At 39.7% G+C, this 101,175-nt stretch overlaps 1 protein-coding gene across 6 annotated transcripts; it reads right to left on the reverse strand.

Moving 5' to 3' along the window:
- Nucleotides 1-1,409: 1,409 nt before the first annotated feature.
- On the reverse strand, nucleotides 1,410-79,784 carry PPP2R5E (protein phosphatase 2 regulatory subunit B'epsilon). Of its 6 annotated transcripts, XM_053979777.1 has the most exons (16): nucleotides 79,714-79,784; nucleotides 77,866-77,963; nucleotides 71,500-71,663; nucleotides 33,829-34,025; nucleotides 21,417-21,518; nucleotides 18,687-18,779; nucleotides 14,609-14,739; nucleotides 14,465-14,524; nucleotides 13,728-13,836; nucleotides 12,699-12,752; nucleotides 12,537-12,587; nucleotides 11,611-11,730; nucleotides 10,372-10,499; nucleotides 8,460-8,561; nucleotides 6,518-6,583; nucleotides 5,827-5,911 (listed from the first exon to the last, which is right to left on the reverse strand). In XM_053979777.1, the coding sequence occupies exons 2-15, from the start codon at nucleotides 77,961-77,963 to the stop codon at nucleotides 6,559-6,561; spliced, it is 1,434 nt and encodes a 477-aa protein (XP_053835752.1). In that variant the 5' UTR covers nucleotides 79,714-79,784; the 3' UTR covers nucleotides 5,827-5,911; nucleotides 6,518-6,558. The 6 variants fall into 6 exon arrangements, with proteins under 6 accessions (XP_053835749.1, XP_053835751.1, XP_053835748.1 ...); XM_053979774.1 differs by lacking the exon at nucleotides 6,518-6,583 and having other exon boundaries at nucleotides 1,410-5,911; nucleotides 71,500-71,660; XM_053979776.1 differs by lacking the exon at nucleotides 6,518-6,583 and having other exon boundaries at nucleotides 1,410-5,911; nucleotides 8,475-8,561.
- Nucleotides 79,785-101,175: the final 21,391 nt, after the last annotated feature.

The following is a 101,175-nucleotide window of genomic DNA, read 5'->3' on the forward strand; positions in this document are numbered from 1 at the left end:
TTTTTGTATGACCTATTTTCATGTCATGGAAACTCCCAGAAGAGCCTGTGGTCACTGCTCACAGTGGATTGGTACACTTGCTTTCAAGGTATTTACTAACAAATTCAGGATATTTGATTTAGTTTCAGCTCCGTATTTAAAACCACAGATCATAATCTGAGACCTTGTATCAGTGTCCAGTTTTAACTCCCAAGCTATTCCTTCAGAGTACACTGAGGCACTAATTAATGCAGCCTTGGGAACAAGCTGCTTTTGTACCTGCACACAAAACTACTACTACCCATTTTTTTGTACCTGCACACAAACTACTTCTGGAGGCTACACACTTGTGATCTGAGGTCCAAACTTAATGTAAGATAAACCAGACATTCTGCTGCTGCATGAGAAACCAAAACATCCCTGAGAAGGAAAGACCAAGATGAAAAATTAGCAAAGCAATTATCATTACTGAAAGTAGGAAACTAATTTAAGTTTTTAATTCCAATCCTGTAAAGGTTGATTTCTAACTTGCAAGTAAGAAGACAAATCCTACCCTGGAGGCCAACTTACTGCATGTTCTTTTTCTTTTTTAACTTCTTTAGAAAATACTTGCCTTGCAATAAGAAAGTAGAGAGACATGGAGTTGTTAAGCTGAATTGCCCTGAATATTGTCTTACAAGTATTTAAAGAGATTTGTGATAATGAGCTCTTCTAACAAAGACAGGCAAGATCCAACTGAATAAAATTAAAGTTGGAAAAAAATTTGGAAAGAATTAAGGATTAGACTATTGGAACAAATAATGTTAAAACCGTGGTATTTAAAAATCAGATGTTTAATAAATATTTTCTCATTTTATTGAAGCAACCAGCTCTCCTCCACTGCTGCTAAAGTCATTCACCTGCAGTGCCCCTTTCCAGGCTCTATACATGGCTCTCTCCAGAGGCTTTCCCCTGCGACCTCCAGCCTTTCCCTTCACCTCCAAACTGCAAGGCAGAGCAGCACGAGCACTGAAACACTTGAATGCTGCCATAAAGGAACAAAATCCTTCACCAGCTGCACAGTGGAAGGCTCAGAGGGTTCCCAAAGATCCCTGTGTGGCTTTAATGCCTCTTTCCTGCATCCACTGCTCCTGACCTCCCTCACAGGGGGTTGTGTGAGGTACAAGGATACTCACCATCACCAGAGGACCTCTGAAAATAACTTAATGAAAACCTAGTGTTTGCTATGGTACCTCTGGCTGAAACTTAAAATTACCACCTCATTGCTTCTTTTTTTTTTTTTTTTTTTTTTTTTTTTTTTTTTTTTTTTTTCTCCAGACAAGATTCCTTACATTTGATACATGCAGATGGGCAGCTGATTGCTCCAAGTTCACTGTTGAAAAGGCTCATGAAGTTTAGATGGGAGGAGGTGGAAAAAAAAGCCAAGCACCTGGAAAACACTTCATTGCTTCTTTATTTAGATGCACCCACAGTACAGAGCCTCTTGAGCATGTGCAAAAGAGGAAGGTAACACATTTATAGCTGGGAGCACCATTGAGTTTGAGTTTCTTTGATACCATTTTTAAGAAAGTAAACTGTTTCCAAAGAATCACATTTGAATCCAAGAGTTTTAAGACCTGTTTGTACTTTATCCAGAGGTGGAAGATATTTTTATTATTACTTGGATGTAGAGTAGAAGACATTTTCACAGTCTGGTTGGACCACTCTACATATTTTCATATGCACCTTTTAATATATATAAAAAAGTTTCATTTTTCCCCCCTACCCACAGATAGTTAGATGCACCTAAGTTTAAAAACAGTAATGAGACCAGAGCATTCCTATGGGGAAAAATGAACTTTTGCTGCCCTCTCCTGCTTAAACAATGAAATGCTAAAATATTAATATTGATGAATCTAATGCTAACCTTGAAACAAAAAGCATGGCAGGTTATTTGCTATACTACAATCAAAAATAGGACAACAAGAAGAAATGAATTGGTACTATTTATATTTGAAAACTCCTCATGGCTCCATGAGGTTATGAATACAACATATTTACAGCAGGTGATCCAAGTAACAAAAATTCTTACTCAGAGACATCGTGATAAAAAGCGCACGTTTCTGTGGATGGGAAGCAACACTTGGATAAAAGTTTCCAACCAAAAGCAGTTCCATTCGCTTTCAAGATGCTGTTTCACAGAGTTCAAAATGGAAAACTGGGCTACATAAAATCTGCTGCACATACCAACATGAAGAACTAATTCATGGCTCACTCCAGAGCTGCTAAGGGAATCACATGAGCCAAATTAAAAAAGCTGTAAGTAAATAAAAACATTTTTCAACCACGAGCATCATCACCTTTGTCTTCTTTAAGGGCAACTGCTTTGGGATAGTGGTGTCACACAATTAAGAAAAAAGGGCATCTTTGTTTTCAAAGACAATACTAAAAGGAAGTTATGTCAGTTTTACTTGGAGGGGGAAGAATCTCATCTTTCCCACTCCTCACAAAACAATAAAGAGCTTTTTAGAGCTCCTCCTAATATATTTTCTTTTCCATCAAGTGAGAGAGCCTCAGGCTGTACTTACGCATGTATAATGCAAGTACAGCTGCTGCATTTCTTACTCAAGCAATTCTTGGCTCCAACACCCTCAATTTTTCCATATATGAGAACAGATAAAAAAATAAATTAAACCCTTTTACTTATACTAACAAAACCGAGATTAAATTTACTGTAACCCTGCTCACGAACGCTCCAATGGCATGAGAATACTTTTATTTAAAGCACTCCAACCTCTGGAAGAGAGACAAAAAACACTTGAAAGCAACGAAAGGAAAACAGTAAGGGAGACGTGCAAGATGAAGAAAGCAACATGTGGTCAATTCAGAGTGTATGAGAGGTTTTTGTTTTGTTTTTTTACTTGTACAGTTGTTACATCCCCGTGACCCAATGCCCTCGCAGCTCCTTCCTGTGAGACCAAGGTCTCTTCCCTTCCCCCTGAGACCAATGTGGCCCAGGACATGCAGGACCACCCAACGCCTGCCGGACGAGCAGTCAAGAACACCACTGACACCAACAAAGGTGGTTTGTGGAACTCAAGCAGCAAACAAAAGCGTGATTTATGATGCACTGATCACACTTGGGCCCAGGGGCTGCCTTCCTCTTCCTCCTCCTGCAGCTCCAGCAGGAGCAGTGGGAGCCCTGCGGGGCCGGACACGGCGCTGGGGCTGCGGCACACGCGGGGTCCTGGCAGCAGGTGCTTCTTCAGGTGCATCACCCAGCCTTTAGAGTCAAGTGACTTCATAAGAACAGCACATCATCTCCTTCTCCTTAAAGGAACATTCCTTCTCAGAAGTGATAAATCATCTATAAATGTCAGACACTTCCCGCTGTCCGAGCAGCAGAGGCCATGAAATATTGCAACCCACCAGGTTCTGGTCAGTTTTGTATGAACAATAGTAGAATGACATGGCAAACCAAAAATAGTTATGAACAAACAACACTCACCTAAACTCTAAGTACAGGACAAGGTGCTTTTTTCTAATTTCACATTGTTGTGTTTTACTCCACCAGGTGAAGAACATCAAGTTTTCTTCTTCCATTCTTTCTCAGTTTTTCACAATGGAACAGTCTTTGAGCATGAGTTTGAGTCCACCCTCTTGTACTGTGAAATGATCATTCCACACAGAAATCACACTAGCAAGTCTGGGTGTTTTTTTGTAACAGAAATAAAAGACTGTCAAAATCAATGGGCTAAGGGACATGATTTGTTATAAATTTATTTAATCTTCAGTATTTCAGCTTGCACCTTTGCTTCAGCACTTTAAAATAAAATGTTCAACTATGACAGTAACTGCCTAATTTACATTGAGTCCCAGTCAATGTTCTTAAAAGAAGCTCATAATAATCCCATTGTGTTTGGTGTTGCATATGACTAGTTCCACTTTTTTTTTTTTTCCCCAGAATTAACAGTGTCAAGTTCTTACAAAGCCTTGAGTTTACAACATTTGTGTGTGCAGACCCAGGAGTACAAACTGTGACCTGATAATCCTGAAACAGTCAGTAGTCTAGGAGGGAATTCTTTTTTACCTTTTTTCCGTGCCTGAAAACAAGAAAACTTCAAATTCTACTGTATATTTAAATGGTAGGAAGAAAAATATACAAGCTTGTATTTATACTGTATTTCTATCAATGGCAACAGGTCATAAATTCATGTTTGCAACTATCACAAAGACTCATGAACACCAATTCATTTTTATACTGTAAATACTGCTGGATTGATGGTTTAGGATTATCAATTCACTGTTGTCTTATGTCTATAACAGTTCAAAAGCATCCTGGAGAAAAATCCTGAAACACATACCTTCCGGTATAGAATAATGCAACTGCATTAGCTAAATATATACTGTACAGAAGTCTTATCAGCATTTTACCTACCAAAGATGTAAGATTCCACTTTCAAATACAAAGCAGATAGCCAATAATGTATACTTATAATACAGCCCTCTTCTTTGTTTTTGTAATTTTTTTTCCTCTTTTGTTTTAAACAATTTGGTCACAATGCACCTTTGATATAAAAGCATTTTAAACTTTATTATTAATACTCAGAACATTAGGATTTCCAGAATTTTTTTTTTTTTCAGTAGCATTTGTAGAACCACTTTTGGTAACAAATACAGTAGTTAGGAATGAGCATCCAGATGAGAATGCAGAAGTGTATTATCCAGAATCCTTTCCAGCTAAGACCACAGGGCTGGTACTGTGATGAGTAATAGTACTAGAACCACAAAACACTAGAGTATGTTTCTTAGAGGCTACATCCTCTTTTGCTGGAACACTTTATAAATACATATTAAAAAGTAAGGCAACAACTCCAAACTGTCCAAACTGCTATCTCAACTCAATTTCCAATTAGATCCATGACCACTGGAGATCAATCTCATGCTTGTGTTGTTTAGCATGTGTCTTTATTCTTTCAGAATGGTCCAATAAGAACATACTGTAATAATTTAGCAATTGGTGTTTCTAAACCAACTCTGGTACATGTGTCCAATGCTGCATCACTAATACTGGTTAGGTATTGAAGTCTAGGGTGTTACCACTGCCCATTTTTTTTCCATGGATTGTGGACACTAATTTGGATTTGCAATAAATAGGTGCACGAATCCAAAGCTCCCTTTCCTACTATGTTTATCACCTACTTGTTTTTTAATTCCTAATGTTCAAATTAAGGAAGCACCAGAGACAGCCTGGTACTAAAAAAATGCTCACACCAGTAAACAAAACTTTTATTCAGGACCAATGTTTTTCATGGCCCTGATCTGAATGGACATTCAACTTATGAAGATATGCAAAAGGAAAAGAAAGTCAAATTACAGTAAAGTTATCCAGAGAAGGAGGATGTTACACAAACTCATAAGGAAATGACAGTCTTTTTTCTCTTTTACTATAAATACACGTAACAGTTTAGCAGAAAGACAAGCTAAATTTTAAGATTGTTCACATTTGAAAGTTGTATTATACTCTCTGCTAACGATAAATAAGGAACAGGTCCTGACAATGGAATCTGACATTGCAATTTTCATCAACAGATCTTTGAAGACTGGTTTTAAAGAAGGGTTAAAACAATGATTATGTTTGCAAAGTTCTGAGAAGTCCATCTGTTGTCCAAACTTTGGATTAAAGTCCTTATTTTTTTCCTTTACTTAGAGACAGGTATATACAGTGCTGTTGTAATAATGAAACAAATGTGAAATCTACTGTAAAGTTGCACAATACAGAAAACTGTTGCTCCATCTTCTACTACATAAATGTGTGACTCCACAGGTTAATAATGCTGTTTTGTTTTTTTGTTAAGTTGGAATTATTCCATCACGTCTAAGACCTCTCTTTAATTCCAAATCCTCCAGTTTTTTCCACAGTTCTTCACGCTCTTTCTCTTTCTTCTTCTCACTGACAGATGAAATAAAACAAACAGTTAGCAGGAGAGAATATTTATGTTAAAAAATATATAGCTGACATTAAATAGCTGCATTAATTTTCTTGAACACAACTGCAATTTTCCTAACATATATTTAACCTTTATATTTTTTCTTTTTGTTACCTACATAAATTTAACTAAACAAAGCAGTATGAGAAGAGCGTAAAATGTAAGCTGAGCAAAGTGACAGTGCTCATAGACACGAATTTGCAATGAGTAATTAAAAAATGCAGTGGACTTTTACTACAGAACTGTCAAAATTATAAAAATTAACCATTTGGACTAAGCTAGGCAATTCTTTTTATGTTTATTTCTTTAAGATCTAATAAATCTTGTAAATCACAGCAACGTTCTAGAAAGCATTCCCTGATTCTTTTAGAATCACTACTTTTAATTACATTGACTGCTGGCTTAGGCACCAACCAAGGCAAAGTTCAACCTAGAAGATGTGCCTTTTGTTCAGTGAGTTACTCTTTTCCCACACCAAATTCCTAAAAGATCTATTTAGCATTTGCTTTAACAACAGACTTTAGTGGCTGATTTGAGAGAATTAAACAGAAACCTAACATTTACTTTACCTGCATTGTTTGCTTTCTAAATTTCCTGTCTCTGCCACAGCTTACTGTGAATAAATCTCCTTGAGACTGCAAGGCACAAAATACTTTCAAGTTCTATGACATCACCTTGTAGGTTTAGATGAAATGGAAGTCTAACAATGACAGATACACAGATTCTCTGCCAGTCACATTACAGAAGTCTTGAGAAATATTTCCAGGGATTAGAAACATTCCTACACACTTTGATTCAGTCAACATACCAACATCTGGCTCATTTGTTTGGAATTTTGATTTCCCAGGAAGATTTTAAACATATAAAAAACACAAACAATGTTCAGATAAATCCCTGAAGAACAGTAAAGGGAAATTAAGAGCCTATTGTTACTAGAAAGTATTTACAGTTAAATACAAGAATAAGTGAAATAGCCTTACATTTTCAGGCTACTTACCAATATTTATCTTCTAATCATTAAGCTGTATGTGCCTGCTTACCTAAAGGTCTGTTAGAGGATGATCACCTCATCCAACTTATCTATTTGACCTATCCTAGCCATTAATATTGAATGTGTTTCTCCTCAAGTTTTAAGTGATATCAAAGCTACCCTTCTGAAATGTGGTTTTATTGAGATGCTAAAGATTTTCTGAAAACATTAAGGAAAATATCCTGGCTTATACGTTCAGATTTTAAAATTGTAAGAAGTAAATAAAAATGGTGAAATGGTTAGCACCAGCCTTGGTAAGAAATACAATGTCAGCAGGTGCAAAAGCAATTCTGTGTGCAGTTCAGCCACTAAACCTCCCCCATTATCCAGACATGGGACACACCACTGCAGTGTCTGGTCCTGTTCAGAGCAGAGTTTCTCTTCTTAAGGGGCAAAGTGCAACCACAAATTGATTCAGGTCACCAAGCTGCCTCGGTGAATATCTGGACTAGATGATCAGTCCTAAAACTCTCTGCCTTTTTGCTAGGAAACCACACAGTTTGTCTCAACTGCACTACATGACTGGCACTTATTTAGCAATACATATCAAGAGTATCTGGCTCCTTAGTTTAAATATATCTCTAAACAAGTCTCTACAAGTAAAATATCAAATTAATGAACTAGCCTGTTATGTGCAGGTTTTTTTTATGTGCTATAAAACAAAGTGGAATGAAAGGCCAGTGACTCCAGTCACACAAGTCAAAAAACTACAACAGCCAAGAGACTTTCAAGGTTGGACTACCCTAAAAACTTCTGCTGACATGCAGTGTCCTTTGCACTGCTTGGGTATAACTTAAATGAAGTTGCAACTGTTCAACGCTCCTGAAATTTGCTCCTTTTTTTCACCTAATCTTTGCAAAAGGTGAAACTTTTGAGAAAAGATGCCACACTGTAATGGAGAAATAAAGATTAGGAAAAATGGGAGAAAAGACAAGAAGCCACTGGAGTTGAACTAAAGCCTCTATGAGTGGTGTATTTAATGGATCCTACATGCTGAAAGATTCAGATATAGCAGGACCTCTGAATAAGAAATAAAAAGGTTGAGAGATGTCTCTTTAAGATCACATCCAGCCAACAAACAGCAGCTTGGAAAATCGTATCTTAGGGGTTTCCCTCATGTCTCTTTCCAAACCTCAGTCTAACTTTTTTTTTTTTTTACAGTCTTTAAGCAGAGTGTTACCTTTAAACCCTTGTTTTCATTTTATCATTAAAGATCTTGATACACTTAAGTGTTGTGGAGTCAAAAAGGAATTGCATGAGGAACGTGGATTCCTCATGCAATGGATACTGTATTTAATAAAGCCTAAAGAACAACCTGCACACAACCTCACATCCTGCAATGAGAAGCCTAACGAGCAGGCAAGGGCAAAAACGGGGCAGTGTCTTTTATGTCTGAGAGTCTGCAACTGCACCTGAGTGTAAGGGGAGAACTAAACTGCAGGCCTTGTGCACAGCTGACAAAAAAAGCTTTAAAAAGTTACCGCTGACGATCTGACTTGTAAGTGGCTGTCAGCTCGTCAAACATGGTGCTGTTCATTTCCATAAATGCCTTCAACACATTGTAGACTAAAGCCACAATAGCCCTGTGAAACATGGAAGAAGAAGAAGAAAGAAAGGAATCCATTAGTTTCAGGTGAAATCAAACGTGAAATAAAAAGTGTCTTCTCTTCCCAGCCTTTCTGTGACCAATTCTGTTCCTGCAAGTATGGTTATGTAAATTCTTCGATTGCAGTGAAACTACTTTTGATTAACATGCTTAAAGGTGAGAATCAGCTTTCATGTCCCTACTGACTACTGAAATGGAGCAGGCCAAAACTCTAAGGTAAAAGGCAACAACAGAAAGCTATTGCATATAACTACAGTCTCTTCCCTCATGCTGTGGAGCAATTCTAAATGCAACTTCAGAGATTCAAATCATCAATGCTGGCAGAAGGAACAGAATTCAAACACAAAATGAAAGTGATTCATATTTCCTTATGATTCTTCTATGAAGCTGAATATTCAGTGCATCTATGCAAAATACAAAGCTGTATTTCAAGAGTGATTTCCTTGTGCTCATACAGTTCATATTCATTTTCTCTTTCACAGTTCCTGATCCACTACTCTGGCTGTCATATTCTGACCCATGGCTGCTTAAGAAGCAGCTCTTCAGCCAGGAGGCAGTGAATCAACAGTACAAGTGCCAGGAACCTTTGGAGCTAATCCTTACAGGACACACAAACTGTGTGCCATTTCCCACACACCCCTGTCTCTCTCATCTCTAAATAAACTTTCATTTTTGTTGCCTATGTGAAACATTTTCTTATAAATATAAAAATTCTTTAAATAGCTCCTTTCTTTTAGATGTGTCTTTACCTGGCTCGTGTAACAAAATTCCTATGGATATGAAAACTCTGAATTGGGATACTGGAATATTCTCATTACCAGAAGCATCCCAGTGTATAATATTAAAAGGTTGGAGACGAGTACTGGAATACTCTGCTATGAAAAGTGTCTTTTTGTGACCAGTGTTAAGTTACAGAGGCTTTCCAGCAGCATTAGATTTGTCATGGAAGCACACAAACTTCAGAATTTGACTAGGTACAGAACAAAAAGACCAATGTTTGAAAAGATGAAACATTTTACAGTAAGGTACCAAAGCAACTGGGACCTGAACATAGCACAGCTCATTAAAAATACGGGGTTTACTAAATGCTAATCATCTTGACTTAGAAAAACTTTGCAACTAAAATAAAGGATATATGTCATCTTACTGTAATAGAATTTTTCATAAAAACACTTTTTACTAGGTCATTCAGTTTACAATAAAATTGCCTAATTATCACAATATCAATATTAAGTAACTGCTCAATTATTGTCATAGAGAACAGCTGAATTGAAATAAATTTAGTAAAAACAACCCAACCTAAGAACATACTGTCTGTATGTTTCATGGATGTTTAAAAAAATGCCAACGCCAAAAGTCTCCCAGAGGTATCAGCTGATGATACAGCCACAAAGCTTTATTAATGCCAAGTGATATTCTTCTACACAATTTACAATCAGGCTTAAAAGCCAACCCGTTTATAAAAAAACTGCGTAGGAGAAATACTTGATGAGCAACATTTTTCCTTCAATAACAATGTAACATTTAATTCCTTCTTTTTTCCAACTTGTTAGAAGACCTATTTTTATCCTACAAAGTAGTGATTTTTGTACACATACCAGTTAATTAAAAACATTGAGACAAGCTCATGTGCAGACTAATATATATTGTCATTAACAGAGCTGCACTTGCTCAGAGCAGCTTTGAGTCTGCATCTCTCCCATTCAGATGTTCTTTAGCAGACATTCCCTGAGTTTATCAGTGAGATGTCAAATGGTAAGAGATAAAGTGTAAATGCACAAACTTACGGATTCCAGTGCTCTTTAGAAATCCTGTAAAGGCTGGAAAACATGATGGGAAGTATAACGTTTGAGTTCTCCTCTATCAAACTCATGATGTATTCATTATTCCAATAATACAGCGCTCTTTCAGCCACCTTTGAGACAAAGAAATAAAATATTAACAGGAATTCAGACACCTGTAATTTTGTGATTTTCTGATAGAAAACAAATCACAGATAAACTCTACAAAGGTGACCTACCAGGAGTCATTAGTTTTGGAATTAAGCTACTCTAATCAGTAGCATAACATGCATTAATGGAATTAATTTCTATCCTGACTGTTCTGACAGTTCTGACCAGTTCTCATCCCACAGCACCCACTCTATTTCCTGAGCAATGTGTTATTGCTCACTGAAGACTGGGTGCAGACACAGCATCAGCACTGCAGCTGAGGAGGGGAAAGAGCAGACAGACTTCCCATCACCCTTTCCCTCAAAATCAGGAAGAGTGCAGTTGGAAAAAGCCCAGCAGTGCTGGGATACCAGAGGAAGGAGACAGGGAAAGGCCCAATAGCTGGGCTGGATAGGAGAGGAGAAATCTTAAGTGTAGGGAAGGTACTAAGGACAGTAATTACCCTGGGGAAGAGCTGACGGGTTAGGAAGGAGGATGCTGCTCTGAATTGTAATTTTAAAAAATATGTAGTCCAAGGAAGAGCTGAAAAGTCACATCTGTCTTTGTGCCAGGACAGATCAACAGGCTTAATATGGAGACACTACAGGCCATGACACCACAGGCCTCTTCACATACCCATTTACACCTCATTCATTCCCCTTCCTCCCATTATACAATGTGATTAAAATAGGCTACAGTTTGTGTTACCTCTAACCAGACACGTGGTTACATGGTTAGAAGGAATCAAGTCAGAAAACAGAAACTGCACAAGACTGCCCCAAAAGCAGGAAGCAAATCCATCCTCCAGGGTCTATAGGGCCAGCACCTGCCACCCACAGTGAGAAGGGCTCAGAGTCTGCTTGGACACAGGTTAAGAATTTGTGAGGGGCTCAGGACAAGCTCTGTGCTGTAACCCCAAACACCTCTAACAAGTTATTCATGGAGCTCAGACCTAACCTCCCACCCCAACATATCCTCTTCCACTGAAGACAAGTATTTAAAAACATAACGTAAAATAATATTTACATTTGGGGGGAGTTATGTTTGAAACTGAGACTATACATTCCTATATAAACAATAACCTCTACCACTGACCTGAAAATGAGGGCTAGAGACACACTTGGCAATTTGTTTAAACAAGGGTTCCTGGATTTTGACAAATTGTGATGGTTCAATTACATCCAAGATTTCCTCCAGCTCTCCTAGGAACATGACCTAAAGACAAAAAGAAAGCATTGGATGTAAAACCTCCAAATCATCTTGTTCTGCAGAATGCTGGTAACCTCCAAATTCTACTGCTTCAGGAAGAAATGGAAACCTCACTAGCTCAGTGAGACCCTCTCTCAAAAAATGTCATCAGTTCTACCACTGGCAGCTTTTGGACTCAGTCCCTTAAAACAAGGACAAGTTTCTTCTTCAAGTGCTGCATTTAAAGTATTTTGAATGAAATTCAGAATTGCACCAGTACATACATCCATGCTGAAAACCTTGTCTCATACAAAGATCTGAACAACCAAGGCTTAAACTTTAATAAATGAGGAGATTCTCCTAATTTTACCTCATTTTTGAGAGCAATATTGAAAATAACAGTTTTGCTGTTTCACAAAACCTCACACTAGGGAAACTCTGATTTGCATCTGAAACAAAAATGCACATGTTTAACTGAATCTTTTACATGTTTAGCAGGTAAACACCACGTACAAGATCTTTCATCCTCACTGGAAAAATACTGCCTTCATATATAAACAATTCCAAATCTAACAGAGTTTTCAAACCTATCCTCAACTGTTTATTTTCTCCTTTCTAAAAAATTCTCTGCACCAGTACAAGGAATTATTTTGTGAATAGAAACCAGACTTATGAAACTTTTCACAGTCAAAACTGTTCAAAAAACTAGAATTAAAGTACTGAAAAATCATCTACAAGAATACCAAGATAATTATTTAAAGACTCTCTGCTTATTATGTTTTAGAGCAAAATAACACCTTTTTTTTTCTTTGTAATACTAGCATATCACTTACCTCTTTCTGACTGCAGGTTTTTGGCCAGAATTTCATTAAACCTCTAATGACCTAAATTAGAAGGAAAAAGAAGTTAGATTTTTTACTTTTCTCTCTACAGGGTAAACCATTTGTAGTGAAAAAAAAAAAAAAAGTATGAAAGAAATATAAAGAAATATTTACTGGTTCTGTGAGTGAGGGGTCTTTCTCCAGAAACTGTACTATGCAATACGCCAGCTGTGAAGAGGTAAGAATTTACAAAAACAAAATTAGAACATTTCTATTAAAAAAAAACCACAAAACCCCAACTTTTTTAAAAAGAGACACTTAAGGCAAAATGCTATTCAGCTCTCTCAAACTACACCCAATTTTAGACTGAGATGCACAGTTTGCCTGTGCAAATCCATTCAAAGTTCAGTTTATAGGAAACAAGAGGACACTTTACAAGAGCAATTAGAGTGACAAAGTAGAATGTAAAATAAGAATCAGAACAATTTGGAATTCTAAATACAGTCATACAAGCAATGTTTTAAAGCTTCTGCTACTCTCTTAAAGTGCAACATTTTACTAATTTTATACAGCAAAGTCATGAGAATTCTTGCAAGATGAGTCGACACAGCTAAAACCCGGAATAACATACTTAGAAAGCAGAGCTTTATCACCATAAGAAATACTGAAAATTTTCACTATCTGAAAATCAGAGAGAAAGGCAACAGAAAGCAGTTATCAGAGGAAAAATTACATCATGAATGCTGAAGGTATAAAAAGATGTATGAGAGCATAAATGCTGTATTAAGGAATCTGTGAGGGAGAATATTAAATGAAAAAATGTGGGTATTAGTATTCAGAAGGTTGTCAGGGTGAAGAAGAGCCTTGACAGAACAAGACTAAGGAAACCCAAACATCCCCTTGGGAGAGAGAACGGGGAAGGCAAACTTGTGAGAATGAGAAAAGAGCAGAGAGGAAAACCTAGAGAGAGAGAGCTTAACTACTAAATAAAATTTCCAAACTATTACAGATGTATGTTATGTTTTTAATTACCTAATCAGAACAGAAGCTAGATATTTATCATACAAAGGATACTGAATTAATTGTTTTAAAAATCTATTCTATTTTTTTTAGAATTTTCCCCCACTTTTTATGTGAATGTAATTAAATTTACAAAGCAACATATAATTCTTACTGAACAGAAAATATTCTCATAATTTCTACCTGTGCATGGAAGAGTGATAAACTCCTGACTGTGTGTAAAGGGATCAGCACCTTCACCAGAAACTGTTTATGCTCTGCCTTGAGAGGTAAAGCAAAACCATTGATAATACTGGAAATTAGAGAAGAAATATCTGTTAGTGTCATCATCACAAACAGCAATACTGAGGTCTGAACAAGCACTTTCTAGATTAAAATATATTTAGCAGTCAGGAGCTGTTTACAAACAGCACTTATAAACAGGTGCTGACTTTGGTCCTGCTTTATATTAGCAGGGCACTACATATCTAGGTAGAAATCCAGCTCCCATTAGGAATAACCACATAAACAGCTGCACAAACCTGTTGCCAAACAGAGAAGACCTCGTCTATGTGGTCTGTAAATTCATGTGAGCAAGGTGGTCTTGAGTAATTAACCTACCAAAATTAGACTCACTCGAAACATTCACTCTGCTAAGTGTGCTCAGAAGAAAATAATCCTCCAGCATGTAAGGATGAAGTGTGCAGTATTTAATGGCTCACACACATAAAATCAATCCAACACTTTGGCTGTAACTTGCATGTAGTTAGATATTCTTGGCAAAGATGTGACAGAGATTTGCACATGGGCTTAAAGATGAGCATGTGCACACATCTGTTTTCAGAATCAGGGATTATCATAATACTTTTTCCGAATCTGACACTATCCTGATGTGTCCACAAGGGAAGTCTGAGTTAGATAATAAATAAAGACTCCTTTACCTTCCTAAAATTTCCAACAGTTCAGCTACGCCATTGAAGTGTTCAGTTTCATAAACAAATCTAAAAAAAGAAAAGTTAAATATAAGTGATATATCAGTTTCCTAAAGGGTTCATAAGTCAAAAGCCCCTTCTTCCACAACTTACCGTAGAAAAATATTATTTATCTGTTTTCGGATAAATGCTCTAAGACCCAGGAACTTGCCATAAATTCTGTGCAAGACTGTTTTTAGGTAGTCTCGTTCCCGAGGGTCTTCACTGTCAAACAGCTCCAACAGCTGTGTTTAAAGGAAAAAGAGAATTGAAACAGGAGACATTTGACAAGTAGGACACACAGGCTTCTGTATGAAACTGAATGCATGAAAACACATGAATGAAAGAATGTAACATCCATAGTACCCAAGCAGTAGATATCCAGTATTAAAAAGATCTGCTGGAATCTCAGTATAACATCATAAAACTCAGAATGATTAATTTGTGATTAACTGGCTCCAAAATGCTGCCCTTCTTCTCCCCAAAAATAAATATAAGACAGTTTGCCTTTTACCATCCACCATTCCCTGACTCTGCAGAACCAGAAGATCCTCATTTGCTCTAATACTTTGTTCTCACAATGCTGTGTCAAGGTCACATTTTTCTAATTGCTTGTAATTCATATGATGAGCTCTTAAGCCTTCCTAGTGATTGCATGGCTCTCACGCTGTGGAAAGACTCAACAGGGAAGTCCATGTCAGCACTGGACCTGCTGTTACAGGATCTCCACCAGATGCCACAAATCAAAAGCATCAGAGGGAATTAATCCTTCACTTTGAACAAAATGGTGATTTCATTATCAATGCCAATTAAAAAAACAAACCAAAACAACAAATAAAGAAAAAAAAAAACCCAATAGAAAACCCACATTTACTAAGCAGCTCTTAAATACATAGCAAAATGGTTATGTGAGACTCAGTCAAGAGAGAAGGTGTTTTAGTGTCTGGTATTGTACAAAATATATCCCAAGCACTGACACCTGAAGCTGCATGAAATGAGCAGCAGGAATATCACCTGCAGACTTTTTTGTGTTCCCCTTGAATCCTCTGACACAACAGTATGAACTTTCCCTTAGCCACCCTCTTCATTTTCTTGTGACACCACAACATTGGCTATTCTGGTGGATGTTTGGCATAAATTCAGAGGTAAACTTCAAAGCAAAAAGCACAACCAATTGCCAGGAATGTGCAGAAACCAGGGAATTTTAGGTAATTTTTAGTAATCATAGGCACCCAGTATCTGTCTTGCATGAAAGAAGTAACTGTGAACCAGTACCTGTCTTGCAAGAGAAATAAAGACAGTTTGTCAAACAGGTCTTACAAATGGGTAAGATGCTGTCAGAAAATCCTTACAGGAGTGGCAGAAAACTAAATTATCTTATATTCACAAAGAGATAAATTATAAACACCTATTACAAGTAGATTTGTCAGTGTATGCATGCTACATCTGATCTCTGTTAAAACTTCTACACAACTTTGAGGAGGTGAAAAAAAGATAGGAAAAAATATGATTAAAAGTTGTTAGGCTGTCTGGGATTTTGCTTTCTAACATCCAGGTCTAACACTGATGCACACATTCTTCCTCATTGTTTGGAAGATTTCTGCAGCTTGCAATGAGACCTCACTGTATTTTCCTTGCAGTAAGAATCTGTGCTTGGGATTTCATGAGGGAAGTATGAGGTTTGTCAGCTGCCCTCCAGAGGTTACCAACACATTGCTCTGCTCAATTAGTTCTAGATTTAAATAAATAAATAGTCACCTCATCCTTCCCCAAATAGCACATTTCAGCCTAAGACAGCAAACAGCTGGAAGCACTTATGATTTTTGTTTTCTTACTGGATTGAAAAGTATTTATATTTCCAGTTCTCTTATGCAGATCCTCTCTGGAAACACTACTAAACTAAGTCTCTCATTAAAAAAAAAAAAAAAAAAAAAAAAAAAGACAATAATTTTGCTATGTCGAATTTGTTATCAGGTTTCAACAATAAAAGTCTTATTTTTATGAATAAGCTTCAAGACTTCCATAATTTATTTTGACTATTCTAAACACACATAGAAAGGGGAACTTAATTTTCCAAAATAGCAACCTACATAACACAGAGACTTGTGGATATATTTGAATAGTATGTCTCTTAGCAACCACTGCCAACCATTTCAAACTGTACATAAGCAGGCTTTAGAAATGAACAGCTACACTGGTAAATACAGTATTTTATTATAACATACAGCTGAAAGCCAGAAACACAGCTATACTTTAAAACAAAAAAAAGAAAAAAACAACTAAACAAGCAAAAAGTTTGAAAAAAGTCCATTAAAAAAACATTAACTTTTAAACTTTTTTTTTTTCATACAAGCATCCTTACTGCCAAGGAGCACTTCCTTAATTTTTTATTAAAAATTAATTTTGAGAAAAAGCTGATTCCAAATACTCCAAATGTTTGTGTTGTCAGTGTCACAAGACACCAAAATGCTTAATGCTCTTAAGTCTCAAATTGCTTTCCTGTGTAAGAGACCTCAGTTGCAGATACTCAGGAGTTACTCCTGAGATAAAACAAACACAATAGGAAGTGGAAGGACACCCCAATTCCTACAGTTCACCACAAAGTATTTACACACATGGAGATATAACTATTTGCTTATATATGTCTGAGCAGAACTTTTTAAAGAAAAATGTGAATTTTAAATTGACACACTGTGCACAGCAATATAAAAATGTGCATCACCAAACCCCATGGCAAGAACATAGGAATCCTTAGAACTCCTTTGACCTCTTAATTGTCATATCATGTTTTCTGATATGTAGGTTTTCAAATCTCATATTCCCCTCTTTCAGTAGATAATATTCTTCCATTTAGTAGGTTTAATGAAAACTAGCAAGATTTTTAAAAACCCCTTGGTTTAGACCCATTCTCCTGTGCCAAACTGACAGTTTTGAATGTCTTAAAAGGGTGTGAGTGGGATGTTGCCAGTCATGACCAAGTTCAGCAGCACAGAACAGGAGCATCTAAGAATTATTTTTACTAGATTTTTGAAGGAGAGCACATGCATTCATCCTAATGCAATCCTGCTCTATCTAATCAAACTAAAACCAGCCTGGAAAAACCTGTCAGGAGTGATTTGTCATGCATATTCTTTTATCTCCACCAGGTACTGGATGAACACATTGGTGCACCTCCTTGTCAAATCAGTACTGAGATGAACAAAAAGGAAACTACCAGAGGTTTGATCCAGATGAAAAATGCTCTTGTGTTTAGGAGATGGACAAAATAAAAATTTAAGGATGTCCTATTGCTTTTGTAGGATGAAAAAGGTCTTGTGATATTGAGAAGGAAACTGAATTCCCTTCTTTGAATGTAAGGACAGAAATTGCTCTGCTTGCTGCATTTTTCAGGTGTTCTTCATCCAAACAACATACATGAACAGTAAAAGCACAACTTTTATTGCCTGAGCAGTACAGGGAAAAATAAAAGCTCCATGAGTGATAAGGGGCAAGAGAAAGGTCTTCAGAAATGCTGAGTATCTCCTGCCGACTCTACTTGCTTTTTCATTCAAGTGTCAGCCTGCAAGGAAACTCCATTTTCAACTAACTAGTAATCATTCTAAATTCCCCTGATTTCAAAAGCAAGTTACAGACAGCATCAAGCATAAAGTTCTTTTTGACTCTGCGGTTACACAAGAACTCACAAAGGGAAAACAAAACCCAAGACAAGCCTGTTCTCAAATCTGAACACAAAAAATGTATCTGTGGAGTATCCTGGCTTATCCCAGAAACAACTTCCTTCAACCACCTCTGTATGTATAAGCAATACTAAAATACAATAAAACTGGTGTTTAAGTAATCTCTCTAGATAGAGGGAACAGCATTTTGAGACTACTGGGTAGCAAACTTTTCATTTTTCAACCGTTATTGTTTCAGCTCTATCTCAAAACCAGTAAGTCAAATATTTTGACTGAGGTATTGAAACTTGATCCGAACCATCAATTTTATGTGCCTATAGTAACAGAGACTGACATATAACAGACACACCTTTTTCCACTATCTCCAGAGTGAAAACTTTCATTGTAGATGCTGGTTTAGACTTTTTCTGTTGCAAATGAGGTTACACTTTCAAATTCTAAACAAAATCTTTTTGTTTAGGATTTTTTTTTTCCCAAAAGCAACACTAGGCCTTAAAGAAAGCACACCAGCTTACCTGCAATACAAATTTCTGATCTATGTACTTTTTGGCAATGCTGGGCTGAAATTCTTGGCTTTCCAAAAATCGTATGAAAAACTCATATACAAGCTGCAAAAGAAAAAATAAACAAAACATGGGTTTAGTTTATTACTTGATTATTCTTTATATTTTTTGAGTATTTCTTTTTTGAGTAAATTATTTTGTTAGAAGATTAAATGCTTTTTTTTCCTCAGTACAAAGGGTTAAAAGAATGGAAAAGATTTTTCTTCTTTATCAAATTGCCACCTTTTAGTTAAAATTAATTACATGAGCTTCTTAAGCTGCCTTTGCTTATTTAACTCCAGTCAAAGACATTTCATCACCAAGAACAGGCACTGCCATCTTGTAATGCTTGTTATCATCTTGTAAAGCTTCCCAGAGTAATTGGGAAGCACATTTAAACTGCCCTCTGAACTCCTGAAGTCACATCAAATACAGACATTACAATTCTGAAGGGGTTGGTGAAACAGTTGGAAATATTTAAATTAAATTAGAAACTGCTTAGAGTAGTGTTCTAATACAACTTGAAACACAGAAGAAGAATACAAACCAGAATTTATTCAGAAGTTCCTAACTTACTGTAAAGATTAGCCTCAGGGCTGGAGAAAATCTGCTTATTTTCATGCAATTCCATCTCTACCTAAACTCTTCAGTGGGACAGCAAGACTTTTCATTTAGTGGAGAAAAAGAAGAGTATAAAAACCAGGGAACAAGGAAGTGAAGTGAAACAGAGACTGCTGTGGCCTCCTAAGACAGCAACTCTGATCTGTCACTGATAATGAGCTACCAGCCAGCCATTCTCTTTGCAGAACCTTTTCATAAAGAGCAGCCATTGAAAACTTTTTCCTTTTTGTCTTTGGTTAGTATGAATATTGATACTGAAAGGAGAAAGGAAGCTGAAAAATTACATTTTAAAATAATTTTAAACTTCCGTGACAGCAGTATGCTGCAAAACTGCTGCTGGTACAGTGCTCTGACTTCTCAAAGGAAGCAATAGGAAATCAAAAATAAGGAGAGAGGTTTAGAAAGAAGTTGTGGCAAAAGTGACAGCTTACATAACACCAACATTAAATCATCAGGAAATCAATTCCATTGACTTTTCAAAAATACTTTGTGAATTTCTTCTTGACAATGGTAAGTCATCCACTGGATAAGAAATTCCATCATTTCCATGCAAGTAATGACTTTTTGAACTACAGCACCAGTGTCACTTAATGTGCTGTTTCCAGGCAGGCACAGCTCCTCAGAGCTGCCTTGAAGTTTTGAACAGTCTTATTTTTTGTGAAATTTAAATATAAATGAGGGATGAACCTACATTTCAACAGATTCTGAATTAGAGAGCACAGAAGAGTGGAAAAAAAAAACACTCACAGGATTGTGCATGCAACTGTAAATTAAAATCCTCATTTCAGGCTGAGATCAGTTCTGCTCCTTTTCTCACAAAAACTCCCAAACTCCACAAACTGTTACTCAAGCAAACTTCCTGTAAATTTACCAGTGGTGTGAGTCATTATCCTGACTAATACACACAGGATCTTCATCTAGATTTTCTATAAAGGAATTTACTGCATTAGCATCAAGGATGTTTTCTCCAGTTTAGTTTATGTTCTTCATTCAAAATCACAGAACAATGGAATGGGTTGGGTTGGGTTGGAAAGGACATTAAAGATCACCTCATTTCACACCCCCTGCCATGGGCAGGGACACCTTTCCCAAGACCAGGTTGCTCATCCAACCAGGGCCCCATCCAACCTGGCCTTCAACACTCCCAGGGATGGGGCAGCCACAGCTTCTCTGGGCAACCTGTGCCAGGGCCTCACACCCTCAACAAGTCAAGAACTTCTTAATAAATGTAATTGGAATCTCTCCTTGTCCCATCACTATCTGACTGTGTAAAAAGTCACTCTCCCTTGTTTTTTACAATCTACCTTTCAAGTACTGGAAGGCTGCAGTGAGGTTTCCCTGGAGCCTGCTCTTCTCCAGGATGAACAATCCCTGCTCTCTCATCCTGTGCTTACAGGACAGGTGCTCCAGCCCTCTGATCATCTTTGCACTCTCCTCTCTGGACCACTCCAACAGGTCTACAACTTTCTTGTGCTAATAATTCCAGACCTGGATGCAGTGTTATTCCACATGGGGGTGCAATCCCAAAATCCCTTGTTTTGACAACTGAAATTCAGAGGAAGGGATGCTACTTAGTGAGCTTGAATCCTGCTCCAAACACCTGGGAGCAAACCTTGACTTGAGGAGAGGAAGGAGGACTTAGATAGGGATGCAGCTTCTCATTCATTTTTCTGATCAGCTGCCAACACCTGTGCTCTTTCATATTAATATTAACCACCCTCAATAAAGCAAAACTGCCAGCAGTGTCATCCTCACAATGTTCTTGCTGAAGTTGTTGAAAAATACTTGTGCATCAAAGCAGTTGGTAAAGCAAAATAATTTTTAAATCAGTGAAGGAAAACAGGAATATGAGGGGCACCATCAATATAATTTTGAAAGAAAGCTTTAACATTTTATAAATATCACGAAGTTCTCTCCTATCTCTGTAGGTACTATATTGGAATTCATAAACAGTATTAATAAATGTTATAATAAGTGTCTCACAGACTAGTTCTGATTCACAGATTTTAAAAAAAAGCTGAGAAAATTATTAGATACACTAAGCAATGACAAGAATTTCTTCTGAGGTAAATAATCAAAAACCTGTAAGTGTGGCCACGATGCCTCCAAGGTGGGCTCATCTTCTTCTGGATCAAATTCATTGCTGTCACTAGGTGGGAGAGTTCTGAAGATATTGCAAGATACCTGAAAAGGCAAAGAAAGGATGAGATTCATTCTGCACACAGATAATAGATTTCAGGACTCTGTATGTCTGTACCTGCTCTATCCTCCATCACTTAAACACTGTTTCTTTTTCTTGCTGTCTGACAAGGATCTTTAGCAACAGCACAAGGGCTAAGGAACCTGTCACTTTATAAACCTGCCACCAGCCTTGGCTTTTCTCCTTTCCTCTGATATCCCAGCATTACACAGTCTGCCACCATGTTCCAGAGGAGCCCACCAACATGTAATTCCCAATCCTGATGGGCATCAGTGGGAGCTAGGACTGCTTAAGAGTTGTAGGAAATATCAACTTGTATTCCTAACTGTTGTCATACAGCAGTTGGTTATTTTTGTCTGTAGAGAGAAACATTAATGATTAAGGTCTCATCTGTCAGCACTTGTTAGGAGTTGCCAGTGCTACTCACACATTAAATGCTTGGACACCTCATGCCAAGTACAGAACTTGGTACTAAATGAAAGCAAATAACAGTGTTTGCTTGACACTTAGCCTACATTTTATTTCATGGCTGGCTCGCTTTGCTTAATCTTATTTAGAGGTACTTTGGTGAGACTGCCTGGCTTTGTGAGGTTCATGCTATCAGCAAAGACTGAGCCAGAGAGCTTTCCTGGGTTAATTAGAGTGCTGAATGGAGCGTACAGCTTATTATGCAGCAAATCTGATAAACTGCAAACATGCTGTAGGGCCCCTCTGCACTTGGAAGGTGATGATGTGCCTTCCTTGCTCTGCTCCTGCGCATTTGACCCATCTCTAAGCTGGTTAATCAAACAGCTGGGAAAAGCAGCGTGTTCATCCCTAATCCATACATGACCCCTTCATAGTAGTTCAGACAAACTAAGCTATTTAAGACACAACACTAATGTGTTCTTCAGCATCCTTGTTTATTTTTTCCAGATTCTTTACTCCTGTAAATGTTTTAGTCTGTAAGGAATATTTTCAGTACGCTGGCAATTTAGTGAGAAAGGGCACTTTAAAGCCCACAGTTTAAATACAATCCAAATACTGATAAAATCAGATTTAAATAGGGTGAAGTTTTAGAATTTGCAAGACAAACAGAACAGATTCAGGCACTGCAGAAACAGAAAGATGAAAGAGGCAAGTGCAGGAAAGCACACGTGGTGCACCCGAGTGAGGGATGCTCACTGAACACAAAAGAGTGAGCAAGGCAAACCAGTGAGCACAGAAAACAAGAGGCCACACTGGTTTGTGCTGGGACTTGTCCCTTCCTGCCACAAGAGGGTGTGTGCCACTGCAGTTCCAGTCCTGCAGGCTCTACAGGAGCCCCACTCTGTAAAGCTCAGCATTGCTTTCAGCCTGGACAGACTCAGCACTTACTGCAGCCTGAGCTGATGGGTACGGAGCTCCTCCTGCCCCGTACCCACAGCAGCAGAGTGACTGCCAGCACTCATTAGGAGAAGATCTTTTCCTCCTTTCTCCAGCCTCTTCCCCAGCTCATTCACTTCTCTCAAGAGCCCCTTCATGAAGAGACATTTCTAATCTCATGAGAGGTCAAATAACTATTCCAGGAATACACACATGTTACAGTTTGTCTTTCCTCAAGGATTCCTGAGCTCGTCCTTCTACTATCCCTGATATGAAAAGGCAGGGAGAGGAGGAGAGTGATCACAATTAGCAAGACAGAGTTTCTACGGTAGAACACAAAAGAGGATAGACAGCCCAAAGGATCCCCAAGTAAAAAGTGGGAAATGTACCTTGAATCCAAACATTTGGGATTCTAAAATACTTACTCAAACATTTTTTGTTAATGCTTCACAGGCAAAAATCCCAGCTCTCGCGGGATTTGGATCAAAATAAGAAACTAAGAAAACCAAAGGCAGCTTTATTTTTTCCCTTTTTTGCTTTAAATTTCATTAGAAACAGTAAAGAAAATTTTCTGCAAAATTAACTATACATGTATTATTAAAACTTGTACCTACAGATCACTCATCAGCTGTTTTGTTTAGAAACTGGAACAAATACTGAATTATGGCACAAGCAAAACCTGCAAGGGAAAGTACATACTTTCAGAATGAAAAGCTAAACAAAGACAAATTCCTGTAAGACTCAAATTAAGTCAAACCAAGCCTCAAGCAGTTAGTGCCAGGGCCTTACCAGCATGACAGAAGTATGAGAGGTTCAGCAACAATTAGCTAAGTTCCAGCACAGACACCTGGATCTTGAGCTTGGGACAAAATTAGTATGATCTCTGGAGAGGGCCTATTAAAAAATGCCAGTCTCAAGGCAACTCAAAAGCAAGTTTTTTTGCATAAGAAAATTAACATGCAGGAGGTAAATGCAATGCAAGCTAGAATATGGTCCTAGTATGCAGTTTGCTCTCTTTAATTTTCTGGTTTGCATTAGGAGTAAAGATAAGCTATGTGGAGCCAAAATGCAGATAGTCTCCTGAGGAGAACAGACAGAACAGGTTATCTTTAAGTGATTTCCCCAGGTTATCATAACTTTAGGAGATAATGTGTGCCATTACAGTTACATTAATCACCACAACACAGCACGATAGCTCATTTACATGCAGTGTCAATTTATAGCACACTTATCTAAATCAGTAGCCTCTGGGTGGTTAATGTTTATAAGCCTCTAAGGGAGAACTGAAGGCAACAAGTCCTTCCATGCATGAACTGCCCAGCTGTATGCTGGAGACCCTGACAGCCACCACATCACACAGGAACACACCACACTGGATCTGGAAAGACTTTTTCTCAGATAGGCATAAGGCAGCTATTTAGAATTTATCCCTGGGCCCAAGCAGCATGCCAAAATTCCTTCAGCTGGATAGCTGAACCATTTCTCTCCTGACCTTTCTTGGATCATCAAGCCAGAGGACATCCCTGCCAACCTGCATACACAATCCCCAGTGATTCCTCTCCCAAAGCCAACACAAATGACTGTGGATCAATACTGACTTCCGTCTGCCACTGATTAGGAACGCCTCCAAGCCTAGATGATCTTTTTGGAAGGCAAACCAGAACTCTAATATTCTAGAAAGTTGTATCAAGACAGATGTCCCTTCTCTGTCCTCAAAAACACCTGCACCCTCTTCCCCATGGCTGTACCTTGCAGAAGCACACACCAAACTGGGTGTACAGCTTCACCACACAGAATCCGAACATCCAAGTGCCAGAAACCAACTTAACAAGCAGTTAAATCTACCCCTTGGCATTGAATCAAAAACATCCCAGACCAAAGTGGAAATGCTGAAATGACAGATTTTTAGACTGAAGATGCACAGAAACCTCTGAGCTCTGTGTCAGTCAGGCACCAGTCACAGAATCACGGAGTGGTTTGGGTTGGAAGGGACCTTTAAGGTTAACTTGTTCCAACACCCTGCCATGGGCAGGGATGCCACCCACTAGACCAGGCTGCTGCAAGCCCCTTCCAGCCTGGCTTTGAACACTTCCAGGTAATCACAACTTCTCTGGGCAACCTGTGCCAGTGCTTTATTTGCCCTCTTAATAAATTTCTTCTTAAGATCTGACCTAACACCTAACTCCAACCAGATGCAAGACAAAAACTCTCCCAGGCAATTACAAGTCAATGTCAATTTGTTAAAAACAAACAAGACAGGGAATGCTGCTCTGTACCCTCCCAGAGAGTGAGCTGCAATTTCTGAACAGATAAGATGTCTGGTACCTGGCAGTGCAGAACCACAAAATCAGGAATATGCAGGTAAAAGCATCAAGCTTCAAGAAATCTTTATCACCACATTTCTAAAAGTTACTTCAAATATAAAAGAAGGTAGTAAGAAGCTCAAGTCTGAAGTCAAAATTCATGTTCTGAGAAGTCCTCTCTTAGCCCCTTGCTGGAGTGCTAAAAAAGTGACAACGCTGTAACAGAAACACTTCACAAATTGAATTGCAGCTGAGCACTTCTACTCTGTGCTGTTTGAAACAAAGATTTTTATCAGTAATAGTCTTCCTGAATGGAAGCTGAAATGAAAACAAACACACACACTGCAAAGTTTAATGTATTCTCTATATAAAACCAGGGTTAGTGGATACCCATTTAGCTTACAGGGAACACCTGTTCTTCAATTAAAAGTATGTGGAATCATCCAAATAAACCCCATGTACATATAAAATTGAAACCCAGTATCTCTGCTCACAATGTTTAAACTGCTGTGCATAATAATAACATAGAGAAGCAATAAAATGTAATTAAGTCATAACATGAAGCCATTCTAACCTGGAGACAACACTGGCCCCTGGAAAAGACACTGGACTTGTCCTTCTGAAACCTATCTGCATATGTGGAGTTAATATCATTTACGGATTTACATATTCTATAGCCTGAAGCAACTACTGCAGTCACTCAGCTATAATCTCTCTATAATACCTGCTGAATTGTTCCCAGAAGTTTGACTAAAGAACGTCTTACAAAATGTAGTATCTAATTTTATCTTAAAAGATTATAAACTGTTCCACCAGCTCTCTTTTCCTCAAGTTTCACTACTAATTTAGCTACAGCACTGTTTCTGATCTCAAGGTTGAATCTGCCTGATACCCTGTTGGTTCTTGTTAAACCACCAGATCTCTTTTACACCTGTATATATATTTGCATAGGCAGTATGTGTCTATCTATAGATAGGTATTTTTATATAGGCATGACAACTCTCAACCTCTGTGTCATTAAATGGAAAACCAAAGCTCCTAAACCCAGCCAGTTGTTGGTTTCTCTGTTTGTTTTTAATCCTGTGATTATTTTTGCTTCTTTCCTTTGACCTCCCACCTGTGCACAAGTGCACTGGGGAATACAGAAAAAGCCAAGACCATCTCCCTCTTTTTTCATGCATGCTGTCATATTAATTTATTGACATTCACTACTTTGAACAGTGCAGTGTACCAGAAATTCATATTAAGATACTCATGATAAGCAATCCACAATGCTCAGGTTCTTTTCTGCACCACTGCTTGCCTGAATACAGTCTTTCAGGGCTTAATATTATGTGCCTTCTTTTGCCCAGCAGCATTACTTTTGACTTGGCTGCATCAAAATGAACTACATTGGATTGTGAACATAGTCAACAATCCAGATCACAGGCTGGGGGGAAAACAGTTCTTCTCATTTTCCCTTGACCTTTAAGTCTTCTAAAAATTCAGTCAATAACCTGCAAGAATTTAGCTCTGGATGAGGGCTCCTAAACTTGTTAGCCTACCATCACCCACTTCAGGGGTGGTAGCAGCTTCCATCCATACAGATGAGGAAGCAGCAAACCTGAAATCCTTGGGCAATGCTTCTCTTGGCAGAACGACAACAGGAGCGAGTTTGTAACAAAACTGCTGGTGCTCAAGTGCAATGTCCACATCATGTGTGTTTAGAGGGAGAAGCTGCTTTCTAGTGATATCTTGCATTGAAAAAAAACAGTAGCTATACTCCTGCAGTGGATGCTTTACCCAAAAGAAACCCAATTTACAAACCCTGAAATTTCTCACAGAACTACAGAATGGTTTGGGTTGGAAGGGACCTTATAGGTCATCTAATTCCAATCTGCCCTGCCACAGGTATAGACATTTTCCACTAGACCAGGTTGCTCCAAGCCCCATCCAACCTGGCCTTAAACAATTCCAGAGATGAGGCAGCCACAGCTTCTCTGGGCAACATGTGCCAGTGGCTCATCAACCTAACAGTGAAGAATTCCATCCTAACACGTTATCTGGCCCTGTCCTCTTCCAAATTCAAGCCATTACCCTTTGCTCTCTCCTTCCAGTTTAAAGCCACTACCCCTTGTTCTAATCTTGTTCACTCTTAACAAGAACCAAGGTGGATTATGACACTTTGGATCTGAATTAGAAGTGTTAGCTCAGCCCCCAGCCCAGGCAGCAGCCCTGGGTACAACCTCCTCACTGCTGGGAACTGGAGCTCTGCAATTCCACTCTAGATCACCTAGACCCAGACTATATCCGGATACTCTACCAGTAACCCCATTCATCACTATTTCCCTGTAACCAAGTTTTCAGATGATTCAATGGAAGAATTATTTATTTAATGTGTGCCCAGGTAATTCTGCAATACAGTCTGAAAAAGCATAGCAGTAGCTAAGTATCTTGGACAAATTAAAGCACAATACCAGCAGAAAGAGTTCCTCACCTCTAGAGCAGGCAGGAGATAAGTGAAAGCCTGCCAATGAAATTAACTTGAACTCTAGACAGCATCACAAAACTCATGCTGTCCTGGACTCCAAACTAAAGAACAAAACACACAATTCAAAACTCGGGAAAACAATCCCTCAGAAGAAGATTAACACTGTGCTTGTCTGTAGACAAAATGCTTTAAAGGTACTTAAGATGATGACACAGCCAAAAGAGGGTGTGGGGATGTAAAGGTCCTTTAAGTAAATAAATAAATAAATACAGCTCAAGTGTTTCTTGAACAAGAAAGTGTTTTTCCAGTTTATTTCTTTGTTTTAGATCTAGTCACTGCACTGTTAACAGATAAAGCCTGACACATGCAAGGCCTAAGTAACCAACCACAGGAAACACAGATATGGGTAAATGTAATTGCAGACTGTCCAGAAAAATTACTAGGGACAACTGCTGCAAGAGGAGCTGCCTCCAACTGATTTTTTGAGAAGATCACAAAACATCAGAGCCTCTTCTTTTAATAAGCATTGTACATTTAATACAAGCTCGGTGTATAAAGAATGTGAATAACAAAAACATCTAACAGAAGTATTTAGAAATAATGCATAAAAGAAATCAAAGTTAGATTCTTTTCTTGCTTCTACAGAATTGATAATCCTCACATTAAAGAAAGAAGAACAGAATTTAAAATATTATGTGATTTTTATGTGTTTTTTTTTAACAATAGCATGCTTGGTCCATTATGGCTGCACCTACATGACAATTTTTAACCAAAAAACATTTGGGGGTGGGGGGGAGGGAAGGATCAAAGGACATTGCATTTTCCTTCCAACATTTCAGATGGCTTCAAAATCTGTTCTACTTCCACTGAGTCAAGTTAAGTTCAAGATTAATTCCTAATATTTTACAGAATTCCTGAATTTATATAAAATTCCCATTAGAAAGGGATATGATTTGTCAATTCTTGTGAGAGTATATGATTTCATTAATTTCCTTTACACTCAAAATGACATTCAGTATTATATTTTGAAATCTAATGCAAGAAGCAACAGGAACATACACACAGGTTTTTTGTTAAATCAAAAAGGTAATACTGAATATAGGTGGACCTGCAGAAAAATCTCTATCCAAGAACATTTTAATACAGAAACTCTGAAGATGTCATACTTAGTCACAAGACACAGATAAAGCTATAGAAAAATATAAATGCCTATGAAGTCTAACAGCTAGAACACTTCCTAAAAATAGGTTCCTCAACATACTAAAAAAGTCATGGCTTAGCAAGATATTCTTCATGTTTAACGGGTCTGTCACAAACAAACTCCTGAACAGACTCTGCCCTCACATCTGTTGAGACAAACCTCCAGTAAAAACGAATGCAATCTCTCTAGATTTATGTCAGTAGAAAGAAGAGAGAGAAAAAAAAAAAAAAACCCAAACCAGAATCTGACCTTTAAAATGAATTTTTTGTGTTTATTTGGGTATTGATTTAACCAAGTTTCTTTCCCTGTGTTGCTTAACACAGCTTCTACACCACATGACATCTCCTATGATGTCTCACTTGGGCTGTACAGAAATTACAGTCTTATTTTACTCAATTTGCCATTACAGAAAAGATAAAGATGACAATGGGAAGCCAGAGGCATTTCAGCACTTAGAAAAGAGAACAAAGTATCATCATTCCATTCTAAAAGATGTGTCTGAAGAGAGTTTCATTAGCCATCTCCTGTGGGCTGACAAACACACACTGATGCTGCATAAACGTCAGGGCTTGGGTCTACAATTTCTAAAGAAGCAAGTAGGAGAGCTGAAAGGTTGCTCCCCAACAAAGAGATTCACCCAGACTTCTCAGTTTAACAGCTTGCCAATTTTTTCATCCATTTTTTAAATGAAATACATCAGTTTCCTCAATCTATGTCTTAACATCCATAAAACACAAACAGCTCTACCACATACACCCTTCAGGATACCACAGATAAAAACAAACATTTATTTCATTCAACTACCACTGCTTAATCTACCAGCAAAATTCAGTATCATTAGTTTAAGCCTCCACATTTTGCTCAGACAGGAATAAATTTTAGATTAAGTGTCCAATTATTGGCTCATAAAGTCCTATTACTTGCATTTCCTTCTTAGCAGAGTGTGGCTTAATTGGCAAGGCCGTTTTTCCTAAGACTTGCCTAATTCTAAAGAATGTCATCTGCCCTTCTGAACAACACATCAAACTGCAGGGGAAGCTCACTGAGCAATACCCTCCTGAATAAATCTGTTCAGCTCATGGCCATTACCACAAATCTCAATTGCTCTCCCCATCAACTGATATTGATGACATGGATGAGGCCTTTGCAACTTGAAATGAAACTCTCTTTGGTGGTCATTAGGAGATTCTGGTTTACTTTATTTTTTTTGAATAACAAATAACATTCCAGACACTGTATCAAGCTATAGAGAGTGGTTTATGGAAGCAGATTTGCACACAGGTTGACAAACAGCCAAGTGGTTTCACATTTAGCTATATACAACATCAAATCACATGCTCAAGAGAAGATGATGAAAACATGTGATGTTACAAGCATGGATAAAGCTTTTAATGGCATAAATTTTAGATGGTCGGCATGAAAAACATCTATAAGTTATCTGGCTGCCACAAATGTCTTTTTCAACCCCTTCTATTTTAGAAGCAATTAAAAAACTCAGCTCTTCTGAAGAATTCTACTGGCAATTTTTTCCTAGCCTAGTATGTCTAGAGCCAAATACCTTTTGTGTCACTAACAGAGATCATTAACATATACATACATTATAAATCTTAAAACACAAAAAGTTTCTTCCACAGATATTACTTTTTTGAACATTTTAGGTGATTTAGATGAGAAAACATTTTAGTTATTAATCCTTCTCTATGAATATTAGTAACTTTAAAAATATCAGATTTAGACTGGTACACTTTTTTTTTTCCCTCCTGCTCCTGAATGATGTTAAAACTCACAGAAGAACTTTTTTTCCCTTCACCTCCAAATCACAGTAGCCCAAAGGGACAAGCAGGAAATATTAATTTTTAGATTCAGAAACACTAAACATAACAGGGTAGAGATCTTTCAAAGAGACACAGAACAACTGGACTCTGTTTTGATGAGTTTTAAGATGCTGGTCTTTCAATCAAAACACTCCCATGACAATTGTGGCAGGCAGGAAGTGGGGATGTTAATTTGGTCAGGACATTTTCTTCACTGTCATGACAGGTCTGAGACTGTCAACGTGACAGCTCCCTTGTGAACACAGCTGGAGACTTTGGTGAAAATCCCCAAAAGCACATGAATGTGGTAGCTGCACTGATGAAGTCAATTGTGCATATTTAAGCCTGTCACAGTGTATAATTATGGGCAAAAAAACTGCCTGAAACAAGAACATGTACTTACTGCAAAGAAGTTATACCAAAAAACAGTGCTTCAGTACAAAGTGACTAATGCCATCTCTTCACCAGGCAGTATGTGCTGAAAACTTAATCTGTATAATATTAGAAGAACTGCCCTTCCCTCTAGGGCCTGTATAACTGTTCTCAAAGTTGTGAAAAAGTCTGGCTTTTATAGGCAAAGACCAGCAGCAAAAAACAGCGTTTTTACCAGACAGTCTATCTGCAAAAAAAAAAAAAAAAAACAAAAAAAAAACAACACCTGCAAGCCTCAAAAGCCCTGGTGATGTGGTTTAGCAGAAACACTGCAGCAGCATTTGTTGGGACCATTGACAAGAATCATTCATGCACCTGCTATGGGTTCAGTCACACAAATTCAGTATCACAGCACTGCATGCTGCTCCCATGGAATACAACCACCAAAGTGGTTTTCCAGCAGCACATGCACCCAGAACACCACTGGTTGTGACAGGCACAATCAGGGGAGTGCAGCCTTCAACTGCTTACACCTTCACCAGAGCTCAAGTGGCTGTTGCAGGCTAGAGTCTCATCCAAAATCTAAATTACAATTTACAATTACATTTACTTAAAATTTTCTCAGGAAATTCTTTAGGAAAAAATCATGTTCACTTCCTTAAATACTTAGATAACTTTTTACTTGTAAAAAAATAAAAAAAAATCAGGTTTGGGCAGTCAGGGGCCACTGGGTAGGCAGACACAGGACATGAGAATATTCACAGTCCTCCCCTGCTTCAGTATCCCAGCACTGAAGAGGAAACAGCCTGCATTCAGCACCACAAATGCAAAGCAGAAGAAAGCAGAATGAAGAAGGGCATGATGCAATGAAAGGAAAAGATGAGAGAACAGATTTCTATCAAAAAGGATCTAAGGTGAAACTGGAATTTCCTAAGCGCCATTACTAAATATCTATGAAATCCACTGGAAATATTCAGGCTGTATCTTTATTTCAAATAACTCCTCTATATCATAGATACAAACTATATTTAAGGAAATTATTCAAAGCTATGCTTTTCAAACTCTTTAGGCAATACATCATTTCCTTAAGTTAAAAACTGTTGTGTGAATCAATACATGATTCAAATACAAAGTGACTGCAGGGACAGCAGGACATGAAACTAAAGGGGTTTTACTTTACTGTTCAAGATCACATTGTTTCATAGATTATTATTTATGATTCAAATTGAACCTCATAAACAATTACAAATTAAATTATTCTTGCTTCCTGGGGCCCAAGCTGAGGCAATACTAACTTGCAGAGCTTTTATTCAAGAGATGTTGCTGCAGTAAACTACCATAATGAAAATCAACCCAAGAATACAACCTCAATAACAGAAATGCTAAAAAAAATTACCAAATTCTCTGGGGGGATGAGTTTGGAGGCATCTGCTACACACAGAAAAAGTCCCTCATTTTATTGAAGTTACCTGTGCATCAACATCCTTTCTAGGCAAAGGCTGTGCTATACTTTGTTCATCACAGGGGTACGCATTAGATTAAACTAACATTTGCAAACCATTCAGATACTACAGTGCAGCACCAGCAGAAAAATTGAGCAAAAAAAAAAGTCATTCTGTATTCTGCCTGGTATTTGAATGGTGCAAGAGTTTACATTCTGAAGAAATAACACAGCAAGCAGTTCATTCACAAGACTGGTCCAGTGCAGAAGGGGGCAAGAAAGGGTGAGAGAGAAGGGAAAGAATCTGATCTCGTAATTATAGGCTTTCTGACAATGCAAACACACAAAGAAGCCATATTAAGATTTTTTCATACACCCTTAATTCTGTTTTTTTCCTTCATGATTAACTGCTTGATGGTTCTGTCACAATTTACAGCTATTTTTAAGAGTATTACAGACAAGCAACACAGCATGTATCTGTGTGTCAGAAAAGAAGCGAGGAGCATACACAATGCAATGCAAAAACTATTCATCTTTTTCTTCTTACAGCACATAGCCAGTGGATTCCACAATCACACAGTACTGTTAGGAAACTGTCAAGACCAAATCTATATTTAATTAATTGCTTTCTCATTTAGAGAGCAGGTTATAAGGGTTCTGTTCAGTAGCACAGAACAAACATTTTAAAGCAGTGATTGATTTTGTCAGTTGCAATGAAAATTCTTCACCATACAGCATCTGGTACTGTTTCCATTTTTACAATGAAAACACTATTATTTAACAATATATATATAAAAGGTATGGCTTTATAGTTGAGCAATCTTGCTCACTCTAAAAGCACCTGCAATGAATCCACATAACCCAACCAGGAAATTGTCACAACAATTATATACAACATTTTTGGCATTTATTATTTGAAAATTATTATCCATGCATACTTAAAGGTATCTCTACCTAAAGCAGACACCCAAGAGCTTGGAAAAAGTTCAAAGATAAGAAATTTGCAAAAATTATTCCATTATTTATACTGTGAGGAGAGGGAAGATAGACTGGAGGAAACAAGGAACTCTGATTTAATGGCTTCTGGCTTTCTCTATTAGGAAACAATCCAGGTTTCCTTTCATACATTTGTGACACTATAATAACCATAATCTACTTGACTTTCATTAAAAATATATAAAAAATTAATAATTTTGTCATTGGAGAATTATTCCCAAGCAATGCCTATTAGCAAATCCAAGCCAAAGGCATCATTTAATTCACCTACTCCAGGGTTCAATTTCGCCCACAGTGTGTAACTGGAAGTGCAAGTGGATTTAAAAAGAGACCATGAGAAAGAAAGAACTCACCATTCTAACTACTTCAGGGTAAGTCTGCTCTGTCAAACAGCCTCTGCTTATTGTAATGTAGTCCACCAGTTCATTAAGAGTGGAGCGCTTGTATTCTTTCATTTTAAGGTCTGAAAGCGTGTCCATGAAGTCAAAAATGACACAGCACTGTTGAAGTTTCTTTAGGAACAGTTCAGGCTGCTCTGAAGATGGAACGTCTATGAAACAAGAAAGGAAATCTTTGTGAGTCTGGCATCTTATTATACAAAACAGGATTTCTTTTTGAAGATCAATTTCAAAGGAAAGCAGCATTCATACAATTCTTGTAAAATAGAGCTGAGATTAACAAATGAACCACTTACAGGAACTGTATTGCTATTGTGGGTTTGAGATCTTGAACATATTGTAGAAGGAATTTAATCATCAACTGCTATGAGGAAAATAAAGTTCACCAAGAAAGTCCAGGCTGAAGTAGAGAATGGAAACACACCAGCACTGGAGACTTAATTTTACAATAAACAACTATTTTGACTGGAGGCTGGTATTTACCATCGCTAACTTCAACTCCAAAGAATGATGAAAGAACTGTCAAACACATCAAGCTTGATTAATTTGTATTTCTAAAAACACCACATCATTTATAATCCTGTATGAATATACATGAATACATATATATGAATACACAGCAAGACCGTTAATTCCACAAACAAGTTTTGGGTTTCAATAATTATCCCCACATTGATACTTCCCATAGCAAAATCAATTTCACTGAAATGCAGTGAGGATTCTTTTGCTCTACTGTGAACACATAACATGCATCCATAGAAACATTTTCACAAAAAAATAATATGTGCTTGACCAATAAAGTAAGCAGAACTCACTACTTTTGCTCTGTTTTCTTAATTCCCAGCAAATGAAAAGACTTAATACAATAATAAAAGGAATGTCCAACTTCTTAGTTGTTGGTTACTTTACAAAATTCATCAAAGTAATACGGAGGCAACTTCATTTATCCATTGTTCATGTACACAAGAGGACAGCAATAGCAGAAAGCTGCAGAGATGAAATCCACATTTTTACTCTGAAGGTCTGTCCTCAGACTAGGGAGCACTTTGCTTCCTTTGAACAACCTGGCTTTATTTAAGGCACCAATGCCTGCCTCAGCAGCAAAATCCATTGGTTGACCTTCCTGATCTCACTTTAAAAAAAGCTTTACTATTAAAGAATTTATGTTTATTTCTTAAAACCTGGACATCTAAAAGGCCAATCTGGAAGGATGGAAGATGGAACTTCTCATTGCTGACATAAGAATAAGTCATAGTAAGGAATACTTAATTGTATGGTACTTCTAAGCAGTTTTAAGGCTTAAGTACCACAAATCTGTTTTGCTTAAACACAGTGCTTCAATTTAATTAAAACCAGTGCTTAAACACTAAAAAGAATTGCAGTACATGGATTGTAGTACAAATAAAGATGCAACAGTTTTGTTCAACCTGTTTTTGTTTACAGCACTGAAGTAGTGACAGAATTCAATAGGGAATCTACATGGGACAAGAATCCTCCACAAACACCTCTGGAATACTGAAGGTCCCAAAACCAGGCACCTTAAAGCTATTCCACTGACTAGGTCTCTCTCACACATTCAAACATGTCAGAGGAGGCAGAGCTGAAACCTAAGATGAGCCAAGGAGACAGTGAAACTCATTAGCCTTCACCCACAACAAAAAAGATCATTTCTATACATGACCTTTCTAAGGTTACATCCCTACAGGACATAAAGGGCCTGGGGAAGCAGAGTTCTGCAACTGCTCTCTTGACTACCTGCCTTCAAATAACAGAGAGATGAATGGACTTCAGAATTCACTGTTATTAACAAGCAAGCAACAGTTAAATGATGAAAAAATTCTTCCAAAGACAGCCTTATACATAGGCTGAAAAAAAAAAGAAAGAAGAAAGTGCAATTGGTTAATTTTCAAAAGCTTTATTTTTAAAACTTACACTCTTTCTTCTTTATTACACCTGTAATCCACCATGGGCCTTGAAAATATTTAAAAGGTATCAATACAATCTATGTTGCTACATGACCATAATGGGGTTTTGGTTGCACTGTTCTACATGACTTTTACATGTTTGTTTTGAGCAACAAGGACATTATAGTTAAAGAAAAACAAGTTGAAATCAAGTGGAATCCATTAGGATACAATTCAGCACAAATTAAAACCAGACTCATATATGACTGAAGATTACATTCATTTTAAGCAGGGTTCATATTAAATACAATTTTTTAAATTACTAAAGCATTAAAATAAGTCATAAAAGTTTGTTTTTTCTTTCTCCAGTTAAGTATCTGGAGGTGTGGGAACAAAACAAAAAATATAATTACGTTCTTCTCAAGAAAAACCACTCTAAAACCCTTCACAAAATTCATGCCAGTCTGACTACATCAACAGGCCATATGAACCATAGGGGAAGCTAAGAAAAACCAAACCACAGCCAACCAAAAAGCCTCCAAACAAACAACAAAAAACCCTCAAAGCCCCACAGAATAAAACCCCACAAACCAATTGTTCTGGTCATATCTGCTTTTCTTTATTAAGCAAGTTGCCACTCACACTAGGGAATACAACCCTAAGGAGTTTCACTCAGTAATTTTTGTCAATGTTCCTGGGAATTTGGGGTACCTTGGGAACAGGGTCACACCTAATGCCAGAGGTTTTTTGTACTTGGAAACAGGGGAAGTATAGGAGAGTAAACACGCTTGGAAAATTAGGGGGTCCTAAGACAAGAAAAGGGTGGTACAAATAAATAAAATCAGTATTCCATGTTCCCAGCTTTCCCACACAGACCATGGCATTAGCTGGTTTGAGATTCTGGGGTGGGGGGGTTCTTTTTCTGGTATTTGGGGCACATACCTAAAGGCCCCACAGCAGAACTCCTGAACACCTTAATGCAGCAGCTTGGAACGAAACACAGCTTCTTACAGATGTTCACAGCTGGCTGAGGAAAGACAGCAAACCCTTTTCTTCTCAGCAGATACTCAGAGCTTTCAATGCATTTTTACTCCCATGCTAACACACAGCCACACATTTAGGTCCCAAAATTTAATAACCTGCAGTATTACCATTGTATCTACTTCCACATAAAAGAACAGAAAATTGAGCAACCGCTCTAATAAATCTGTGTAAATACACATAATACTTTAATAACCTATAAAATAAAATTAAAGTGACATTATTAAGTGGCATGTGTGATTTATGTCAAATACACATAGGAGTATACATTTATTAAAACCAAAATTTGAAGCAAGATAAATTTCTGTTTGGATGACTGTGAGAACTCTCCTAATTTTCAGGTCTTTGCTACAATTTAATTTTCAGGCTTGTCAGTTTTCTCTTCAGCCATTTAAAACTGTTCAGAGCTTTTGAAATACAGTGAGTATTCACAGCCTCAAAGGAAAATCGGCTTAGTGAAAGCATGTACTAGTACATCTGAATGCTGATTATCGAGACAGAATCAGAGCTTTAAAGTCAAGTTTTTATAAAGTTATCAGAAAACCTGACAGAAAGTGCTATAATATTTTTTTAGACATGGACCAGCACTTTTTACTGCAAGGGCTGAAATACTAAAATGGCTAAAGCAATTCTGTTTCTCTCTTGATAGCCTTTTCCCAAAATAATCCTAATCCAACCAGCCCATCCCTTCTCATCAGTCTCTGCCTTCTGCAACCTTTTGTCAACTAAAGACATAAAAACCTGATGGCACACTTTTATTGCAAGCCTTTAACATCCATAAAAACATATTAACGTTTATATTACATTCACGTTTAATTAAAGTCATTTACAAGTAACTCATTTTGGATTATAGGAAACAAACTATGCACCAGAGAAACTGCATGCAGGGAAGTGAGCTCTGGCTCTTCTCTCCCTGCTAAGTGAACAACCAGGAAGGGGGGAGGACCTGGATCAGCTCCCTGATCCACTGCTGCCTGTAATTTTGCAAAGAAGGATACAATGCTGGGAAGTGAAGAAGTGAAGGTGTAGGGAGGGATTGAGCTGCTCAAAGCAGCAATGCAACTGTGAGGAAAAGCCATGGGACTGCAGACACAGGGCAGTAAAAATCAGAATGAAACAAGACAAAATATGCAGATTACCTATGAGGTACTAAAGCAGAACTAGAGGATGCTCACACATGCTACCCTTCACCCACATATCAGACCATTTATGAATCATTAAAATCAAAATGCTCTCAGAATAAGTATTGCTTCCAGTATATACATTACTGGTATTCATTAGCATGAAGATGACATTTGCATAGAGAATTAGCGTCATCTTCTTGTATGATAGTAAAAGCAAACACCACATTAAACACAAAAAATAAAAACACATACTAAAACCAAAGTCTAAAATGGGGAAGAGAGACTAATAGTAACATTTTTATTCCCATTAATTTTAAGAACTTCCTTATAATGTCCCAACATCGCAGAACTCTGCATTCACTCCACTTCTGAGATTGTTTCCTCTTTCAATTAAGTTACAAAATTTCAACTTAATAGCAAAAAAGTTCCTCAACTCTTCTTCAACTCTTCTATCTTGGAGTTACTAAGTAAACCTAGCACAATTCTTTTTCTAGTTAAACAAAATCTCCTTGTGACAAAAAAAATCTCCCAAACCGCTCCTGCCTTCCTGCCAATCACCAAATCACATTAAATACAACCAAGTACTGCATCAAGACCTACCTGCACAGAGAGGGCAGTGGTGCATAAAACTGCTACAGCTAACTCTCACAAATCACTATGAGCATTTTATTATGGAAGAAGGTACCTTTCTAGTCTTCATTCCAATAAAACTGGCAAATTTGAATTTGAAAGCCTTTTGGTTTTCTTTGAGATGCTGACTTCAAGAGAAGGTCTAGTGACACCCAGCTCAGAGCTTTCCCTAAGTTACACTCCTGAAATACAGAACAACCACGTGGGTCTAGGTCACTTTTCACAGCAGAATACTGGTCTTAACATTCCAAGAAGTACAAATGTTTGCCCTCTTTTTCTTACAGAAACACTTATTGAGAAAAATAATCACTATCCTGATTGCATTGATTTAATTTTCCTAACTGGCTGTCAATATTATGAATGCTTTGCCAAGTCAGTAATCATTCATTTATAAGAGGTGCTTTTCTCAAAGCTGTTTTCCCAACCCATTCTCTAGACTTAATAATTATACAGGCAGGGCAGCAGTTAGGCACTGTGTTCCAAATATGTAAAATCTAACCAATACAATTATTCACACAGCAATAAATACAGTGGGACAAACTCAAGCTGACTTTCCTGAGCAAAAACACTCAGAAAGAAAAAGCACAACATTACCATACCATTTCCAGCACGTTCAAACTGCATGATTAGAAATGCAACACAGGACATAATCCACCAATTTCCTGATAATCACTGCCTCTTCAGCTAAGCTGTCACAAAATTGAGAATTATTTCCCTGGCCATAAATTTGCCCCCACTCAAATGGAGCAAATTCTCATCAAGAGGGAGTCTCCTGGGTAGTTCCACAGGGATCCTGGATGCACAAATGCCTCCACTGCTTATAACCCTCCCCAGTCATTTCAGAGATATTCAACCAACATCATTTACCGGGGTGGGTATTGTAAACTCAGTGTAGATCTAACAGATCATTTGAGTGCCTTGAGTGCAGATGGGGCAGCATTACAAACAACATGGGCTACTCCTTAATAGATGTATTCTTAGTCATGTAAACGGCCCAAATTTTGTAATGTAGATATATTAATCAAAATTCTGCCTTTACTCACATATGTGGTACCTCAATCGAATAATACATGGGTGAAGGGCTACAAATTGACAAGAATTCAATAAACCATATTTTTCAAAATTACACTTTTACACTTTATGAAGTTTCAGCTGAACCTTTTGCCTATTTCCACAGCAGGCATGGTGCAGGCAATAATTTAATTTAATTTAATTTCTCTTCATTTTCATACAGCTCAATCCAGAGCCCCAGCAGTCAAAGTTCCAAGGAAAAGACTCCTTTGGGCTACGGTTCATTAACCTGTGACCAGCCTTTGTTCATTCTCACCAATGATGTCTGTGCTATGAACATCTTTCAACCTGGAAGTGAACTAAGACCACAAGTCTGGTTGTCAAAGCTGTTTATGAGCCATAACAAAACATTAGTCCATGAACACTGATTGCAAAAGGTCTGTATTAGTGCAAATTGGCATTGATGATGTGCACCCTCGAGTGAGCAGAGAGACTCCAAGGGATCTGAGGTTTTACAAGTTTAGGTGCTCTCACTCATCACTGACCTACACAAGGAATCTGTTATGAAACAGTTTCATCAAACATCTTGGATAATGAAATGTAATCAAGGAAATACATCGTGGATAGTGAGAATTCCTGAGCAATTAATGGAAGACAAGACTGCCAGGGTATTTTGGTACACCAACTGGTGTCCCACAGAAATAGACTTACGAAATATTTGGTCTATACAGCATCCCTTATGCTTGGACTGATAATCACCACTCAGCAGAACTGCGTGTCTTCATAATCAAGCAGCAATACCTTCATTTTTAGGTAAACTGACAACATTTTCAACATTTCCCCATTAGTTCTTCAGGAACTGGGATGAGTTTAATGAAATAAACCCAAGATGGTCAACATTTAGCCGGTCTACAGGCAATTCCATTCAAGCCAAAAATGATCCAGGTCAAAGAAGGTAAAAGAGAAGGTAAGGAAAAGGATTCAAATGACAAGATTTCAGAGCAAAATTGATGGGAAAACAGCAAGTAGATGAACGTACCAAAAAACTTCAGCAGAGATGGAAGAATGGCAAAGAGGCTGTGAATATTATGAGACAGAGGGAAGTTAAAGGGTAGACAGAGGGAAGTTAAAGAAGGCAGGGAAACAACATAAATTATTAAAAGACCAGAGAGAGAGAGAATGAGGTAGAGCAGGAGACTTGGAAGATGGAGGAAAAAAATGTTTGGAGAATATGTACACAATGAAAGTAGAATATTTTAAAAGGAAAAAAAATAGTAGCTCAAAGTGGTTAAGCAAGACAAGAACAAAGGAGTTAGAGGTTAGGGGCTAGATTTGATTAGGTAGACACATATCTAGAGGTTCTTGACACTGACATCTTTAATATATCCAATTACATTACCTGGGGTGAGTTCGCCTAGACATCAAATTAACACTTACATTTTCGCCCCATGCTGATTAAAGGTTTTTTAGGTTGCTCTCACTCTCTCCCCCCAGTTTTTACTAATATTTCAAAAAACATTATTAGTCATTTCTTCTTTTTTTTTCCCCAGGAAAACAAGAAGGCTGGCAAAAATACACATAAATATTATTTCAATTCTCTAAATTGAACACACAGCATAAAGTTCCAAAAGAAGACAAAAATACTTCGCTGAAACACTGAGAGTTACTGTGGCCAGTTTCTTGGACTGACTCAAGTTTCTTTTACACTGGCTCAGAAAGCTCATGCCAGTTGTTTTAAATAGGTTTTTACTGAATTGCACTTTCAAAGTACAAGCTACCCTTCACTCAGTTGAAGTCACTGAGTTTGCTGAACAGTCACCAGAGAGAGCTGGTGCCAGTGTCTGTCCTGCCACTTGTGAACGCTGACTTGAGGTAGTGAAGAGATTATCAGGATACCTTTGCCACACACTGTCTGCCCAATACCATTCCAGCATTACACATGAAACACTTCATTGTTACTTTTTAATGTCTTCTCCAGGAAGGGAAAAAAAAGCTCAATGGATTGCAAATGTTCTTTATTAAAAGAAAGAAAAAACCACAAAAAAATCCCCACTGTTTCTTTTCTAAATTCTACATGTATATAAACATAAGCATCTTTCAGTTTGGTTTTTTGTTTGTTTCTTAGATGGTTTATTGCTTCTGGTTTTTTTCTGACATTAACCTTTTAATTTAGCCAGATGTATTAAAAAAAACCAAACCTAGAAGACAACAATAAAACACAGTACACTCGGCTCATGCTTTGCAACTCCAAGAGCTGTTAGAACATTCTTAGTGTAAGAATCAAAATATTCACAAACTCAGAAGAGCTCCCGAATTTTAGCACCATGCTCTGCTACAAACACAAGCCTGACTCTCCGTGGGAAATCCTTGCAGCTGGGTTTCGTGAGGCTCCAGGATTAGTCACTAAATGTTATTCCTTCCACCTTTGCTCAGCTCTAGCTGGTGATGCCTCCAGTGCAGAGCCCTCCACCAGCTCCTTTCAGCTCTCACCAAGAGGAGCTGCACACCAGAATTAAAATCAGGTTTTTCTGTAGACATTTGAATAGCAAAAGCTACAGGCAGAGCAAATGCAAAGCTGAACTCACCTATGTGCTCAGCTCCTCTACCCTAAATCACAACCCAGAGAGCACAGGCAGGAACACCATGTAAACAAAGCCATCCCATTTTCCAAGGGATTTCTCAAACATCCAATACAGAGCAAAGCTGCACAATGGTAGCTTAATGCTCCATGGAAATCACCCTTTCCTTTAAAATCTCTAACAGTTCTTCAAGGTGCTTTTTAGTGTATTTTGAATTGCCCAGCTGGTCTCTAGGACCCTGCCATCCTACATCCATCCCCAAGTTCTTAGTAGAGCACTGGAACCCAAAACATCAAGTCTCAGCTCATTATTTCAACTTGGTCATGCTATGATCAAATCTCTTATCTCGTACTTGTTTTCTGTTATTTTTAGAGAGAATGACTGATTCCATTGCAGCTTCAGCTTTATCTTGCTACAATGTGAACAATTTTTTTTTCAATGTAAATTAATGGCAATATTATGGCAAGACCAACCATTTATAATGAACAGGACATTGTCTCCAGGTTTCTTAGATGGCAAAAAATTTAAAATGTTTACAACTTCCAGGACACTAAGAAACAAACCTTGGCAAAAACCCCATGATGGCCTCCTGACCTAAGACAGAAGAATCCTTAAGAGGATTATTGTCTTTCTTTTGATAAGATCCTTACCAGACCACAATTTTTTTCTGCATGACATGAGAGGCCTGTGCTCTGTAATAATGATCATTAAATATAAGGATATTGGTATTATATTTATAAGAACAAACACATCACAGCAATCTTACAGTTAACTTCCACCCTAAATGCAGTCACAAGGCAGTCCAGGATTTGCATTGCAATTCATTTCTCCAGTGCATTAAGTACATAATGAAATAATGATAAAATTATACATCTGTACATGCTTCCTGTAAGAATGCAAAAATTGTATCTTGCTTAGTAAGTGCTCTGAAACTGCCATCTGTCCAAATAAAATATGCAATATTCATTTTGCTTCAACTACAGAGCTGCTCTATGAAATTTATACAGAAATGCCCAAACACTTGCAAAAAAGCTTGAACTAAGAGCACAGGAAACCCAACTCATAACTCTTATCCAAGCAGGCTCAGAGTAAGTGCCAGAATTGCTGCTTTGCTTGATACTGACCCACTAATTTATCCCAGAAGTTACAGGAATTCATTCTCGAGTGAAACAAATAATTATGTGAGAGCTGTTCTACATAAATAACCCACTGTCTAAGAGCTCAGGCTCATATTTTAAAATATTCACATTTATTAGCTTAAATAATATACATACATATAAAATATACATTCCTATAGCCCTGTTTATGCATTGAGAAGAGTTTAATTGAACCCCGAAAACATGATTTCCATTCTCTTCTCATTTGGCAATATAAATATAGTAAGCAATATATTCTACTTTATGCTAATTTACCACAATAGTCTCCCAACATTTTCTAGTAATGTGCTACACAACCCAACTGTTTGCTCTCTCACTCCCTCCACAGAGGGGACAAATGTGTGTAATGGAGTGAGAATTTTATGGAACTGCACATCATTAAGGTACTATGCTTGTGTAAGGAAAGAACCCAGTATTTAATAAACATACCCCAAAGTTATGACAGAAGATGCAAAAACAAGCTGGGAACTCACTCCAAAGTCCCCAAATGGACACAGTGAAAGCTCAGCTTCTTATACATTCTTATTCTTATCTCCTCTTTCCTGTGTAAGCTCCAGCATGACACAACAACAAAATTATAGGGATTGGCCTTCATTATTCATTTAGTTTTTTTAATTTTGAGAATCAACACCTCGAGCTGGACTCAACGTCATGCCAAAAGCAAGCTGTGGTTGCAAGGATGCTCCATCTGCAGCAGCCAGTCCCTCGGGGACAGCAGCCACCGTGTTTCCTGAGCACAAGAACAAAATCCCTGCTACATCCCAGCCACGGCAAACACAGGAAAACCTGAAGGTACAGCCAGATCTGCACGCTGGGATAACAGCTCCTGGCCAGCTGGGAAACTCCAAAGCATTACTCAGAAGATGCTACGTGAGGACTCTGCACCGTGACCAACCCATGCGGTTTCCTTGGCAGGAAGGCGGCTCCCACAGCCGCACACTCCCTGCAGGGCGTGCAGGGCTCAAGGCTCCACAGCCAGCTCCAGACACGGCCACCTGTGAGCCTCACACTCTGTTATTCAACACCTTGTGACAATAACTCAAAGGGAACACCCTTTTTCATACTGCCAAGCCCAGTGCGTACGTCTAAATGACAGAAAATAAATACATAAATTGACTTTGTTTTGCTTTTGTAATTGCTGTAGAGCTCTCTCACATTCCCGGGTGCACAGAAACATATTGCCATTCTATACCACTTCTACAGCAACTTTTTGATCTTCAGATTATTCAGGATCTGGAACAGCTCAGCAATAGAAGGGAAAAACATGACATTTATATAATACTCATCTATAACCTGTCAAGTTAATATGTGCTATGCTGGGTATTTTGTGTTATTATGTATTATCATTACATATGTCTATGTAAAAATAACAGCTATTCCTTTAGAAATAGGATCTTGTCCATCACAGAATGGCTCAGCTCAGTTTCAAAGCTATGTAAATGAGAAAGTCATTTACTAGTAATTATCCACCTTTAGAGTCTATTGCTCTGTTATACCTAAACCAGGTATTTTTGCTAAAACTTGCAAAATTGACTGACATAGACTACTAAGCCATTTTTCTCTCTTTTTAACAGAAACTTTTTATTCTGCTTCTTGAACCCTAAATGGGATAGGCATTTTTATCTCCCTAACATGGTTCTAGAGAGCAAAGACCTAATTTCAGAATATTTATAATTGTCTAAAGAACAACCTTTAATCATCATGCAACGTTGCACTAGCATGATGTACATGGGCCTCTTTTTCATGAGATCTTTACCTCTCACCTCTTCAAAAACACTGAAGAAAATAATGCAGGGGTTTTTAGGAAGAACATTATCTACCTGCTTGTGTGCAAACCCATAACAGGGGGTTTTGTTCCTCAGAAATGCTGTCTGGTCCTGGACAGACAAATATATCTGATGACCACTGGGCCTTGGCACCTGAATTTCTATAGAAGTTACTTAGACTCTGCAATATCACTATTAGTCTACAACAGCATATTGCTATTAAAAATAAATATTTGACCCATAACAAATTAAAAGTCCTATAGTAAATTCTCAAGACCAAGCCTGAGAAAATTAGAAACTTTACAGACAAGGTTATATCATGCAAGTAACACAACCAAAGGTATAGCTCTGCTGGGCTTTGAGTCACTTTTCAAAGCCTTCTTAGTTTAGACTGTTACAAATATTAACCAGACATAACAGTTTAGGCATTAAATATAATTAAAACATTTCCTCTGTGGTTACCAAACAATACCCTTCATCATCAACTGCTACTCTCTCTACCTCTTCCAAGCTACTCATTAGTTCAGCTGCTTCTCTGCTAAAGATGATAAACTGAAATTAGATTTCCAGCAATATTTATCCCCAGCTGTGCTGTGGTCACAAACTTCATCTTGAAGGTGGTACCCTGGCCAAACTGAAGTCAAGGAGTGCTACTCTGGTTCATTACAACTGTGATTACACCTTTGCTCTAATTGGCAGAAAGCTCATGGCTTACTAATGAATTAAAAAAAAAAAAAAAAAGCAATCACATCAGTTATGTATTCCACAAAAAATTAATGGATAAAAACTCAGCAGGAAAAGTGTGTGCTCTGCAGGTTCATATAAATAAAGGTAACTCTAAAATGAGGTGATCTAAATACACTACTGGTGAATTAGCATAACATTCTGCAAGCATTTTTATAGAGCCTTTGCAGGTACAGATCAGCAAACATGCTTTGTATCTGTCCAAAGGAACACCCAGATCACACCTTCCCTGGCTTGCCCATAGAAATCTTTAAGTTACACACACCCTTTGTATTTAAAGATAGGGCTTCAAGTGCATCCCTCATGCCTTCTCTTTCTTCCATGAAGTATCAAATTCACTAATACATTATTAAATGCCGAGTGAAGCAAGCCATTCACAATAAAATTGAGTATTTTAAGTAATTGCCTCCACTGGACTGAGGTTTATCAAAAGAAGGCAGACAGCATCCTAGGTTCTCTTTACACTCAGGCTGTACCAGGGGGCACATATACAGATGGACCTTTCCCAACCCAACAGCTAACATGCAGCCAAAGTGGGTCAGTGGGCAACAGAAGAGTTTTTAACTATACTAATCCAGCAGCTTCAGTATCCCATGAAAACAACAGGGCAGGACCATCAAAGCTGTTGTGGTCCCAGGACTAAGCTGTAGCTGTAAAGGCTAAGAAAGCAAAATCCCAGCCCATCCAGTTCTCCTCCCTGTACCCCACATGGCAGTTAATTATTTAGTCTCAGAGATGCCAGCAGTAGTCAACTAATTGCCTTCAAGCAAATCAACTGAAGCATCACTGGTGTGTGACTTACTCCTGCCTCTGACAGAGGCATTAATGTATCAATCCTGAACAGAAGAGCTAACAATCTAGCGAGCTGTACACCCACACCTCTGGTTGCTGTCATTTTCAGAGGATGCTACAGCCTGTTTCATTTTCATATCAATGCCAGCCTTATGCTCTAGTCAAATGGAAGCATGAGCCCAGCTCAGGAACTCCTTTGGCAGCAGAGGTCTGCTGGTTTGAGGGTCTCATTTGGTATTGCTTTTTGCCATTCCTCTGGGCTGCTCCTGCCTTTGCCTGTTCATGGGATTTCTCACAGTCCTGTACTACTCCTGTAACACTCCTTTCTGAAGGGTGCCCTTTCTCTGATTTCTCTCAGTCTACAGCTGAAGACCTCCTCCAAGCCAGCCCCCAGCTCCTCCAAATGCCATCTATTTTTACCGAGGCGCTGCCGTCTCATCCGGATGCTGCTAATTGGCCCCTTAGTCACAACTGGAAAAGTAACCTGGCTGAGTAACTCCTGAGCTGCTGCACTGGGGAGACTCCATGCCTCACATTCACTCGCACAAGGAAGCTTCCAGTAAATCTGTTCCAGGGTTTAACATAAATTAACCAGAATTTAGTTTCTAAGATTTTACAGCAGAGTCACTTACACACTTTTATTTTTTTTTTAATAATAATAGCCTTCCTGCACAATATGTTTAAAGTTCTAAATACTTAAGCAAGCACCATATAAAACAAGAGTGAACTGCAGCACTAGAGATCAACTTTACCCTGCCTATTCACCAGGTTTTTTTCCCCCATATATTACCTACACCAAAGTGCAAATTTGCAAGGATTATTCAAAAGAAATTAAAAAAAAATTTAGATTTTTGAAGACTGAAACAAGCAAAGACAATACACACATAAAAGCAACCCATTTTGAGGAGGTTGCTTTTCCACACGGACTTCTTTCTCATGTATGTGACACAGCCCAACTTGCTACACAGCTACAAAATGATGTTTCAAACATCTCAGTGAACCCTCATTTCCCAATCACTTTGCTAATGAAAAGTTGAAACATATTGGAATTTCCTCCCAACTATTCTGTATAGTTATCAAACAAATTGGTACAAACAGGAAAACAGACCATAAGAAAGACAGACTAGTTAGGCAGCTTTTACTAGAAAAACACTGGGAAAAACAAATAACTAAATGATTTGAATTCGTCCTAAATTATTTTACAGCCTTTGTAATACTTCATTATTCCACTAAAAAGCCAAATTTAAATGCTTGTTACTTAAAAGCCATTACTTTAGAAATACAGTACATAATTAGAAAATTGCCATTTTATTAAGAGAACCTGACTCATTTTTACTAATAGAGACTGGAATTATTTAATATTAATATAACAAATCCCTTCTAGAAATTCTGATGTTACCACAGACAAATGCATCATGTGTTTTTGACAACATGAATGCAACTCTCAGATATCCTGAATATCATCTGTAGTAACTAAAAGCAGAGTTTTGACAGGTTAGTAATTCTGGATTCAGTTCAATACTGGCAGGATTGATACTATTTCCTAGGACCAAAGAGAGATCCTGTTCCACCTTAGGAAGACAGCTCAGGCTGCCAAGAGTAAAGGGAAGGACCTTCAGCTGTGGATCATTAAGAAACAGCCATTTAAACAAACGGATGTTTTGGAGAACACAGCATCCAGTAAAACGATGGAGCACTTTTTCCATGCTGGACTCAAGAGAACTTAAAATCATTTATTCTGTAAATGAGAAACTGAATGCTTCTGTGATGGTTTGTTTTGCTGAGAAAGGAACTTCTTTTCACTTGAAATAAAGGCTAAAACAATCTGCTTTAAATGTGATTTTGCTGAAAAGAAAGAACACGTACAACAGACTGCAAAATCCTTGCCCAGCAAACCACCACCACCATTAGCTGGCACGTCCCTTCTTCCCACTCTCACATTAGTGAGGCTTGGCTGGGGTTATTTCTCTTTCTGAAGGAACAGTTCCATATGGCTGTGTACAGCCTTGCTCCTGCCTGAGGACTCGAGCCAGGACTGGAGTTAATTGCAGAATAGGTGTGTACATCTCTTTGGGTTCAAACACATGTAGGTACCTCAAAACCAATGAGGAATCCCCAGCTAGAGAGCATCCCTCTCACTCCTCCTCCAACTTCCAAACCTTACGGTTGTTCATCCAAAATGCTGGAAAAAATGTTTGGGAGTTTCTAGCTGTGAACACAACTGTGATGGGACAGACGTGGTCACTCCTGGTTACATTCTCCAAGAAATGGTTCAGGCATACCCAAGAAGTTTTTGCCCAGGAAAAGGCCTGATGATTTTCTCATCATTTTACAGGAGCCAGACCTCTCTCACTGCACACAGCCTTACCTGGGCACCCAGGCTGCCTTGGCCTAATGCAAGGTTTCAATCAGGATTCAGCAAGGTAGAGGAAATTAAAATGGCTGCTTGTGCAATGAAGAGGAAAACGACAGGTTCTTCTGCTTTGGGCACTACTCTTCCCACTCTGACATAATCCTTCCTTGAGGCACCTGCACCACTTTAGGCACTCAGGAGGCAAGTATTTACTCTTGGTCCTCCCTTCAATAGCTCAGATACCCAAGGAAAAAATCAAATTATTCCAAAATTCAACCAGTTGGTAGACAGATGTAAGCTCACGCAGAGGCATTTTGATTAAAGTCATAGTAAGGCAAACAAAATTGTATTATTATACAGTAGTGTATTATTGTACAGAACTTCACCTGTTCAGGAATAAAATCTTATTAGCATTTCTTCACATCCTCACTATCTCCAAGGAACAGCACATCAAGTAAGCCATGAACTTTCTTCTGTTTCCAGTGTTACAAAGTGCCCGGACTTTGAAAGGCTGAGGGGAAGTGGCTGAGCTCTCCCAGCAGCAGCAGCAGCACTCAGCACCTCTCAGCTGCAGAATAAAAGGGCTGGAGCAGAGCTCCCTGTGCTGCTCTGTGCTCTTCCCTGCCCTGCACCTGACACAGCTCCTCCCATACAACAGGTCTGTCCAGTTCCTCTCTTGTTCCCCATTCTGTGACTGAGCAACAAACTCCCCTGGCTTTTCCCCCTTCCTTGATCATCCCACCTTTTTATTGGCACCCCCTCATAAGCTGCCTTTAAATTCGGGGTAGGTCTAAGATAATAATCATTGGTCATTTTCTGGTTTTGGGCTTCCTGAGCCCTTAAAGCAAACAAAAAACAACAATCAACAAAAAACAGGAAGTTTATTTTCTCATTGTAAATAATGAACTCATTGAAATCTGTAAGAAGAAGAAGTTAAAAAACATTTTTAAATGTTTAGGGGGGACAAAAGAAAAACAAAACCACCCTGTGACCACAGTAAATGTCTGGCTTACAGTACTTGAGACTCTGAATATTTTCTTAAAGTCCATGGGGGAGAATACACAGGAGGTGTATGAAATTCCCACTGGATTGGTATTTTGAAACTAAACTACTTTTTTATTATACCTAATAAGCAATGCTGATGTCCTTTCTTAAACCAAAGTGAAACACAGTATTTCATTCCTATGAAAAATATTTAAGAACACATTACTGGTACAAAGAACTTCTGGATTTATAACTTTCACATAAAAAGTTTGAAAACTCTAGTTCTAGTTTATTTTTTAAGCAAATTTTACCTTTATTCTGAACGTAATTCTCTACCTCCATCTGGAGAAAAATCAACTCAGGCCCTGGCATGTTCAATGACAACTTCAAAACTTCAGCAAAAAGATGGGCAAAAAATAAACTGAAAATCTCTCTTTTGGATTAGACTACAAACACAGTCCCTCTTAACATCCTTCAACACAATGATCAGCCCTTGCTTTATTAAAATGTTACCACAAAACACATCAGCCAGAGTAACACAAACATTAACACTCATCTTCCTTCGCCTTTCAAATACTGAACCTGATTCAGAAATCCTTAATCAGTCAAAGTGCTAATACAATCAAATGAGAATTATTTCTGAGATTCACAAAAACTGGTCTAAATTCTGAAATGCAGGAAAAACTGTTACAACATGGGGACTGATCCTACACTTCTTCAGTTCTCAAGCCTAGGAGAACTCTGCAGCTAGGATCAGGTTATATGCTGATTTGATTTCCACCCACTGTCTCAAAGCTCTAAAAACCAGAAACAAAAGTTTCATGTCAAAAAAGTGAGGATCAGCTTTCCTCTGACTCCACTGCTTTGCTACAGCAAGCAAAGATAAAATATTCTTAAATTGTATCAGCTGCTAAAGTAGTCAGCTTAAGTTATAAACCAAACCAAAACACATCCTACTTGAAACTTAGAGCCTAAAACACAAACCACTAGAAAAAGGAAAAAAAAAAAAAAAAAAAAAAAAAAAAAAAAAAAAAAAAAAAAATCCCACCAAAAAGGAACCCTAGCACCATATCCTTTGTTTAAGCATGAAAATTTCACAATTAGTCACTCAAAACTATATTTCAGAAAATACACTTTTTACGTATATAAGAAACTATAATAAAAATTTCTTATTTTTACAGACCTCTCCAAATTGAAGAGCGTTACCTTCATTACATCCACAAGATGAATATTTCCACAAGATGAATATGAAATTATCTCAACAAAGCACTCCAAGTAACATCCCTCCTTTTAACCTAAGTGTTTACTGAAGGTATGTTTAGAAGTCCAGCACTAGCCTATAGTCTAATTCACTTGTCTAACGAGTGAATTATATTCATAACTGGATGGTGATTAACACTAAACAACCCAACGCTCACACAAACAGCACAGCAAATCATTCTTTTCAAAGCGCCAATCGCTGAGGTCAAAACATTCATGCTTTTAAGTCAAATTACAATCAACTTCCTCCCCACCCATTCTATTATTTCTTATTCATGCATTGACAAGAGCATGGAAGCCACTTCACAAAAAACCATGGGTCTCTTGGAAGAACCTACACTATTTAAAGATCAAACTATTTAAAAACCAGAAGAGGGAAAGGGCTTCTTGATTTTTAAAAATAAAACAAGAGAAAAAAAAAAAAAAACAACCAAACAAAACCCAACCAAACAAAACCCAATCAAATTTAGTTTCCCCTCTGATTTGTTTTAGATACTTCCTTTTATCCTCTCATCATTTTATCCTTTATAGTGCTCAACTAAACCACCTTTAGTACAAGGCAAACATTTGTTTTCTAGTACACATTTTTTTTCAGAAGTTATCCTGACTAATATAGCAACACTTTGAATTACAAGAAACACACAGGACTCAGTTTGGTCTCTGAAGAAATGTTAGGTTTAGAAAAAATTAAGAGGAATTTTTAAAAATACTGCTTTTCACTTCTATTGGAATTCATGCTAGAGCCCCTCTTTATCTTTCCAAACTACATTAACGTAATCAAGTATTTTCCAACAAAATATTATCAACCTCCTTGAAATACCACTTCTGACAGCAGCAGCAACAGCACAGGGAAGACAACATTGAGAAGGACTTGTAAGAGCTGGAGTTTTTGCTTGCAGCAAAGCTGCTGACACAGGATTCTGCTTACCCAGCCTGGATCCTCAGGGCAGCTGTGACGAGGGAGCCACGGCCATGGTCTGGCACAGGAGGAGGCTCCACAGCTCCTGGCTGCTACAACTTCACTCCAGTTTTCCTGGATAAACCCACGCCGGCCAGTCCTTTCATCATCTGCATAATCCCAGCCTCTCTGATTGCTGCACTGTAATACCAGTGCCCCAGTGAGTTTTCTTTCCTGAATTATGGCCACGTAGAACATGGCCAGGGCTGTGCCAAACAAGATGATTAAGCAGCAAAATACGACGAGGCATGAGTTATATTATTAATATTCCTATCTAGCACTAGCCACAGAGACGAGGGGTTTGTGCAGCCAATAGCAGCTGTGCACAAAGCAAGCTCCTCCACTCCAACTCGCTTTCAAAATAAAAGCAACTATTTCTTTTGAGCAATTTTATTCTTTGGTTGCTTCGACACTGAGCTGTATTTCAGAAGTTTACAAATTGCTTCCTTTTTCAAACTCTACCTTGAGACAGCGTTGGAGGAAACTCTTAAAAAGGCAGTCTTGAATTACAAGCCTTTATTTTCAAAGAACAAGAGCATAACAATTTTTCAGCAAGATATACTGAATAGCAATTCACTGATATAAACATTTCATGTATTTAAAAACAGATACATCTATATCAAATCTCCATAAATTTCAGATTCATCAGCACACTGCTTCATGTTTCCAAACTTACTAAAATATAAGCCAAAAAGCAACTTTTAAGGAGTTCACATAAAACAATAAAATATCCAGGAAACCTTATTTAACCTTATTTTGCTTTCCTGGTTTTTTGGCTATATGAATATGTAACGCATGACAATAAATTACTGCATGCTACATTACCAAATTAGTAGAATAAACACTGAAAGCCCACACAGATGGATTTTCTGAAGCCATAAAAGATTACTTCATAGTGTAGGGATGTGCTGTTCAATGTTCCCTAAGACAAAGCAGTTGCTACTGAACTCCTTCCAGCTGACAATGAGGATCTCCAATGCATGGGGTATCAGCCCTGTCCTCAGCAGTAAACACGAGGGGAGAAAGGGCAGGCAAAGATAGCTGTGCTCAGTCAGGAAGTGAGAAAATAGAAGAGCTTAAGCAGGATCCCAGTTTAAAATTATTTTAGCACTATGGCCTTTCTTTAACCTGGTGAGGCTTGCTAAAATCTGCTAAGGAGAGGAAAAAGATCTGGTGAAGCAACAAAATGAACTATGGATTTCAGTTAAAAAATTTTAAAAACCCTAAGAGTATACTACTCTTAGGAAAAAATTAACTTTGCATAATAAAATCAGGAATTACTGTATCATATGAGAACCAATAATAATTAATTTTAAAATTTTATTCCTAAAGAAAAATAGACTCTGATTGAAAAGCAAAAGACTTCATGCTCAAAATGAACCAATGAAGCAACACTGCTCTAGTCTGGATACCTGAATTTCACTAGGCACTTCATCATCTCTAATCAAGACTTTTTAAAATGTTTGTGATAGTCTCATTTTTGAAAAAACAGAAATAATTCAATCAGATTTGTTTTTATTAAAATAAAATTAGAGCAATCTTTCAGTTACTTAGCTGTAATAAAAGCAGTGAATCTTAAAGAGTTAGCATAATGTCATGTGTAATTTTTATCTTATTTTTCCTCAAAGCTGACAATAATAATTGTTTTTAAAGACTGTCATTTTTATGCCGTATTACTCACAAGATACCAATGTAAAAGAACACTGAGAAATAAAAAAGAGTCAGATTAAAAGCACCCATTAATTCTCAGTGCTCAACTAGAGACATCCTGATTTTTCTGGATGTTTACTCAGCACTGTGTGATACTCAGGACTAGCTCCCACCAAGTTCACTTGCACTTTGAGTCATCCTCCATTCTGTAAATCACCACCTCGTGTCTCAGGCTGAGCAGCAGAAACAGCAAGAGAGCAGCTCCCAACAACGAGCACAGATTCACCCAGCATACAAAGAGCAGAGGAAAGAACAGAGGCTACTTCCTCCAAGGGAACATCCCACTAGTCTAACTCATGAAAGCCTCTCTTTTCTTCCCAAATTCCTTCCTGCTTCTCCAACAACTCTGACAGCTTCACAAGGGGGAGAAGCTGGGGTCTTAGAGCTGCAGATTTAGGAAACTGCAGGCTGGAAGAGGCTACCAAAGCAGGTAGTTTAACCTAAATTAAAACAGTCCCTAAGATATCCTACAGAAGCAACCCTCCACAAATTAATCTGGTAACATGTGCTCTAATACAACTCCCCAAATCAAGAGTCATGACTTTTAGGAAACTCACAGAGAATTTATCATCCATTTAAAGAGCTCCTGCCAGCACAGAGTTTTCCTCACTATTAATACCACATGGTTCCTGCTTTAGCCCACAGCATCAGTTCTTCTATTTAACCAGTATTTCCTCCCCATAGACATGACCATATCTGCCCAAGAGCCTTTTAAAAAACTATTCAAAATTATTTTTAATTGTATTGAATTAGGCATTTTCTCTGGCTTTTCCATCATTTAATGGGTCTACATCTCTCTTATCCTCCAACAGCTCCTGCAAGTTTGGCCATGATGCATCCTCATATGGCTCTCACCAGAGCCCCAGCCAGATCAAACAACGATGCCTCCATCACACCTCAGAGGAAACAAATCACCCTCATCTGCACCGTGAGGATGACACACCTACACTCTGGTTAATAACAGATGCTAAAATGCCTGGTCATTCTTAATTATGAGAACCCTATCTAGCTGTTACACACAGAGTAATCTGCTGTCTCAGAACTCAGCCAGTTTTGGGCTGGTGTTCACAGACCTAGGGCACAAACACCACCCCTGACAAATAGCAAGGGACCACTAGGGGAGTTCTAAAGCACCATTTCATGTGGCCAAATACGCACTCTTTCAGAAATACATTTTTATAAACTCTGAAAAACACCTCTGAAATGTAAGAAACTGTATGCAGCAATTTTAGCCACATTACTGTATAGTAGTAGCAAAAATATAAAGTAATCAAACAACCAAGAACGTATTTATGAAAACTACTTTCTCTCAAAAGCAGAACTAGCAGGCGAGATCGATCAACACAGACGCTCTGAAAAATCTTGTCATTTTCTCTGCCTCACTTTAAAAGTGAATAATATCTTTTTTTCTTTCACGTAATTTTGACAAAGTCACCAAGGTTTTAGTTAAATCTGCCTACAATGAAATGATCATTTCTAGAATAAGTAGGCCATGGAAAACTCCATTTTCCATTTAGATTCAAACAAGAGATTGTCATTCATTTGGATATTATTTTGTGGCTCAACGTGAACTTTGAGTGCAACATGCTGAAAAGATAATGTTTTTCCCCAGTTTCTATAGCACCAGCTAGAAGCTTCAGGCACACAAAATCAAATCTATTCCAAAGGTACAAAACATTAATCACCTCTTTTGACATTTTGCAGGTTAAGTATCCAACGTGCTCTACTGGAAACGCTTTGTTACCCACACGTGTGCAAACCTGTGCTTCAGAAGCAAAACTATCTCCCTTGAAGTTAACTAGTTAATAGCCTGGCACAGAGATCCTCTCATCAACTTTCCCCATGGAACAGATCATAAAAGGAACCCCATTTAGAAATTAATTAGAAGTTTATCCTCCCTGTTAAATCAACTACCCTGGTCCTGAGCAGTGGTTTCCTTAGGCCTTTTCTTTATGTTTACTCAGGCTGCACAACACCTTCACACTACTTTTATCCCCCTTCTCCATCCCTAAAAGAGAAAATAACAAAAAATGCTGGGATTCTTCATTTCATGTGTCCGGCACAGCATCTCGCAGGTCAGAAATGAAATGGCTAAAGAGCCTTTAATCTCTGCCTCAGCAACAAGGTGAGAACCCATGGCAGCTCCCAGGACTATCCAACCTGCAGGGATGCAGGGAGGGATGATGCTCATGCAGGGATGAAGAAAACTTCCCCTCTTGGATCATCCATGAAGCTCTACACACACCCAGCAGAAAGCCAAGCCCAGTCCCACCACCTCAGTAATGATGCTTATGGTCTTCTCAGGGTGCTCCCAAAGGCTGCAGCACAAATTAAACCCTTCAGATAAACTTTCACTGTGTTATGGCTTAGAAAAATGTTAATAGTAACACTGAGCTTTCTGGAAACTTCAGAAAAAAACATTCCACAGCTTTCAGCTTAGCTTACATGATCAGAAACAGTATTGCTCCCTTTGAAAATGAAGTTCAAAATGTTGCATAAACTGACATAATTTAAGAAAAATAAAATGTAAGACAGGTAGGAGGAGAAAGGGCTTGGGGTTGGATTTCTTTTGCCCTCCCATCAAGAGGGAGCAAAATATTTGTAGCTGAACTCTTTTTTTTTTATTCAATATGAACAGCACATCATATCCAGACAGTAAGTACCTTTCTAAACTGCAAGGCCATTGTCATATTTGTCCCACTAATTCTTCCAGTCATTAAATGTCTCTTTTTTTAGGCAAACCTACTAAACAGCTTCGTAATATTTTCAAGTAGTTTTGGTCCAGGTAGCATCTGCCAACCTCTGAGCTACATTTAGCATCCTCCCACAGTTGAAGCCTAACAGACTTCTCTATTGAGACTTAAATCAGCAGCCTCTTTGTCTCCATGCAACTGCTCTTTTACTGAAAATGGTATGGCAGCACAGAGAGCACAACACGAATTTAAGCAGTGAAGCTGGGAGAAAACTTCTTGTTGTCTGAAGGAGAAGAAAAGAAGACTAAAATCCCACTTACTTCCTCACTGGAAAAAATAAAATGCAGGCCCACCCTCCCTGCAGCCATATGGATGCCATCACTGTGGCAAAAGAGACATTTCAGTGTTCAGAATAACTCACTGCCCTGTCAGCCAGTTCCCATCCCTTCCAGGGAATGGATCAGATGGAATAATTTTTAAGGGTCTGTACCAGTCAAGGCCATGTTTACATGGTAGCTTTTTTTTCTATAAAGGAAATCTCTACTCAAGTAAATAAGCTTCCCTGCAATTTACATGTCCTCGCAAGATTGTCCTAAATTTTACAAGTACAGTATACTGAAATTCCACACTAACTGTTTTCTTATGTTTAGTATTAGAAGCATGTGGTTTTTTCAGTATTGTGCATGTTGTTGTAAGAACAAATATTAGGACTGATGAGCCAGATTTACTTAACATTGCTGATCTCTTTGCTTCTTCTAAAATATGAAACCAGAAGTATTTGTGTTTAACACCAACTACTTAAAACAAAAGAAATACTCATGGACTTTGAACCCAGGCCTACTATGCAGTGAGCCTTCATTAACAAAAGACTGCTGTGCAAACCTGCCATTTGACACGATCATTATCCTCATTCCCCAAACACCTTATAAAATCAGATTATTTATCACTAGGTGAAATGACAAATCCATCATCCCCTAACAAACGGTACCTAATACCTTTATTAGACAAACACAGACACCTGACCTTTGACAACTGGTTTTATTTAAGGATAAAAAAAGGGTTTTTTCAGGAGTTTTTCTCCTTCCATTACTCTAAGGAAGCAATCCCACAGAAGTACTTTGTGCAATCCTTAGCAAAGCCAGCACCCCAAAGTGTTAAAGCCACCCTAAACAACCCCAGGACACGCTCATTTCTCCCAGGACAGACTTCAAGACACTTGTGTGGGTGCACACACCTCCTCCTTGAACCCAAGGTTAAGTTTGCTCCTGTTAATGCAGCCACTCACTCCCAACTGGTCACTGCTAAAAAATGCACTCTGGTTTCTGCCTTAGTCATGCACACAAAGGTAAACAGTTTGAAGTTCAATTCAACTTCACACAAGAAAAATAAAACAGAAAATAAATCAATTCCTTTTGCTTAACACTGTAGGAGATGTTTAAGATTAGCCAAGTGGGAAATTTCATCTTTAATTTTATCTTATTTCTAGAGATGAAATACTACAAAACCTTTTTTTTTACTTATTATTTGTTTATTCCATAAGTATGAAAATATGAGCAGTGTTTATTTTTTTACTAGTCATTTATTTTATCTGTTATTTGCCAAAATCTATCAACCTGACCTCAGAAGTAAATTTAATCTTCCCAAACTTTATAACCTTAGATACCATCACACTATATTCTCCCCAATTCCAAAGATTTAGTTCTGTAGGAGATAAAGTGGATTAAAGACATATTGAGGATTATAGATTATGCAGTTAGAACAAACACAGGCAAGTATTTCAAATAGCTGACCCTACAGAAAGGAATCACATTCTGTTCTCAAGATGATATACAAAAATAGAAAGCACATTCCACAAGGAAAATATTTACTTAATAATTTATCATTTAAGAACTACTACTGTACAAACGAAAGGACAAAAGACAGCATATTGAAATCCATGTGAAGATACATATGCAGTGATTACAACACATCTTCAGTTTCAATTGTGATTGGATGTACAAAGTTTACTCTATTCCAGCATGAATCACACTTCGGTTTTCCCTGAAAGTCCTACGTTTAAAACAGATTCCAATTTTTTTGGACAGAAGAGGCTGACACACACAATGCTGCCAAAAAGTCTAGAAATAAAAGGATAAAAATCTCCAAGTATCCAACTGGAAAGAAATGCCAGTGAGATATAAGAATCAATTTAGTCCAGACATTAATAACTTCCTTAATGATCTAATGATTAAAATAGCATATAGATAACATCTTCTGAGGATATTAAATAGAGAACTTTGAGTAGCAGTAAAGTCAGAAATAATACAAAGGAACCTAAGCACATCCCTTACACGGCCAGAAAATAATGTGAAATTCAGTTTGGAAAAATATCAGCTAATACATCTGGGAAAAATAATCCCAAATATAGATATTCAATATGGACAAGAAACCTGGGAAACAACAACGCAGAAAAACTGCATTAACCACAAATGCAGCATGAGCAAAAAAAAAAAAGAGGGAGGGAGTGTCTGTCTAGCTACTGAATTTAGGAATGGGGAGAAGGCTGAATTACTTCCCTTTCATCCATTTGACAACTCTCCCAAAATGAAGCACACATGAGCGGGCGCTGTATTCCACTCCTTGTTGCAGCTCTGGACATGAGATAGGTGCTGTTCCTTCAGACATTTAAAATTACATGGGCAAAAAATACTATCAAGTACTGAGTGCTTTAGCTTAAAAGATCAACTGTAATGAAAAACAGTCTGTGAAATTTTCATTGTATATGATGTGGTGTTTTAGAGCTTTTTTTATTATATTTGATATATCAGAACTCTTTAATCCAGAAGTATAATACTTCTCCAAAAGCAAATAAACATGATAATATGCTCATTTCCAAACAATTTGGTTTTTATTGACCATGAAGTTTTGGCACATCTCACCACAACTGAAATTACTTAGAAGATTTTGGCTCTCAAATGAATTTTTGCCATAGTGCAATGCCTGTTCATGTTGGGAACAACTGTACAAAACAAGGGAAGACAAACCAATGCTGCACTCATGTCAAATGAGGTTGCCTTAGAATCTATATGAAGGGCATGGCAATCCTCCTCTCTACAAAGTCCTTGATTAATAAAGTTTCTGAAAAGGAATGATTGTTCCTTACCAAGCAGAAGTGAAACTTGCTTAGAGATACTCAAAGGCTGCTTCTAGCCATTTACTTTTTTTTTTTTCTAGGTATTATGGCATTCTTTCATTGGGAGAATATCCCAAAAACTTAAGAAAAATACTTTTACATTGCAAATGGAAATTAGAATGCCCCCAGTTCCCAATCAGCTCAGAAGCATATAGAGAAATTCTAAGTATTTTGAGGGTTTTGTATATTGTTTTTTCTGCTGTGATGGTGGGGATGTTCACCTCAAGAGTGTTAATTGGAAGATTTTGTCCCATTTGAGATTATGTGATACCTTAACCAAAACTTAAACTTGGCCCATGAATCAAGAGCCCCAAATGCTGTTTATTGAACTTGACTGTGTACATACATTATGGATGTGGTAGTTTAGGGACAAACAGGACAGTAAAAGAACAGGAAGGGGAACAGACTTGTCCTGAGAAATTCAACACATTTCTCTTGCCACTGGAATTTCCTACAGTCAAAGGGAGACAAAATATTAAAAAAAAGAGATTCTGACAAGATCATCAACTCTGTGGCTGTCTTTTAAGGAAAAGATAGAATCTTTTTTTATTTATTATTTGGGACACTTGTTTGTTCTTCCTGAAATTAAAGAAGAGTGAGGAATTTCACTCTGTGACCTGGAATTTCACAGTTAATAGGAGGATGGAGTAAACATAACCTCAAGGACTTTGCTCCTCTCTCCTTCCTTGCCACAATTCCTGCTGACTCATGGCAATGAAGTGTTTAGAATTTTTCCAGGAGCCTTTTCACTGCCTGACTTATGCCTAACCCACAGTATAGAGCTCATTTGCTCATTTCTCTAATATTAGGAGACTCACAGCAACTCTTTTTACTTGTGACTACAGAGATTAAATCTGGAACCTCAGATCATATTCCAAAGCAATTTACAGCAAGGGACCCTTCTGAGATTATGGCATCCAAAATATAGGCTAACAACCACCCTGAAATGCTGACTTCTTCTTGAAGGTCATCTAAAAAACCCTGCATCCCAACCCTCTCCCACATATATAATGGATCTGCTCCCACATCTTTGTCATCCAGCCACACCACACCACTTTTCCAAGAGCCAAGCCCAGATGCCAGAACTCTGGTCATGGTCTCCATCGCTTAAGGCACGCAATTTTGGAGCTGCTCTTGGCAGAGGGACTAAGAACCACTTATTTCCATCAGCCCTCCTAGCCCTAAAAAGAAAAACTGAAGCAGCACCTAGTCCTGAGTAAAATACTTGTTCAAGTCTGGGTACAGTGAAAAACAGATAAAAATTTTTACTAAGATTCCCTATTAAAGACAAATTACAAGAGTGGCTATTTTCCTCTCTCTCTCTGCCTCACCTTTTCATTCTTTCTGCACTTTTTAAAGATGAATAGACATTTCAACCATTGCAGTTTCATAGGACCAGTGAAGGAGGAGGTTTTGTATCCTAGTAAACAGGAGAGGCAGGGAAAAAAGCAAGAAATACTCACAAGAGTGCATGGGGGAGAAAGGAAAAGGAAAATGATTGCATGAATAAGAGATATGAAAGATACTGTCTTGCAGCAAGGTGTGATTACTGCAACAGAGGCAGGATGGAGCTGGCATGCTCTTCCCAGGGTGGATCTCCATCCTGACAGGCCTAGTCTTGCCTCCAAAAGTGCACACAAACAACCACTGTAACACATGCATGGAGCTGAAGGTGAGCAGACTATTTTTTTTCTGTATAAGTACAGCTAATTTTATTCTATTGAGTTTGTCAATAACCTCTGCAATCCCCCTCCACCTGGAGTACTCGTTTTAACACATGTGAGTTTTATCACCCTCTTGTGGAAAAATATGTTATCGTATCCATCAGAGGGTGAAGGAAGAAAAAGAAGTGGGAGTAAGAGAGGCAGTGGTAAGGAACAAGTGAAGAAGAAACCAGGAGAAATATGGGCTTGGTGGAATAAAGGGAAAGTGAAGGAGAACCAAGATGACACAGTACCACCTCAACTTCTTCAAAAAGCTATCCCAAAAATGTTATTTGAAAACATCAAGAGAGCAAGCTGCCAAATTTACTCTCCCTTGGTAACACTGACAATATTCAACCAATAAGTTTTGTTCTCGACAACGATTCAAGTACTGTCTCAGCTGTAATCACCATCTTTTGCACTTCTGTTTACACATAGGTGGGAAAACATATTCTCTATAAACAGTTTTGAACAGTTAGCCTTATATGAAATCAGAAAACACTAACTAGACTTTCTAATTTATACAGAGACTGCATATAACATCTATGTCCTGCTGTTGGAATGTGAAAGTGGAGAGCACATGAGCGAAACTTGCCAAGAAAACTAATTAAAGTTTATGCCTTCACAGTACATCCTACTGGGTAACATAAAGGAAAAATAAGAATATTTAATTCCTCAAAAATCTGAAATCATCCTTCCCTCGGTTTCTGACTATCCACAGTATCAATTTGTAATACAAGAAATTTAATTTGCAGTAGATTTCCTTTGCAGCATAACCCATATGACAAAAGCATTGAAAGCAACAAACAAATTTGCTACCACCTACGCTGTAAAACTTGAAAATCCAAGTTCAGTACAAGCACATGCAAAAGAAAAAAAAAAGCCAAGGAAGTCATAATAACATTAAACTCGTGACACTGCAAAGAAGCATAGAAATCCCAAACAAGATGAGGTAGCTATATCATGAGCATTATGAAAAAATACCTCACACACAATGCATCCCTAAAACTTCCTGAAAACCTTCCAGGAATCCCACAGAAAACTACAGACCACATCCAACTACACTTACTCCAAACCACAGTTACTTCTTAATGACACTAAACTTTTTTTCTGATACTTCCCAAAGAGTTAGAAACTCATTGACAATTCTAATGACAGATCTCCTTAACCTTATGATAAAAGAATACCCAAAGAAATGCTTCCCCCAATACACAAACTACATTTTTGCCCAGCCAGCCTTCACAATGAAAAATATAAAACAGATAAACATGCAACTTAGATTTATTGCATTGTTTTAATCAAAATCTGACAGCAAAGAACTTCTCCAGACAACATACAATTTCAATTTAACCTTATTCTTCATGACGGTATCTGATTTTTCAGAATAAAAATTGTTGAGCTGAGTAGTTTATCATATCTCCTGCTGGGGGTCAAGTTCTAAAACTGATACTTTTAACCAGCAGGGGCACAAAGGTGTCAGCATTTATTCATCACCCCTGACATACCACTGATGGTTTACTTTAACTTCTGCAAAATACCATCAAGTAAAGACAGCTCAATCTGTGACTTGTGCTTTGCAGGAGATGCACCTTTTCCAATTTATAAAAATCTTCAGAAATAGCCTAATTATGCACAAACTTCTATAATCAGAACAGCAGACTGCTTGTCTCCATATCTCTTGTAACTCGGTGAGCTCTGAAGTCCAACACTGAGGTATTAGAACAAGCTCTTCAGCTCGGGGAACACGAGAAACTGCTGTTCCAGAAGAGCTGGCACCATGTCCAACCCTGTAAAACAGACTTTACAGCAATCTGATATTCTAATTTTTCTTTTGGGAAGCTACCCAGAAATTATCCATTTCACTTTTTTGTTTTCTGCCCATTTAACCAGGTACAGCAAATCTGCTATATTATTTTCCTTCTCTGCCCCAGACTCTTGCAGATGCTACAGGAAGGACCTTGCACTTCACACACAAGGAGAATACTGCTGTCTAAGAATCTGTTATACATACTGGAAAGGAAGCAGAGTGGTAAAAATTAACAAAGAGAATAAATACAAAATAATGATCCTTTTTTATAAAATGTACTAAAAATGTTCAAGTGTTTTAAAATAAAATCTTAAATACTTTGTTTTCAAGCAAAAAAAATGGTTAATATCAGATATACTGTGACTTGAAAAATAAAACTTCCTACAGGAAATTCAAAAGTAAAATTATACTGACATGTATAATTTTGAAAATTTATATATTCTTAGATTTGTTTAATATAACAATTAGGAAAAAACTACTGGTGAAAAACCTTCCATTACTGTGGATTATTATTACTCCTAATCAAACTGATTCCTCTTTGGTCTGACTACAAGACTTCATTGAAAACAGACACAATTTTCAACCACATGCAACAACTAATGGCAGAAAAGTATTCTACACTGATTGTTTGGACAGCTGCCTTATCTCTTGAAATGCTTCATAAAGATCCTCAGACTGTAGCTGCTCTATTTTTTACCTTAAGTAGAAAATCACAGACACAGAAACTATCCACCCTACATAAATATCCACCAGTATTTCAGATCAGCTGAATTAACTGTTTGAGAGGACACAGGATCAAGCACATCACTAAAATCAGGAGGAAGTGGAATGTTTCTAACAATCTGTTTTACACTGTGGCCCCCAGACACTTCTCTCAGCAGATGAGAGGCCACACTTGGCTCAAGAACTTCTCAAAGAAGTTTTGCCACCAGAAAAAAAACCCTCCTGTCGCTGCACCTGCAACCAGAATGACATTACCAGGGGGGTTTCAAAGGAAGATTTTAGTATTTTTCTAATAGATTTTTGCCTTAACCTCTTATGAAGCAAAGTGAGCCCATTTGCTGATACTTGTGAGTTACACAGTTATCACAAGTACAGTAATCCATGAATACCCACCCTACCAAAACTCCCTAACTCACTCCCCAAGTCCCCTCCTCTGTTACTAAGGATTTTTGCCTGATTGAGTCAAAGAAACAGCAATAACTTGAATGAAAAAACTGTAGGTGAAAGGAAGTTATCCTGAACCTAAAAATAGTTGTGTGTCCTCCTCCCACTCCCCAGAAAGCATTAATGAAAGTGCTCTTTTCTCAGGGAGGCAGTAGCTTACAATGCATGAATGTGAAAGGACTGCTGCCTTACTATTAAGCTCTACCACTGAACAGAAGCACTATCCCTTCTGAAAAACAGAAGAGAAAATTAAATAAACTCAAAACCTAAACTTTGTGCACGACATTAAATATGTCTATAGCTTATTTATATACACATATACATTATACACATGTAATATACACAAACACAGATTTTATAAATACACACATAATTCCAGAGATATGGAAAATGTGTTCTTTCACAAGAGTAAAGCTCCATAACATAATCAATTATAAAGGCAGCACTATACTTCAACAATCATGTGCACTATAAAAAAATAATAGCTTGGCTGAGCCAGAATTTGTATTTGTTGAAGGTACTTCAGGAAAGGAATATAAAGGAGGTGCTTATTACAGAAACAGGAGGTTTTATTACAGACCCCCAGAGTTACACTTGGGCACAGAAAAAAAAAAAAAGGCAATATTATTAGAGAGAGAAGTATTACTGGGTAACATTCTAAAGACATACTGTACAAGTACAGACTGAAACCAGAAGTTTTTCATTATGATGGCCAGGTTGAATGGAGCTTTGAGGAACCTGGTCTGTGGAAGGTGTCCCTGTCCATGGCAGGGGGTTGGAACGAGATGATCTTTAAGGTCCCTTCCAACCCAAACTGTTCTGTGACTCTGTGATTCTATGATGAAGTCTAAATATCCTGCAGAAAATTATCAAGATTTTAGACTCAATCTTGTGAAGAGTACAGAAACACATTTTACATAATTACAACTTACTTCACTTTAAAAATTATTAAAAGAAAAAAAGAAAAGGAAAAGGTGGGAATCATCATCACTAAACACTTCCAGAAGCCTCAGAAATTCTGGAAGTAGAACAATTACACTGGAGGCTTCAAAAGCAAAGGAAAACAAAACAAAACCAAACCACCTTCCCCCAAGAAACAAAAAATAACCCACCAGCACTCTGACCACAGGAAAATTGCCAGTCCTAGAGAGACTCAGAAATGGATACAGAGAACTGACTGGAAACATTGGAAGATTGGGGGCAAGCTGACAGAATTCCTCACTAGCTGCATTTTCACTCATACACTGTTAAGGTAAGAGGGTATTTCTTGTACTTAACCTGCCCATTCTCTACAAATGTTGTCCTAAAAAAATGCATTCCCAATGTGGGAGACAGTAACAAGCAAACAAACAAACAAAAACAAAACAAAACAAAACAAAACAAAAAAAAAAAAAAAAAAAAAAAAAAAAAAAAAAAAAAAAACACCAGAATGTAATTAGTGTATTGAAACAACCAGAAACCTTTAAGATTATTGGAAAAAATTCATTACAATCAACAGATGTAAACAGATTATAAAGAAGGTTAAGTGCACACTAAAAACCAACTGACAAGAGCACAAAAGAAGTGAAGAAATTTATTACTTATGACTAGAACATTATACATATTCATAGAGAACATACTAAATGGGCTAAGTCCTTCTTCTTTTGAGATTGTGGCCCTGCTCCCAAATCTTACACAGAGATGGCCTATTATGTCCAGATTTATGTCCAGAATGGGCATAAAATTCCTAGAAGTAGTTCCAGGATTCATCCCCGATTATGTACATGCAGCTCAAATCAAGTTCCAGTGTTTCTTCCATGCAATAAATTAGGAGTACTAAGATCTATTTCTAATTCTGTAAATAAAGCAGAATTTTATTTTGGGAAATCATAGCCACTATGACCCTAAATTCCTGTTTATATATGAGAAGAGAGCATTTCGCTCAGTGATTTTATTAACAGTTTACTGATATTTGTTTATCTGATATCTGTAAAACATTCCAAATTTCTCAAAGAGCAGGAAAGACAAGATAAGCAGGCAGCTCCCATGGAAGCCAACAGAAAACAAACTCTGTCTTTCTTCTTCTACAACTCAAATCATAACTATTTCCCATATGATGAGCTTTAGATGGCATCCATAGGTCTGCAAAGGCCTGGATATTTTTTTATGATAAAGGACTATTTTAAAAATTCAAAAGTAACTGCATTTGAACAAGACTGTGCACATCTTGCAGTTCTCAGTCAAAAGTCTTTGAATTGTTAGGATTTTTTACTCTTTAGGAACCTCAGCATTCGACCAATAGATAAGATTCATAAGAAAAGCTTATAATAAAATCTCAGCTATAGGGAAATAATTTAATGATCAAAAGCCAATAGCAAGTGGAAAGAGATTCTTCCCTTTTTGACTATGCAATGCTCTTTTGTTACCACTACACCAATTCTTTAATGCCATGGAAACTATCTGATAAATGTATTAGAAGCTCAATAAATTTCAAAATATTGAGGTAGCAAAGCAACTGGTATTGCTGACAGAGAACTTCTGCTCTGAGTGCTTATTTTAAGGAGGAAAAACCATCTAAAAATAAAAATCATACTTTGAAATGTTTTCAACAAAAATACACAATGGTTGCAGAGAACATAAAAGTACCCTTCACTAATTATATTAAATCATTGGAAAATATGGAAGCATGACAGGAAAAAAACACACCCAGAATTACAAAAATGGGATACAGATGATTTTACACTTAACAGTCTCACTTTTGGATGGTTTGCTTTGCCTAATTTCTGTACTGTAATGAGGGCAAGGTGGGGGGAACGATGCTGTGAGCTACATGCAAGTTTCCTGTGCAATTTCTCAGGAAATGTGCATTTGTAAGACACATGCATTTGTAAGACACATGATGTTTTCAATCATCTCTGTGTATGTTTTCATCCTCTGAACACTCCCCTACCTCTACAGACACCAGGCAGAAATACAAATGACCTCCCCCTCCCCCTTTTGCAGGTAATACTGAAATTGCTCTGTTTTCACATGTCCAGCAGTTACAATATACTCTTTTTCCAGCCAAATGCTGTCTAACATTGCACTCCTGCTGTTCCACCTCTAGAGACTTCTAAGTAAAAAGAGCAGCTATACAAAATGAAAGCAAAATAGTCCTCCAATAAATAATACACCTATCCAATGCATCTACAATCCTATTTTCCTCTACAGAACAAGCTCGATTTGAGGCACACCACAAACCTGGTTAGCAAACCTGGAAGGGAATCTCAGGCACATAGATGGAATTACTCCATCCCAAAAAAGGGCCCTTCACCAGGACTGCTCTGTCACATGCCAGTTACACCTAAGGCACCTGTCAGCCTGGGTAATACCAGCAGCCTCTTCAAAGTAAAGCCAAAATCCATCATGCACTGCAAAATACACCAGGGAAAAGCATGCAACCTTCAAAAAATGCATGTGAGAAACATACAGAAGAGCAAAAACAGGCAAAATGCAACTGTGCCACAATTCCTATGTGCACTTCCCATCCCATTCCTCTACACTTGAAACAAAGGAGGAAACACTGGGTTTAAAGTGTTATATTGGACAATAGTCAGATTTTAAAAGATAACTTCAAATAAGATTTAGTCACAATGCAATAAATAAAATTATAATGAAATCAACTAAAAATTTAAGTCTTTAGGCAAACAGCATTTTTTTGACTTGGGGGTTTTGAAAGCCTGAACTCAGCCCAGCAGAGCCTCAGAAGGAACACCTTGTTTTACTAATACATTAAATGTTTGTTTACAAGCTGATACCATACACACACGTGTTTTTAAAAATATGAAAGTAACAACTCCATTTCCCAATACTTTTTTTTTTCCCTGAAATGAGCAACATTGAAAATCCCAGTTGTTCTTATTCCATTTCCTAAATAGCAGTGTATCCTTCAGACTTGTACACAGCATCAAAACATAGCATTTCTCTTTATTTTTCTTTCCCAAAATATTTTTATTACCAAATGAACAACAACAAGGCTGGCTTATCTATCTGTTTTTTGCAATACAGGCGTGTATGCTCACAGAAGGCAACAGACTGCTTTAAAACACTACCAAAACAAGCAGTTTCACTATATGTGACTCTGCCCCTAGGGAAAGGAAGGAGAACAGATAAGATGTGACAGATGTGTAGCCACGTCACTTAATACACTACTGGAAGGTGCTCAGATCATTATGGTGATGTGCAGAGTATAAAAACTTGCAAGGACCAAGCAGTTACCCAATTTTCTGCACACATTATTCTTGTAATCACAGAAGATACTGAAGGCCATAAAGTGCTGTTTGAGATAAAGCAGCCTGCCAATGTCAATATGCACTATATCCACCAAAAAAAAAAAAAATTAAAGAAAAAAACTAGAAGGGAGCATAGCTTGTATGTTTGTGTAAGCAAAACCCCTCCATCATGCATATGAAATACATCTGATGAATATGAATTTGAGGTGTGTCCTCTAAAAATTTCCCATACTGAAATATTTCTGAAGATGTTTAATGAAACCTGAAATTTAGCCAAATCAAGAAGCTTATCAATTGCACATCTCCAAACTAAGTTCAGTTTTCTGAGACTTTAAAAAGCTATTTTGCTGGTATCTCTTCTCTGTTTGGGTTTAAAAGACAAATTTTTCCAGGATAAAGCTGGAAATTATACGGTTACTGGACAGAAGTAATAGTACTGGTCACTTGTTGGAAGGGAAGTGTAACCATAAGAGGTAAAAAATAATCAGGACTTTCATTAAATTGGTCAAGAAAAGGATGAAAAACACAGGAGAAAATAATTTTCACACTTCTTGCAGACTTAACCATCCTGAATGCTACAAATATTAATGTAGGTCAGGATTATTTCCAAAGAGCAGCATGATTTTTTAGCTGCCAGTGTCCCTTCTGCAGGGACCAATAGCTCTGCTGTTTAGGGAGATTGTAAGGCCCAAATCCCACAAATTAATCTGCACAGGTAGATCCCTGCGCCTCTGGGAATCCGCATTAAGGCAAAGAGGGAAAACTAACTCCCAGGACCACGTTCTTCATTTGAAGCTGAACCACTGTAACTCATTATGACACTAATCATAAATGTCTCACCAACACTCTCTGCTCCCCATCTGTTTGTTTTATCTTATTATAGTTCTATATCTCAATCCTCAGGACTGGCTGCAGTAGTCAAATTAAGCACCTGGACACGCCTGTGTTTCTGCAAGGCGAGGTTCTCACTGCTTTACTTATGCTTGTGCCCATGCCTGGTTTACTCCCTGAATGGGACTACAGAATAGAGTGAAATAATTACAACATCAATTTCTTCATTTGTACAAATACAAATCCAAACGTTTTCCACTAATCCCATTGTTAAAGCCAAAGGATAAACTCCAGTCACCTTCCGAAATGCAGCAACTGGTATGAAATAACCTGGGTATCAAAAATTACCTGAAAGAGTGTAAAAATGAGCTTTAAAATTATTTGAAAGAAGTATTTGCTTCTTTATCATATTGTCACAAAACAACAAAAGAGTTCAACAACAAAGAGAAAAACAATTTTAGAATCATCGAATAACCTGAGTTGAAAGGAACTCACAGGATTATTGAAGTTCAACTCCTGGCCCTGCATAGGATCACCCAAAGAATCACAAATAATATTCACTGCAGACTACAAAGTCAAATCCAGTGGCACCACCCAACCCTAAAGTGAGAAATACTGAATAAAATCACCCCCAGGTACAGTGCAGGGGGGCTGGGTGCACATTTTGTTTGACTCAGGATATTCCATTTGGGCATTCTTACAGGGAGCCACAGAAAGAAGCCCACAATATTGCAATGACAGGTGCACTGGAACTAATCCTAGAATCCTACTTTTAATTAAGGACACACATTAAGGTGAGAGATTTTTGGGGGATTTGGGGTTTGTTGGTTGTTTTGGTTTTTTTGTGGGTTTTTTTTTTTTTTTGCAACTACTGTATCCTTATGAAGTGGGGTTGAGAACTAACCAAAGTGCAGTTCCATATTTATTACATATTTCAATACTCTGATTAATACATTTGTCAAACAAGGAGATGAGAGAATGTGGGGAATATACTTGCCCAAAAAGGAAGAAAAGGGGCAGGTATAGTATTAAACCTATTAAACTTCCTATTTTCCAGAATTATCAGCACCAGCCATGCCTATTTTCACCACTTAGAGCAGAAATGAAGAATAGCAATGAAAAAAATACACAGAAGTAAATAAACCATTTGAGAAGTCAGTGTTGAAGATTTCTGAGAGGTGATTTCCCCTTCCTCACCAGACAGACATTCAGAGAGGTGCTTTTGACCCCTGGACTTGTACTGAAATTCAGTGACAACTGAATTCAGGGGAAGCTGTCAAGGTATCACAGAGACATTGGCACCCTTTTAAGAGTAGTATGCTGGATCTTATTTTTCCTTCTCAAATTAGAGGTTAAATCTGGCAGCAGAAACTCAACCAGCATTGGGATATGCAAGATCTTAAAACAGTAGGGCCTTGCCTAAGACCAGATTGGCAGCATCTTTCCCCTTGGGAGACTGCAGCTCATGGGACCTTTCCATTTCAAAATCCAGCAGAAGGGAGGACCTGGGAGCTATCCGTGCACAAATGGTATGAGAGGGAATCCCACCTCCTCTCTTGCTGTAGGGGCTGCAGTTGCCACCACTATCACAGGGTGCAGATCCACACACCAAGGAAAGATACTAAAAACCAGTCTCCTTCAGCTCACAAGTCCATTTACCCTCACCAAAATTACTGCTGATTTATGTCAGCTGCTGAGGATTCACAAACCACAACACTCTTGCACAAAGCCTGAGAGCCTTGAAAATTCAAGTCATGGTAGGGGTTAACATCAGCATTTAAAACTTTCAAAAGTATTGCAAACAATTACCACACCCTCAAGTCACAGATAAAATATTTTGTAGAGCTTAAATACATATATATCTGGCATGAAACATTTCTCAATCCCTGCAAAATTTCCCTGCAATTCCTGACAATAGAATACTTCGATTTTAGAAGTTGGTTGTAGAGCAAAAATTGTTTTATTTATTAAAAACTGTGTTTGATCTTACCTTTTAGCAGAGGCAGAGGTGTTAACTCGATCGGCTTGCCCTGAGACCTGAACTGGGAGGAGCTTTGTGACCTCTTCTGTCTGGCTTTTCTGACGGACTTCCGAGAAAATCCGTCTACTTTATCCACTGATGGAGGAGTAGTTGGTGCTGAGGACATATCCCTACTGAAGGAAAGCACATGTTAAAAATGTGTTCCAAATGAGTGAAACAGGTAAAGATTAGCCTAAAACTTCCCAAATATCTTCTTCCTGCACTGCTCTCCTGCTGACAACTCACACAGATACGTTGAGAGATCTAACCCATCTTTTGGATGGAATAAACTTAATGGAACTTAATTATTAGTGTAGTAATTCCTCTTGCTTACTTTTTTATCCGTGTCTCCCATTTGCCAAAAAATTTCAGACCTAATGCTGACATCACTGCATTCAGAATTTTGTCAGAACAGAACTTCATACACCTGCAGACCTGACTGTAGCTTTAAATTATGCATTCTTTGGGATTAAGTCATTTCAACTTACTCTGCTAAAGAATGGGTACACAAAAAGGCACAGATGGTTTTTTGGCATTAAGGTCACCCATATGCACAGGACAAAAAACACAGGACAGAACAAAACCTCCATTTATTTGCCACACCTACATACAAGCTTTTATAGAAATTTATTATAGTAAAAAGTACTGCTATGTTTTACAATTTCACTAACACTGGCAAATTGTACATATTACTTCTTTATTCTCCCCTTCAGAAACACTCAGTTATTTTCCTGTGAGTGCCTTTATATGTAGTTATTCCATGTCCTGGCATTTCTGGACGACTGGCAGTGTGGTAGCTGTAACTGCTCTAAGGGCATGAGACAGACAACGTTTGCAGGGAGAGGCAGAAAGCCAAAAAAGGCTTCTGCAAGCAAAAGTTTGTTTGTTTCCCAACTTCAGCTGGCCTAAGCAATAGGCATTTGCTTCTTCCTACAAAACCTGCCTTGGTGGTACTCCTGCAGCTGATTCGGTACTACTAGCAAACACTGAATTAATGCATCCAGCTATTTTATTTACCAGTCTGGTCCTGTCTGTTAAAAAGGCCCATCAGAGCTTGATGAATACATGAGTAATACTCAAGGGAGAGGAGAGAGGAGGAATTCAGGCCTACACGTTACAAGCAGCTCGGTGCACAGTTAACTCCAGCAGCCTCATCTGCATTAATGACAGGACCATTAACGAGGGCAGCTCTGTCGATTTCGGCCAGGACAGGCACCCGCGCAAAGTTAAGCATCGGCGTAAGCACTTGCAGGATCAGGGTCTTAGAGCATGTCCTTGGAAAGCATTACTCATCCTCAATGTCTGTTGACTTCAATTACCAAAGTGACTCGTGTGCTACAAGAAGTTGATTCCACAACATACAGAACACTTTCGAGTACTTATTATTTTTACTGAAATATCTGGTTACTCGCGTGCTTCGTAGATTACTAAATCCACCGAAACAGGCATTATTTGGGTTTGTCTTTTGTAAGAAAAGCTTTCGAAAGCATGATTTGTTGCAACAGTGTAAACAAGTTCCAAAAGATAAGAACTATTTAATGCAAAATTACATATAGGTACACTGAATCTATAAAAAATGGAGTATAAACTCCTTAGGTTTTTCAAGGAAGCATGTGCAGCACCCAGAAGCTGAACTGTGCAGCTGGCATTGCAATAATGAAAAAAACCTTATTCCATCTTTTTGATTTCTCCTGAGGTATTCTCTCACTACCAGCTTAGGCTTTCTAAATATAATATACTATCAGCAACATGAACCCGTACCTTAAACTGGTCTTGTTTATCACTCAGGCAAGAAAAAAAAAAAAAAAAAAAAAAGCCACCATGCCACCATCACCAGGGCATTCAGGCCCCAGCCAAGATTAATAAATAAAAAAGTCAGATAAACTGGAATAGAATGGCCTGCACTTTAGTAACCCACTTCTAAGATTTCAACAGTCCGCCAAAAAACACACAAAGTTACCTGTTACATAAACCAAATTCTGAATATATCAGCAAAAATATATTCCCTAAACCTGAATTGGTTTGGCCCCATCTCATCTCATCAAAAAGCTTCCCCTCCTCATCACGTGCATCATTAAAGTGTAACCATCCCTGCAGAAATGTTTGCACGCTCTCTCCAAATTAAATTTACAAAAAATAATAAAAATAATAATAATGGACAGCGACTAAACTAGATCACTTAAACTGCAGGATCATTGTGTCAGCAAGGAGCTTTACTGACACTTCTCTGCTGTAAATTTAGTAACAGTTTCCCTAACCTGCTTTATAAATTATTAAAATCTAATTCTAATTCAACAAGACTACATCCAGGCTAACAACCTTACAGTAAACACTGATCTTTTTTTCGTCTCTCCAAATGAACATTCGCTGCCCTGCATACACTATCACAGGGAAATACTCTGTTTCCACCAACAGTGGGGGGGAGGGGGGGCGGGGGGAATAAAGCCCGAGATTATTTATTGTGTGCGAGGGGGAAAGCTGCAAACCCGGCCACCGCTCCCTGCTTCCTCCGCTCTATTCCCCGAGTATTTTGGTAAATACGAAGCCACGCTCATCAGATCCGCCGGTCCCGGGGGTGGGGGGGGTGGGGAGGGAAGTGAAAATACCGACGGCTATCGGCGGGGAAGGGAGCAGAGGCGCAATTATCCGCTCTCGGCTGTCATTTCCAGACGGGATCTCCGCAGCTGGAACATGTCCTCCCGCAGCCCCCCGCGCCTCCTCCCGCACCGCCGGGCCGGCGATGGAGTTACCTTGACGCTCCTGGTAGAGAAGCCGGAGACGGAGGGAGGCGGCGGCGGCCTTGGCGGAGCGCGGCCGATGCCTGGCGGCGGCGGCGGCCCGAGTGCGGTTCTCGCCGGGCTCGGTCGCTGCCGCGGCGGCGCAGGAGCCCTGTAGGCCTCGGCCTCGGCGGCGGCGGCAGCGCGGCCTCCCCGGCGCAGGGCGGCGTCGGCGGCGGGTTCAGGCGCGGGCGGCTCCGCTCAGTCCCGTGCACTCCCCGCTGCCTGCGGTGCTGCTGCCTCTTCACATTCCCGGAGAAGGGCCCTGCGAGGCGGGAGGGAGCCGAGCCGAGCCGAGGGGGAGCGGCGGGCGCGGGGGGGAGGGGGGGGCAGTGCCGGGCAGGGCGGGGAGCGCTGCTGTTCCGCCGGCGGCTGGCGCGGGGGAGAGCGAGCGGGGGGTCCCGGTGGGCGTCGGGGTCTCGCTCCTATTGTGGCTCTCAGCGGGCTCCGGCCATGGCACTCGCTCGCACGCACTCGCTTCTCGCTCACAACCGAGCGCGCTGCTGCCACCGCCCCCCGCCCGCGGACCGCCCCCGACCGCCCACCGGAGCCGCCGCCGGGACGCGCCGCCTCAGTGGCGCCCGGAGCCGCCTTGGCCGCCGGGACCGCCGGGAAAGGGCCGCCCCCTCCCCCGGCAGCGCGGCCCGCGGCCCCGCAGCCCCTCGCATCCCCTCGCATCCCTCGCATCCCTCGCGTCCCTCGCATCCCTCGCCTCTCTCGCCCGCGCGTCGCTCGCATCCATCGCCCGGGCGAGCGGCGGGGCCCGTCGGCTGAGCAGTAAAACGCGGCGCTGCTGAGGGGAAACCGCGCTCAGGCTGAGGTAAAGCCCCGTCGGACCCTCTCGGGGGGCACAGAGCCGCTTCCGGGCGGACTGCGGGCGAGGGGCCGCGCTGGGTGCAGCCGGAGGGACCGACCCGGCAGTTCCCTGCTTTGGGAAGCAGCGGCTGCACCCCTCACTGTTCCCTGCTGCAGCTCTGCACCCTTGGGTTTCTTAGCCCAGTGTGTGATCGCTGTCTGCTTCGCTTTTTTTTTTTTTTTTTTTTTTAAGCCCCCAAGTATATTTATATATACTTGGAACCAGGGACCAGCATAATGACTGCTTGTAGATACCATGGTTAAATATCATAAATTTTGTTTAAATTTATCTACCCGATGGCTTGGCGTTTGATGGTTTTGGTTTGTTTGTTTTTGCTGGGGGTTTTCCCAAAATACATCTAATGGCTACAGGGTAACGAAGCTGGGCAAGGGTCTGCAGCACACAAGTCCTATGAGGAGCTGCTGAGGGAGCTGGGGATGTTTAGTCTGGAGAAGAGGAGGCTCAGGGGTGATTTTAGTGCTCTGCAACTCCCTGAAAGGAGGGTGTAGCCAAGGGTTCAGTCTCTTCTCTCTCAGACAAGTGACAGAAATGAGGGGACACAGTAGGGGATGTCAGGGGAGGTTTAGGTTGGACGTTAGAATTTCTGTACAGGAAGGGTGATTAGACATTGGAGTGGGCTGCTCAGGGAGATTGGTGGAGTTACTGTCCCTGGAGGTGTTTAAGGAAAGACTGGATGTGCCATGGTCTGGTTGACAAGGTGGTGTTCAGTCACAGATGTCAGAGATCTCTTCCAACCTAAGTGATTATGTGATTCTGTAATGGTGTTCATAGGAATGTTATGTTTTAAAATAGGCTCCACCATTTCACCTGTATTTCTGGCAGTGACATCTATGAGTAGCAGCCTTCCTATGTTGATGTGACCAAATCCCTCTGACGTACAGTCTTTTTTAGGAAATTGGCTCAAAGGCAGTTTGAGAGTGGTTGCTTTGGTGGGTCAGTCACATCCCTGCTGTTTGTGCAGGTACTGAATCCTCTCAACATTACTAACCCTGCAAAGGATATCTAGTTGTTGTCCTACTCAGCTTCCTGACTCAGCTTTTGGCATAACGGAGGAAGTGAGACTGTGTCAGACTTGATCTAAAGTCATTTAAGCTGTTGTCAAACTGCTTTCAAAACTGCTAATTTTCAGCCAGTTGCCTGGTCCAGTTCCTGCTGAGGAACCTGCAACACTAGTTAAAAGCTCATGGCCACTGAAGTATAACTGTAATGGATGTGAGCAGTTCTGCCTCTTTATATCTTAATATGTATGTCTCCCCTATTTTTTTTTTTTTTTTTTTTTTACCTATAGACAAAGCAATTCTGCTTCCTTTCAATCCTTCCTGGTGTGGCACAGTTTTAAACCTCTTAAGATGCTTATGTCTTCTCCTTGTTGTTGTCTCAAAATCATTCACATCTTTTTTTTTTTTTTTCTTAACTGTAGCACCCAAGACTGGACATTACTAAAATTAAGGCCTCAACAATGCCAGCATCTGTTGTCCTGCCTGTCACAGACCCCATTCCTGTTTACACGTGCCAATACAAATGCTTTTGAGTCAGTCTGATCTATTCACAATCTTGCTGACCTGTTTTACCCCCGCATCCATTTCTGCTGACCTCCCAAGCCAGGTATTTCTCCCTCAAGTAGACAGTAATGCTGCTTGAGAAATTATTTCCTGCAACAGCCCTAATGCTATGCCTTCATTTTTATTTTATAATCAAGCAGTCAAGACATATTTTAAAATGAAATTCCACATGATGTTAAGTCAGAGAACTGTAGAATTTGTCATCCTCTGTAAATTGATTGCACTTCTCAGAAGGATTGTATTTTAAAAAGCAAAACAAAGATTGAACTGTGCCACAATTACAGAAGGGTTGTGTAACTCTCAATTCAGAAGAGTGATTTGTATGTATTTGTAGACATTTAAAACTTTAAATTTTCTTCAACTAAGCCAGCTAAAATAACCTAAATGCAAACAAGAGTGGATAACAAAGAATGTCATTTGGAGTTATACCAATATAAGGTAAAATATGGCAAAAACAGTGCAACTGTTTTTTCTGTCCCATTAGTGAGGGACAGAACCTGTATTTGTATGTGTTTTGCTGTTCCATGTGCTTAATTCTGATAGCTCAGAATTCCTCAGTTCTGCTCACTGTCCTGTGTGCTGCTTTTGATGTGAACAGTGCAATGAGCAGCTCATAAAGCTACTGGCAGCATGATCTGCAGAAGGGAGGTTCTAGCACAGCCTGATGGCTGCACTGGCACTTGAGGTGCAGGTGAGCAAGTCATTTTCCATGATCCATGACTGTACTTCAGTTTTCCTAGGATGAGATTAATCCGTCTTTGTAAAACATCAAATATCTAAAACTGAAGCCTGTGATGTGGGTATCTATTGAAATAACTGCCATAGAAGGGATAAAAACCAACAGTGCTGGCCAAGTCCACTGTCCAGTGCACACAGATGGTTTTACGCTCCATTCTGACTTTGTATGATAACTACAGAATTAGTTCTTCAGTATAGCTGAACAAGCTGGTAAATAATGCATCCAGCCAATTCATTTATTAGATGGTCATCATGTAGACTGGTTGATCCATTTTGGCTGTGTAAAGCATTTTTATGATCTGTTTTATATCAGGAGATGTTTGGACAGCAACAATTCAAGAAAAAAATACAGGCTTTATCAGGGAATAAACAGAAATCTTACCTTTTCTTTATCACGTGGCCATCAGATTTTACACGGTGGGCTTCCCATTTACTTCCTAGTCGCTTTCTTTTTTCTGCTTTCATCTGTGATGTCCTCATCTGTGATGAGATTTCAGAGCACGACGTAAGATATGCTGATGTTTCAAAGGGGGTGCTGTTACTTGTCCTTCTCCTATTCTCTGTTTAGCCTGTATAAGTAAATATTGCTACTTTGAAAATGGTTACGTGAATCCCAAGCAGAGATGGAGAAGAATTGAGTACTGCAGGTGTTTTACATAGATGTGTATCTGTATATGTTTATGTATGTGTTTGTATAAATACATGTAATAGCGATTTGCAAGAATAAAAATTAACTTTCCTCAGATAAAAGTTCACATGACCAACATCTCCCATATAAGTGTGTGGGCATATATATGAAAATATGTGCACATTCAGTACCTGCAGCCTGTCCTGGAGCAATAATAAATCCTTTTGATCCATGTTTTTCCATTGCTATCAAAGGTACAAGACAAACCCATTCTTTTTAAAACTTACACTACCTCACTCTCCTACAAAAGAGTTTTTTAAAAATAGCTGGAAAGGAATTTTCAGGGCCAGCTCCTCACCAGTTCAGCTCTGCTTTTTAGCACCCAGACATTTGGAACAGCAGTCAAGAGCCCTTCAGAACAGAGATTTTTGTACCAGTGACTCAGATTTGTGCCACTTCACGTTTTTTTGTGTGTCTGGAGTTCCACTATAGACCATCTGTTATGGCCACCCAGGCAGGAATACAGAAGCTCTCATCCACATTGGCATTCTGCTCTTTGCAGAGCAGCATATCAAACAGGATTGCTGCAGAGATACCACTGTGGAAATCCTGCTGTATTGAGTGATAAACATAAATGGATCTAGCTGGAGCTTGTTTCACCAGGCACATGTGACATGTAATTGTCTACAGGAAGGATCACATAATGCTCCATAAAGGATCTCCTATATGTCAAAAGGAGCATTATCAGGGTACCATGGGATTAGTCCAGATATTCCCTGTTCCAGTACTAGGAAGCAAGGAAAGACTTGATCTCCCCAGAGAACTAATTATTCAGACCATCAGGAAAAAGACCAGCCAGAGAAAGTGCTATGGAGGAAGCAGCAGAGCTGTTTGAAGAGGCAAATTAGCCTCTGAACAAGGCTTTTCTGATACATCTTTTAACAAAACTGAATGCTGTGGAACACAGCATCAAAGTAACTGTCCTGCTCCATCACTGGGATTGAAAGGGCACAATCTGAGACTTTTTTGTTTATTTTTGAATCCAATTCACGTGTAACAAGAAAGCGTTCTGCTTAAGTCTGTTCACCCTGCAGTTGACTCCTGATTCGTGTTTTTGGTTTTGGGGAGGAGTGGTGTGGCTTTTAGGCAGTGTTTGCAATTGCCATACCAAGTTTCTCTAATAATAAGCAAGTGCTTGTTACAGCTTCCTCCTGCTCCTCCTCGTATCAGCTGTGCCATGGCACTGTCAGTGCCCTCAGGAACTGAATTCCTGGTGCGTGTGGGGTAAGCATTTTAGGGTCATAGACACAACTACCAGAATGGGAACTAATTCTTCCTCTCTGTTTATAGACACTGCGTCATTTGAGATCTGTTTCTGTAGTCAACATGGCAAGATAAGTAGGAGCTTGCTCGCCTTGGCAGCTGGCTAGCTGCCTCCTCCAGCACAACACTGCTCTCACTTATTCCCCAATTCATGGGTTTGTTCCTGCTTTGTTCCCCTCCCCCAGCATCTTAACTTGCCTCCAGGCCCCGGGCACTCCTTTAAGCCAAGTTTTCTGAATTTTTTTGTTCACTTTTCTTCACTGCCTGTTTACCTCTTACCTTCCTCAGGCTTTGCACTTCACTGCTGGGCCAACTCCCCTCCCCAACTGTCCCTGCTCACCCCAACTGTCACCTACAACTGCTGCAGAAGGTTCTGGTGCTGCCCCTTCTCCCAGGGCAGTACCCACAGGGCAGCCTCTGGCTCCTGAAACTGCCTGGAAACGGCCACATGTGTTACATGTAGCCACTGTGCCACTGGGGGATGGATGTCCCAGGTGAAACAAGCTCGGTGTGTGCTCTTTGCTTTGTGGTCAAGTGTCCTTCAAGTACCTGAAGGGAACCTACAAGATGGAGAGAGACTTTTTGAAGAGCATATAGTGACAGGACAAGGGGGAATGGCTTCAAACTGAAAGACAGTCAGTTTAGATTATGTATTACAAAAAAAACTTCTTTACTGTGAGGGTGCTGGCACAGGTTGTCTTGAGCAACTGTAGCTGCCCCATCCCTGGCAGTGTTCAAGGCCAGGGCTTGGAGCAACCTGGTGTGGTGGAAATTATCTCTGCCCATGACATTGGCTAGGAATGAGATGGTCTTTCAGGTCTCTCTCAAACCAAACCATTCCTTGGTTCTGTCTCCTCCTGCATTTAATGTGTTACAAACCAATATATACGCTGCCATAAAACCATCCTCTTCAGGTGAGCACCTTCTATTGTGGCCCAGCTTCCTACTTACAACATCACCCTGGAAAGAACAAATGAGTAAAATACCTCTGTGTGTATGGTGCAGGTTCCCAGAAAGTGTGGACTGTAGCACTTCCCAATCTCCACTGAAGCATCACCAGCTCCCAAGCTCAGTGCATCTCTCATGATCGTAGCAGCAGTTGATAAAACTCTTGTATTTTTCCACAAATGCAGAGACCCTGAGGATGGAATAGGCTGAGACAGAGATATCTTGTTCTCTTTGTTGTAAAAGAGAACAGGGAAGTATTCATGTTGTATTTTTGCAACCTGCTTTATCTCGTGGTACAGCTTTAAACTATTGGATACTTTTTAAATTTTCAAATTACAGCAAATGGAAGCGTTCTATAGTCAGTGGCTCAGCTCAGCACTGTAAGGAATGCTTAACATCAGAGGGGGTCTAGCAGCACTTAAGTTTAAAATACAAGTCTTAATGGGTTCCAAATTTTGCAGTAGGGATGAATGGATATGTAGGAATACTGCCAAAATGGGAAGGATAGAAAAATAAAGGTAATAGGAGCATTTTCTGGAGTCTTCTGAGATCCACTGTCAGATAAACAAATAGGATAATTTTGCCACTGAGAAAATTACATTAATTAGGGGGTTGTAGTTCTGTCATGACCCTGTACAGGAATTTCAGATACCCTATAAATGACCAGTAAGAAAGGACTTTGTGTGAGACAGGAACTGGAGTTGGGATCCAAAGGCTATAAATCCTAGAAAAAGGCAGAAATTCATTAGATTTAGATGGAAAATAGCAAAGAAATGCCTAAATAATCTCATGACTAAGCAGATCACACAAAAAGAGATAACTGGAACATGAACAAAACTGATGTTCTTCTGTGCAAGCACTGGAAGTTTAAAAACTCTAAGAGATGATGACACCTCACTTTAAAGGAGCACTCTGATAGGACTGATTTTTAGGAAACACTAAGAAGGAATGGCATTAAAGCCTCCCCCATACTTGATGGCCTAAAGAGTTGAGGATGCCAAAGTAAGGAAAAGAATAGCAAATAAACAGAAAATATACCACTGTACAAATCCATTGTGAATCCTTCCTTATCTCCAACTCTGTGTAATTTAGAGAAAGCCAAGAAATAAAATGGCTTGGTACAATTCCCCCAGAAGGAGAGGATTCACACACTGGTGTTCTTGATCTCAGAATTAAAAAAGCTTCATACCAAATTTGACAGAGGTTTGTCAGGATCTTCAGTGGAAGAGAGACAGGTGAATGAGTGAGTTATTTACCAAAACTGCTTTGGCTTTTTTTGTTCCTATGTTACCTGGCAAGGTGGAATATTGCAAGTTTCCACATCCTGTTCGGAAGGCAAAAGGTTTGAACAGGTTCAGTAAAGCAAAATTTTAAAAACAGATGCTCAAGGGCACTGAGGAGATTAAAATTGTCCTATTTTAATATAGGACATATATAATGGGCTGCCTTAATTGCAACATACATGACACATGACACATATTAATGAATGACACATATTAATGAATGGAGAAGCCTATCTAAGTACTAAATAAAAATGTACCACTATCAGCTTTAAAAGTCTGCTCTGCAGAGAAGTCTAGACACCAGATTTAGGATAAGATAGCTCAGTAAATACAGAAGAATTTGAACCAATAAAAAATCTGTGATGTGGTAATATTTGGCATATTATCGTTATTGAGTGGCTTCTTTGACATGCTGTGCAGTCCCCACACTTGGGGAATTTTCAACATTATCCAGTGTCAGGTGGGACCTCGAAGAATTTATAGCAAGAATCAATAGCTAAGACTTGAGTGAGAGCTGATCAAAAACAGAGTTGAGATTCCCCTAAGAAGCAAGAAGAAGTTAAAACCACAATTTGCCAAGGCACCAAGTGGCACCAGAGGACACCTCTGGAAAATTTGTCTTAAGCTATATTTAGTACATCCCAAGAAATTGTAGCTCCCACTTGAGCCATTTCAGCTCAAATACAAATAAATAAAGAAATATTTTAGAGAGTTGTGTGCTTCTGAGTCATGTTTAGTTCTAATATGTCCATTTCTAGGTGAACTCCTGCCTTGGAGCAGATTCATTTCTAACTGGAATTCTATAGGTGTGCATCTCTACTGCCTGTGTTAAAGCCCATCAAAAATACACTAAGCACTGAAATTCTAATATTGAAAGCTTTTAGTAAAATGGCTAATGAGAGCCCTTCAGACAAGCACTTCTCAGCAAGTTTGTTTTAGAATAATTATAGTTTCTTGCAATTACTGGCTTTTAATGATAGGCTGTTGAGACATTTTTGTTGTTCCATAATCTTTGTAGCATCTTTTGTTCCTGAAATTTTATCACCATCTTGATGCATGAGTGTGAGATACTCCAGGGAAATGCTGTTCAGTGCCTGCTTGAGTACAATTTTAAAATGTAATTTTTTGTCTTTTCTCTGATTTGTACCTAGGTCAAATTCATATTTTGATCTTGGGTTCCTTCTTGAAAACTCACTGCATCTTCATTTAAGATCTTAAAGTATTAGTGTAAGTCACATCCTGGGAGATGTGAAAATAGATTTTTTTTTAATCTTCTTCATAAAGCACCCTTTCTGAGTTACTAAACTTTACTCCAAAGTACACTGATTTTCATCCAGAATTTTATTCCATGACATTCAAAATGTTCTGATAGCACCAAATGTAATTCTACCCCCACTGAAATCCACCTCAGGCCTTCTCCCAGCGTGATCCAGCAATTTTTATTTGGGATGTTACAGAAGTTGCACGCTACCATTCTGATACACAACAGTGAATACACTTAGGAGACTTTTTTCAGAATTCCTGGTAGCATTGCAACTAGCAAACTGGTTTGATACATCTGTGTAAGCAATTTGGACTTGTCCCCTGTTCCCTCAGTGCTTTGCTTTTGACGAATTGACAGAATTCTGACAAATTCACTCACAAAGCTTTCACACAGTGCCTATCATCCCATTCAAATGGTTTCTTCACAAAAAATACCAGTAGTGTCAGTCCTGCTGGTGATCATCTACAGGACATTTCAACCTCAATGCCACGTATGCAGAATGTTTTATTTTATTTTTGTTGCAAAAATATTTGCCACCTGAAATATTCTCCACTTACTCAAGCCATTAGACAGAAAAATAAGCAAAGTTGTCTGCTTTCGACAGAGATTTACAAAAATCCTGATTACCTCCTGGGGAAAAAAGACATTTGCGGAGAAAAGTGGGGCATCCATTGTTTTTGCATGTTTAATTTTATTTGATTTACTATACTTAACTTTTTCCCTTGTTGGCAAGAACAGCCTTAGCTGCTGCTCATGCTGTTTGCCAGCACCTCCATCTGCATCTTTGGTTATTCCTCGGGTTCGTTCTCCTGCATTTGCAGAATGCTGCTTGCATCCTCTGCTCCCCTGGGACTGTTTCCCCTTTGTGGCTAACATTCACAGCAGCATGGAGTTACTCTCGTTGTGGATGACATTTTCCTGCAGCTGCAGACACCTGAGCCCAGCTCCCTCTGAGCCTCCTGCGTGGCCTTGGTGATCACTGCCAGTGATAAGGGAATGCCTCTGTCCTCTCTTCGGAAGTCTTGGATTGGCGCTGTGAATCCACACCCACATTTCAGTTCTGTCAGTAATCCCAAATCCCCCGTGGGAGAGTTTATCTGAATTAATCTCATCTTGTAATTTTGCCATGTAGGTTTATTTTGCAACTGGACCATTCCTTATCTTACTTTCGTAGATTTTTTTTCCTCTTGGGAGTGGTTTGCATAAAACACCTCGGAGAGCATTTAATTCAGTCTCAAAGTTAGTGCTGCATTTGCTTGAAATTTGTCTGGCCTGTTTTCTGCTGACCTTTACTTAAATGATTATGTATATGCATGTGTGCATGTGTATTTGTAGTGCTTTCTGTCTTGCTCAAGTTTAATTTTACCCCATAAGGCAAGCTTCCTCTCAAATGTGATGTCCCAGTTGTTTTATTAGGATTGTGACAAGTCTGCTCACACGAGGCACATCCACAGCACATTTGAATGAAAGCAAACATCCTGTGTTCCTCAGCCTTCTCTAAACCCCAGCAGATGGCTGCTGCTTTGGCAAACTGTGAGCAATAGGATGGATCACATTTCCCATGCAGCAGACTTATTTCTGGAATCCAAACCCCGTATACTTCCAGAAGGTGGGAACGTGGATCCAGCCACAAAGCAGTTTAGCCCAAATCAGTCCTACATGGTGACTCTCCATAGCTCAGCCCCTCTTGCTTCTTGGGATGGATGTACAGCAGGGCTGAGCAAAGTTGCAGATGGACTGGTAACAGCTTCCACGTGCAAGTCTTTAAACACCAAGCCTGAAAGTCCTTTGTGCATTTGTTAGAATCTGTGTATGTTTATTTTTTCTCTCTGTGATTAAGTATCTTGTGGAGACAAATGGCGTTTTTTGGAATGACTGAGTTTCCTGGATGCTCAGAGCCAGTTCCTGCTCAGGATGCTGGCAGGATCTGCAGGAGGTGATGTGTATTTTCTCTACCTCAGGTAACACTCGGGGGACACAGACAAACGTCCTTACCCTGGTTCCCTGCAGCAGCAGTACCCTGACATGTCTGTGCTTAACCCCAGCTCTGGAATCAGGGGCACTTCAGTGTCCAGGTGAATTAGCAGGAATCACAGAATTGTGGAATGGTTTGGGCTGGAAGAGACATCAAAGATCATCTCATTCCACCCCCTGCTGTGGACAGGGGCACCTCTCATGTTGCTCCAAGGATCATCAAACCTGGCCCTCACCAGGGATGGGGTATCCACAACTTCTCTGGGCAACTTTTCTCAGCTTGAAGCTTGAAACACATGTGTGTGGTGTGTTCAGGGATCCATTCCCATGCACTTTTTTCTCCTAGAAGGAGGCAACAGAGGAGTTATTTGGGCTGCAAGTCCAGGCAGATAGCCTCTGCTAGGTCTGTTGAGAACGCTGTGTCCTGAGGAAAGGGCAGTTTGGGCAGTGGCTTCATCTTTTCTTGCTTAAAACTTTTCTCCACTGAGCAGGCTCGGTCTCAGCCATTTGTGCCCACTTTCCATCTCATGTTGGAGTATTTAGCATCAAAGAAGGCTTTTGAAAGAACACCTGCATTCTTCTACAACTTGTGCACTGATTTCTTTGCATGGTTGATCTTCAATGGGCTACACATCTGTTCTGTTGCATTCAGAGGCCCTAAAAATGATGCCATTTGTTTAGAATCATAGAATCATTAGGGCTGGAAAATACCTCCAAGATCATCAAATCCAGGAAGTAATTCTAACGAATTACAAAATTTCTGATGTTTCTCCTCCAAATGTTCTGATTATAAAAATGTCTGTGTGCAAGCTAGGCTAGCATTAACAATCCTTTGTCATATAGAACCTCTCTGGCCATGCAAACCCAATACACAATTAATGTATATCATAGGATATTTTCCTCCATCACAGCAATGCAGAAAGCTCCCAGTGGCTCTGGAGTGCATATTTCCATTAAGGATTCAGTAGGCTAGTCACAGTCCAAAACAGTGCTCATTATTTCCTAAATCAAAGTTATTCACACTTCCAATTTTCCTTTACAATTCATTGGGGTTTTTTTTAATAAACTGTTGTTAAGGCCAGCACACTGTTGGTCAAAACCTCTGACTAGCTGGAGTAAGAGATAAGATTGTTGATCCTGTCTTCCAACAGCTGCTGCTGTACTTGGAGACACTCCCTAGCTGGTTATGACTTTTTTCCCCGCTAATGACTAAGTGTCATTGACTGGGGTAGGCAGCCAAAGACTTTCTTGAGATTTTTTTTTTTTTTACTAAAGGCTGTGCTCAGAAAAATCAATATTACAGAAAAAGCAACAGATCAACATTTCCCTTTACATAGAGAGGAGTTTCCATTTGCTTTATTTTATTATGTATCCCAGCCACAGAAGGATGGGCACTGAAATCAGGTGGATAACCTGCAGCCATGGAAGTTATACAATTTAGTATATTTATTTATATTATTTATAAAGTTATATATTTTATTATATATAATTTAGTATATTTTGCAAATTACAATATTTCTGCTCTTGTTTTGGTTCTTTAATTGAGAAGAAAGATTTACAACTGGTTGTACTGACCCACTCAAAGGTGTTTGTAAATAAAGTATGAACCACAAAGCTGTATCTACTCCTTTTTCTTACAGTTTTTCACCACAGCAGTGCCTCTTGGGCTTTTCCACTGAGTTTTTCAAACTCAAAAGCATCTGTGAACCATTTTGCCTGCTGCAGTGAGCCACGGGGTTTTGCATCTGGGAAGAGGAACAACAGTATAAACAATGCAAAATGAGACGAAGTCAAAGTCATTTTGGTTGGAAAAGCCCTCTAAGATCATTGATTCCAACCACTAACCCAGCACCACCAAGCCCACCACTAAACCGTGTCCCCAAGTGCCACATCTACATGTGCTTTTAACTCTTCCAGGGATGGTGACTCCACCACTTCCCTGGGCTGCCTGTTCCGATGGCTATCAAGCTCTTCAGTGAAGAAATTTTTCTTAATACTTCTCCACCTTTACAAAAGTTTATGTTTCTGGCGCAAGTGGTCTTGAATAAAATTGTCATGAATGACAATAGCCGTGGTCAAATGAGGCATCAAAACCACTAATTCTCAACAAGAGAGCTGGAATCGAGTGTAAGTACCTGAAGGGAGCCTGTAAGAAAGATGGAGAGGCTTTTTACAAGAACCTGGAGTGACAGGACAAGGGGGAATGGCTTCAAAATGAAAGAGAGTAGGTTTAGATTGGGTATTTGTAGAAAAAAATCTTTACTGTGAGGATGACTGAGGCCCTGGCACAGGTTTCCCAGAGCAGCTGTGTCTGCCCCATCCCTGGACATGCTTAAGGCCAGGTTGGATGGGGCTTGGAGCAACCTGGTCTGGTGGAAGGTGTCCCTGCCCATGGCAGGGGCTTGGAAGGAGGTGATTTCAGGTCCTTTCTAACCCAAACCATTCTATTGATTCCATTTCTATTGATGTTTGCTATAATCAGAAGCAAGGGGCCATGTGCACAGCCTTGCAAATTTTAAGTGGGAGAGAAACTTCCTACGAAAATCCTGACCAGAGTCACAGCCTGAAACACACTCAGCCAGAAGCCTTTGGTGACCACTGAGCCTCTCACCTCCCTGCTCCATACCCACACACAGATCCCACACCCTGTGGATATCCCACATCCAGCTCAGGGTTTTCCCCCTGTAACTGCTGTGGGTGCCTTACAGTGCCCAAAATCTCTTCCACCCAGCCAGGGGCTCCAGCACTGCCACAGAGGAGGACAGCAAGCTCCAGCTCATCAGGCCCTTGAAGAGGGCCGTGATCCTGTGTGGCTCTTAAAGAAGGTAACAATAGGCTCAAGCTGTTCAGGAGAGAAATACAAATAACTCCCTACAAGTACAAATAAGGCACATTCAAATGTGTTTAATTGTGCACGCCTGTCTGGAAGTCTGGCTCATCTTTCCTCTTTCCATTTCTCACTCAAGAGGGTCACCAGTGCCTGAAAACACTGATGTGCCAAGGAAGCCTTGTGGGGGCATGACTCTGCTCCACACAGACATTTTCCCTTCTGTCACTTGGCATAATTCAGTATGGGACTTGAAAATTCAAAATATAAACAAGAGAGATGAAACAGGGCCAATCATGTTGCAAGCAGAAGTCTCAAACCTTCCCAGTAAGTGAAGAATACCTCTCCTCTAGAAATACCACCAATTTATCCATTTTCAGCTTAACCAGAATGATTTCTTTGCAGCTTTTAACCTATGAGGATATTGGGGCAAAAATACCATGGTCAAATATACATGTATGAGACTATAAAAAGACTCAGTGCCTCACAATACACAATTTATCAGCAAGTTTCTCCCATCTCCTAGTTCTCCTATTCCTGTGAATTGCTTATTGCTTTTCTTTCTTCCTCAGGATCATTTTCTCCTGTAACTTTGTTATTTTTAACATTTCTTTCACAGTTAAAAATACTTCAGGGTATTTAAGTATCACTCTAAGAATGACAGAACTGTCCCCTGTATTGTCCTTTAGTGGCTTCTGGTTATTCCCATGTTCCAGGATGCACCAAGTTACTGCAGCTTTTTCCTGAAATTTGATAAATCATACACCTGAGCTAAACAAATAGAAAAAAGCCAGGAATTTATGAGAGTGAGGAGGGCATGATCCTTTCAGAGAATTACTAAACTGAATTAACAAGAGTGACAATTTCTTAACTAGGAGGGAAAGCAGGGAGAAGAATTCAATGAAAGTTAATATTCCTGGCTAAAGAGTTGAAAGATCTATTCTGCATTTTGTCAATTATTTTGAGGAAGAAAAAAATTAAAATAAAATTGTATAAGTATATGAAAATACACTCAAATATATGAAATATATGAAAGTATATATGAGTATGAAAATATTTGTGATGCTTTAGTAAATGAGGAGATGACATCTCTTGTGAAAGAAACACAATCTTAATTTTAGTGTTTCCTGTGCTGTGGCCTTGTGTGGTGTAGGCAAGTTGCTGAATGGTTAATTTTGACCTCTGCCATTATAATGTACCTTATTTCTAATTGGAATTATGTCCAATTTTGGCTCCCAGACATTCATCCTGTCATATGTTGATTACTGTAATAAATATTATCATTACTGAATTTATTCCTATATGCAAACTAAAGATCAGAGTCTGCAGTGCTCACAGGCTGTTTCAAGCAGGATAAGCAGCCTCTTAAAATCTTCTGTCTTCTCTCCTGTGGTTTCCCAGCCCAGGAGAGGGGAAGGACTGCAGGGTCAGTGGAGAAGAGGTCCTGCAGCCAGGCTTGTACTTTTGGGGGTTGATTTTTCCCCCTGTACATTATGACCTCTGCAAGGAAAATACTGATGAGTTTAGGCATCCCACTCTGGTAGTCATCCCACCAAACCTGAATTCAGCAGTTCTCACAGATGTGTGGCAGGATTAGATATTCATATTCTTGGCTGTTAATTAATTTTACTACTAATTGTGGTGCCTTCAGAGAAGCCTCTGTTGCAAAAGAAATTTTAAGCAGGCTTAAGTCTGGATGTTTCTCACATGTAAATAGATCTCAGTGGCACACAGGCTGTATTAAATACTGCATTTGAGCTAAAGCACCTAGAGAAAGACAATTCCTTGTAGTGAGCTGAAGCCAGGTGCCCACCAAGCCACTCTGAGTCCCCTCCTTCAGCAGGATGGGGACAAGGGGAAATAAGATGGAAAAAAACTCATGGGTCTCGATAAAGGTAGTTAAATAAAGCAAAAGCAAAGGCCATGCTTGGAAGCAAAGGTAAACAAAGTATTTATTCCCTACTTCCCACCAGCAGGCAGGGTCCAGCCACTTCCTGGGAAGTGCTTCAGCATGCAGCAGCTGTAAGGATGGAATGCCCTCCCTCCTTCTCCACTCTCAGTTGTTATTGATGACCAGGCACCAAATGGTTTGAAACATCCCTTTGGTCACTTGGGGTCAGCTTTCCTGGCTGTGTCCTCTCCCAAATCTTTGTCCACCTGCAGCCTCCTGATGAGGGGAGGATGCTGGAGAGGCAGCTCGATGCTGTGGAGTGCTGGGCAGCAGCAGCCAGAGCAGCAGAGTGTTATTTATCAACACCTTCCCAGCCGCCAGTACACAGCACAGCCCTGTGAGGGCTGCTGTGGGCATAATTAACTCCATCCCAGCCAGACCCAGCACAGCACAAAAAACATCTTCAGCCTTCCCGTGGTGGAGGCTGTGAACACTCTCAGCCATTTCAGACCCGTCCTAGTTTCCAAGAATGATGATTTTAAAGGGATTGTCAGTGCCCTTAGGGCAGTAAATACAACACTGCTAAAGTGTTGGTAAGCAAACTGAGCCGCAGGAGAGATCCATGGTTTTTCAAACTCAAATGAAATGAAACAGACTTGGTTTATCATCTCTTCCTACATAATGCACAATGGCAGCAAGCACAGACGGGCTCCTGCACACACTTCATGCTGTATCCCAAGTGTGTGTGGTCTTAAGAGCTCCCAAAATTTCAAAAACCCACACAGGAACGCAGCAGGGAAGTCAAGTCACTGCAGCAGAGGACAGAAGGCAACAGCCCCTGTGTGCCCCATGGTCTCTCATCTCACACCATCTCCTTCCATATCGCCCTCAGCCTCCTGTTCTTGTTCTCCCATCCAGCTCTTTAAGGACAAAACATACAAAAGAAAACACCAAAAGCTTGCTTCACTGCCACCCATGGTAAAAAGCCTCCATTCATCTTTATCTTGGGGCTGCAGAGGATCACAGCCTGGATTTTTCAGAGGGCAGAGCCTGGTAAAAGTCCTTGCTCAGGGGAGAGGAGTTGGGCTAAGCACAAACTTCAGCCCCACTGCCCCCATCCCCAGGCCCAGCCCCTGCTGGACTGGCACAAGAGGTTCCCTGCCTGTGCTTCCCTTCCCCTCACACTCATTAGCAAGGAAAACAGAGCTGGCAGCAATCCCAGCACTGCGTTTGCTAAATGGATCTATTAAAATGTAAACAGAGATCATGTTGCAGGGCATCATCATAAAACACCGTGGGTGACAGCTCAGCTGGTTCCCAAACGCTGGCTGGGCTCCTCCTGCACATCCCAGTCCCAGCTCTCCTGACTCTTCCTCCTCTCTCCAAACATTTGCCCACTGGGTTTTTTGAAGGCTCGTCATTATCTGTCAGTGCCCTGCAGCCTCACACCAACAGGAGCCTCGCTGCATCTCCAGCAGGTTTTGGAGCTGTACAATCTCTCTGAGGCTTTCTGCTTTAGGAAAACAGAAATTACTGAAATAAGGGCCTCCTCAGAGGCCCCTTGCCATCCCTTCAGAAGCCCTTGAGTTTGCAGTTTAGCATTGATGGAGCACAGGACAGGCCACACGAGTTACACCTGTCCTCCTCCTGCCTGATACACATCTAGGAGGAGTTTTATCACCCCTTTGTCTGACTTCCAAATGAACGTTTTCTTGCTCTCTCCCCTGCTGCCCCTCCTCGCTCTCTCTCGCCAGGGGCTCTCAGGAAACCACCAAGCCTTTGCTTTATTCTCTTTCAAGAATTCTTTAAAATCGTGTGTTCATTCTCCTCCCTGCCTGCTAGTTTGCAAAAGCTTGACAGAAATTGGAAGGGGCTGGGGAAAGGTTGGGGGTTTCTGGTTTGATGACCTTGACTTGCATTGCTGCTGTTCTCATCTCTTTCCCCTTCCCCGAGTGGTTTATTCCCTCAGTACATCAGCTGTGTGCCTCTCTCTGTCCCCTGGGGTTCCAGACCAAATCTTTAAATTAACAAAATAAATTACCCCTGGTGATGACTTTATAAACTCCACAAGAGGCCAAAGCAGCAGCAGCCTTGTGGAGCAGAGGGGTGGAAGAGAGACAGGCGTTCTTGATTCTGACCAGCTCTGGCACAGATTTCTTATGTGCAGCTGGGGAGGTTTTTGCCTCACTTTCCCTCTCTAAAATGAAAAATACAACATCCAGTCCCTGTTTGAGACACTCAAAGGACAAGCTCTCTGGCAGGACAATCCACTGTTTATCCACAAAACACCACAGGCAGCATGTACAGAGCTGTTCGTCCATGCAGGAAAACCTTGGGCCCTGCTGGTCACAATGAACACCACGAGCAGGTGGGAACACGTCAGAAAAAAGTCAGTGGCACTCAGAGAAGACTTTCCTAAGGAAGCTAAAGAGAGATGCTGTTTTGTACCATTTTCTAAAAGCTGATACAATATTTTTAATGGGTTTCAAGACCATTCTGCTCATAAAATATATAGTAATTAAACCCTCCTGATGGAACAAAATGCGTATTTTTTGTATTTAAAAAAATCCGTGCTTTTAGAAACCTAGATTCCATTTGGATTCTAAAGTTTAGAGGTTTTAATTTCATTGCTTGAGAATAACTATGTAACATAACTTTAAAAATCATCCGGTTTATTTTAGTTATACTGGAGATAGTGGCGGGGGGGAAACCCAGCTTAAATCCTGTCTAAAATCTGGGAAAAGTAATCCTTGAGTGACAGAGGACCATTTTCTTCCAGGAGACTACCAATAGTTTATTATTCCAAGTATATATTTAGACTATTCCACTTAACACAGTTGCTTTAATGTCAACCATATTAAAACCTTTCTGATAGCTGTTGGCATTCATAAGTGATTCCAAGCTCCAAAAAGTGGAGCAAAGTGCCTGTCAGACCACCATCTGAGCAGGGCTGCTCACACCTGATCCCTCTGCACATTCCAACAGGGAACAGGGCAGGTGGGCACAATGCCCTGCACTTCCCACTCTTCTTTCAATATCCTGCGTGAAGCCCCACAGCCCAAAATGTCAGGGAGCAAGAGAGTGCTCTTGGAGCACTCAGTAACATTCTTGCAGTTTGGGATTAAAAATATTTATTTTAAAACAGCATGTTTCCTGTTTCTTTGGGGCTGTCCCAGTGCTTGTGTGGTGAGCCAGGGAGGTGGAATTTTCCTGGTAACTGTCGGGTTCACCTTTGCCTAAAGAACAGAAATTGTTTGAGATCAAGAAGAGCAAGGCAGGGAACAGGAGGTTCTTAGAGATCACAGAACCACAGAATCACTGTGGCTAGAAGAGAGCTCTAAGATCATTGAGTCCAACCATCAACTCAGCACTGCCAAGGCCACCACTAAACCATGTCCCCAAGTGCCACATCTCCACCTTTTAAATTTCTCCAGGGATGGCAACTCCCCCACAGCCCTGGACAGCCTGTTCCAATGCTTGACAACCTTTTCTGGCAAGAATTTTTTTCTTACATCCAATCTAAATCTCCCCTGGTCCAGTTTGAGGCCATTTCCTCTTATCCTGTCCCTTGTTCCCTGGGAGCAGAGTCTGATCCCCACCTGGCTCCACTCTCCTGACAGTGACAGGTTCTCCAGGCTAAACACCCCCAGTTCCCTCAGCTGCTCCTCACCAGACCTGTGCTCCTGCCCCTTCCCCAGCTCTGTTCCCTCCTCCAGACTCACTCCAGCCCCTCAGTGTCTTTCTTGCAGCGAGGGGGCAGAACTGGACACAGGCTTTGAGGTGTGGCCCCTCCAGTGCCCAGCTCAGGGGGACAATCACTGCCCTGACAAAGACCAGGTGCCGCTGGCCTTCTTGGCTACCTGGGTTCTGCTGTCTCAAGTGTCAGTTCAGTAACACTCTGTTTTGTAGTAAGATGACATCAGATTGCACAGGAAGTTAAAGCATCTCTAAAAAAAAAATAGGGAAAAGAATGGGAGAGACACGAACACAGCAGCAACTGCTCTCAGCTCTTGCTCCTCCTGCCAGCCACACATGCAGGATTTACTCTCCTGGACCTTGGAATTTGAGCCAGCAGAATGCTCTGGTTGACACCCACAGGAGCTGTGCAGAGCTCCCTGTGGCCTTTCTCCCCTGAGCTCCTGAGCGTGGCCCAGGTGGAAACGCAGGATCCACAGGGAAAAGCTGCGCCATGGCTGAACTCGCCCGGCGGGGTGGAAAACACGTTAAGAACTGGAGGGGTCTTGTATTTTGCAAACAAAAGGAAGTTCATTTCCTCTATTAGCTCACCATAGCACCACTATGTGCAAAAACACGCCTGGAGCTCTTGAAATACCTTCACTTATTTCTGCATCTATCAAATTTATTTATAGAGCCATCTGGAAAACACTGGCTCTTCATTTACAAGATACTGTGGAGCTTTTTGGAATTGTTGCACCAACAAAACTCTCTAAAAACACCCCCACCTACAGAAATTGTCAACTATAATCAAATCTCAGGATTTTTTTTGTGTGTCTGTGTCTTTAAAGAGTATTGACAAGGCAGTTAAAACTGCTGTATTAATGCATAAATAGGTAATTATCCACGTGTTAATTCTGCCATGCTAGTAAATTTATTAAATGTGTCTAATAATAAATCAGCAAATGGGTCTAATACACACCCCTGTAAGAAACCACAAATACTTCAGCTATGTCTCGTTTAAATGCAGTCCTGGGGCATTCTAACAGTTTAGAAAATAAATGGGAGCAAATTTTTCGATGAAATAGAATAAACCTGCTGACTTAGAACATCTGAAACAAAAGTGAGGTGAAGCCTGGGAGACAGGAGTGTCCTGGCTGGCAGGTGGGGACAAGAGAGGGAAGAGCAGCTCTCACCTCCTGCACATGGCCCCGAGCTCGCTCGGAACAACTGAGTTACAGCTCACTCACTGTCTAGGCATCCTGGCAATAAACCACAACAGAAATGTTAAAATAATAACACTATTAAGAATAAATAAGGATTTGGGCTTATTTTAGCCAAAATGTTTTAACAAAGCACCACTATTCATTCCTTGGCATGTGGTGGGATGCCTGTGTGCTCCTATTACTGCATTCCTGAATTGCCTTCATACTTTCTCCTGTTTGCAACAGTTAGGACTCCATAAATTCAACCCAACTATAAGAATTAATTCCAACAATGATTTAATCTACCTGTGGCTTTAATACCACACACATCTAGACAGCTGCACAAGATCTTTAGTACTGCCATGTTGATGGGTTGCTATCTCAAGGTATCCTCCTGACCCATACAGCATTATGTCTTCATTTTGATAAATGAGGTTGTTTTCTAAAATGCTCATTCCTTTCTAATAAACACTAGGCTGTCCAGTGCTGGCCTCAGCCAGTCTTTGGTTTTTGGGGTGTGAAGCACAACCACCATCCTAATTGATCCAAGGAACATCCCCCTGTTTATGCTGACCCCTCATGTATCAGTCTTAAATTGAGGTAATTCACCCAGATCATTGCTAGAGTGAAGCCCTGAGCCTTCCTTCAAATGATGCCCAGATTACTGTTCAAAAACACTGCACACTGCATTCTCTAAATGTCTGAGTGAAAAACCTTTACAGGAACCTTTGAGATTTCCATGTACCAGTCAGAGTTCCCAACAGAAAAGTGTGTCAGCCTCAGTTTCTTCAAGACATATCTGTCTACCTTCCTGCCTTCATTTTTCATGTATCTGCATTTCTGAAATCAAAGACAAAAATCAGAACCACTGTACTTGGTCTATGGGCATTGCTCTCCAGACTTCCAGTAAAAGTTAAGGGAGCCACTTCCAACTGTTTGGCCTGCTATGTGTGTATTCAATTTACTTAATCTGGCCCTGAAGTAGTGAGGGCTGGCATGCATTGCACTTGAAGGTATTCAACTCCTTTAAAAATCAAGAATTCCTGTATTAAAAACATCCAGAAAACTGGACTCTCAGTCTCTAAAACTGCTTCAGCTTTTATCTAATATACTTTCCAAATCAGTAATATCAAATATATTACCTGGGATGCAAAAGTCCTTCAGTGGCCTACTGTGTATTTTGAGTTATTGGACCTTCTTTTTTCCCCACTTTCAGGACACTTCTCCAAATGATCATTTTAAATCACCACTGAGAGCTCTCCTGAACTCCTCCCAGCATCTCTCACTGCCAGTTCTGAGGTCCTGCAGCCAAAGGCTGCTCAAGTATGGCTGTTCACCTTTATGGGATTGCAGCTCCATCAAATCTTTAGTCAGAGCACGAGAGAGTAAGACTGAAATTGCTATTCAAAATGTAATCTAGTCCCTTAAAAATATTGGTGCCAAGATTGCAGGAAGAGTATACAGAATAGCATTTTCTGACATTCTATTTCCATAAAAGTAGATAACTTTCAAAATATAGGTTTCAAAGTATCCAAAGGCACGAGGAGGAAGGCTGGAAGAAACACATATGTAGAAATCCCAGCAGGGCAGAACAGCCTGTCAGGAAGCTGAGGCCACGCCTGCAGTGGCAGCAACTGCAGATAACTCCTCTCCCCTTAGCCAATACACCTGTGCCAGGTCAGAACTGGTGCAGATAAAGGAAACAGAAACCAAGAAGTTATCAAAGATCCTCAGAATTGGTTGATAGGTTATCAGCAAATAACTCTGCTATGGAAGCAGGGAGATGTATAATCACCCCAACTGCAGCCAAGTTCACAGACTGAATTGCTGCCTTTAGTTGTCTTCTCCACACCAACTCCTGCCCTCCAGTTTTTTCATGGTACTTGGAATCCCCAAATCCATTGGTTCCTGCAGAGCAGGGAGAGCAAGAGTGGCTCAACCAGTGCTCTGCTCACTGCTCCTGAAAGTAAAGAACACCCCGCCCTGGTGAGTGAACACCTTCTGCCTCTCACACACTTCACTGCCAAATCACACAGACAATCTCATAGACAAACCCCATCTCACAGTCAAACAGGAGCTGGCTTTTATGCTTAAAGGCTGTTTATGTCTTGCATAATTTATTTGAGGTCCTATCCTGCTTACATCAAGCTCAAGAATAAGCTGTTACATGTGTTTCAAAAGGTAGAGGGTCCAGCTCCTTATCAAGGAGCTTCGCTGGAGAGATGCCCTGTCAGAGGGTCAGCTGGGGCCAACCTCCCCTTTTTCTTCCCCCTCTCTCTGCTTCCCACTCTCCATTTGATGTGGTTGGAAGTGCAGAGTCCAGCAGATCATGCACAGGGCTCCCAGAGGAAAGGAACAGGACTCATCTCTTCAGAAAAGCAGGTGCCAACACAACTTGCCACTACCCTGTCCAAAAAGAGACCAAGAAGCCAAACAACAGAAGACCATTTTGAAGGGGTGAAGAGAAAAAATTCCAAATTAAGCACAGCAGATGATCTTTAGGAGATGGGCAAGCGTGTCAGTTCTTTCAGGAGTACAAAAGTTTTGCTGATGGATTGACAGTGCAATTAAGTGCATCCATACCCAACCCCTCCTGACAGAAGGGAGCCTCTCCCCAAAACACAAATATTTAAGGGTGAGTGCCAGGAGGATGGGACCAGGCTCTTTTCAGTCACAGGACATGGGGCAATGGGCAGAAACTGATGCACAGGAAGTTCCATCTGAATATGAGGAAAAACTTGTTTGTTGTGAGGGTGGCAGAGCACTGGAACAGCTGCCCAGAGAGGCTGTGGAGTGTCTTGGAGACATTAAAACTTTGCCTGAACACAATCCTGTGCAACCTGCTCTAGGTGAACGTGCAAGAGCAGGGGGTTGGACCAGATGATCTCCAGACGTCCCTTCCAACCCCAAGCAGTCCAGGATCCTGTAAAACACAAGATGCAGCTCCAGGAGCATGCAGGGGCTGAGTCAGCACTTCCCATGACAAAATGCACTGCTTCACACAACATTCTGACCCACAGAGCCACAGCATGGCAGAAGCCAAGAGAAAGCTGTCACTTGGAACAGTGTAAAGCTTGCATTTTGTGTCTTTAAAACGTTTTACTGTATCAGCTTCTCTGCTAAGGGATATTTGAATGTAGATATGCAGTTTGAATACACAGGACATGTGCCATATACAATCTGACCACAGAATAGCTTATGGCTGGCAACTGGCTAAATATATTCCACCCAGAAATGAATTCACAACTTTAGATTTGTCAAATAATTTCCAGCTCAACTCCGAAGTGTGGGGAACATCCTACACTCAAGTAAATGATGAAGTTATCCACAGACTGTGGGATGCCATCCTGAATGTCTTTTACTTGAAAAACAGTGGTGAGCATGCAAGTACTGCACTTACATTACAGAAACAAGAGAAAGAAATAAAGAGTACATTTCAGGACGTGCCAAATGCAAGTAAGTTAATTTTCATGTGTTTACAGCAGGATAATCTGCTGCTCAGATATATCATACAGCAGGTTTACTATAAACTCTGAATAAAATTGAACACTGTCTTTTGCATTTAAGTAGTCTATCTGGATTTTCATTTACTGGAACAAACCTGACACTGCTTCCGGAATGAGAGGTTCCCCCGGGGTTAAACAATTCACACAGTGATGATTTCCGAAAGCTACTTGCACACAGCTTTAATTACGTAAGTTTTATAAAGGTCAGAGCTGGACTCCTGCAAGGCCTTTGACACAGTCCCCTCCTGCATCCTTCTGAACTGGGGAGAGATGGATTTGATGATGGGCTCTTGGGTGGATGAGGAATTGGTTGGATGGTGACATCCAGAGGGTCATGGTCAACAGCTCAGTGTCCAGACAGAGGTCAGGGGTCTGTACTGGGACCAGCACTGTTTAATGAATGGCACAGACAGTGAGATCCAGTGCAGCCTCAGCAAATCAGCAGATGACACCAAGCCCAGAGGTGGTGCTGACACTCCTGAAGGATGAGATGCCATCCAGAGGGACCTGCACAAGCTCAAGGAGCAGGACCACAGGAATTTCATGAGGCTGAACAAGACTAAGTGCTGGTGATGTGCCTGGGCCAGGGCAGCCCTCAGTATCAATCCAGGCTGGGGATGAAGGGATCTAGAGCAGCCCTGCCAAGAAGGACTCAGTGCTGCTGCTGGAGAGGTTGGCCGGGAGCTGGCAGGGTGTGCCTGCAGCCCAGAAAGCAAATCCCATCCTGGGCTGCACCCCCAGCAGCGTGGGCAGCAGAGCCAGGGAGGGCATTCTGCCCCTCTGCCCCTCTGCTGAGAGCCCACCTGCAGTGCTGCATCCAGCTCTGGGACCCCCAGCACAGGAGAGATGGTTCAAAGGAGGCCACAGAGATGCCAGAGCACCTCTGCTGTGAGCACAGGCAAGAGAGCTGGGGGTGTGCAGCCTGGAGAAGGCTCTGGATAGACCTTATCACAGTCCTTCAATATCTGAAGGGGGCCTATGGGAAAGATGGGGACAAATGTTTTAGCAGACCCTGCTGGCATGGGACAAGGGGTAAAGGTTTTGAACTGAGAGGGTAGATTCAGATTATAGATAAGGAAGACTTTTTTTACAATGAAGGTGGTAAAACACTGGCACAGGTTGCCCAGAGAGGTGGTGGATGCCCCATCCCTGGAAATATTCAAGGTCAGGTTGGATGGGGCTCTAAGCAACCTGGCTGAATTGAAGATGTCCCTTCTCCTTGCAGGGGGTTGGATTAAATGGCCTTTAAAAGGTCCCTTCCAACCCAAACCATTCAATGATTCCATGATTCAGAGTTTCTTACCAATGCTGAAGCCAACTTGGAAATGTCAAAATTACCCTAAGAGATTAAATACTGTCAGACACATTAATCTGATTTTGAGTCTATTATTATTTATGTGATCACACGTGGATTCTGCCTGTGCTGTGGTCTATGAAATAGTGTCTGCAGCCTACAGAAGCAAGCAGTGCTAATTACTTGTTCACATGTGGCTTCCATCTATGTTTATTTTGTGGGTATTAACCTGAAATTAAGTCAACACAAAAGAAAAAGAAACAACAAAATTGAGTATTTTCAGAAGCAACATAAGCCTCAGTCTCGTGGCAGCTGCTGTGCCTTTGCAGAATTTTAAGATACAGACACACATTTTTTTCCCTTCTGCTGCTATTTCTGTTATGCACGTAAAAGGGAGAAATCAGCTTCCCAGAGAAAGTAATGGCTTCAGCTGTGACTGATACAGAACAAATCAATATCCACCTAATCCAGAAACAAGACAATAGGCACAGGTTGTACACTGCAAACTCTTCAGGCCCAGAACTCCCACCTCTGCTGCTTTAATTCAGAGGCAGCTGGCACAGCACACTGGAATTTCACTCAGCAGACACTTGAAAGCAAGTGGAGGCAACCACAAGCTCCTTCTCTGTGCATTTCTCTACGTGCACACAAACCTGTCTTCAAGACATCAAGCATGAGACAGACCCAACGACTTTACTCCAATGAATGTGTCAAGATACAAGGAAAAAAGTGGATAAACATCTAAAAAGCAAGTTATACACTGAGTACCTGCAATGAAATGGGTCTCAGAACCATCCTTCAGTCCCCCAGCCCCAATTTGGCACTGAATCAAGTCAGGCCCTTGAGAGCTTTAAAGTGAATTCAGAGTCTGAAGCTCTTGTTCCACTCAGTTGGGATAATAAATCTTGAGAGGGCACATGATCCAGGTGCATCATAGCCCTGACACTCACTGCCCACCTCTTCTCGAAATAGCACAATGTAATCTGGAAAGCAACAGATAAGGATGTTGGGGACAACATGAATTTAACACAAGTGTGATTTTCAAATTGAAGCTGCACTTTTAAATAACCAACAGTAACAAAACCAAGTGAATCATCTTACTTATCACCAACAGGCAAACCCAAACCAACAATGGATTCACAGTTGTGGCTAAAGGGTATTAACAGTTTGTGAAACATCCTGTGGAAACTCGATACTTGTGGTTGAAAAGGATTCAATTCCAGAGATGATTCAGGCATCTTCAGCACAGCTGTAACCACACACTAGAGTATGTTCTGTACCTCAGAAACTGTTTCTAAACTCCAGGATAATCCTCTAAACCTGATGTTCAGGAGTTGTTCTGAAAGAATTGCTTATCCACCTTCAAGGGAAAGAAAAAATAACCCAATCCCTCTTCAATCTTTTGCCAACTAATCTATAACAGAACAATTCTTAAATATTCTGGTGCTGGTTTCAATTGTAGTGCACATGTGCAACTACAGCCTAAATACCAACACCATTTGCCTGCAGTGGTCATGGGAAGGCTGGAGGTGAGAGTGTGTGCAGAGCCAGGAGCACAGGTTGGAGTCTGCCAGCAAAGCAGAATAAGCATGAAGTCTCACCCATTTTACAAGTACAGGGCTGGTTTTGCACCACTCAATGGGTATTTGGTGGAATAATAAAACAAAGCTCTCCTGGGGAGATGTCCAAGCATAAACCTCTGCAGAGAGGCATATTTCTTTAAGGACCCAGCCAACCTCTAAAAGGTTTTGTTAAAGTCTCCTCATATCAGTCTGTTCCTCCATAACTACAGTCTCTGAAGGCAGTGTTCATTTTTGGGTTTCAGCACCCCCACTGAGCATGTGATACCAGTTTCTTTCAAATCAGGATTTGGG

Source organism: Vidua macroura, chromosome 6, assembly GCF_024509145.1.
Source record: "Vidua macroura isolate BioBank_ID:100142 chromosome 6, ASM2450914v1, whole genome shotgun sequence".
In the NCBI taxonomy this organism is placed as follows: domain Eukaryota; kingdom Metazoa; phylum Chordata; class Aves; order Passeriformes; family Viduidae; genus Vidua; species Vidua macroura.

Excerpts from the sequence above, each read along its gene's own strand:
- PPP2R5E (XM_053979773.1), bottom strand. The coding sequence starts at position 77,963 with ATGAGGACATCACAGATGAAAGCAGAAAAAAGAAAGCGACTAGGAAGT. Across the intron at positions 13,837-14,464 it reads CTGTTGGAAATTTTAGGAAG|TATTATCAATGGTTTTGCTT; the intron begins GTAAAGGAGTCT and ends TCTAATTTCCAG. Across the intron at positions 12,588-12,698 it reads ACCCCTCACTCACAGAACCA|GTCATTAGAGGTTTAATGAA; the intron begins GTAAATATTTCT and ends CTTCTAATTTAG.